The sequence below is a fragment of the Streptopelia decaocto genome (genome assembly GCF_964273445.1).
Source record: "Streptopelia decaocto genome assembly, chromosome: 4".
Classification (NCBI taxonomy): domain Eukaryota; kingdom Metazoa; phylum Chordata; class Aves; order Columbiformes; family Columbidae; genus Streptopelia; species Streptopelia decaocto.
Genome location: NC_138658.1, coordinates 66,887,762 through 67,031,940, shown reverse-complemented (window position 1 = coordinate 67,031,940; position 144,179 = coordinate 66,887,762). Strand labels below are relative to the sequence as shown.

Here is a 144,179-nt window from a genome sequence, read left to right as displayed (position 1 = left end):
AAAAAAAATGTCAGCAACAGAAGTCAATTAGCAACTAACTCATATATAAAACAACAGTTTGTTTTTGAAGATCAAAAAGAATACGGATGACAAAAATGCTTAGAATGTATACATTTATGAGAGAAGCAAATATGGAGATATGGAAAAGATCGCAAATAGTAAACTATATTTATAGCCAAGGCCACACTTTCACCCATTGGAACTGAAAAGAAAGAGACTCTAGAGATAAGGAATTGCCAGAACTGGCTACTGCAAAAAATCATTCTCTGAAAAGCCTCAGTCAGGATGTAGAAAAATGAAAACCAGTAAAGTAGCTGGAGTGCAGGTCTGATCCAGCATGTTAGTATTTACTCATCATAAGAAAAACATGATACCTTTTTTTAATGACTATTTATTTTGCTCTGCTTTCTCCCTATAGACTTGAATCCATTAGGAACTATTTGAACTGCAGAAGGCAGCAGCCTGATGTCTTATACTGAGCGAGATCTTCGTGAAATCCACAGTTTATCTAGAAGATGGAGAATAACTTTTACAAAGGGACAATGAAGTTATAGGGAGAGAAATCCTTAGGTGAGTTTCTTCGAAGCTTAACTGCTCTCCTGATTAAAAATGCATACATTATTTCTAGTCTGAAAGTATTCAGCTTCAGTTAGATCTGGCTGTCAGATACTGTTATACATTTTATTCTAAAATAGAAAGCCGTATTGTATCAGAAGTCTACTTTCCCTCTCTGGATCATTCTAGGCTGTGATCATATTAACCTTCCCTTTGCTAAACTGTTGCCTGAGCTCTTGTAGCCTCTCAACGCAAGGTAAGTGAGACTCTCTTCTCAAGCACCAGTACAGAGCTACCCTGGAATACTTATAAACAGTTTTACAAATGGCAAAGTATTTATAAAGAGTGTTTGGGACTTTTTTTTTTTTCTTATTAGAGGTTTTATTTTTCCTCTTGCCACTATCCACACATCCAATTCCTGTATCTTGGTTGCCCAGGCAACCTCTGCTGACTGAGCCCTGGGTGCAGCGCTGGGTTTTCAGTTCTCTATCACAGGAGGCTGATATGAAAGATGGAGGAACAACTAATGAGCTTAAGCAGGTTAGGAAAGCCAAATTAGGTGACTGATGGCAGTAATGGCAGTTTTATTTAAAGGTTAACAGTGCTAATAAATGCATTTATTCAGATAATTAAAAAAAAATCCTATGACTTGCAGGAAATAGTAAGGGAAGATTTTACATCACTGCATTTATAATAGCAGCTGAAGTGCAATAGCTAAAAGTAATACAAAGACATGAGTGACATTTGCTAAGCATGTTACTTAAACTGAAACTGATACATCTTGTGCTTCTTTATGTATTCATGTCCTTGCATTTGGAAAGTACAAGCTGAAATTACCACCCAGGCAAAATAAGAGCATTTAGGATGTTCTGAAAGTGCACTATATTGAGGCTTGACTTTTAAACGAAAAGTCATTAACCATCTTTACCAAAACCTCTTCAGGCAAATAATAGAAATTCATTTGCTATACAGAACTTATGTTTTTCATTAATGATCAGTAGCTGTGTTGCTTTACAGCTATAGACACATTTGCTTGCTCTTGGAAAGGTCAGAACAGGGAACTCACTCCAACAGAGGGAAAGTTTTAACATTTCAGATGTCCTAAAAGGATGTTCTAAACTTTCTTCTAATGAGGATTTTGGTGTTTCTTAAGCAGTCAGCTTCCCTTTGCTCCAATAAAGATTTGAATTACATGCAAACAGCTAATTTCCAAGTAGTTAAACTTGACCCTGGATCCAAATGGGGATTTAGTCAGTGTGTACCAATGTGTCACTGTCCCGAGGGTGGTGGCAATCCCTGTGAGCTTCTAGGTGTTGCATGCTCTTGGTATGTAGGTTGAGTGTAGTGTTTGAATTATAAGTTTCAAAAACTTTTAAGCTGTTGAAAACTTTCAGCATTTTGCACCTCCAACTGGTTGATGTGGGGGTGGTACTTCAAAGATCTCTTGGTTTATTGATAGTCTTCATTTGTTATGACATGGCAACCCAGAAAAAAAAAAGAATCAAAGTAGTTAAAATAATTTAAAATTCATTAAAATACAATAGAAAGCAATCACATTCTTTAAAGAAAGCTATGCTGAAGGTCATTATTTATATAATGTGAAAAAATACTGTCATCACCCAAAGTAGAGAAAAAGGGAATCTGCACATGGGACCTTACTACCACTTGAATCAACACATTCCTCCTACAAAATAGTTCAGTTTTCTCAACACAAAATAATCAAGGCTACTTCGTTGTCTTGAAGGAGCTCATAGACCCAGGAGGGATAAAGTATTATGAAGATTACAGCTAAGGTTCAGGAAAACAAGAGTCTTCAGACAGCTGGGCTTTTATTTAGAGCCGAGTCTCTAAAATGCCTAACCACCAAAATGATGCTCTGCAATTATTCCCTGTACTGTTACAGCTACCACTGGCAAACCATACAATGGTAAGGATTTCTGATATAATGAATGACACAGGTTATACCTGGAGTTTAAGCAGGAATTATCAGAGGAATTGTTCAAGAGGAAAGGAAGGAAATGGAGAGTGACACAGGGCAAGCTGTTAAAACAAACCATGGACAATAGTTATAGACATTATTGCAGCATTGTCAGCCTTAAGGGTATGTGAACTGGGAAGGATTGAGGTCAAAAATAGCTCCCTCCTTACACAAATAATGAGTAGGTCCTGGAGGGGGTAATAACAACAAAGAAGCACTGGGAACAAAAATGCAGCAAAAGAGAGTTTTCAATGAATACTCTTATTTCGGCTATCCCAGGCTTAAAGCACGGCTTCAGGCTTTCTTCAAAGAGAGGAAGCAGAAGGTGCTGTTGTTGTGCTGCTGTTGTGTCCAAGGCTGATTTAGGGACCACTACTGGGAGAACTCACCCACTTCCAGCTCCCGCAGGTGCTCTCCCAGTTGTCCTCCCCAGCCTCAGCACAACTCCTAGCATGACTGCATCTCCAAATGACAGACCTGAGGGTCACTAAAGACTCTCAATGACTAACCTTCACCTGCAAAGGCTATTCAGGCTCAAGCTGCAGTTGCTGAAAAGCCTGAGCTCAGACTCAAAGTCTCTGAATTGCTCCCACTGTGCTGTGAGTTGTTCGCTCCTTCTAGGACCTCAGAGACACTTTCTGTCCAAAGGTATCAAGTCCTGGCTCTGTTCCTACATGTCCACCCTATTGCAGTGCACCCTGCACTCACAATGATGCATCTGATCCAGGCCATCTCCCCTGTTTCCACTGCATTTTTACTTGGTACCACATCTGGTAGAAATATGGTGGTGCATCCTTTGTGAACCTTTTCCCAGGGACAATTCTCTCATAGGAAGGCTGCATAGGGGAACAAGGAGGACTTCTTCAAGATTCACGTTTCACTGTTAGTTTTTTGGGGTTGAAATTTCTTTGTGATAAAACTGTTTTTATTGGAGTTCCCAGAAGAAAGCACAGTTTCATACTATCCTGACTTCCATGAGCAAATAAATGACTGAGCTTCAGGAAGTTTCAATTAAAACTAATTAATGTTTTTTTAAAGGCTAAAATTAAATTAGAAATGCTCATTAAGAAGTCCTTGTGAAGTTAAACTATTACATGGATCCCTGTTCTGCTCAAACATGATGAACAAAATAAAAGTTAAATGAATTGTTTACACCTTCTTACTCTAACTGCTTAGATTAACAAATACCTTTAGAAAAGACAGGAGCTCAAATGAAGTTAGTGAAATAATTAATTTAAAAACAAAACAAAAACGAACACAACAACAACAAAAAGGCAAAAGCAAAAACAAAAAAAAACCCACATTTTTCATAGTTTTCATCAATAAACTTTCCGTTCCAAATTTGGAGGCTGAAGGGAGGAAAGGTGGGCTGGTTTTTTTTCCCACTCTTTGGTTTCTCTGTCAGTGTCTTCATTGTAGTAGGGAAATTGAAAAGGTTAATTAGAGAAGAAACAGGTTAAAAATTGTAAAATGAAACCTGGATACTTAATTCTTCAGTAATTTGGTTTTAATTCTACTTTTCAGTGAAAATTCATTATAAGTGGAAAGAGTTGCATAAATTTCTAAAACATATTAAAAGTTTCTAATAAAATTTTAATCCATTCATTTTCCTCTGATTAGTAAGTGTTAACAGCATGGTTTGGATTTTATATTTACTTAATCCTTAATTGCTAATTGTCCCTTTCTAAATTTTCAACACTTATTTGCTGATGACTGTTTTCTAAGACTTCAGAATGTTGATTACTTTACTGACTGATTGGTTGACTGAAAGTGGACTCTACAATATTTCCTTTGAATTTCCTTTAATTAGACTTTGAAATTACTCAGACCATAAGCAAACGTGCTTTTCACAAAATCTGTGTTTTATTCAAGTGGTTTCAAAACTTTGCTGATCTGCAGTTCCTCTAAACTTTCCAGTATAAATTAAAGGCGTCCCTCTATGTTTGATTTATTTGTTAGTTAGCATTTTCCAACAAGTTTTGAACATTTTTTTTCTTTCAATGAAAATATTCATTTCAGAATTTCAGGAGGCACAGGAGACTTTTTAATTTTTCTGTAAGAACTAAGAACTATCATTTTTTCAAAACAGATTTTAGGTATATTTTCCAACTTACATAAATTCTGAAGAACGCTATATAGTACATTGTCTAATGTGCTACTTTTAGAAGAAAAATAATCAATACTGTTCAGCCTGGTGTTTAGAAATATGACTGTTGTTTCTCTGTTAACTTGGACTAGTGTGCAAACAGGCTCCTAGAAAGTTTGGGATAAAGAGAATTGATCACGTGAAAAGAGACCTACAGAAATGGGTTTATTCACTCTCAAAACATAAAAGGTGAAAATGGGATGTGATCATCCTCAGAAACATGGAAGGAGAAGATCTTTTTCTATTCAAGGATAATGCTGGCAGAGGAATAAACAGATAAATAGATATTATAAGTAGATTTGAATGCACTTAGGCTGGAAAGAAGATGAAATTTCCTAAGTTCTAGAGCATGGAGAGTCCAGTCTGACCAATGCAAAAGGAAGAAGATCCAAACTAAATTTAGGACAGAAGAAATGCAGAATAATCTCTGATATGTCAGGGAGCTGCATTCATTTCACAATATACACACAAATGCCTAAAAGGGATTGTATGGTATGACTGTAGGAATGGAATTGATGATGGAATTGCCTTTTCCTGGTTCTGTTGCAATTTCAGTCCAAAAAAAATCAACTTCAGAAGTACCTTAATCCATGTAGCTTACTTAGGGTCTGCCTGTAAGAATTATCCAAACCCAGAAGAACTGTTACTTTTAAAAACTGTGAGAATTCATAATGCCTTCCTCATTGTAAGCAAGTATTTCTCCTGTTACCCCCTAGTTGTTGAACTGCATTTTTGGTAGTTACAGAAGTGCTCTCTACAAAGCAACTGATCTCTGGGTTTCCAGTGTAGGTCCTTCTCTCTGCTCCCAAGCTTTGTCTAGTAAAAAAAGCAAAAGCTCCCCTGGCTTCCCAAGCAGCTGGAAGTCCAGCGAGAGAAGTGCCTCTGCTGCTGCAGGGTAGCGCACATCTGGAGATCCCTGAGGAACAGCCTTGGTTATGCAATTTATGTATTCAATGCATGTTGTGTGCCCAGAAAGAAAAAATTGTGCAAAGGTAGTCAGAAACATGAGCCTTAAACCTCTGGAATTGCTCAGATAGGAGAAGAAAGAACTAGTGTGGTGAGGAAGGTACTGGAATAAAAAGGGGAATACAAACATGATTTCTATTTATGTTTCTGGTTTGGGGCTGCTTGAAAGTTTTTAAGGAGTTTTAAAATACTAGAAGCAGCTGCATTTTGTGGGCAGAGTGGGGGTGGTGGCGTCAGGCTTCAAGACAGAGTTATCCCACGGCTATCAGGAGCACATGGTAATTATTTATGTACATGCCAGTCTAGAAAGAGTGTAATTTTCTGGTGAAAAAAATGCAATGAACATACTCTTATCAAACAGCTCCAGTAATAACCTTTCCTAGCCACTGTTGTGTTCATTATTTTAATTTTTTCTTTCATGAATTTTTATGACTTTAAATGTGTTATCCTGTGATTTGAAAAGGAAAAATGACAGCTATACAATTATAAACTGAGGAAAGCAGCTCTGAATTTCTACCTTACAAGAGAAAAACGATATCTAGAAACACGTCAAGACATGTTCCTGTGGGGATGTTATTTAAAGACCCAATATTTTTATCCTCTCATCTCAAGATAGAACGTCTCCTACACAGCGTTAAAACATACTAGATACTTACATGATAACTCTTGATCAAGTTTAACAAAAATAGTGAAGCACTGTGTTAATCTAGATTCCTTCCTCTCCCCTTCATAATAATATATTTTGCCGTTTTATTTTCATAAAATATTCTTTTTTTTCCCTTCCGGCAGACAAAACAGTAACAAATTCCCCAGACAAAGTGTGTAGGTGTGTTGCCAAGGACAACAGTTTCAGACATAAATTACTTTTGAACCATGAACACTTTTATTGCTCTTTATTGAAGGCCATCTGTATGTTGTTATGCTAATTTAAGGCTTTCAACTAACCCTTCTGAATGTAGCAATTTGGTGTGTTAGCAAACATCCATATTAGAGCCATTTTTCATGAGGAGGGGACATTAAGTTACAGACTGCAATCAGGTATACGCTACTGCAAGTTAAGGTTTGAAACAAATTTTACGAAGTAGAGGGAAACACCCTTGAAAGAATAACTCCTGAAATGCAACTAAAAGGGAATTAAAGCGACCCGAACAAAAATTCACAACTAATGATTTCACCTTATCGAATTAATGTATACAAGAGAAATAAAGCACAGTGTATTACCCAAGATCACCTGCTTTCCATATTAGAATTTCACAGCAGTTGCTCCATCCTTCGTCGCTATCAGCCTTGTTTTTCCTGCTGAAGCTGATGAACCTTTAATGAGCTTCATATTTGCTGAAATGTGGACTAATATCTTACCAAAATAATTTGCCCAACACTGTGAAAATTCAGTCAATCAGAAAGAAAAGCCAGAAACTTCTTTTTGCTTTTGTATCAGCTTCACACCTTGACAATGATTGGGGGTAAAAATGAGTCACATTCTCATGGAAAGGGCATAATTGCTGGTTTTATGAAGTTGCACTGACTTATGCCAAAGACCTGGCTGTTGCTCTTTGTTTGTGTTTTTACTCTGTGTCTGTCTTGATCCAATTACAAACTTTCAGGTACATAAACCACTCGGCTTTTGCTCCCTGTATGTTGTCAAAGACCCTGTTGATGCTGAATCAATTATCAACGTTATAATATTAGTGGATTAGTTGCAGAATGCTGCAGAGTTTTGAATGCTACCTTCTTAAAGAGCTCAATAAATCTTTTCAGTCCATAAGGACCTTCTAAGTTGCTATTTTTTGAGGGGAAAAAAAAAAAGGCTAAATAGCTAATAGCAACCCTATACATACAGAAATATTGAATATCCATAGGAGAATAGCTATTCAAAAGAAAAACCTTAAAAGATACTAGTAAAGAGGAGTTGGCAAAGAGCACAATTTTTGCATCTGACATGAAGTTTAATGTTTTCTAAGAACTCCATGTAGTTGATCTGGAGTTTGAATGTTCCTGTTCTCTTAAACACTTGTGAAAATCCAGACCAGAGCTCCAAGCTGGTCTATCATCAAGAGATAATCCATACTAATCGGCAAGTGCAGTCCTCACTTGCTGTCTCAATCAGAGCACCAGCCTGGATATATACATGCCATATATAGTTGATGGCAGTCCATTTCGCAAATAAGTGAGAATTAGCCCATAGAAGCAGACCAACTCTGAAGGTGACCCTACCTATTTTTTTCCTGTGTTTTCCATAATCCTGAGAAGCTATAGGGCTGGTCTTCAGGTATCTTCCTTTGAGGTGAGACTTTAGCAGAAGCTCTGCCAAAGCGCATTCTGCATTTCTGATGTGGCACTCAGAGAAAGATTGTTCTCAACAAAGACTTCGTAGTTTTCTTCTTTCATTGTTGTCAAAATTGAGCAATGCAGCCAGGTAAAATACATCCTAAAAATATTAAAAATATTTCTAGAACAACCGTGGCATCTCTGAGAGCAGTATATGACAACACAACAACTCCTTGCTCACCTTGAAGGACCTTGAGCCCTAGAGCTCATATATCCCAAGATAGTTATGGGGAGTGCTTGGGAAGTCCTATGCTTTCTATCACTCTTCGTGAAATTACCTGTTACCACAGGGCCAAGTGCTCTGCAACATGAGGTACAGAAACTCCCAAAGAGTAAGGGAACTAAGGCCTTGGTGGGTTAAGTGTCCAGCCAGACACGAAGTCTCTTTAACGAGAATTCCAACCCGTCTGTCTCAAGATCTCATTCAGGGATCTAGTTACTGGCTTCTGTACTGGTTCCTCTGTCTCTTCACTGAAAGCAAAACTCAGGGAATCACAACGTTCAACTACCTGTTCCCCACCCTCCCACCAGGATAAAGAGTACAACAGGTAATAAAAGTTAATAAAAGATAAGCCAAAGAAAAATACCTCATAATTAATAGATAAGAGAAAATGACTGCAACAGAAAGGATGGAAAATAAGGAAAGGAGAAAATCACAATATAAGACTAAGATTGTTACTATCAGCAATAAGAAAAGGTGATGGACAATAGGTTGCCAGCAGTATGTGTGCATCCAAATGTCTGTCAAAGTCAGTCTATGTGTCAAAAGGTGACTGAGAACATAAGGGAGAGGAAAGACAGTGACCAAAGGGGTTAGAAAGATTAAATACATGCATTGATGTACAGTTGAACATTGCAGAACGTACCTCTATTGGATGACATAATTAGTGGGGAAAGATTGTAAAAAGATCATTTGGAAGGTACCCAGAAGGAATAAAAAACATGGCAAAATATATGTAAAGTTACCTTTTGTTTTTGGAATATCTTGTATAAACTCTTAGATGAAATAAAATTACAGGAAAAGAGCCTTGTGTAACTTTCCCTGTGAGTATTGTCTGGACAGATTATACCTTTCATATACACATAGAGAAATCCTCTATTTCAAATTATTTTTCAAATGAGCTGTTTGAAAAGGAATTTCAATATATTAAGAAAGAAAAATGTTAGAATTTACCTTGGCAGAGTTGAAATTTGAGGGATTTGAGGGATTTCTCTAATTCATACAGTTGAAAAGGATCATCCTTACTTCATTTGATAAAGCACACCTCCCTAAAGGAATGACTCTGCAGATTTAGCTGGGTAGACTTACACTATTTAAATGAAGAAGCTGAATCAATGACACAACAGAAGAAAAGAAACATAGAGACAATTTTTTAGAAAAAAAATAATGGAGATGTGGGGATTAGTTGGTCTGTCAGTCTCCCAAAAGAATATTCACTAAAAATGAGACTAAATAGTACAATAAATGTTATTAAAATGAAAGAGAGCATTTCCTCATTGGCAAGGGGTACAACAGAGAACCAATCTCTTTTCCAGCTGTGATGCTGTAGTTCTTATACTTCATTTGTCAGTTTTCTTCATCAAGCCAATCACATTTGACAGGTAACACATCTTGCATGTCCACATCATTTGTACTAGAACCATGGTTTGTTTGTTTGTTTTTTGATCTGTGAAAACCTGTATTATTTTCCATCTTTCCAAGTCTTGTATCTTTGTAGTGCTCAGCACAGTAAAATTTAAGCCCTCCTAGACTGAATTAGATCTATATCACACGAGCTTTTTAATATTCTCTAGGTTAAAAAAAAAAATCCACTATGATATTTACATAAATATCTGATTCTCTTTGTCAGCCATCCCCAGTTTTTGAAGAAAAATGAGAAGCTTAGGAATAATTGATTTTTTTTTGGATCACTGACTGAATCAAAAAAAAGCTAAAATAAAAAGAATCTTTTTTCAGCAAAACAACTATAAATTTTTTGCCAGTCAACTAAAACATCTAATGGAAACTAAAACAAGATGTTTTCATCTCATTTACTTGGGGCTTATTGTTCTTTTAATTTACTGTAGGAAAATGTAAAAAACAAATGAAATTTGGAAATGTATGGACTTAATCACAGCATTCAGTTTAATTTTTTCCTGCAACCTATCTCTGCCTAGTCCAAGCTACGTCAGTTTTAAATGAGCCCATTTTCCTCTTTTATGATTCCACTTTTACAACACAGTGCAAATAACCCAAATTTCCCCCCAGGAAAGTACACAACCCACAGACTCCCACATAAGAATTTCCCAGTTTGTCACTCCGGCCCAATGTCAGATTTCAACCCATGAGTCTGAAGTTCTTCAGAAATTCAATTGTTTGGCAGTTCCCTGAATAAAGACAGTGAAAAAGTCAAGACTTCAGAAACAGACCCAATGACAGTGGGAACAAAATTCCCCTCTTGAGCCCGCTGCCAGGAGAGCTTGTGATTGATATTCCTCGGAGCTGGTGTTTAGCATTTTGGGGACTTTTCACTACAGCTGAATCTGAACCTTTTACATGGCACAGACTTTGTACATCTAAAAGGAAGGTTAGCAGCTGGCTCTCAGTTTGGCCTCTTCAGGGACCTGCTTGGTCCCTAGAGGGAAGATGGCTCCAGGAGATTTGGGTTGTGCTGCTATTCAAAGGGACCTCAGTGGGCTGGAGAAATGAGCCAACAGGAATGCTGTGAAATTTAATAAAGAGAAGTGTAAAATCTTCCACCTGAGGACAAATAACTCCATGTGCCAGTATGGGCTGGAGGCCATCCATCTGGAAAGCAGCTCTGCAGAAAAGGACCTGGGGAGGGGCTGGTGGGCACCAAGTTGACCATGAGCCAGCAATGCATCCTCAACCTTCCAACCTCAGCCATTCTGTAATTTTGTTGTTCTTTACATGTTTCCATGTCCTCATGAAACATTTTTATGCCACATTTTCCTCAGTCTTAGTGAAAATTTATCAAGTGCCACCCTTGTCAGCCAGGTAAGGCAGGAACAGCCTAGTCATCAGATGGGACCTTCAACCACTTCCACCCTGTTTTTAGCTGGGCTGGCCTCATGCGAATCTGTGAAGTTTCCATACAGGTTACTCTGTAATGCAGATCATAAGCACCACGAGCATATAAATCAGGACATTTGTAAGTACAATAAGCCTGGCAGAGAATTATAATGCTGTGGACTGATCAAAAGATGTCTTTCATTGTGCAGCTGAGAATACTGCAATTCAAGAGAAATTAAAGTCTTCAAAGTTGTGGCTGTGCAGCTTAACAGATGGGCTTCTTCAAAGATTCATTATTAGTCTAACAGAAACTATAAATACCAGAGTGTGAATTGAACAATGAAAACACACACCTGCCAGTTTGAATCCATCAGAAATATGATCAGGTCTCTGCAGCAAAGGCAATGGAAAAAAACTTGCCTGCTGGCTAAAGAAAGCAATATTAAGCACCTTGTCTTTATAGGAGAGACACAACCATTGTTTTCACAATATAAATGATTAGAGCAAATGGGATGTAGTTCAGTTTCATGACATTTTTAGAAAAAACACCAATGCAAACACATTTTTACACAGAGGTTGTCATTCTGGGAACAAAGAATCTTTAAGACCTGGGATTACCCTACAGGGGAAAATTTCAGACCCTTTCCAGTACTGTTCCTCATCCTCCCTTCTCCACACAACTCATGTCTCTGCTTCTGGTGCTCAGTTTACTTTTAGGCTGAGACCCACTAGACAACAGCTGATTGTTTTAGGATAAAAAATGCAAAGCAGCAAAGGGAATCCTACAGAGAGAGCACGTAACAATTTGGCATCCCTATATATACCAAGGGCAGCCAGACGCCAGCTGAAAGGAAACCTGAACACCATGGGCTTCTTCAAAATTACCTCCTACTCTGGGCTCAGAAAAGTCCATGCTGACAGCCATCCTGATGTGGTTGCACACCTGTCAATACCCTCACCACCTAAATTAGTACTAGTTGCAGCATTTGCAGATGTTGAAATCTCACCATCAGTTCTGGTAGCAATATAACCCTAAAGAATTGGAAAACATCTACTAAGAGGACAAAGAGTAAAAGTAGGGGAACAGCCATGTAGAATATTTATATTGGACCTTCCTGTGCTTGGGTGTGGAGGCTTTTGACAAAGTACAGGCTTAGTGTTAATGGATGGGACTGTAATTTCTACCAGACCAGACTGCTCCCAAAGCAAGGGACGGTCCATCTGCATAGAAGTGAATTGCCCTCTAATGTTTTGGAGGTCTTATAAGCATTGTCACATTGAAGGTTTTTATACACTTAATTACTATGGTAATAGAAATATGGTTGGTAAAAATAATATTTATTGATATTGGTAAAATTGCATTAAAATACTGTCAGGCCTCACTGAGCTGTAGACACTGAAAATTCAGAACTTTATATTTGATTTTTTAGTTGGCTGTGAAACAGTTGCCACTAAACTATGAGGTGTGAGACTCCAGCCATGGTAGGAGTGCTGTGACTTTGCCCTACTGTTTCTGGCATAATTGTTTACGTTCCTGTTCATATACGGTACATCAGGTTATGCTGCTGCTTGGGCTTTTGCATGAATCCTGGAGGAAAACAGAGGCTGCCAACTGACAGGGAAGAAAAGGATGGTAAATTATTGAGTGAGAGAGATTTCCAGCAAGACACATCTCATTGTGTTAATCTGGACTGATTGTGACTATGGATCACAAGTGCAGGGAGGTTGTTTCGTGCCTGAGGGATCACGTTGGGCCAGATGCACTTCCCCAATGGATCTCCCATCCCACTCCCCATCCCCATGATGCACTTTCTCTGGCCAACACTGTCGTTCTGCTCCTTTACATGGAGGAAGTTTCCAATAAATAAACATTAGTCAGACGTTTTTAGCTGGGGTTTTAATTATTTTTTGTTTGGAATAGGTTTGCCACAGTTCTCTGTGCTCATACAGGGATTCCTTATTAAGGTTATCACAAGTGTGGGGGACAAAAAAAAAGAAAGGAAGCTTTGTTGCAAACAGTGCAAGTGGAGAGAGCAATTGAAATCATCTGTTTGAACTCAGAGCTGCTCATTCCCTTTGAATGAGAAGAAAACAAAAGGCACGTGAAGAAAAAGCCCAGAAATTCCTGAAGAAAACTGTATGCGAATATCCTCCACAGTTTCCTACAGCATGTGGTTGTATTTGGAAGGTGAGTACAGTGTTTTCACTGGAGAGGGAAGGCAACATGACACATGAATAAATTAGCAACCTGCCAAAGTTAAAAATTGTTTTGATAGAAAAAGATATATTCATTTGCTTCATGTAAAGATAGACCTATGAACCTGAAGAGCTCTATTCTTCTATCTACACTGCTTGAGTTTTGGCAAGTTAAAAGCCATCACAGTGACCCATTTTGAGCAGTGTTATTCTAGCAGTGCAGTATTTTAAGACATATTCTTCACATTTTCTTTGGCTATTGGGTTTTCCAGACAGTATATATAGTTTCCAGCAAACAACGTAGACATAGTTCTAAGATAAGCTGAAATAAATGCCTCTTTCTTCCTGTTGTCTCTTGGATATTTTTTTTAATAAAGCAGTTATGATTTTTTAAGGTACTTCATATATTCTGACACTAGCATTCTCAGAATTAGAAGGGGAAAAAACTAGCTTTCTTCAGGAAGATGTATATATCAGTAGGGTTCCCTGTTAATTTTCATTGAGAAGTGGAGATAGAAGGTTTGCTGACTAGAAAAAGAGCCATCAGTGGCTCTTGGAAATGTGAAAGTACATCCTAAGCCTAACCAGTAATCTCTGGAGGTCACATTCAGTCAGTAATACTTGTCTGAATCTAGTGCATGCAGTTTGCTGAACAGGGGAGAGGGGCCACTTTAATTTCAGTATCCCCGGAGAACCTACAAAATCTCATCTGAAGTTCATCATTCCTTGGGCTGCATGTGCTCCACGATATTCAACAATTGGATATTCTCTAAATCAGTAAGTCTTGATGTGATTTGAAAAGACCTGGCTGGAAATTTTAAGAGAGATGGCTGTGTTTTTCTGGCTCTCATCCCTGTTTCCAGATGGTAACAAGCATTTAAAGACGTTACATACATTTCCACCCGAAACATAAACAAATAAACAAAACCTGTGCTAAAAATATTCCAACATTTATGAAGGCAAGCACCAGAAGTTAAGAAATCTGAATATGCAGGGTCACTGTGCAGTCAATTCAAAGAATATCCATTAATTAGGAAACTGAAATTAGAGTGTTAAACACACTTTGACCCTCCTGTCTGAATGTCTTATGTGCGACTGGTTAAATTTATATGCAGGATTCACAAGGACCTACAATACCTCTGATCTCTGTCCCAAATGGACATATTTTTTTGCTGAGCCAACTCTAGCTTTTTCACAGCAACAGCACAACAGCAGCTCTCAGTCAGCCTCATCCAAAAATATATCTGTGTCGTCTTCTTGTTTCCAGTGGATGATTACTGAAGAATTCTCATTGCCAGCCCCTGACACTGCACCCTCCATGAAGGAGTTCAAGTCCCTGCCCACCTTCCCAGCCTGACAAGCCACCCATCCTTTGCTGGATACCCGAGTCCACCTCTGTGCTCGTTTTGCCCACAGTTTTCCTTCAGCTGCACAAAGCCAGCCCAAGTCGGCTCTAAGCACGAGCTACTCAAGGGACTTCTTTCTCACTAAGCTGGTACCACCTAGCTCCATCTCTCCCTGGGGCAGTTCCTCGCCAATCTGATACCACTTATGTATTAAAGACTTATCTCTATTCTCTTCTCTCACAGCCATACACAGAGCAGCCTAAGGGCAGGTCTGGACAGATTGAGCATACATGTTTGTAGAACCACTTTCTTTCATAATACCTTACTTTTGGAAATTTGGGCTAATCTGCAGCAAACACATACACAAACTTTTGCTCTCTGGAATTCTTGAACAGTAATACCCTCCCATGTTATACAGTTTAGCTTTTGTTTATGATGCTGAACACAAATTTCCATAATAGCATTGATATATCACTGTCTGTAAGTCATTACCATGACTGAGTTATTTATGTCCCCAAATATTTACGTATTCCATTTCAACCAGGAACTATTTATCAAACAAAGGCAATCACTGTGAAACAAAGTCAGCCTTTTGCTTGTGAAGAATGATCCAAATATAAGCACTCTCTTCCTTCTGACTACACATTAATCTTCTATGAAATAAAAAGTCTGTCCCTTTTACCAAGCCAAGAGCAGCAAAATGATTTCAGACTGCATTTTTTTTAAGTAGTCCACAGAAAATTGTTCTTTTGAGAAATCCTGGTTAACATATTTAGTGCTGCATGCATATTTCATAGCATGATAGATCAGTATTAATTGTACATTACAGCAGTGGAAGAAATATAGTATCAAAATGGCAGTAGTCATTTGTTTGATAAAAACCTTACCTTCAAAAATCATTCTATTTCATTGCCCAAGTTGACCTTTTTTTTTTTTTTTAACAAAGGGATGAAAAGTCCATTAAGGGCTTTGCAAAGGACCTGAGAATAAGGCTGAATTCACAGGAGTGGACCCAGCTTTAGTTCTGGCTGAATACAGTCAGTAGTCATCCCACAGATCTTAAGCCCAACTGGACCCTCCAGGCTCATTTTGCTACTAATTTCAGTATGGATCGCTTGGACCATCACATCCAGGCTTTCCATTACTTGACCTGTTGCACACAAATCTCCTCTCTGCAGAAAGACTCACAGAAAACAGAGAACTCTCAAGGCCATCCCTCCCTGCTAAGGCAAGATCACCCATACCAAAAATCACTCTCCCCAGGCTTTTATATAGCCAGTTCTTAAAAATCTCAATAATAGAAGTCCCATCAACCATAACACCAGTAATAACACACTTCTCTCATTGTTAACAGCAGTGTTAAACTTTGCATTTATAATAGGTACTGTAGTCATGTTGATATAAGCTAAGCATTTAATATTTTAAAAGTAAGTTAAAACTAAAATGAGGCACATTATTTTAGACTTATTTCAAAAAGCAATCTTGGTATATGAATGTTAAATCTTTTTGGCAACTAAGTTTGATTCTCCAGCTATATCTATCTGCATCAGGCACTCCCCCTAAAACTAACACCTATCCCTTCATGAAAAGAATACAAGGTATCTGTCTCTCTAGTAAAACCCACAATAACTGAGAATATTAAACACGCAGACAGTTCTGCACTACACAGTTCATGGTCAGATCAATATCTGAGTTGTTTTTTATCCACATAAATTACTCTTTTACTGGTTTGCATATAAGTGACATATACATTTATGGATTTTATTGTCATCATCTGTTTACTGGCAACTGAGAAATATAAAAGAGCTAAATTCTAAGAACAAATTATTTTATGTCAACAGTCTACCAAGCACTCATTTTCTATTAAAACTAGAATATCACTGGTTAGCTTCAAAATAATTTTTTTTTTCTATTTTTTTTTCTTTTGAATGGATGGAATTTCTAGAATAAGCCTAAGGGGGAAAAAAAGGTCATGAAAATAATGATTCCACAGTGTCTTAGGTGAAGCAATATGTGTCAGCCTAAAAGTAGCCATGGCTGAGGATGTTCCTTTGCCAGGTTCTGCTGTGGGCCAGCCACTCCGTCTGGCAGCAAACTCCTCACTGCAAACCCCTGTTAAATTGCACAACAGCACCGGCCAGACACAGGTTCTCCCATCCTACCATTTTGTGCAACAGAAAATTGAAAACAAGTTGGCCTTTGCTGTCAACAACATCAGTCACTGGGGAGCTTCAGAAGTACAAAGCAGCAGATAAAATGAAACCAAGAAGTCAATGGGCTTTGAAATCCTGGGAGCTGTGGCTGCTGCCTCATAAGCACAGGCTGGTGTGTGTTTGTGGTGGGAAGTCACAGGCTATGAGACGGAACTGGAAGAAATGCTACCTCTAATAACACATGAGCATCAGTGTATCATTAGAGGTAGCGTTTCTTCCAGCTCTGTATAAGCCTGTCATGCTCTACAGACACAAGTCCTAAGAAACAGATTATACCTTCCACCATCCTGAGAAGATAGCACAACGAGTTGGGATTTTTGTCCAAGATGCCCTTAGAAAGGTGAGTGGTGGATGAGGTATGGGACAGGACTCAACAAGAAATAACAGCTTTTCCTGTGTCCAGCAGCAACACTGATGTCTCTACCAGATTCAGAAAGCCACATCACCACCAAGGCATCTTAGGGCTCAGCTACTTACGCTGAACCGTGCTAGTTAGTTTTTAAGACACAGCCACATACTCATATTCAAGTAAGCTTTTAATTAGAATCCAAATCTATTTATGGATCAATTAATTGCTCTTCATCTCCTGCAGTGCACAGACAGCTGAGATAACCTAAACCATTTCAGGGCTATTTTAGCTGGGCTGTCTTTGCATAGAAGTAGGGGAAAAAATATGTGACCTATCCACATGGCTCAGCCTTGAGATAGTCACCTCCAGAAACTAGCAGCTAAGGACAGGTTTTCCTTAAACTGTTCATACTAGTTCTGTAAGAGGACCTGCTCTCTCCATCCTGAATTAGCAGATGGATTGGGAACATCTGAAATTTGGATTATGTGCATGCTGCTTGTTAACTATTTTTTCCTACATTTGGCTGGTAAAGGAAGATTTGGGAAGCTTCTCAGGCAAGACTGGGACAAGCAATCTGGAGCCATGCCAAGCAATACAGACACATGTTATTCTATCCTGATTACCAACACACCAAATCAAAAAGGTCTTGGTCAAACTCCTTGGCTCTGAGTGGTTAATTAACAGTTACTGCTAATGAACAGCTGAGTTTTATAGTAACATCGTGCAGATCCCATTTCTCTTTTAGCAATCTTTGCTTAAGGCAGTGATTCCTGCTTTGTTCTAAATCTACTTTTCAGGAACTGAAAAAACCCTACATTCTTTCTCAAGCTCACAAAGTAAATTTGTTTGTTCTGGTAAAACAGCCAAGGATGAAGTAGGCTTATCTGTAAACAATTTCTTTTTCTTTTATCAGTTCTGCATTTTTTCACAGCTTGCTTGTCACAATATCAGGAAGGCACCACTAAGAAAAAGAAAAAAGAAGCCTGGAACACATATTGGACTGCTGAGATAACACTGCAGAATTGGGTTCAGGGGGAAAAAAAAAAAAAAAGCAATATAATGTATCAGAAGTTCAGCTTGATGGGGGTGCAGCTGGTATTCTTTTGTGGTCCTAAAATACCTTACACTTCAGATAATTGTCATGGAGGCACCCCAAAAGTCAATTTTAGGCAGACAGTAAGTTCCAAAACAGACTTCATTCTAGCCGGAAAAGTGTAGCAAATAAACTGACTAGAAACAGGGTTTATACAACTATTTAACATTATGACAACATAAAATACAGGTTCAGAAATCAGTTGAAGAGATTATTGGGGCACAACAACATCAGAATAATGAGGATCCACAACACGCACACATTCACTCACAAGAAACAAAACTGGAGGCCTCTCGCTGCAGGGTGCCCAGAAGAAATAATTGCTTGCCTGGATTAGGTGAGAGCTCACTCAAGGATATAACCAGCAGAGAAAACCACTCACCACAGTGAGGCGCTCTCAATCCCAGGAAGTCTCCTTAGACGGCAACCCAGACTAAGGGGAGGGCTCCAGCTCACAGACCTGCTGCCCCGAGAACACCACTCCAGGGGGTCTTCGGCGGGGACCACATTTTAAAGCCTGGACAGATCAGGCTGTGGTCATTACAACATGGTCCCAAAGCTTCTCAGCTTCTCTGGGCACCTCCTTTGTTGAGGACCCTGTCAACTGACCGAGGGTCCCAACCCTCCTGCCCCCACAGCCGGAGGGAGGTGAAGTCACCCTGCCCCCAGGTACTGTCAGCACCACCCTAGATGTTCATGTGGGGACAGTCACAGTGGGGCACAAAAGGTGCTAAAGAGCTATCAGCTGCCCCATTGTAGGCTCCGGATCTCAGGGGGATGTGCAACTGCCACAATACTCTATAATTAAAAAACAGCTACCACAAAGCCAAGCAGAGAGTAGTATTAGATAAAAAGAGCACGGTAGCAGTTCATCCCAGGAACTGTGAATATGGACTCTCTGATTGTCTCTTGCCCCTTAATTCATCAACTATTAAAACCCAAACTGTCAGTATAGTTCTCCAAACCATGCCTGTGAGTATATATGCGTAAATGAAATGCTTTTAACAATCCGTCAGAAATCTCAGAGCAGAAACACTAATTTGGCCCTGGCTCAGCTCTTTTTTTGACACATTCAGTGCTCTTCACATGAGCGAGCGGCCCCGCACTGCGGCTGCCCGGGATGCTCAGCACCAGGCAGGCAGTGCCTGGGATGGCAGAAGTAGGACAGGTATGTCCCAAATGCAATTAATTAGCCTGGCTGGCAGCGCTAACACGTGCTGCTTGCAGTGCCAGACAGAGCTGGTTTTCCTGACTTCTTATATACCCATCAAATGTGCCCTTCCTCAGGATTTGAAAAATATGGTTTCATTAATTTCATTACACTGGCAGTCATAGCCCATTGACTCTGTTGCACAGATGAGACTCCACTATAGCAAAGGTTGCTTGAGAAACAGAGAAAGTTTTCTGGTTTTGTTAATTAGAAGTGGTAAATTACACATGACTGAAATTATGACTCTACTCATATTTAATGGAAAAGAATTTAAATGTGTTTTTTGCATTTTCAATAAAAATTATCAGAGTTGTTCAAGAGTACCATGAAATATTTTACAAATATTAATCACATAGCATCTTCCTTTTAGTGCTATTTTTGCCATGTGGCTTTTCCAGATAACATCCTTGCTGTTTTCAACCAAAACAGGAAATCAAAATGTTGGGGTTTTTTTCACCTTCTCACCTGTCACTGCATGTTGAGGTAACATACATCACCTCTTGTTGGGATAGCTTTCTCTAAAAATGAGGAAAAAATTATTACTTAAAATATTGATCTAGAAGTATTAATTCACAGTAGTTCATGCTGATACCTTAATGGAGTTGCGATGAAAGGGAAAATAAAAATTCACCTCTTCAAGGCTAATAATAACTGGAAGCAGTTACCTCAGTTTACACATTTATAGAATTAATTTTCTTATATAGTATTAAAAAATAATTTAAAGCAATAGATTAAAAAGTGGAATATGTTTAAGCTATATTATATAGTTACATTATAAATAGATATAATACTATGTCACATAGTATATTTATCTTATAAAATGCTTAGGTACTGAGGCTTAAAAACCTTAAAACTGAAGCAAGTATGTTTCCGTCCTTATAAGTTCATGCTAAATTCAGGTTTCAGCATGGTTCAGTAGGTTCAAAAGCAATAAATCAGCCCTAGAAAAACCAGGAGACTGTCTTAAAAAGAAGAGACTGTATGAACACACGTCTCGCTCTTCAGATTGCTTTTTGACTTAAATTTTAATGATGCATATTGCTCTCGGTCCACCTGACTGGGTTACAGAGATTGCCCTTGATGTGCTATGGTCTCTTCATGGTGAAGGAGCGAAATAACCATCAACAGGGAAAAACCACATCCTGCTCCAGAAGCGTCCAGCGCTGGTGGCTGACGAGCAGTATTGAGCAGGGCAGGAGCATCCCTGAGCTAAATGAAGAGGAGAGAGAAAACAGGATTCTGGCTGAAAGCCTGCCCGCTGCTTTTTTCCAGATGCTGAACAAAAAGAGATGATTTTTCCAACCATTCCCAGAGACATACTGGAACAAAAATATTTGTCCTATTAAATTCACACTGATTTTCTGATTTTGCTAGGCTGAAATTTGAGCATTTGCTACTAAATCTGTGGGTTTCTCTCCCTCCCTCATTCCTAGCTTCTAATCTATGATTTTTTTTTATTTTAGCTGAAGGGTCTGTTTACACCCTGCCCTGGCTGGAGCGCAGCTGGGTGAAAAGGTTACATTCCCCGGTTCAGCAGTATCTTCTCATCACCACCTCCCTGGGAAAAACTGGCACCCTTTCAAATCACCTGCCGTAAACTGCTCAGCTGACTGCTCCCTAACCTGATTCAGTCAAACCCATCAGATTCAGGTAGAACATCTTAATATTTACTCAAGAAAAGCACCCACCCTGTGCTGATCCAGGCCAAGGAGTTGTCAGCCCCAGCCCCTTTTACCACTCTCACTCTGCCTTCCTACCAGAGATCAACATCTCCTCAGATCTGTCACTTTAACTGCTGCTGGTTTTGTTTTGTGGGTTTTGTTGGTTGTTTTTTATTTGGTTGGTTTTGAATACGGATCATTTCAGAGTTTTGGGTATAGAGTACAGCTAAAGAAAGTAACCAGCCCAAAACAGAAGTAATAAGAGGAGGATAACTTCTGGCCAAATGCTGGAACAAACATCCTCATAGGAGACAGTGGGTAGAAGCTGGAGTCACTTCACCCAGACCTGCCACTGCTTCAGCAGGGTTGTGGTACATGTTCTAATTCAAATTGCTCTGAGGGACCCTTGCTGTGGGTCAGTGTCAGGGCAACAGGCTTTCCAATATCCTGAATTCCCCAGACACAGCTCCCTCAAGAAGAAATTTGAAAGGTTTTATAATTGCCTCCATAGAAGCAACATCACCCTTCTCTTGCATTCACCCAACACAACTGTAACTGGATTTTAATGATCACAGAACTCAGCCTTCAGAGCAAGCACCTGTTTTAAGATGAATTTCCATAGACATATTTTTAACAGAACAGTCACCTTCATTCTTAAATTATTTAAGGGTTCCTGGATTAACCTGTCAATATGACATTTGGCTGCGAAAAAGAGAAAGTCGTAAGAGCTAATAATACTGACTGACAGAGCTAATGTAGCCCTGTTGCCCAGTAAATACCCTATTGCCATTGCTACTAACAGGCTTATCAGGCACTGCCTGAGCTTGGCTTGGCCTGCTTGTAGCTTTGTTTTAGTTTGTTTAGCTGTAACAGCATTTTTTTCTGATGACCAGGTGGCTAATTCCTAACTTGTTTGAATAATCTCCTTTTATATTCATTGAGTATAACGATAATTTTTATACAGCTAGGAATAATAAGTAGCTATCTAGTGTAGAGTGGAATATTCATGACCCCACCAGCACGATGTTGTGTAGAGGAATGTGGCACGATATGATGGGAGTGGGACCCAGGCTGGGGGGCAGAGCAGTACAGGCAGGAGATGATAATGGAGTGGGCATAGGCAGGCACTGGAAATTGCAGACCATGAGCTGCCCATGGTGGTCTGTTAAAGACAAGAATAATTGGGAACCATGCAAAATGGGCTTCAACTATAACAAAGTGAACAAATGGCAAGTATCCAACAGGAATATTCACACGCAACCTGAAATTGCAGCCAGTAAAGACAGGAAAAAGGGTTAAGCATAATAGAAGGTGTACAAAGACTTTCATAGAATTATAGAATCATAGAATAGGAGGTTGGAAGGGACCACAAGGATTATCTGGTCCAACCTTTCTTGGCAAAAGCATGGTCTAGACAAGATGACCCAGCATGCTGTCCAGCTGCATCTTAAAATTGTCCTTTTTTTTTTTTTTTTTTTTTTTAAGTGGACACTTTTAGGACACTCATAAGATGTACTTAAAGTTAGTCTGGTGTGAGCTCTGGCATGAGGCAGAAAAAATCTGCAACATCATTTTTGTGGTGGCAAAGTAGAGGAAGAAGTCCCCGCCACCAGTGTCACACCGTCCCCAGAAAGGACCTGGAATGTTATAACTCAGCACAGCACCACCATCTTCTTGGGCTGAAGCCATCAACCTCGGACCCAGAGGGAGCAGAGGGGTGAGCAAAACATCAGGGAAGGGGTAGAGGATAGGAAATCTGAGTGTAACAATTTCATCAGTATTATTAATTAGATATTTTCTGCAATCAGAGAATAGTTGGGGTTGGAAGGGACCTTTAAAGCTCACCAGGTCCAACCCCTCTGCAACAAGCAGGGACATCTTCAACTAGATCAGGTTGCTCAAAGCCCTGTCCAGCCTCATTTGACCTATAGCAATTAGATCTGAGCTAGCAATTACTCTTTGCCTAGACTGTTTGGATTTAAAGTACACTAATAATAAATTCTTTCCATGTAAGTTTTTTTTCTCCTCATCCTGAAAAGGGATTTTAAGTCCCACACTGAAGATGCAGTGGCTATTTACAAGATAGCCAGGTCAGAACTGTAGCAGCTATTTCTGTCTATAAGGTAACTAGTACATTGAGGCAGTAAAGAAGGAAAGGACTATAGTTATTATGCAATCCCAGAGAAAGGGGATGTGCAGAAAGGAATGAATTCTCTCCTTGGAGTTCAAGGGCAAAATAAGATATCCCTAAATCTTTAGAAGAAATGAAAGTTACTTAAGAAGAGTTATGACTTTGTACTTTTCTCTGTTTTAGTGCTCCCTGTCAACAGTTATATTTCATTTAGTGAGCCATATTTTTTTAATTTGTGTTTTGTGTGTTTGCAGACTGATCTGATATTGCATCCCCATAAAAAAAGCCCAGCACCACCAAAGGCAATGTCCAACAGCTATCCTCCCACTACCACCCAACAAATCCTGTTCGGTCTGAGTTACTTTCTCTGTATCTTACAGATACATTTTTAGCACCTCCACTTCTGACAGTAACTCCTCAATATTGGCAGGTTAGGCTGTACCTATTTAGCTGCTTGTCCCAGATAAGAGGAATCAGACTTAAATCTTTATTCTAGGTTTCCTTGCAACTTAAAAAAAAAAATACCAAAGGGGTGTGTTTTTCTAATTAAGGCATTAATTTTAACAGTGTCATTCGCTGTGCTACACTGTAAAATAGCTACAAAAAAACAGCAAACGCTTAGCTGTGTGATCCCTGTTCTGTGCCTGACAGCCAAATGGGAATTGCTCTCATACTTGCCATTCCATTTCTGAGCTAGTTGCTATTGCTAACTTTTGTAGTGCTTTTTTCTTCTGGGGAAACCATGATATGGCAGAGCAAAAAACAAGCAAGGCTGCCAGCACTGAGCAGCCAGAACACATTATTGCAAAAAAAAAATCCTGAGAATTATACTCAAAACAAGAAATATTTCCAAAACTCAAGCCACACAGAATAAATACATGGAGGTATTTCACTAGAGGGTCTGATTCTCTGAACAGTTAATCCAGAAACAACCCCTAGTGCAGACATCATGGCATCATCTACACCATGTAGGAGAAGCAGGACTGCAGTCAGATTCACAAGCTGTCACAAGCACACAAACCTCAGCCTGCTCTTAATTCCTAAAATATGTCTTGACGTACTGTGGCAGTTTCCAACGAGCTTAAAACTCCATCCTCCTCCATCCTTAACTGCAGTGTTAAGTGTTTACCGACAAACTAACTCACCCACTCTCCCACGTACCCCTCCCAGCTGTATTAAGGCCCCAACTCTACTCCATGAGGTTTTTCAGACTTTGACTATTTCTTTTCAATTTCTTTGTTATACCTCAGGCAACAATGGTTTTATTCTCACCTAAATATTATTTCAGACAGAAACTAAAATGGAAAATCTTCCCACATCAAAATCAGTCCTTAGAAGTGCTGACCCACCCACTGACGGCTACCAGGAACAGTCTGCGCACCCAGCAAACCTCCCAGCTCTCTCCAATATTCATGTTTCCATTCACCTTAAAGAGCACATGATGAAAACTATGTAAGATACATAGGGAAGGGAAGGGAAAGAAGAGAGTATGCATGTTTAGAAAGTCATCAGGTTTCATTGTTAAAAATTATTGAGAAAGCTAAAAGAGTGGAAGAGCTATGTGGGGTTTTTCTTGCTTCTCAGCAGAGACACTTGTTGGCTGGAGTAGTTCAGCAACAGTAATGAGGTACAGAATCACTATGAGCTCTGGGGAAAAAAGAAATCACTTGTAGTGTGAACAGACATAATGCGTGCAAGATGAAAGGCTGAAGATAAACTTAACATGTGTGGAAGCTGAAAGTGAGCAAAACAGCTGGTGTGTAGACCTAACAATTACTGTTTACCTTGTGGGAGAGTCCACAAGCATCTTCTTTTAGTGCTGTTCCAAGGTTCCTCCTGGCCGGAGAGCAGCACCACCCACTGTGAAAGCAGGAGGCTGCAGAGCAACCAGGTTCTGGCTTACAAGGGCAATGTGGCTACATGGGACTGCTCCACAGACTGTCCCCAGCTTCAGGTCACTCCTAAAGCAGCCGTCTCGGTACAGTAGAGATGGTATGAAACATCCTTTTGATTTTTTTAATTTGTCCAAATGAGAGGGACCACACTACGTGTATGCATATTAAGAAATTGCAAACATATATAAAACATATCTTGCAGAATCTGCAATCACACAATGTAAAAGAACATCACCAGGGAGTCCAAAACCAAAGTGACTCATGGAAATTTAAAAAGACTGAAGAGACTGGTTCTTACATGATTTATTAATACTTTGTACAGAACAGAGTAAAAATACAGGGTAAAGTGAGATGGCCATCAAGGGCTCCAGTACAGGTGTAGCAGCTCAAAGCATGGTTTCTCTTGTTTAATCAGGTCACTTGAAATAGTTCTCACGAATGAGTTGTGATAGTCTTTCTTCAGAGCTAATGAATGCATTAGGAGCTAATAATTTGGGCAGAACTCTGTAGTTTTGCTAAAGATATTATCTGAGGTCTGAAGACATGTGAGCTTGGAAGAGGTAGGCAGGATTCTGAGAGGCCATGTGGGTAGGTATCACCAAGAAGTCCTTTCAGTGTTGGGTTTCTAGAAGCTGTAGCTGTCTGAAATGAAAGCAATTAGGGCTGCAGCACCTGTGTTGCTCCCGAGTGTGCTAGAAAGACCTTCTTTGATCTACCAGAAAATTGAACTTAAGCTGTCTAAAGTATGTGGTTTCTTTTCCTTCATTTAAAAAAAAAAAAAAAAAAATCAAATTATCTGCAGAAAGTGGAAAATAAATAAAAATAAAATTGTTTTACTTGATAAAAACAAAAAAAACCCACAAACAAATTACAATAAACTTTACATGTGACTCTGTTACTAAGACAGATCAGCCCTGAGTCTCACTGTCACATCAGAACCTGCACTTGCATTTAGAGATCCCACAAATACAGCCTTTCTTATCGACTGTTGGGTTTTGATTCCAGGCAGTGCAAGGCATCTCTGAGATTTCCTTCCCCTGAATCATCAAAGACCACCTCAGAAACACTAAAAAGAACAGCTAGAATACTGCTACAAGAGCTGAAAGTGTAATAAATCACACAGCTAAGCCGAGCGAAAAACTTTTGCCTCCTCTTGCAAAAAGTGACAAACAAGAAAATACGACACTCTCAGAAAAGCAGGCTTTGTCTGTCCCAGCTTTGGCACTGGTCTCTCTTCTCTGCTGCTGAAAATATGCATCTCTGGTACATAACAATGGAATTTTTAAGCTTCTAAAGCAAATTGGTTCTACAGCCCTCACTGCTCTTGTAAAAAAAAGAAAAAAAAATCCTGAGAAACATAACAGCTAAATCTTAAATAAGCAGAAGGAAATGTCCCCTTTGTTGTAGTAAAATGTCAGCCTAATGTGCGACTGAAAAAGTCAAGACTAATGATGCTTATTGCCAAGCCACAATAACAACTGAAATAGTGTTTTGTAGCAAGTATCTCTACACACATTTACTTTAGTTTTCTAATAAATGAAAAATTAGTGCAAAATCTATGGCACTCCAATGCTAAATAAAATAATTTATTGGTATGTCTAACACATTAAGGTTCTGTTTTATGTAAATAAATGTATCAAAATTTGGCTGTTGCCAATAGCAGCAACAACATACGAAGGGAAAACTCATACTCTCTGTCACTCTACCAAGTCACTTTGCTGCTGCACTGGAATTACTTCTAATTAACACAGGTGTGACTGAGAAGAAAATTAGGCCTCATCTCTATCATGGATCTAAACATATTGCTGGTGCTTAACATATAAGATAAGTGTAGTTAAGAGAAATTAATTTTCTTCCTTTATAAAACCACTAGTACTGAAAAAACATCTTTCCAAATGTCAGGCTCCCTGATGAAGTAAACACAGTGTGAATCATAAGCTTCTTTAAATGCAAAGCCATTATACTGAAAAAAAATGGAAATGACTTTTAATTTTCTCTTTAATGATAGTGAAGAAAGCATATCTATAATATGACCAAGTCTGACACCTGAGGCAGAAGCACAGATGCAGTTTCTTATTGTCTGTAAATCATCGCCCATCCAGTATTTCTTATTCCAGTACCTTCCCTTTTTTTTTTTCCCTCTCAGAATTCAATAAATCATATCATGAGATTTAATCATAGCCTTCTGTATGAGTTATGAAACAATCATTGTCTGCTACGTTATTTCTCCTTGATAACTTTGTTGCATAGTGAGACTCCATACAATGTCCTTTGCTTCAAATAGCTAATTCTTTATTAACAGAGAAACAACAGTAGCAGCCCATAATAGTCCTTTTCATTATGCTCCAACACCCCACAAAGTCCTTGGTCTTTCTTGCATTGTGAGACTGAAATACGCAAGACAGAGACCTCTCATGAGACTGACAAGAAAAGAAGAAAGGAGGGGGAGACAGCAAATGAAACATTTATTACTGGAGATTAAACCTGAAATTTAGTATCATGAACATTTATTCTCTTCCTGTGACTGATTCCTAGAGCTGATCCAAAGGACAGTGGACTCTGTATCTGAACAGGAAAACCAGATTACCCCTGTGCTGCTTGTTCACCTTAATCGTCTTCCAGCATGAAGTGTACTCTCAGAGCTTGCTCCTGTCCCTGGCTGGAGTCTCACCACCTCCAGAAAAGCCTGGACCCCTCAAAATTACATAAAGGAAATGAAGATGTTTGAATCCAACCAGGCTATAAGCAGCTCTGCTGAGGAGAATAAAGCAGAGGGCAAGTCAGTGCTGGAGATCACTGGGCCATTGCATGTACAGCGCCAGTAATGGGCAGGGGAAGGACCTGAGCAGATGCAAAACTCTGGACTTAATTTTTGCATGGGATGCCTATGTATATATGCTAACTGGCAAGGACAAGGCATTATTCAGTGAATCTGGCGGAAGCGTTACTAAAGAAAGAAAGATAAGAACAGACTGATAAATGTTATACACACTCTCCTAAAATTCATCCCAATTGTTAAGCCATTTACAAATTTCACAGTTTCACAGTTTCGCGGTATGTTTGGGATTGGAAGGGACCTCAAAAGATCATCCAGTCCTATCCCCCTGCTGGAGCAGGAACACCTAGGTGAGGTCGCACAGGAACATGTCCAGGCGGGTTTTGAATGTCTCCAGAGAAGGAGACTCCACAACCTCCCTGGGCAGCCTGTTCCAGTGTCTGTCACCCTTACTGAGAAGAAGTTTTTTCTCAAATTTAAGTGGAAACTCTTGTGTTCCAGCTTGATCCCATTACCCCTTGTCCTATCATTGTTTGCCACCGAGAAGAGCCTGGCTCCATCCTCGTGGCACTCACCCTTTATATATTTATAAACATTAATAAGGTCACCCCTCAGTCTCCTCTTCTCCAAACTAAAGAGACCCAGCTCCCTCAGTCTTTCCTCATAAGGGAGGTGCTCCACTCCCTTAATCATCTTTGTTGCCCTACGCTGGACCCTCTCCAGCAGTTCCCTGTCCTTCTGGAACTGAGGGGCCCAGAACTGGACACAATATTCCAGGTGTGGTCTCACCAGGGTGGAGTAGAGGGGAAGGAGGACCTCTCTCAATCTACTAACCACCCCCCTTCTAATACACCCCAGGATGCCATTGGCCTTCCTGGCCACAAGGGCACAGTGCTGGCTCATGGTCATCCTGTTGTCCACCAATTTGCTAATGTTCTATCTGTTTCTCCAGCTTTGTTTCTGGAGGGTGTTTTGCCTCAGCTGGGTTTGTTCACGTTCCTCTTGTTCCTTTAACTGCTTGGTTTTCTGCTGGCTTATTCTACTCGTACCATTGCTGTTGCTGGTTTTTTCTTTGTCAGCTTCCAAATATTCTGTGTATTTTTGACCATTTGCCAGTGGATAACTATTGCAAGTCAGGTTTTTTATAACAAATATCTTCAGAAAAATACTTGTGTTAGTTTCCCCGGCTATACCTGGGAAGTTCAAACTATATGCAATCCTTCTGTTCTAGAGTAAAAGAAGGGAATCTTGAAACATCAAAAGACTATTTAAGGAAACACAAATATTAGCTGGTTCATGGAAAAAGTCTTCAGTTATAGATGGACAGGATAACTGGATGGATTATCTTCCTTCTCCATTGCATCTCTCAAACGAAGCATGAAATCTACTTTTTGGCCTTAATTTCCCTTCACCACCATCACCTCCAAATGATTTTCTGTCACTGGAACTCCATTACCTTTAGCTAACGTAGCACTGATTTATCCTGCCTGGAAGAGGAGGAACCATGGAAGGGATGAAATGGTCTCTAGTTTTAGCAGAAGACATTGCCACTGATCTCACTTTGAGGTGACATCACAAGCCAGCTGCGGTTACCCCTTGCATGCCATCATGGAGTTAAAATACTTTGATGTTTGGCAATAAAAGACATGACCTACATAGATGCCCTTTCAAAAATCTGTTTACTGAAGAGGCTTGAAAGGTTTTTCTGCATCAACTGAAAAACCCTGAAAGAACCAGATGCCTCCTCATTTCACAGCTACCATGAGATGTGGGGAATCAAATAAAAAGTGACCATGACATAGAGCAGCATAAGCTCCAGCACTAAAACAAGGACTTGCAGAGTGCTTATATTTCGAAATACAATTTTTGTAAGTTTTGCTAAAGAAATGCATATTTGAAAACTGAATTTTCATGGCTACACCACCCTTACATCAAATTTGCTAAAGCTGCATTTTATCTGTGTACACTTTAATTTTGGAAGCAGATGGGGTTTCTGCTATGCTAAAAAAGGAGCTGGTAGTTTAAGTGTTGTCAGTAGAGCTGGGTGCCAGCTCCCCTGCTCTGTTTTGGGACTGCTTCTCTCCAAATTCATCTTCCAAGCAATCCCAGGCTCCCTCAGTGACAGCACAGACTGAAAACAGGAATTTCAGGAGAGCTGTTTTCTTGGAACAGCCTGTCCCTTTCAACTAGCGTTTGATTGACAGTTATTTGTTAAGGGAAATAACCAACATGAGGTATCTGAAATAACACTTTCCTACGAAGAAAACAAACAAGTTCACAGACAATGAGAGTGCTGAGACTGAAAGCTCATCTATTTGGGAACAGTAAAGAAAGTCAGTTTAAATTAGTGAGTGCTATCAACACACAGATGAGATAGAAGCGGAGAGAGGTTGTGGATTTAGAGCTTAACTTGAACAACTTTGCAGATCATCCATCCTCCTGCCACCCTGAAAATGGAAGATAATTTACCCCTCTGACTCAGTGTTTAATTCTTAGGGTATGCACACAAGCAGTTACCTCTGGTTAGTCCTGCTTTGCAAATTCAGTCTCATTCACTGAGCAGTAATTAGTGCATCTGTCCATATGTTGGATGCTGCGTTCATCTGCAGCAGGAAAGCCATTGCACATTAAACTCCTGGGGCAGAAACTCTGTATTTTAATTGGGATTAAAATGTTCTTTCACTTTAGCATAATTGACATTCATGGTAAGCTGACCAAAGGCCACTTTAATTCTGAATTTAAGTGTTCTTAGAAGGACTAAATGCTTTTTAACAAAATCAGCATTAAGTGCCAGTTGAGGCTGGGAGTCTGCTGCAGACAACCCCTCAGAAATCAGGCATTCAGAAGTCATCACATGCAAGTATTCAGAAGAACAAGCAATTTGCATGTGGTAACTTAGCTTCCTCATATTACCTGCTGAATTATGGTGTTCTGTTAAAACATTTCACCTTGTTTGACAGTTAAAGTTACATAAGAACTAGATTGGCGAGACACTGTCATACTGACTTCTGCTTAAGTATTTAATTAATTGTAAACTAGCTATGAAGCTCTGGACTTCGAGATAAATAAAGGTTAAAGAAAGAAAAGTAAATATCAAATGAAAATTAAATGCAAGAAAGGTTATTTTTATTCATTGTGGTATTTTCGCAGGTTAAGCTTTTATGAGTTTTGTAAATAGCATCATCTGTTAACTACTTAACCCAGATAGTAACCTCTACAAAATATCCCAATTTTACCAGAAAAACTACGAGAAATGAAGCAATAACAAAATGAAATGAGATTGTCTCCTACATTTAGGTAAAAGCATCCCTCCCTTATCTGCACGCAGCCAGAGAAATGGACTTAGGTGTGGGTCTCCAATGCAGCTGGCAGTTTTTGAAGCACATAGGTACTTTAGAAGCAATAGTATAAATGAAAACACTTTCCCTGGTGGCTTCACAAACCATATAGATACTACTGCAGAGTCCACCCTCCAGAAAGACAGACTCAGTTTTTCAATGCAAGGACGTCTGGAAAACCATCTGCTCAGCACAGACTTGCGCTATGCATATCAGACACCGAGATGCAGAAGCCTTTATGAAATCGCAATTTCCCCACAGGGTGACTTGTTAAGCCTGTGCCAGGGCACACACGCCTTGGCGAAACCACCAGCTGCTCCTCAGAAGATTGATATGGCACGGTACAGAAGGTACCCATAGTAAGTAATCCGGTGCGTGCTGACTTTACTACCACTGCCTGGGGACTTTCTAACAAAACAGTTTTTGCTTGGAAGAAGACTGCTTGTCAAAAGCCAAGCTACCTACTGAAACATAAACACCAATTAAAACAAGAACAGCATTACATCCTTTCATTCCAGCATGGCTCATGAACACTTCTGTGATACAAACACCCATCTCAGATCTGAAAAGATGAACTTTTTCCTGCTCTCCTGATGTTCTGCCTTGATTCACAGCACAGTCCTCACAGACAGGTGGTAGAAATGAGTTTTCTCCTAGCTTCAGCATTGCTGGATGGAGGTTTCCTGCCCCAGTGTGCTCGGTGCTGCCCTGCCACTCAAGGAACTTGCCTGCTCCCCTCTGCCAGCTGAGCCAGCTGTGTGACCTGGCCACTCAAAACTCACTGCTGTTCAAACAATGTTCTTCTTTCTCATTAACATTAAAAAGGCAGCAACTGCATAAATACCTTGTGCAAGAAACCTCAGGGACCAGCAGCACGCAGCTGAAGGCTACTGGCAACAATCAAGACCCCCAACCCAGCCTGAAGCTGAGTTGCCTCCTCCTGTGTTCAAGGATGCAACCCCAGCCACCCAGCTGCTATGCATGAGCTGCTTCCCAAGCTTCCTTACAGGAACTGTTTTACCTTATGGGCACAGTCAGCCAGCCCCTGGTCCCTCTCCTCCATTCCAATTGAAAGTTTTTTTCTATAAAACAATATACTTCTCCTGGTTAAAGTAATATTTAGTTATATAATATTAAGTGAAGCAGCTCAAAAGCAGAAAAAAAGGGCCAGCAAACCTAGAATCCAGTAGAATATTATAATAATTTCATGTTTTTCTAGGCCTTAGAAAGTTATTTTTTATCCTTCTCAAGTTAAAACCGGGTCTGCAGCCTAAGTAAATTACCTTGAGTTTCTGTAACACAAGCAGGTACTAATTATATAGGCAAACACACCATTTTATGGTTACCACCCATTGATCCACTTGGTTGCTCCATTGCTATTCCTCCTTGATGCTCATCTCCCCTTTTCCTTCCCCAACGTCGTATTCAACAGAGCTCATCTATAAAAGCCTTTCAGTTCTTATCTGCAGCAGACAAAATCCTTTAAAAAGCTAATCTCAGGTTTTGTTTCATTTGACACTAACACATTAAGCCTCCGAGAACTCTCTGTATTGTGCTGTCAGCTTACATTTCTCAGTGCTACAGGACTGAAAAGATGAAAATTAAATGGCAAGCCAGGGCTCCCTCCATCAGCACCAGTAGGTAACTATGGTTCAGTCTCATCTCTTTACTGCATTTTTGAAGGCAGTCGAACAGTTTTTCTTCATATATGTGGAAAACTTTCATTTTCTCTGTAGCTGTAATACATCCCTGCTCTGGGGTCCTGTCAGCACTGCGTGTAACTTGCAGGAACTCCTCAGGCTCTTCAATTCAGGCTACAGCTACCAGTTCACATCAATACCAGCCACATCCCTCCCATGCTGCAGGAAACAGCAATGGGAAGCAGTGTCAGGCAGCAGTGCTGTTCGCTACCAGCAGACAAGGCAGCTAAGCATATTTGCTTTTGTCACTCACGACAACAGCCTGCAGCAGATAAAAGATTGTATTTTCCATTGTTTTTCTTCTATTCAGCCTGCTTTAACAGCATGGACATGGTGTTCCCAGCTTCTGTCCGTGTACAGTGTTCCCTCCTAGGTGAGGCAGTAGGTGGTTCACACTGCCTAAGTACCTTTTTGCCCTGATGGTTCATGGCCCAACATCACACCCCAGTGAAACAGAGCAAACACATGCCAAACCTTCCGCTGCAGAAGAAAGAATTTTATGGCAACTTTATCCTTGTGTAAACTGACTGTAAAATGTGCAGAGGAGAATACGTTCATACTCTTTGTGTTTCTTTTGGTTTTCTTGCCAGGGTGGGTAGAAGTGAAGAGGGGACTACACTTTTAATTGCAACATCCATACTGTTTGCTCTGTGCCTTAGCAAAATCCTGAGAGGGACAGGGGCTGCCTGCTCTGTACGAGCTGCCCGCTCACAAACCTCACTGCACCTGCAGCAGAAGGGCCCTGCTGCTGAAATGCAATAGCTGTCTGAACAGCTTTCCTTCTGGTGCTGCAGATAATGGGCTTCTGTTAATAACTTGATTTTGTTCCTAGACAGCTATTATAGTCTAACACTGGTTAGTCTTCAGTCTGCTTAAAAAAACATCTGACCAGGCAACACAGCAAATACTTTGGCCTCCGTTTAGCTCAAATGAAGTGCTGAGATCAGGTTCATTTCATCCATTTTGTTTGGCTGCTCAGAATTTCCCCTTGAAAAGCTGCTTATAGAAACCTGGACCAGTTTGTAAAAATATCACAAGCAGACAAGACAGAGAAATGTATTTAAATGGAGCACATTTGTTTAATGCATATCTCTGTATACATAATATGCACGCATCTGTATACATAATGAACACAGCAAATGTATTTAAATGGCATAGATGTTCCTACAATCAGAATATGAATCAAGAATTTTGATGATGGATTGTCCTGTGATTGCTTGAACGTCAGGCAGGAAGCTACAGGGAAGTTAAGAATACTCATTTACAATGCATTTCTAAGTAAACTGCCTATATATATGTATGTATATATATATATATATGTACACACACACACATATATATATAAAATGCCAAGAAAAGTCTGTACTAGACACAGTCTGTGTAACTAACCTTTTTTCAGATTTCAACAGGAAAAAGAAATAACACATAGATACTCAGTAAGTGCATAAAGCCTGTATTATATTCATTTGAGACCTTTGTAGGATTTTCAGGCTTACAAACACTGATTTCTTGATCAGTGTTTATAATAATCAGGGAAAAAAACTTTCTGCAAATATTTACACTAGTGAAAAGAAAAAATGAAGCAGTTCTCACAAGCTTGATAGTTCCTTGATATATCATGTGTTCCTTTAAGGAAAACAGACATTCAAAAAGCCATGTTTGCTGCTGCAATGAAAAATACCGATATTTCCTGAAAACAGATCCCAGTATTCTCTCTCCATCCAGAATTAATCCTAGTCTAGTCACAGATGACATTACTAGGTAACTGGCTTTAACCTGCAAAAACTAGCAATTCTTTTTTCTCTAGTGTCTCATGATTCAATGTTTACTCTGTATAGGAATAAATGATGCACCAGTGGGTTTGAAACTGTATTTTAATGAAAACAGTGTCTGAATTCTAAAGCTGCTGTAACTTCTATAGCACCAACATCAAGAAACAAAACAGCGCTATGACTAATTTCTTTTCTTAGACTCAGTCTTTTTTGTTAACACAGCTTAACCTGGATATTAGTGAGCTGTAGAGGACACTCTACAGCACGGCTTTGCAAGCATTTTCATCGCATTAGAACTTCACTCACTTTAGTCCTAAGTGATTTTTAGCTTCCTTTTCTGTTCCTGAAGAGCATCTACAAGGAAGAAATATATATTAGGTTTTCTCCAAAGAAGCTATAGAGACAGGGGCTGGTATCCCCTGTGATGTGGACAGCTACACCTGAGCCAGGCAGCACACACTTCCAGTTAATGGAAACGAACAAGCACTTCTAGCTTACATCCACTTTCATCCCATAGCAGACAGCTAAACAAGGTTGCGGAAAGCCCACTTTAAAGTGTTTACTGCTCCCCATTCATTCCAAAAGGAATTAGGGGAGCTAGCTCATATGTTAATCCTTATAAACAAAAATCAAGCACAGTGAATCCCCAGCACCGCAGTCCAGCTTAATGAATCTGGTTACCCCTTTTCATTAGGTTCTTGTAAAGCAATAGAAGATTACTCTTTGCAACATACTCTAAGCTGCTTCTCAGTATCTGGGTAGTGAGTAGGAAGGGGAAGGAGCCAGCACCATCTGGGCAGCCAGCTCGCCTCCAAGCTCCACCACCAGCTCCGCAGGACGCGCCTTGAGAGCCACTGTTACACAGCACGGCATTGACAATATTTTCATTGCATCAGTGTCTGGGGATGAATCCAGCAGAAAAGATGCACAAAAGGCCTTTTATAAGCACACAGATGAGGGCTACTCTGGCAGACCTCGTGCAAACAGTTTGGGTTAGCATGGGAGGGGAGAGAAAGAGGCAAAGCAACAAGGAAAGCCACTAATATCCAACAGGAAACAGACCTAAGGTTAGCCCTGGCTCACACTTGACCAACAAATTATTTGCATAAAGGCATGTTTACTTCTAGCATATATTCAGCCATTAAAATCTCTTGATGTTGCGATAAATATTTGTCTCTGGTACATCCAGGTCTCAAGCTGCACAGAAGCCATTTATTGGTGTTCTTTAATGCTCCTTAATAAACACCACGTGTTTAATAGTGCAAGCAATTTCAAATATTATGACTATCTGTGACATTTTCAAAGTGCTCCCCTGCTAGGAAAGTCTGCCTGGGAGTAATTAGAGAGCAGTCACCAGGTCCCATTCAGTCAAGCCAGCACAAGTCCAGGAGAAGGGGAATCAACTTGAACCTTTGTATTAGGTTTGTAACAATATTTGGAAAGCAAGTTTGTCCTGACATGAACTTCCTTCAAAACACAGAGCTCCTGATCCCACGTAAATTGGCTTTGACATTTAAGCAAATTCAATTTTCAGAAGAGTTTATATGCAACTTGAATTGACAGATCATAATATTTTTCTCTACATACATCCTTATTCAGGCTCGCCAAAAAAATATTTTATGTGGCTGTGGAGCTGTATTTAAAATCACTGAAGTGTATCAGGCAAGGAACCAGGACAGGAAGAGCACCTTCCCTCATTTTAGATATATAGCTTCAGCTTGGACCGCAGGACTGCAGTTTTGTCTACAAGGGTAGAGATTTATGTGGCTGCACGCACTTGAGCATGTTCACTTTGTAGACTCCGAAGTAGACGACAGGTTTCAGAGTTAATAGACACAAGTTGTACCCTAGAGTTTAAGACTCAAAATGCCGTACCATAGATAATTTTATTTTTTGTGGCCTCAGAATCACCACATTACACAACCTGCAATATAAATTCCCTCTCGAGTTTCCTTTCCCTCACACCTCAGCACTTAGGGCACATGGATGCTCTGCACCTGGATAATGCAGTCCCAAAAGAATCACAGTCATAGTCTCACCATCCCATCACCACGGCAGGCAGGAGTACATATTGTGATAATGCTTCATGCATCTGTCTGTTATGGGTGATATTCAAATTCAACCTGATCTGGGATGTGATTCAGTGAACAGTGAACTTCTTCCTGGCAGAAGGAAGCAGGAACACTGAAGCCAAAACCCTTCCCATCAGTTCACCTGAATATCTAATGAGGAAGGTGGCAGGTGATGAGATAGTGAAGCAAGAAAAGAAAATATAGTCTCTTTCCTTGAAGAAAGAGAAATGGAAATGAAGAATGTGATATTTTTTGCTTTAAATCCACATAACGAAGTCTGTAATCTCCATAGGCTCCATATCCACTATAGTTAGTGGATAAATCTGCTAACTGTTAGAAATGGCTTTGGGACAGATGAGGGTGTATGCAAGCTGCAAGATAGATCAGGGACACACCTGCCTTGTTTATTGCTCTCCTTCCCCAAGCATCCTTTAGGACCACAGTCTGAGCTATACCGTTCTTTAGTCTGATATTCAGTTTGTCTTTCTTAAATTCTGATCAAAAGCTCTAATTAACACTGTTATAGTCTCACATTTACATCTTGGAAAGACACACTTAGATCCTAGAAATGGCCAATGAGCAAAGCTGAGTATTTTTTCCCAAGTGAATTCCATCCTAACTGTAGCTGTGAGTGAAATGTTTAAAATATTTACTTTAGAGACTAGACTTTTGGTCCAATTTTCCAGGTATAGGCCCATTTAAGTTGCATTTTAATTAAAGAGAGGTGCTTGAATACACTGGTAAAAATAATTACTGTTCCTTCTTTATTCCACTGAAGCAAACAGATTTCCTGTGGGCTCAAAATCTAGGCCCATGAATCTTTTATAGCTGAACAGAAGAATACACAACAGACAGAGGTCATGCTGACTACAGCCCTGAGAACACCACTATTTCTTATTGATTACTTTTGTCCTCTAAAAAAAAAAATCAAGTCCTAGACTACTAGCCAAATGTTTGATCTGGCCAGAATAACACTACAGTAGTTGAATAAATGAACCATAAATTTTTAGTAATATACAGTCGGTTTATGTTTAAAAGCCCTCGTATAAAATTTCATTACCCCATAATTTTTCTGCAGTGTGTTGGTTAATGTAAGGAGAGTTCTAGCCAAGTAAAATACAGTTATGCAGTTTTTATTATTCGTCTTCAAATAACCAGGCACAACTTTCAGCCCTGATGTAAGAGGCCATATCTTAATCGCAGTCATTAGGGTCTGTCTTTAGCTCTTGATGTTGAAAGCTAGAAAGACAAAACCTGTTAGATGAAAGAGAATGTCAGTGTTTGATGTATAACCCTCCTTCTTACTCCCATTCCTTGACCGTAAAATTTATATCCATGGAAAATCAGAACATTTTTCTAGCGCTATTAACAAGCTTTTATTCCCCAAGCTTTCCCCTAAGAAATTATGAGGTTAATTTATATTTACTCTAAATCAATGTTAATTACTCCACAGTCTTTAGGCATCTAACAGAATTTATGAGAGAAAAAGAAAATACATCTCTCAAGTTCTTTATTTTCTGTATGCTAAACATCTACAAAAGTTGTTTAAATGATATCAAAGACAGAATCTTCTTACAATTGTTGGTTAATGTGCAGAGGGCCTGAAGTGAAGCCAGAAAATCTATTCTGTTTATTTTTATATAATAACATACATATATATTTATCTGGATAAGAATTCAGACAAACATGCACAGTGACCCAGCAAAACAAACTCCAAATCACAATTTATCTGTATCAACAAGGATGCAGCTTCAGTAACGGTTCTATTTCTCACATCCATTTCTATTGAAGAAGAGACAAATATTCACCTCGACAAGCAATTACACAATCACCTAACTGTAAGCTATCAAATTCACTTCTTTCAGCAAGGTAGTTCAGCAGAAGGAGGAGCATAAATTTGCTTTATTATTGATTTTCTACATATCACAAATGACCATAAACATGCACAGGATCAGTCATCGTGTCTCAGCTGCAGATAAAACTAAGTAGGCTCACTGTTCTGTTTCTGAGTACATGAACACATCTGACTGTTCTCTTATTCTCTCACCTTCTCTGGCTCAGTGGATAATTGTTTAACAACAAAGAAGAATAGCTCCAAAACATGACCTTCAGACAAAGAACTCTTCATCTCCTTCCTCCAAAGTGGAAGCAGATGTGGGTTCAAATCTTTCTTCCAAATCAGTCAGTCCAGGAAGAAGCTGGACCCCAGGTTTACAATACTTCTGGGAAGTTCTCCAAGTGGAGGGTTAATAATTATTCTAAGAGGCCTTTCCTTTTCTCCTTATGGAAGGAAAACCAAGACTTAATCAGAAGGACTTAAGCAGGACTTCGGCCAAGCTAAAATGTGAATTAATCTATTGGTTTCTGTCCAGACATCTTAAATGCTTTTAAACAGCACTCCATCTGGTCTAAGTTAATTCAGCTGGTTTTGAGGCTACACCTATACAATAATAAAACAATTTAAAGACAGACCAAGGTGGTCATGATTGCCCATATTGCAAAATTGTTGGCTTCTCTAGAACAGCTTTGTCTTATGCTAACTACTAATCTCCCAGACAATGTCCAGGTTGGGAAACAGATGAGGCCACTCCAAGAAGGGGAAAAAGCCAGACACAAAGAGTGACATGTCATTTTCCATCAAAGCCACAACCCAGGCCTTGGTACACTTGTTTACTAGAAAAGGCATAGCCAGCCTGTCTTCCCTTGAGTATTTTACACTGTGCCAGACTCCCTTTACTAGGCAAAGGGAGATCTAGAAGTTCAGTCCTGCAAAGGACTGTCTTTACTTTCTCTGTGTGTTCATTCTATGTACACTGGGATAAACTTTAATTCTTGTTCCCTTTATTCATATAAATAAGCAGTCCATACACTGTGATGCATGCCCATCATCTGGCAATAGCCCAAAGATGCCTAAAAACAGGTGAAAAATTCATCTCAGGAATATAGGAATACATCCATTATCTTGAAGCCTTACAAAGACAAGAGATGTGAACTACATTTGCCCCAGATGCAAGGAAAGATCCTCGATGAGTGACCACATGCAAGAACAAAGCGATCAAATAACATGATACTTTTATGTTGGCCTTTTGAGGGACTGCACATAAAAGTATTATTGATCACAGCAGAAAAAGAAACAAGCCCTTTACATCCAGGTAACAACGGTGTAACCTTGGCTCATAAAAACGAATATTCACATATGGGGAAAACAGGTTCACTGGGAACGTGCCAACAAGATTAAATTAAAGCAGCAAAAGAGTAAGAAGCTTTCAACAAATCACAAAGTGAGAAAAGGCAGCACCTTCTCATCTTGAGGTTGCCATCTGGGGAAAATTTTTATCCTGTTCCTTTGCATTTCTTTAAAGCAACAAAAGATTTTGAAATGCTGACTGAAAAAGCAAACCGACAATAATCACCCTCCTTGCAAAATGCAAGCAGTGCCCGCAGGAGCATTGACCAGGACTCTCCCCGTTGAGGGACCAGCTGCTGGGAAAGGGAGATAAACTATGGAGCAGCTCTGGGCTTTTTCTAGGGTAGTACGATTTCTGTTCCTGAGCTGTGCCTGAGAGCACAAAACAGCCCTTGTTTCACAAGTTGTTCTGTGTATCACTAGAAGGCATTCCTTCTGATAATTTAGTCCTAAACCACAGCTGAAGTTTAGCTCAGTGCCCTCGTTCCTCTCTATGGAAACGCTGCAGGGAAAGGGCAGAGAGCAAGGAAGGGCATTGCATGTCTACGGTCTAGTGTTATAGTAGATCCTGTCCTTCTGCAGTGACAAAAGGGTCCCAGAAAGAAGATGAAAGTGCGAATGAAAAGTAATCTGCAGTGAGTTACCTTTGTGCCTGTCTGTGTTAAACACTCTTCTGTGAGCCTTCTTACAAGTAGGTCTAAAATAGAGCAAATCAAATTTAGGTTTTGTGGGGGAAAAAAGAACAGCAGATGATTTCCTTTCTAATTCCTCAGAGGTAAAACACATTGAAAAGTAACTGTGCATTTTTAATACAAAATGGAAAAACACCAAGGAGACAGACTGAAAGAATACCTGTAGAAAGGTAGCTCAGTCATTCCACTCCCAGAATAAAGCAGATTTTGGTTCAAGTTTCTGTTCCAAACTGGTCACACCAGGTCAGGTCACACATGTACCTGAGAAGTGCTCTAGTCAGAAAGCTGGTGCCTCTTCCTTGGATAAATGCCCTTGCCTGCTAACTATGCAGCTGAAATCTTGGCTTGAAGTCTGTGGCAGTCCTTTTACTGAAACTGAAAAATAATAATGATATAGTGTTAATAGACATATATAAACCACTATTACATTAGCCTTATGAATAGGAGGTTTTGGATGTTTAACAACTTCGAAAAATGTACCTTTTATTTAGGTGTTAAGTAGCACAAAATCTTCTTAGTATAATTATTTTTAATCCCTTCCTCTAATCCCTGATTTTTCCCCTTTAAGAGCAAAATACTCTTCCTATTTTTGGTACTGTGATCTCTAGAACTGAAAAAAAAAATAATTATTTTGGTCCCAAAAAGTCACAGAAAATTGAGGTGTATCTTTTAAATCCAAGATTAAATATCCTCATGTCTTAGTACTAGAAACAAGTAAAAAGATCTTTCTTCCTATAATTCACTGTCCATTCCTTTTTTTTTTTTTTTTAAGATAGCCTGAACATATTTATGGTTAAAATTCATATCAGGACTAAAGTAACACAACTTCTTTTCCTGATGTGCTGGAGAAGACCTTTATATGCTTCAGTCTGGAGGTACATGGCTTCACTTGAGGAATGCCTCTTGGAACAGTTTGTCTGGTTTAAGCCACAAAATTGCTTCTCTGGAGAATGCTCTGCTCCCTGAAGAACACATCTACACAGGTGCCAGCTTCTCAGCTATAAAATCTATAAAGTAGTGCCATAGTATCATACCACAATGTATTACGAGGATAGGTTCTCTACTGTTTTGGAGTTGCATGAGTACTTATATGAAAATCATTACAGAAACCTTATCACTCAATAACTAAACTTGTTACTCTGCCATTCAGTTTTGAGTGTAAAATTTCTCCTTAACACTGAATTTTGCATTGTTTGGACTATTGAGTTTTTCTCTTGCATTTGACCATGTGGAATCAAGTCTTGGCTATCTTCTGCAGGTATTCTGAATTGCTCTCATTTTCTTGTTAGATTTGTTTCTCCATCTCATTTAAAACACTTTTAATTTCATTTTATCCACAAATACCATTAATGTGGCAGATTTCCTTTTCATTTGTAAAGAAAATGCAGAATAGAAGTACATGTCTCTGAAAAGGAACGCATAAAATAATACCTTTCAGTGAAAAAAGAAATGAATCTATTTGTAATATATCACTGACCATAATTATTTGTGGTACTGCACAGGAATACTGGCTGCACATGACTTGTTGATAGTAACACCACAATCGGGTAGATTACACAGGCTGATTTCTTACCTGTCAAGATCTGATTTGGGGGGTTTAAGCCAAGGCTAAATCTAATACAGCACATCTTCCCTGATATCCACTGAAATTCTGGGGTCATAAATTAACCAACTTTTGAAATTATTTCATGACATAATAATATCCAGAGCTTCTAAGGACTAATACATTAAATTTATCAGCACATATGTTCAAAGAATTTAAGGCCAGAAAGTTCGTAAATACTGAAAGTACATTTACTTAGAGAGTCCAATTTCTTTTATTGTATCTGGGTCTTCCTTCAAAGCGTATGATTCTCAGATGCCAAACTAAGTAGTGCAAATCATATTTATTTTGAAGCGGGCCTTGAAAGGCCTCTGTCTTGTGTCAAAACTAAGAGCACAAAACAGGTTTCAAAAATGAAACTTTACATATGACCCCAAAATATTATTTTAGATTTCTGATTCATGAAGTGTAGAGAAGGCAGAGTTACTGAATGCATTCTTTGTCTCTGTCTACACTGCTAGAGGCTGTCCTGAGGAGCCCCATACTACTGAGGCCCCAGAGGAAGGCAGGACAATGGAGGAGTTTGTCTTGATTGATGACGACTGGGTTAGGGAGCAACTAAGCAATCTGGACATCCATAAACCCATAGGTCCAGATGGGATGTACCCACAGGTGCTGAGGGAGCTGGCTGAGGTCATTGCTAGACCACTCTCCATCATCTTTGCTGAGTCTTGGGAAACAGAAGAGGCACCTGAGGACTGGAGGAAAGCAAATGTCACTATAGTCTTCAAAAAAGGCAAGAAGCAGGACCAAGGTAACTATAGACCAGTCAGCCTCACCTCCATCCCTGGGAAACTGATGGAACGACTTATCCTTGGTGCCATCTCAAGGCATATCAAGGATAAGAGGGTCATTAGGGGCAGTCAACATGGCTTCACCAAGGGGAAGTCACGTTTAACCAACCTCATAGCCATTTATGAGGACATAACGAGGTGGACAGATGACAGCAAAGCAGTGGATGTGGTCTATCTTGATTTTAGTAAAGCATTTGACACGGTCTTCCACAGCATGCACGCAGCTAAACTGAGGAAGTGCGGTCTGGATGATAGGGTAGTGAGGTGGACTATGAACTGGCTGAAGGGAAGAAGCCAGAGAGTTGTGGTCAATGGGGCGGAGTCTAGTTGGAGGCCAGTATCTAGTGGAGTGCCTCAAGGGTCAGTACTGGGGCCAGTATTATTCAATATATTCATCAATGATTTGGACAAGGAAATAGAGTGCACTATCAGCAAGTTTGCTGATGAAACCAAGCTGGCAAGAGTGGCTGACATGCCAGAAGGCTGTGCTGCCATCCAGCGAGACCTGGACAGGCTGGAGAGTTGGGTGGGGAAAAATCTAATGAAATATAACAAGGGCAAGTGTAGAGTATTGCATCTGGGTAGGAACAACCCCAGGTTCCAGTATAAGTTGGGGAACAACCTGTTGGAGAGCGGTGTAGGGGAAAGGGACCTGGGGGTCCTGGTAGACAACAGGATGACCACGAGCCAGCACTGTGCCCTTGTGGCCAAGAAGGCCAATGGCATCCTGGGGTGTATTAGAAGGAGGGTGGTTAGTAGGTCAAGAAAGGTTCTACTGCCCCTCTACTCTGCCCTGGTGAGACCACATCTGGAATACTGTGTACATTTCTGGGCCCCTCAGTTCAAGAAGGACAGGGAACTGCTGGAGAGAGTCCAGCGTAGAGCCACAAAGATGATTAAGGGAGTGGAGCATCTCCCTTATGAGGAAAGCGTGAGGGAGCTGGGTTTCTTTAGCTTGGAGAAGGGAAGACTGAGGGGTGACCTCATTCATGTTTATAAATATATATAAAGGGTGAGTGTCACGAGGATGAAGCCAGGCTCTTCTCTGTGACAACCAGTGATAGGACAAGGGGTAATGGGTTCAAACTGGAACACAAGAGGTTCCACTTAAGTATGAGAAGAAACTTCTTCACAGTGAGGGTGACAGGCACTGGAACAGGCTGCCCAGAGATGTTGTGGAGTCTCCTTCTCTGCAGACATTCAAAACATGCCTGGACACCTTCCTGTGTAACCTCATCTGGGTGTTCCTGCTCTGGCAGGGGGGTTGGACTGGATGATCTTCCAAAGTCCCTTCCAATCCATGACATTCTGTGATTCATAATGCAAGTTGAAGACATAAAGAAACAAAATCAATTTTGTCTCCAATTTTGTCTCAAAGTAAATAAGAGACAAAACTATTTTACTTCTTTTTCCACAGGACTACCCTATTTGCAGGAGTTTATTTGCACAGTGCTATTTGTTTTCTCCTGTTGTCAAATGGGTAAATGTAATATAGTAAATGGGCTCATTTTGCAATGAAACAGTCCAAAAATGTAAACTAGAATCTGTTCACAAAGCTGTACTGATCTTCATGGATCGTGGGTGTATTTGACCTTTCTAGATATTTGTGACATCCTATCATCTCCCTCTACACAATTAGCGCTGAAGCACTTCTAGATACGGTACCATGCGACGGCAATTAAATCAAACATTCGAAAAGTAATAGTGCATATGGATACCACCATAGCCCTTACAACATATTCAGCACTACGTAACAAGCTGTGTAGAGAAAACAGAGCAAGATTCTGGGAAAAAAAATAGTTTGTTCTGACTCTGCTGAAGTCTTCTGCTTGATGCCCTTTCTTTTTTAAGTACCAGATTATCAGTGCTTCAGGTTAAAAAAAAAAAAAAAAAGTTACTTTAAGTTATTTTCACAGCTATTTCAATTATGATCAAACAGCACAGAAGTGAGTTTAATTGCCTTAATGCTTCAAGTTTTAGAAGATTAGCTCTAGAAGCATCTAAGTGCACAGGCTTCCCTGCTTTCTGCCTGCTCCCTGGGAAGAAGGTGTTATCTGCCAGCCCAGCCCAGCAATAAATTAAGGTACCCCCCTACTGTCACAACAGTTCTGAAAATTGCTTCCTTGCCATGCTGCTCCAGAAAGGGAGTAAGCAGGTGCACATATAACCTTCAATTAAGTGTATTATAGAGCACCACATGTGCGCACCTTAGGGATGATGTTCAGCAATCAGAGACTATAATTCCTTAGCTCAGACTGGACTACCTACAGACGTAGAGTGGCAAGGCTGCCCAAGAACTGGGTTTACGCAGTTACCTTAGGATTTTTTCTTCTTTACACATTGGGTAGAACATTGTGAATCTACGCATTTCCTCCAGCTCATCACTTGAAACCTCTTTTGAGACATTTGGAATATTTCGTATAGAACATAATCACAAAGATGCCCTGTTGAAATAAATAATTTTTCAGGGAAAAAAAAAGTAAAATAAAGGAGCTGATTTCAGAAATCAGGTAAATTAAGCAGGATATTTTGATAAATCATTAAAAGGTATGTGTATTTCTCGAGCTGGAAAATGGATTTTTTTGAGGAATTTCCCTCAGTTTTAATTAACTGGCACTTTACAATGAGAGAATAAGAAGTTCAAAGAACATTTTCTAGTATCCCTGTTAGTTGGATCTTATCCTATATTTCACTCCACAAGCACACAATTTAGGTAACTCCTCTGATTCTTGTGCTCTTTTTGAAAACTTTGTGTTGCCAGAACTTCTATCACTTCTAAAATAAAAGCTACATTAATTCCTAAATTGGTCACTGATGGTAAAATCTCTTTATCTAAAGTATAATTGATAGCACAGTGTGATGAGGGTCTCCATTTCATTTTGATTATGTGCCCCCAACTTCACGCTGTTTCTAAATAAAATGGCAATTCTTCAGAGAAGTGTCATAACCTAATTGTCACTTTCCTCCCAAACTGTGATAAATATAGAGTAATTTAATTAATGCAGCAGCAAGAAAAGTGCTGCTTCTCCAGGAGAAGAATTCATAAGTTTCCTCATGTTGTCCTAGCAACCTTGCAGAACTGACATAGATTCTTCTCTTTGAAGCAGGAGTAGGTACATGTCAGTTCTGAAACACTGGTGTTATCTGTCATCAAATTACCTTGAGTATTGAATAGAATAGTGTTTTTGTGATATGACTTCAAAAAAAAAAAAGAAGTCCTGCATGCTAGAATTGCTAAAACAGATAATCAAGCAGATGAACAAGTCCTGCATGCTAGAATTGCTAAAACAGATAATCAAGCAGATGAACAAGTCCTGCATGCTAGAATTGCTAAAACAGATAATCAAGCAGATGAACTTAGTCCCACTTCAAAGTTCATTGAAGTAAATAGAAACAGGCTTGTCCACTTCAATTAATTTTAACTAAAAGAACAGACTTTAAAGGTATCTAGACAGTCAAGTACCTTCATACGCCCCTCAATTTACAAGAGAATTAAGTATCAATGTGCTTCAAAAACTTTGGTCCTGCATTACTAATGAGAAAACAAACATAATAATTATTGGCGTACAGAAATGTGTCTGCTGGTTTCTGGAGATCATATAGCAACACAAAATATAAAGTAAAACATACAGCAGTATTGCACAGAACTGACTTTGACCATTCCTTCTTCTCTGCTGTGGGTTCTTAGGGTTGGGCTGCTGTGGGTCATCTGTCTTGAACACTATTTCTTGATGCCAGTGTGACATGTCCGTATCCTGGTATTCAAAGTACATGGCCCCCCACCACCAGAGCTTTCTTCTTGTTCTGGTGGACACAGGTGACCTGCTCATGGTTGGTTCTCTTCCTGCTGTCCAGCCTCCATCAAGAGTTTTAGCCAGACTGGTTTTGTGTTAAAATAAAATTAATCCTGGAGTTTTATAGTCTATAGTTTCATTTTTCCTTCCCAGATCTGCAAGAGCTCCCTGCTCACCTTGCCAGCACACGCTTCTGCAATGCTGTTCCTTTGCCTTTTCCAGTATTTTGTTTATTTTAAGGATTTCCCTTTGGCGTTCTTTTTCCCTTGATAAGGCACCGAATCTCTTGGCTTAGACAATTCCACCTGTGTGACAGCTGCAGCTCGAATCCGGCTGTCTCTGGGGGCTGCCCATTCCTCCTCAGTTCCAAGTGTTCTCTCACCCACCTCTGACAATGCCTCATAGGGGCTCAGATTTGAATTTCTCCCTGCTGCCTCTTTGCTTCTCAGTCATAAGCTGTTGATTTTCAATGCCCCTTTCTGGTTAAAGTAAATTCAGTTTTATTTTCTGTCAATACAAAGACTGAGGTTGCTGCTCTTACCAGATGCTCAATCTATTCTCAAATCAAGGACACATGCTCTGAATTCGAATTATACACAGGTTGATTTGATTTCAAAGGAGCATGAAAATATGGACTAAAATAATAATTATATCATTCTCCTGCTCCATGCGTTGTCATCTTGCTTTTATCACTGGTTTGTTGTAAACTATATTTAATGGTCTTTAGTTACACAAAACGTAGGATTTAATTTGGTTAAGCTGGTATTAAGCAACACATTACCTACTAACTAAAAGTACTTTGGTTCATTTTTTTTCTTCCTTCCACTGAAAGGCTATTAAAATAAAAAGGGTCTCATATGACAAAAATAATTTCCCCAGATTAGCCTTTTTCACGGATAAAATATTTTGATGACATGTTCAAAGCTTTTCATACATGTCAATGACATGCTACAGATACCTGAGGAAATATCTGCTTGTGCTGTATATTTTTAACAAATTCAGTAGACTGGTAATTCTTGAACATACCTTCAAGTAAGGCAAGTAGGACAGTCAGCATAACTACAAGCCAATTAATCTAACATGGGCAAATTCTCAATTAAATCCTGTAACAGTTTATTAATTAAAAAAATAAGTCCTGGAGTATAATTACAGCCAGTAATGATAATCTTACAGAAAGCAGATCTAATTGACTAAATCTTATTTAATTATCTGATAAGCTCACAATTTTATTTTTAAAAAGATAACTGTGAGAATATATAGAGACTTTTATAAGGCGTTTGACTTATTCATAAGCATATGATAATCTGATCTAAAAATTAACAATATACATTATTAATAAAGCACACATTAAGTGAATTACCAAATGGCCCACAGATCTCTAGAAATAGTCACAAAAAGGAAAACACCGTGGAACCCAAGTAATATTAATACGACTCCGCAAGGCTGGCACTGGACTTCAGAATGTATAACACATTCAAAAATGATTTTGATATAAGGTTAACGCAATCTTAAAATAATTACAGATTACAAAAACAGGTGTAACAATTAAGCCCACAAAATACTTTAATAAAATCACATTGACATGATGTATCTAGAAAAAAAGTGCAAATCGTATATATAGAATGGAGGGTGTATTGGCAAAGTAGTGACTTAAAATTAATCTACAGTTAAAATGGAAAATAAACGATAAACAGAATTACTTTACCACTAGTCTCTGGGCGCTATGAAGGCACAAGAAAGGCAAGTATGGTCCTTCAGTATATCAACCTAGGAAGAGTAAGATTTGACTTCAGTGTGTTTATCGATAGCACGGAAAAAAAAAAGCTGCTTCCAGTTCTGGTGTCCACATTTGGAAAATCACAGCACAACAACACAAACACAAAAGAATTAAAAGCTTATATAGCCTACCTGCTCAAGAAGAGGCCCATGAGGATGCTGAGTCAGAGTAGGATTTGTAATCAAGCAGAGGCAAACCAAGAAGCAGTAGCAGACAGGTCAAGTCGAACAAATCCAAATTGGAAACAAGACTTAGTTTCAACTGCAGGAGTGATTAAGCACCGAGACCTTCAAATCAAGACAGAGTGCATCTTTAGAAGGAAGTCACAGGCCTTTTACAGCCCTTAGTTCTATCAATGTATTACAGCTTAATGAAGAAGCAATCAAATACAGAACCAGCTTGAAGCTCACTGCCATCTGAAGACTTTTACCACTGAGCTAAGGACCACAAAAAAAGAAAAACTGTGACATTTAGGAAATTTTCAAACTTTTACAGTAACACTTGAACTTGAAACAGAAGGTTCACTTTCTCCAGCTCAGCCCATCTTTTTCTCTGGTTTGGGGCATTTCTTTGCAAAAAGTGTCAAGCAGAGACGACAGTCAGATCACAGCATAAAGGATACACAGCCTCTAGTCTGTGTACACCAGAAATACACATATTAGGCCAGATTCCCTATTAACATAAATCATTGTAGGCACATTGTTTTGGCTCAGTCTCACAGGAAAGGATGCAATTCCCAAAAATCAGGGTTTTGTCAAACATGATTTTCACACAGCTTAGAAGAAGCATTAACATATTCCTCAAACAGTTGCAAGATGCTGCAAAAGATTTTGTGATGCTGTTCAAGTGGCTTGGAAAAGGCTTTCCAGGGAAGTAAGTGTGAAAGAAGCTAAAAAAAGTTTTAGAATGTGCATAGGATCTATTAGTTCAGCTAAATAATTCAACTCAGTTAACCGCTTCCATAAGGCCCAGATCACATCACATAAGAAACACCCCACATCTGATGTTTAACATCACGCTTAAAACTGCAGGAGTAAAATCTCTTCTCAGCATCCCGGTTTGGGCTACTCAGTTATTACAGTAATCTGTCAATTCTAAGGAAGACCACCATGAGGAGCCAGTAGGGGTGAAAATCCAGTCTCTCCCTTCAAAAGATAACATTTCCCACACCTACCTAATGTCAGGAGAAATCAACCAAAGCTCACGTATCTTTTCACTAGAATATAGCTCTAACAGCATTAGACCATTAGAAATGAGTCACCGACAAATCCAAAGAGCAATATGTAGGCTTGGGGGAAGAAAAGAACCATGAAAAATTAATCATGGTATTAAAGCAGCTCAGCTGAGAATCCACGCAAGCAGACTAGTGCAAACCCTTGCCAAGAAAGCCATCCATTCTGAATGCAGGATGGAGGTCCCCAATCTTGCTTCCCTGACTGTCATGAGTTTTGATAAATGACAGACAGCAGCCTCATAGTCACTGCACCAGCACCCTCAGGTGAATCCCAACCACGCCCGATTTTAGGAAAACCAGCCCTTCTGAGTAGTCTCTAAGCTGGGGGTGTCAAACTCACTTTCAGGAGCAGTTATATTTATATAGTCCTAAAATTACACTTGGCCCTTTGAAGGCAACCGCAAGGCTGATGTGGCTCCTGGTGAAAATTAGCTTGACACTCCTGCAAGCTGTTGCTGTCCCCTGTTGGTTGCCATCTCTTTCCCAAACTTCAGCAGCACATGCAGAAGTCAGGGAGCAAGCTTGCTTCTGAACAGTGAGGAAAAAAGACCTTGAGAATTTCAGCTTTCTCCCCATTGTCTACCACTAGGCTCTCATTCACCAGCACATGCGCTTTTTCCTAAACTTTCTTGGGTAACCAGCACATTTTTGGAATCCATTCTTACCATCTTTAATGTTTCCTGCTAGTTTTAGCTGCAGCTACACTTTCTCACTTCTAATTTTGTCCCTAAGTACCCAAGCATTGCTTTTACATTCTTCCTTTGTTACTTTTCTTTATTGCTGTCCACTTTTTCCTAGATCAACCCTTGGAGAAACCTTTCTTCATTCCAATGATCCAGTCTCCCCTAACATCAGGGTAAAAATTACTTAAATACATACATAAAGGATGATGAAACAACGTGGTCATAAGCATGAATACAATACGAATATGCAGACAGACATTAATACACAGACAAAAAGAAGCTTGCCTTTGCTGTTTTTTTAAATAGCCCTTTCAAGTCACTTTTAGCCATCACTAAGAGGTTAGCTGCAGGAGCACAGAACTTCGCACAGAATCCAAGTGAGGACAAAATATGATTGCCAGATTCATTGAGACCTGTGCCCATCTGCTTCAGCATCCTCCATCTGACAAGGGTAACAGGAGACGTTTCAAAGTAAGACAAGCCCATTAAGGGCAACTACAGGACAACATGCTCTTTGAGAAACCATTTTCCTCCATTCAGATATATCAAGACTCTCTTATGTCCTGAAGCATGCAGCTTTATGTCCTTTTTATCCCCTAAAGGATTTTTTATTTTAATCTCCTCTAAAATGTCAGAAGATTTTTCTCATTATCTATTACCCTTTTTTGATCCTATTAAGCTTCTGGCTGCAATGATATCAAGAGACAGTAGGCAGGGTTCAGAGGTTAATTATGCCTTGTATTTAAAAAGTACTTCCTTTTTCCCTTTTTCACTGTGTCCATTTTTAAATAATGCTAAAATAGAAACCAAAAAAAAAAATCTATAGCTCAGTTTAAAATAAAAATTAAAAAAAAAAAAAAAGCGAGAGTTAAATTATGACACTCAAATAATTCTTTCCTGTAAGCCTTGGGGAAAACTTGATGGCACTGAGAAGTTAATGTAAATTGCCGCTGTTAAGGTTAGATTAGAAAGAAAATTTAAAAAATAGCTCCTTTAATCAGCTCCTCAGCTGGTGTGAATCAGCTTAGTTCTTTGGAAGTTACTGAGACTGAAGTGATTTATATCACCTGAAGATCATGCCCTTTGATCTTTAAACATCTAATAATTTTTATGGATCCCTTCCTCTTTTAATGTATGTACAACTTTCTTAAGTCACGGTGTTCAGAACCGGACCTTCTACTTCACCTGTGGTCTCACCTCCTGCTTTTTATGCATCATCTTCCTCTTCACAAATCCCAGAATTAGATTTATCCCCCTTTTGCAGCAAACACCGCTGATCCCTATTCAGTTTGTAACCCATTAGAATAACAGCAACCAGTCAGTAACTCCCCATGTTGTATTAACAATGCTCCCTCCCTGACTACGAACACACATCACTTCCTATGTATTTAGCACTTGAACTTACTGGATTTCATCTCACTGAGTTCAAATCACTTATGCAATTAATCAAGATAATTTTGACCTATAATTGTGTCTCACCCTTTCATTCTTCCTCCAGTCCCTTCCCGCCAGGGACTGTCCTTTCTAGTTACAAACTCAGCTCTGCATCAGAATAATGTCATTCATGGAATGTAACACCTAGCACAACACTGGCACACTATACAGCCACCCTGGGATTCACTGTACCAAAACTCAAAATCAAAGGTTTTAAGATTTAGTTTCCTCTTTCATGATACATATATCATTGCACTGTGCATTTAAAACGTACCTACATAATATGTTTTAGTACTGAACGTGTACTAATCCTGCTTCTGACATTCACACACACAGTGACTCTCATGAAAAACTGCACATTTAACTGAAGCCATTCACCCATTTTTGCTCATCCCTACCTTTAATTATTCATTGATGTTCTTAATAGAGTTGTCAAAATTAATATTAAAAACCTCTACCTTCTCCATTTTAACCACCCATTTACCAACATCCACCCCAAAATTCTCGTAGTATCTTCCATGTGGCATTGTCTGAAAATGTAATAAGCATAATCTTTATTCCATCATCCACATTTTAGAAAAAAATACAGATTAGGATTCTAAAACAAGCACCTTGTGCATAAGGACCCTTAACACATCCTGCAGGCTTAATCTGTCTCTTGAGTTGTATTTCAACCAGCTAGGAACAAACTTCATACTATTCTCATCTACATAGTCTTTGTTCATTAACCTGAGCATAAGTATCTTGTGTCATTTCAGATACTCTAGGACAGGTGACATATTCACACAAGATATGATAAAGAACCTAATGGATTCCCTATATTCCCCTGGGCCAGCAGCTGGAGACCTGGTGAGATACCAGGAGATGAGATGGGACAATGGAATCTCAAACAGCACTTCACGTTTAGGCAACTGAATTGGTCTTTACATATTTCCCTGTCTTATTATAAATATGCCATGTAATGTCATGTAATGTGTCAGTGCTTGCTTATATATAAGCCTGGATTCATGTGAAGGATGCTTCCACATGGAGGAGGACTATATTGCAGCTGTACTTGTCCTTTCTGAAAGAAACAGTTTTATGCTTCCCATCTACATTTGCTTTTGACAGTTAATGAGTCAAAGGAGAATTGTACAAGGCTGCTTGACTTATGCTAAAAAAAAGTCTTGAAAAAGAACTGAGCACACACAGATCTCATCTTTGCCTGCACATCTTCCACTTGCTGGGGGAATATAATGAAATGGTTGACATATTCAGCAACAAAAAGTGCAACCAATTTTCAGTGTGAGCCAGCCAGCAACCAGAACTAATCCTGCGGACATACACTGTGCGATGTAGGCAGTAATTATTCATTTCTGAAAGATCCAAGGACTACAAGTGCAATCCTGCTTTTCATCCTCTTTCAAAACTTTTGGTTGTGCTCTCCTACTGGGATCTGTCTTATCTCCCTTCCTCTTCAACAGCCACTTGGAGGAGGAAACTCAACCTATAGGTTTCTCTGCCAAGAACATAGAGCTGATTCCCCATTTTGGTCTCTACAGACGCAAACGTTGCAATCAAATGTCACAACACCTGGCAGAAACTCCTGTGCAAAGAGCAGAAAACTTATCTGGAGCCTACAGAAGGTCTAACAATGATCCACAGAGGAAAGTACTTCAAAGAACTAGCTGGGGATAACCTGTTTCTTCTATGAGAAACATCAGTCCCCTATTCATCAAAATGGTGTGAAGCTGCCAGGTTCTTTTCCATCAGTGATTAAACATTGAGAATCATCATTTGTAAGGAAACACACATAAAAAGCCATTTCCCATTAAATGCACGGATTTAAGAATAGTATTTCCAGCTAAAGCTGATTGCCCGTTGACAAAATTACAAAATATGTCTGGGTTTTACAAAATTAAGCCCATAATCTACTGAAGTGCAGAGGTGGAGTGCTGTGATAAATGAGTAATGGCAGCAAAGGTGTTCAAAGGAACATGAACCCATATCAAAGCTTGATCCTGTATCTCAGAGAAATTAAAAGGAAACAGCTCATTACCTTTGCAGGGCCTTAATAAAGGGTCCTCCTCTGGACCCAGAGGAGAAAAGTGGCAATTTGCACATTTTCCATAATACCAGAAACTGGTTGTAAGTGAGTGAGGCACAGGAGTGGTGGGGCTTCCCGTCCAGCTGTGGAGATACCTCTACCCCATGGTCAAAGCGATGACCAAGGAAAAGATTCCAACCATGATGCACTGAAGTATGGTTCCAGGGACCTGTCTCCAGGTTGGCCGTGATGTGACAGATCAGTAGTGGAACTTTCTTTAATGACCATCAATTGTCATTTATACTGGCTCAAAGAATTTTTTATTACTATTTATATTAGAATGTCCTTGCCCAGAAGTTGCTCTTTCTCTAGGGTTTTGCTAAATTGCTGTCTGTGGAATTCTCTTCTCTGTTTGTCCAGGAGAGGGACCGCTACTACTTGGTTGATTGTTCTTATGGTAGCCAACAGCAGAGTCACTCATTCTCTTTCACTCTTGTCATCACATTACTGCTTCCAAATCTCTTTATGACCCTTTCCAAGGCCTTAGCAGCAATACTGCATGGCACAGTATCATCAAAGAAACAAACTGTGGTAGTACAAACTGAAGAAACTCCAAATAAATCCAAAGAATAAATATTTTCTGAGGAAAGCATCAATATTTAAATGGAGGGAGTGTTGGAATGACTGAGACATCAAGCAAATCAGCTTTGCAAGCTCTATGTCAGATGGAAATAGATGTTAAATATCTGGTGGCAAAAAACAAGAAAGATGATAAGCTTTCTTCTGCAGTAAGTTGAGCTACTAGTAATTACATGTCTGAGACATATTTTATTAATAACAAGGTAACTTTGTCTGCACTCAGCCAGCACCTTGCTGATCACCCTTGCTTGCTGAACATCTGTAAGCAAACCAACTCATCTATTATTTTTTCTGAGACACTTGGAATTTAGTAGTTAGCTACTCGTTTAGTTTTACACTAGTCTTTTGAGGGTGCAAAGTTCATCAATACCTTCAAACACCTTTTCCTATTGCAGTGGTTATTTTACCCTCAGAAGTTAACTGACCAATTAAAAAAAAACCAACAAAAAATTCAAAAGGCACTTTACCATAAAGACACTTCTTCACATAAGGGCTCCTAGGAGAACACTAATATATACCACTGTACAGCATTTTATTGGTTTGTTGTTTTGGCCACTACCAGGACAGAGATTCCAAGAAGCCTTTGAAAAGGAGAAACATCTCAGGATGTATCAGGAGGTAACAGGATAATTCAGGATCTTCTAACCTACCAGAACAGATGGCAAAATCCACTGCAAGACCTGTAACTCCACAGGCATTTTTAGAACAGAAAGCAACATTTCAGAAGAAAAAACAAAAACAACACAACACACACAGAGAACAAACAAAAATAAACAAAAACCAAAACAAAACAAACAAAAAATAAAAAAAGAGGAAAAAAAAATCCAGTGCAACGTTACTTAAATACCCAGATTCTTCATAATAATTTGCATTTCAGATTGCAAATATATGACTTGAAATAATCTAATCTCTTTCATGTAGTCAGGGCAATTATTAATTTAACACCACTTACTTGTAATATACTTCAGTTACTTTACTTAGGCAATTATATTCATACAGAAGAAAGATCCTGCAGAGAAGTAAAAGCAGGTTACCTTTTCAAGGGAAAGATACAGGAATACCTTGGAAGAATGAGGCAACAACCAATTGCCTACAAAGTCTAACAAGATGCAATGCAGCCACCAGCCCACCTTCCCCAGCACTGGAGAGTCCAGCACAGGGCAACAAAGATGATGGATTGGAGCATCTCCCTTATGAGGAAAGGCTGAGGGAGCTGGGGCTCTTTAGCTTGAAGAAGAGGAGACTGAAGAGTGACCTCATTAATGTTTATAAATATATAAAGGGTGAGTGTAAGGAGGATGGAGCCAGGCTCTTCTTGGTGACAACCAACGATAGGACAAGGGGTAATGGGTACAAACTGGAACACAGGTTCCACTTAGACTTGAGAAGAAACCTCTTCTCAGTGAGGGTGACAGACACTGGAACAGGCTGCCCAGGGGGGTTGTGGAGTCTCCTACTCTGGAGACATTCAAAATCCGCCTGGACACGTTCCTGTGTAACCTCATCTGGGTGTTCCTGCTCCGGCAGGGGGACTGGACTGGATGATCTTTTGAGGTCCCTTCCAATCCCTGACATTCTGTGATTCTGTGATTCTGTGAAGCAGCCCCAGTACTTGCAGAACCCAGGACATGCAGCTGCTGCTGGAATTCTCTGCAGCTTTTCCACTTTCCCCACCTGCTGGCCACGGTGGAAAGCAGCACAGCACCCATATATTTTGTAATATAACAGACGCGAATGATTCTGTCCTCACACTGAGGTACTTCTGCAGGCCATTACTGCAGTTTTTTTCTGCATTTTTTTTACTGTTAGCCTCTATGATGAGGCATCCCAACAACACAATGAAAGAATGGACAAAAATATCTGATAATTAAAGCTTTTCATGAAACAGAAGACTTCTCTCACTCAGAAGCATTCCATATCTGCTTAGATTCCAAATACAAGAAAGAATATGACTGCTAGGCTAAACTCAATGCAAAGGTTCAATATTTATGTTCACAGCATTATCAGATCAATACTAACAGGTGATGTGTTTACTATGGGATTTAAAGTCCCTAAAACAATCTGACAAAACAAACATTAAATAAAATGGAAGATTAAAAAAAAAAGACCAAAATTAGTATGTCTATGTTATTCCATAGTATAACAGAAATAAGGATAGCAATGCCTGTACTAGATGGATTTCCTCATGATGCACCAAAGGCCAGTGAAGACACCTGCAAAGTAAATGCATTGCCCCTGGGAAGGCTACGCATTCAAAGCAAACAAAAAGCGTGATGCACTGGCAGAAGACAGGCAACTTGAAAACTCTCTGCTCTCTCAGTATTTTGTACATGAGAAAAGGGCAAACAATTTTCCCCTTCATCTCTCAGTTCCATGTTCACTCACTACATTAAAACCTACTAACATGAAGCCTATAATCCACAGCAAAGACTCTAATTTCACAGCTGTTGTATCTCTGTGTATATCACACTCATAATACCAACTAGCAGCAAGGACAGATTCCTTATTGCTACTATAGCGAAGCCATCACCAAAGTATTCAAAATTCTGGGCAGGCTGTCTGGGAGAAGACTGTTTTGGTTTTGTAGACAGCGTCTGGGCAGCTGTCAGACGAGAATACTGACTGGCAGCTTGGATGAGGGTGTTTTCACAGTGTGGCAGGTGCTCTCAGCCTCAGCAGCCACCCCTTGCCCCTGGAACGTGCAGAGCACCACGTACCTGGGAAGGGCAGGACACATGGCTTTGGGTGAAGCTCAAGGTGTCTCACCAAGAAGCTACTGCAGATGGATCCACTGATCTCTGAACAAAAATTTGCCATAATGCTCCTGCCACAAAGGAATGTGAAGCTGCACTCACCCAGTTAGAGCCATTGAAACCTGTAATAATAAAATTGTAGAGGGAAGACAGGAGCTGGGCTGCAACTGCTGAGCTGATTTCAGCTGGCAGTATTGTAGAAGCACCCCATTAGAAGTAGCTTAAAGCAGCACTTACAGGATGGTAAATGAGCACTAAATTATTTACGTATTTCTACCTGATAAATATGAACATTAAGTTATAATACAAATGAACTGCATAAACACAGCAGGTCCAAATAACAGTGTTCACTAAAAATTACTCACAACAGGCAAAGCCCAGACATGAAACCATTAAAATGCTGCAGCAACCCGCTTCTGCAAGAGGAAATGTGCCAACAGCCCGGAGGAAAATCTCAAGATGCTACTCACAGGTCCAGCATGATATAACAGCAGAAAAAGGTGCCTGTGAAAGGGATTCCTCATGGTAACGTGACAGCATCACACTGAGTGAACTCCCAAGTAATCACAATTTTTGTATGAAAACACTCTTTCAATTACATAAACAGAAGTTACCAGCAATAACAAAATACAATGTCTGAGTTTCATGGATGCCAAATGTTTAGACACTTCAGTGGACACCTGTCTCAATATTTGTTGTAGCTGTCACTTGGTAGGACTGTTACAGATTTTATTTCTCATCTCTGCTGATTCTGAAATATTTGCCATTACGATGCCCTAAGCAAAGCTATTGATTGCTCACTCGTCTACTTTATATAGCTACAGCCAGATTCCAGCTCACAAAAACGTGCCAAGATCACGACAGATAAAGAGTTAATTATCATTTAAAACTTTTAATCTGGACAAACAAGCCCCAAAACCCCAAAGAAGCTGCTTAATTTTATTATAAGCAAATCTATAGGCCTGTATCTGCTGCCAGACAAGCTGGAAGGCTTCCTCTACGAATTGCTCTAAATCTAGTTAATAATTTACAACATATAATAGTAACAGCAGTATTATAAACAGACAATTCAAATGATACACACACAGAAAATCTTCCTGGATTGAAATGTAGCAGAAAATAGACTGTTGTGAAGCTATATGTAGATATTCCATGAGTGAAAATACTGTCTTGTGACTTTTTTCAGTTTTAAGGATCTGGTGAAAAACTAAAATTTAGTCTTTTACTGAAGTTTATAAGGGAGAATGTAAACACAGATTTTTCTGTTCTTATTTAATTTAGAATATTTTTATAAAATTAATGAAACAGTAGCTCATCTACAGATGGAAATACAAAATCTCTAGATGTCAGCATTTCTGATCACAATCTGATATCTAACTTCTCTTTATATTCTCACTCTTGTAAGGTATCTATGACAACAAGTGTTTTCCTTCTATAAAACTGGCTTCAAATAAAGCCAAATTAACTAATGGGTAGTGATGTTAATAAACTAAGGAGTAAAATGACAGTGTTACCTGAACAACTGAGACTCTCCTGCTCCCCTGTGGAGCAACAGCTTTTCCATCAAGAGCAAAACTGATTCTTACTCTGTATAGTATTTCATCCATTGCCAAAGCTGAATATTGTATTAATGCTACATTAAGACTGTGTATCACAGAGAAATCAACAACATACAGAAATTGGATAATGTAGAGCTATTTAGATAAACTAGAGCCCAGGGCTCAGTATTGGGGCCAGTTCTGTCTAATATCTTTATCCACAAACTGGACAAGGGGACAGGGTGCACCCTAAGTTTGCAGATGATACCAAATTGGGTGGGAGTGTTCATCTGCTGGAGAGTTGGATGGCCATACAGAGGCAGCTGGACCAGCTGGATCATTGGGCTGTGACCAGTTGTATGAGGTTCAACACGGCCAAGTGCCGGGTCCTGCACGTGGGTCACAACAACCCCAGGCAGCACTGCAGGCTCAGGGAAGAGTGGCTGGGAAGGGCCTGGCAGAGAGGGATCTGGGGGTGTTGATTGACAGCCAGCTGAACATGAGCCAGCAGTGTGCCCAGGTGGCCAAAAACGCCAACAGCATCCTGGCTTGTATCAGGAATAGTGTGGCCAGCAGGACTAGGGAAGTCATTGTGCCTCTGTACTTGATGGTGGTGACACCGCACCTTGAATCCTGTGTTCAGTTTTGGGCCCCTCATCATAAGAAAGACATTGAAGTGCTGGAGAGAGTGCAGAGAATGGCGACGAAGCTGGTGAGGGGCCTGGAGCACAGCTCTGATGAGGAGCAGCTGAGGGAGCTGGGGCTGTTCAGTCTGGAGAAAAGGAGGCTGAGAGGAGACCTTATCACTGTCTACAACTACCTGAAAGGAGGTTGTAGCACGGAGGGGGTTGGTCTCTTCCACCAAGTAGCATGTGATAGGACGATAGGAAACAGCCCTAAGTTGCACCAGGGGAGTTTTAGGTTGGATATTAGGAAAAATTTATTCAGTTAAAGGGTTGTCAGGCATTGGAACAGGCTGCCCAGGGAAGGGGTGGAGTCACTATCCCTGGAGGTCTTTAAAAGACACATAGATGTGGTGCTTAGGGACATGGTTTTCTGGTCGATTTGGCAGTACCAGGTTAACGGTTGGACTCTATGACCTTGAAGATCTTTTCCAACCAAAACAATGCAATGATTCTATTTTACGCCTTCAGCAGTTGCCAGCCTTCTATAATTCTGCGTTTAAATGGGAAGGTATTTGGATGCAAAAATGTTCCCTTACCACTTCTCCAAACAACAGGGAAGTTTCTGTAATTACAGGAGATTGCTGGCTGGCTTGCTACCTACAGTGATGCCAAAGAGGAAGGGGAAGAGCCATCATCCATCTGTGACAGATCTGCACGCTGGTGAGTTCAGAAATGAAGTCTATGCAAAGGAGGCAGTGTACCACAGTAACACAGTATGTTATGCTAGTTATCATAACATTGCACAAATAATAAAAAAGGTAGTTTTAAAGCTAATTCACTGGTGTTACCATATGTATTTGTGACTTCAATGAGTCAAGCAGGTATTTCATTCCCCGTTTACTGGAAGGAAAAAAAAAAAAAGCAAATCCAAAATACATCCAACCTTCTTCCAGCTTTTTAACGCTGACTGCCTGCAATTCCGAGGGTCTCCAAAGGTGAACTCTAACTCAGGAAATAATCTGTTTCAAGCCAAACACACATCCTACCCCAAGGTGAATCATTAAGAGAAGATACCAATGACTGGAAAAGAATGGAAAGTCTGATTTTGCTCTTTGCACCACCTGGAAACAGTTTCAATCTTGGAGACAGCATGAAATTAGTTTTACAGGGGGCTCTTCCTCCCCAAACATATCAATATGTTTACCACAGTTACTGAACATCTTGGGGAATTCTTTTTACCCTGCTCATAGCCAAATAAAGGCTAACTGAAGCAATGTCATCACTTGATTACATTCCATGACTTTTCTCAACTCCCAAGAGCCACTGTGAGTTATAAGAAATCATATATCCTCCTGGAAAATTAGGAACAAAACAGCTAATTTTCAGGGTTTGAAAATGCTGCATTATGTACCTTAGATTTCATCAAGGATCATTAAGAGTGTCCCAGGAAATAAAGTTCTTAAACTTTTCTACTTACACAAATGCATGTTAGACAAGCCATAGCAAAATCCACAAGTATATACATACTTTACTATACCTTTTTCCATGTTAATAAAAATATTAAAGAATTACAGGAGAACTTGTAAACCAACTGGAAAATAAGATGCATAGGAATGAGGAAAAACCCTTCATACTGTACAGGCAGTCCTGAAGTCAATCACAGATCCAATTATGTTTACCAGCTTAAAGTTAAGTGGAAGCATTTTATTACTGTAAATGTTTTTTCTTTTTAATAATCTGAGACTGTCTTAGCTCCTCAGTCCCATGAGCATATGGGCAAGATTCGGAAGGCAGAGAACAACCATCAGGATGATGAATGAAAAACCAACAGAGACGTGTTTTAAATGCTTCAGCTGAAAGGCGTCGTTTCACTTCAGGCTTAGTTTTCCTTGATGGTTTCTCTTTTCTCCAGTCACGAATATGAACTCTCCCATTTAGAACTAAGATTTAAAGACAAACAAAAATGCAGCTGTTAATAGACAACCATGGGAAGTGTACTGGAAAAAATGCATGGTGACATTCAGTGAATAAAATATGTATTCTACAAATGGATCGCTCAGGCAAAACCAATTGTGCCGCTTGTACAGAAATAGAAAGAAGTGCACAACAAAGCGAGGTAATATAGACACAGTCTAAAGACAAATTGATTGATTTCCCTGTGAGATGTTTTACTGCGATGCTGAATAGCTTGAGGCACCTTTGTATTACCTTTGTAGAGGTTTGTTTTAAATATAGCAGTTAGGATCATTTAGATTAAAATAGTCTGAATTTAGATTACAAGTCCTGACACGGAAGTTCCAACTTCAAGCACTGTAATCCTTCCCATGTTCAAAACTTTATTACTCCACCTTTAACACATGGTTATCAGCAAAAATATCTATGAAGAGTTTTCTATTACTTTCGATATACAGAAATATTCTTCCAAAGACAACAGTTCACTGACCCAAAAATATACTGCACCAGAGAGGTGACAAGTCTAATCCTTCATATGAATCAACAGTGAACTATCATTGGTTAATAAAGATTTGGCACTTTTAATTCATTTGCTATGTTGTGACCACAAACTGCACACACACATTTGTGAACCTGTCAGCTCTTTACATGTGTAAACAAAACAAGGGAAGTAAGAGAGATTAAAAACAATAGTGAAAATGAGAAGGGAGGAATCTGTCATTTCTAAGTTGCCATGCTCTATGTTCATATTCTGCTTCAATCATACCTTCTGTATCACACGCTTGTAGCTTGGCATAGTTAACTGATACCATTCTGCATTGTTATAATCACTATACAAAAGGTAACAAGTCCAGTGAAAGCTTAATATCACACATTCAGGCCTGGATGAATTTATCCCTCCATGTTTCCTTGTGATACACAGATTGATCTGAACTCACTCAAAGCCAGTCCAGAGTGGGTTCAGCAGAGCTTTAAAATCTTTCTCAATCTTTTCCTAGAAAATACGTCCTATGTTGGACAAGGTTCTTGATCAAAAGAAACTGCCACAGATCAGTTACACCAAGCCCCTTCCTCTGTGTATGTGTGTGCACATCCATCCATTTTTCATGTCTTTAAAAGAAAAACACTTGAGAAAAAGAGCTGTAGTCATGTTCTTCTCTTCTCTTTGGTGTAAGCAATGTCCTTCCAGACCACCTGCTGGTGCAAGTCCCTTGTTAAGGTGACATGCTACTAAAGGAAATAACCAAGTGGTCTCGACTGTAGCCCCAGGGACTTTCCATCAAATGTAAATTACTGAGAACAAGTTGGCTTAAATCGTAATCTTTCTGCACAGGTAATATGCAGACAGCATCCATGCCAAATTAAAATGCACACTCCATCTAACAGGTTGTAAATCTATCCCACCCACCCCTAATGACAGGGAATCAAATTCAGACACAATGAATACAGTGTGACCAGCTCTTTTCAATGGATGTCAATTCAAAAGGATTTTAGTATTGCTTCACATTTTATAATTGCCAAGTGTACAGAAATCCTCAGTGGGTGCTAAACTTGTCTAAGTTAACCTCTGGCAGCAACTAGGCCACATAGTCAGGGTGATTTGCCATGGATCAGTTCATCAGTATTTTACAGCTGATGTAAATTCTTGGGACACAAGAAGTTATCACTTACAAATTTGAAGCAGCCTTAAATACTGATAAAACATGGAAGATCTTGTGTTACTGCAAAGCTAGACCTTACTTTTGCAGAACTCCACACTGTCCAAAAGAAAAAAATCCCACAAAACCAAAACCCAAGAAAATAAAACACACCACCACTATATTACAACAGGAAAAAAAAAAAGGCAAAACAAAACAAAAACCAGCTATCAACAAACTCAGCCAGCCACTTGCTACAGAGTATTTCTGCCATGCTACTACAGGCTATATGAACACAATGAGCCTCACAGTTACCAGATCTTATGGAGACTAGTTTTGTGTTGGCATTTACACTGTGGGGCTTGATAAAGCCAGAGTGTCTCAGTTAAATGCTTTAGTGAGTTTTCTCTGCATTTGACAGCCTCAAATTCATCAATACTTTATACAAAACCCAAAAATGCTATAACTCAAACAATAGCATTAATTTAGCCACTTTAACTAAAAGGCTGTCTTCTCAGATCCAGTCGGTCTGGAACAACATTTGGATGACAGATGCCCTACCGATCTCATTCAAAAGAGTTTTACTAATAGTATCTTGGACCAATGGGCACATAAAGAATATCCAGCTTTCCACAAAGGTAGAGAAAGCAATTTAAAAAAACGCCACCATAGTAATTTTGTCAGTTGATTTTAACTGCATAGAGAGGACATAAAACAGGTCATTCAAGAAAAACAAAACAAAAAAAACCCAAAACCCCTTTTTTACCTTCAAATACTTGGTGATTGTTCTTAAGTAGTGTCTGCAGGCCTCCATATTCACTCTTCAGCCTTTTTAAAGTCTCTTTATTTAAGTGTTCTGCTACTTCTTTCAGGGAAAGGCTTTCTGCAACAAATAATGGCATAGCTATTAAAAATGCATATATAAAATCCTAAGAAAATTTAGCTTTTCTATAAATTAATGATCGTGAGCAGAATCTACCAGTACCGCAGCAACTTTGTACTCCCAATATCATGCATGATATATATTTTATATGTATATTATCTGTAAAATAGCAGCTTTCATTCTACAGGACTCAAGTCAGAATTTCCACATTAAGACACATTTTCTGGTTTCCCTGCTTTTTTTACAGTAGCGTATAGTAGCATCTGGGCAAGAACAACTCCAGGTTCCAGTATAAGTTGGGGAATGACCTATTAGAGAGCAGTGCAGGGGAAAGGGACCTGGGGGTCCTGGTAGACAGCAGGATGACCATGAGCCAGCACTGTGCCCTTGTGGCCAGGAAGGCCAATGGCATCCTGGGGTGGATTAGAAGGGGGCTGGTTAGTAGGTCAGAGAGGGGTTCTCCTTCCCCTCTATTCTGCCCTGGTGAGACCACACCTGGAATATTGTGTCCAGTTCTGGGCCCCTCAGTTCGAGAAGGACAGGGAACTGCTGGAGAGAGTCCAGCGCAGGGCAACAAAGATGATTAAGGGAGTGGAGCATCTCCTGTGTGAGGAAAGGCTGAGGGAGCTGGGACTCTCTAGCTTGGAGGAGACTACGGAGTGACCTCATTCATGTTTATAAATATGTAAAGGGTGGGTATTGCAAGGATGGAGCCAGGCTTTTCTCAGTGACAACAAATGGTAGGACAAGGGGTAGTGGGTACAAACTGGAACACAGGAGGTTCCACTTAAATTTGAGAAGAAACAACTTCTCAGTAAGGGTGACAGACATTGGAACAGGCTGCCCAGGGAGGTTGTGGAGTCTCCTACTCTGGAGACATTCAAACCCACCTGGACACCTTCCTGTGTAACCTCATCTGGGTGTTCCTGCTCTGGCAGGGGGATTGGACTGGATGATCTTTTGATGTCCCTTCCAATCCCTGACATTCTGTGATAACCCTCACTGCAATAAGCACTGTTTACATGATGTAGTTAGAGAGAACAGGGAATGGCTCAAAGGTTCTGCAGTAACATACGACAAATTATAGTGAGTAAATAACAGAAATGGACAGAGGAGTATTGAATGATGTTAGTAGGGAGAGCTGAATTAACAGTGACTTGTATTCTTTCCCTTCCCAAAGCTAAACTAAATATTCCTAATCATGTCATAAACAAATGGCACTTCAAAGCAATTCTTACTGAATTGTCACATAATTATAGCTAATTATTATGTGACCATTGTAGAAGAAACTTAATATTCTCCCCAAACAGATGTAATGTTCTGTTCTGGGTTTGTTTTGGTTTACTTTTTTAATAAAAATTGATTCTGTCCTAGTATTGAAGTGTAGAGGGAAAAAACCCCACACCAATTTAAAAATATTCTTATATGCCTTATTTGCATCCCAGAGTGCAAGAAAACAACAGGAAAAAAAGCACATTTGATTGCTACTGTACTTGTTTGGTATTTCCTAAGACGCATTTCACTTACTAAATTTACAAACATGTAAATTCATTGGAAAAGACATCCTCTACCAGCAAAAGCAAAATAATATAAAGGAAAGACAACTTCACCTCCTTGATTCCAGGTATCTTCATTTTCACCATGCACATTAGAACATGATTTTTGAGGGGCTGCATTTAACAGCAAGTTTGCCACGTTGAGAACAACATCATCTACAAAATCCCGAGGGAGAGAAGCACAATTTCTGATTTGTTCTACTTTTTCTCTGGGTTGAAATCCAGGCATCCAAGTTGTACCAGCAGTCTCAGTCACATTTTCAGGCAGTTCTTTGCAGACACCATCCGTGCGATCCTTGTGATTAAATCCAACTCTTCCGTCACATGTGACCACAGCACAGGTCTGACGATTATCAATAAACTGTGTTATCTGCTTGTCAATCAGAGCACAATCTGTAGGTGGATAGGTCCTATTTTTTCCAACAAGGCAAACCTGTTTTAGTAGAAACAGGTAAATCACCACTTATACAGAGTCCCATACTTACACACATCCCCCGCACCTGCATGCAGACTTCTAAATCTACCTACAGGAGATATCCAGACAAATTCAATGCTCGTTAACATCTGAGGGTTTTTTAATTTTAGTTTTCAAATATTGGCACCACAGAAGAAATCTAGGAATCAAACCATAATCCATCATGCCATATAAGCAGAGAACAAAAAGATTATTCCTGACCCTCAGATTATTTACGAAATTAAAATAGGACACCTCTTCCTACTCTGAGAACATTTCATTTTGATTTTTATGGGACATGAAAACGAGCAAAATTAGGTACAAATAAGCAACACAGGCAGCTGGAAAAATTAAGGCAAAAAATGAGTTTCATAAGTTTTCCATTCTATAGGATGGCATAAGAAACAACCATAAAACCTTCCATTCTTTGTTTAGGATCGTACCTATGACATTAAGAGCAGATTACCCAAGAAAACAATGAGTATTTTTATTATCTCTACAGAGCATATTGTCTCAAGTAATGCAACAGACTATAGTTTCATCTTACAACAACAATAATGAACAAACATCATATGCTTCAGACAGCCAGCAACAACAACAACAAAAAAGATAAAAGCCCTACACAGTCCAAAATTACCCTTTTTGTTGATGGAATTCTAAGGCAATCTTCTTCCACATGAAAGCCACACACAAATCCCACTTGGGCAACAAAATCGAGATATTCTCTGTACTGAGTTTTCTTGCTTTGTCTTCGGCTGTATTTTCCATGGAAATCAAAGAAGCAGCATGGCAGCACAAAGTAGCAACATGAATAGGAAGACCTACAAAAAGGATAACAAATTGCTGAATGGAAAGTTATTTCAGAGAACACACAAATCTAACAAATATCCCATCAGATACAAGCAATAATGGAAATTTTTGTTACGTGACAGAGCTTCATGAAATAATATTTATGTTCCTATTTCAGTAGATCTATTAGCATAATCAAATATACTGTTTCACAAAATATTTGCTGTAGCAAATTACTGTGCCAACTTGGTTTGCAGGACTAAATCTCTAGATACTAAACTATTGTAAGTGGTTGTGAAGAGCACGACGGTTCAACAAAAGGCAGAACCAACAGAAATTTTACTTAAAAAAACACAACCAAACAACAGATAAGCATCTAAAGAATAAAAACCAGTTCTGTTTTTTTAACTTCAAAACCAAAATGCTGTACTGAATTCTATGAGAAAGTAAATATTCCATCTGTGCTTCTCCACAGGAAGAGAAACATTTTGTAAAAATAATCATTTGGCATCAAAAGCAGCAAGTCCTGCAAGGACAGCAGGTGTGGCTGCAAAAGTGATCGTTTTCACCAACCACACATAGGTAATTATGCTTTGTTTTGTTTTCCAATTCCTTCCCTCCTGCTGCCCTCCCTCCACAAATACCTAGCTGCAATTACGGGTATCCATGGTGTTAATTCATCTGAATGGTTTCCTATGAGCCAGTCAGTATCTGGAAAGAGATGACTGTCACCTGGTATGATTGTAGATTCCTAAAAAAACAAATAATATATCAAGTGAATTTTATTACAGGTTTCTTTATTAACAAATAAAATGCATTTAAAGTACTAAGTGACAATATAAAATCATACAAGCTGACAAATACAAGGTGAATGAGAACCACAGACACCAATGTTCTCCTCAGTCCGCACTTTTGCCAAGTAGTAATTTTTTATAGCTAAAAAAAGTAATTTTTCAACAGCTACCCACAAAATATTTGTCAGACAAAGAGTGACATAACAATTCTGATTAAGATACCTGGCACGCTAAGTATTTGTAAACAAATACCATACATTGGATTATGTCTCTTGCCATTCTCATTCTGTCACACATATGTCTGGATTCAATTTTTCAGAAAGTCACTTAGTTTGCTATGTTTTATAGTCCTAGGACTCACACAGCAGTTAATCAGAATGCAGCTTCACTACCGTCTTCTCTTCTTTCACAGACTCTTCCCAAATCAAATCCTAGTACACAGAACGCCACTCTTCACATACTATCATTCACATATAATAAATCTAATCCAGATAACACTTTCCCTCCTGTTGCCATTCCATCCCTTTCCAAGCTGTACCAAGAATACCTCATAATACGTGCAAAATCAGAAGGAAAAATAGGAAACGAAAGGTTACAAAAAGAAGGCTTTTTTGTTGGCCTTTAGAATATCAATTTCCTCATGGAAATTCAATAGATATGAACCCAGGAGAGTTCAGCACAGAAGTCTTCCCACCACAATATTGACTCACAGAATAGTTATTAGTCTCAAGAATAACCTATTCTGATAGTCTTAAAAAAAGTCAAAACAAAAAAAAATAAAACCAAATTGGATTAATTCTTCACACAGGTTAAATTTCAAAAGTTCTAGAGTGCCTTCCATGTTTGTCTTTCTCATACACATTTTCTTATGTAGATCTAAGTTCAGCAAAGAAGGTACTTAAAGATGCTGATAATATAGAAGTACATAAACATACTCTTCTCTAAAAATGTGTATGAACCTCAAAATAATTATTAAATAATTATTGGGCAGATTTGAAAAAAAGTTTCAAATTTGAACCTCCACAGACCTTTAGGAAAACCCCTGAAGATTACGTCCATACTTTATATACAAAATGCCTGTTTTAGGAAGTCAAAAGTCACATGTATGTGTATCATAGTATCTCTATAAAGGAATTAAAGAAACAACACTTCATAAGGAATTTCAGCAATCTTAGACTACCTCTGTTACATCCCAGTTCCCCTCTCCTGAAAGCACTTTTTAAGTGCAACTCTTTACGTGCAACCATCCAGCCAATTCCTTATCCACCAAGCAGTCCATCCATCGAATCCATGCCTCTCCAATTTAGAGAGGAGGATATTGTGTGGGACAGAGTCAAGAAATCTGAGAAACTGTGAACAGCCAGTCCTTAATATGAAATCAACGTACAAAATTCAAAGATTTCCACAACACTGAAACTTGGGCAGGAAAAGGAATATATAATATGAAGGAAAAGAGAAGGTTCTATTTTGTATGATCAGAAGTGCCTCAGTATATAGGAATACATAACAGGAATGAAGAAGCACCACAGCTTGATGTTTTGGATTGTTTCTTGAAACATTTCAGTAAGATCTGGTTGCAGACTGCAGCAAAGGAATCTGGCAGTTTTGGCAATCTGCACCCAAAATGGCAGAGTGGCAAAGAGAAGGCTGCACAAGACTGTGAAAGCTCAGTCTCCCATCTGTGAAAACTGCTTGCTCTTTTGTTGATTTAATGCTGTCAGCACTCAAAGATATGTCAAATTAACATTTAAACAAAACTACTAGAGAATAACTACAGACAGAAAATTATTTTAATATATTGGAAGCTGACAACTTTTGAGAGAACAGTGAGAAATTTTAGGAGTCTAGAGAACAAGAGATCAGGAACATCTCATCTCCAAAGGGCAACTGCTCATCAGTTCCACACTTTAATGAGTATCAGACCAAGAACAGCTGGAGTTAGAGTGAATGTTCCTGTGCTGAAATTGTTCCTGTTCTCATAAAAATACTAATGTGGAACTTGAAATATAATCCCTCTTTCAGGCTCATTTTCCTACTAGTTTTTTTAAAGGCTATTATTGCAGTTACTTACCACAAGGTCAATACAGCTGAGGATTGGCTACTTTGAAGTTCAACAATTTTGTCCCCATAACAGCACATAGCACTACAAGGTGAGAATCACTTTCAAGAATAAACTACTCTGAATCTGGATACTAATAACATCTTTTCTGAGGTATGGTGGTACAAACAATGATAATTAATATTGATGTTCCAGGTAAAATCAAAGATTGTTTTATAGTGTGCATGTCTGTACAGGCAGCAGGAAATCATGCTAGTCTTCTCAGCTAAAAAGTAAGCAACTTCCAAATATTCAAATACAGCATTTTGCTCTAATGATCCACTTTACAACTTACTTTATGGTTTCACGGGACATATGGGTGGCATCACAGTAAACCCACAGATCACTTTAGACAACTGCCTACAAACCCGTATGTTTTATTACATTTGCATCAACACAACTAGAAGCAATGAACGAATGAATAAAGTTACAAATCTGTAAGACTGACATACATTTGCATAATACCTCTAAATGAGTTTCTGGTCCATACATGTCCCAAATTTTTCTTCTCCTCACATCAATTCCTCTACCTGAATGCTGAAATATTTGAACAACAAAAAGTATCACTTTTAAGTATTACTTTTAGTAGAAGTTGTCAAACAGGCTCAATAAACATACATATTAACACTAATTATTTCATTCATATTAAAATTTAGACACAGAATAAAACACAGCTTCATTATTTCAGGCAGAAGCTGAGTACTTCTAATCCCCTCTGTCTCTTCTAAATAAGAAAGGAGTGGGAAACATTAGCATATAACTGGTTTGAAACTTTATCTGGGCACACCTATCAAGACTGCTCTAGAAAATCTGGATCTCTACAAAAGTAAAAGCAGAGTATTGTTTTCTGTTTGTCTGTTTTTAAAATGTCAAAACCTTTTGTAAGGTATTACTGTAGCACCCACATGGCTCAGAGAAGAGTGCTACTGTAAGCAGCCCTTGTTGGGAAAACCACCTTTCAACAACTGAAGTCAGTGAGGCTGCTGAAGTCCAAACACACTTTTCCCTGTGTGAACCCAACTTCACTGTTGTTTTGGTTTGGCGTTTTTTTTTTATTGTTGTTTGTTTGTTTCGTTGTGCTTTGTTTGTTTTTTCCTCCAATCTCACTGATCATTTTTGTTGTTGTTTCAGAAACTACGCCCCCCAAAAAATGAATTTTGCTGTTGCCACATTTTCATGCCCAAAAGCACAGTATGTTGTTCGCCATTGCACAGGTAAGAAATTCCAAGATCATTTTTAAATATATAGAAAAACAGGACAGGACAAGTAGAATTCAACTTTGATAAAATTAACTTCATTAAAAATATCTGATGACAGAATCTCTATGTTAAGATTCCCCATTCCTTTTTGCTTTGTCTACAGCATAACTAAATTACACCATTACCTTTTCTTTTCTCTCTTAGTTTTTTTATCTCAGAAAAATATCCTTGAATGGAAATGAATTGCACTAATAAAAACAGTGAAATAAGTAAAAGGTTTCTAAAGCTCTGCTAGGATTTTTTTTTTCCTGGAACTAGAGTGACAAAAATCATATTTTAGAAACATGAATTAACTGAATTTTGGCTATTTCTGTGCCAGATAAAAGGAAAGCATAACAAGAATATTGACTATCTCTATTTTTTAATTGTTATTTAAAAAAGCACTCTACTCACCCCCTCATTGTTTAGAATATGAACCAGTAGACCGTTTCCACAGCCAAGATCTACAAATGACTGTTTCTTGGTCAATCCTTTTTCCTTTCTCTCTTCTTCCCAAAGAATCTAAGACAAGAAAACAAAACATTTTAGATTTCTGCTCTCAAGTTTCCCTTTAAGAAAGCAGCAAAGGTTATTGGAAATAAAAGGAGAAAGCTGGGAGAATGCAGATGTGACAGAAGACATCCACTGTACTCCCAGAGAAAATAACTTGAAAAAAACACAAAAACCTCAAACCACTAAAACTGGCAGTAATTAGGTTGCAAAATAGCAATCATTTTCTAAGTGCTAAGCACATGCTACACTCCATTCTGAGTCACTGGAAGCTGAAATTAGTCAAGGCTATACAGCTCCGGGCCAGAGTCAGCATAAATGTAAAATAACCTGCCAAAACAAATGGTGCAACAGATGAAGCGAGGGAAGTAGCAAGCAAATTTCAATAGTGTCTCTGCAAGTAACACCACAGAAGCATTTATATCTACTGTATTAAAGAAAGGATTAGGGCAGAGCTGAAAAAAAAATTAAAAAAAAATGCACCAAAACATTATTTGTAATCATTTGGCTATATATTGGTACATTTAACATCACTTTCTACTGAACAAAGCGTAACTTACCTAGCAAGTCAGCTGCCCCAAATTCTACATCGGCTAAAGAGACCCCAAAGCTTTTAGTCGAATTCTAGTCCCTACTCTGTACATAATTACTTTTACATAGTTATGTAATTCATAATTAGGGCACAGATTAGTCTCTTTCTACTGTTGTCAAACTCTTTTCCTTTCCTTAAACGAGAAGTTACAGAGCACGCATTCATCAATTCTGCACACCGGTTTTCACTATGACTAACCAAAATCATCAAGAGTACTTAATCACAAAAATTACTATTTGTAACATTGCTGCTTGATAATTTGCCAGTTCTGCCAGAGGGGAAAAAGCTGCAGATAATCCATGAGATTATCTGCCTGTGCTTACGTTTTTAAATGTAGAGATCATTGCAATTTTGCACTCCAGGCTGTACCCCAGAAATCCCTAACCACCTCCTACACAGATCACACACATCCTCCATCCTCTGCCAAGTTTCTCATGATGCAAACTGAATAGCTGCTCCTTTGGGCATGTGCCTGGACTGCACGTGACCTTAATATGCCTGCAGAGTAAAACCAGGTCAGATGTAAATGCCATAAATCCATAAAAATTTAACACTGGACTTACCTTCTCTTAACCACCCATTTAACGTGCTTGTAAATAATGAGTTATTATATACCATCATACAGATACCTAATTTTTTTTTGCAAGAAGGCTAGGGTATTAATACCATACTTTAAGCTTTCAGTTATAAAAGCCAATTATTAGATTACTTTAACAACTTTCTGAAAATTACTGCTACGTCTGCTAAAACACATTATCACTGTAAACTAACACTAAAGAAAATGCTTTGCAAGTTTTTATGCACAAGAGCATCATTACAGAATTTTCCTGTAGCTACAACTATTATAAATTCTAACATATAGGAACTAATTATTATGGTGGTAAAAATGGTAAGTCAATGACATAGCTCTTTACACAAGCCAGTATTACAGAATAGTTCAGTTGAAAGTGACCTACAACAATCCAGCTACCTGACCACTTCATCTTAACCATTTCTCTGGTGCATAAAGTTCTGTCACACCAATGTGACAAGATTTGGAGAGTGGTCTAGGTCAGTCAAGCTTCCTCAGACAGTTTTAAAAAATCTTCATAGGAAAATAAACTGAGGTTCTAAGTTTAAACAGTCAATTACCAAAATAAATTAGTCCTCAACAAGTTCTGTAAATGAGCTAACTTATCTACAAATACTGATTTAGAGAAGATGTAAGAGGTATCTACATTCTATTTCAAGGTAGCAATGCTCTTTCCACACTCTGGATAGCAATTAAAAATATTTATGTGCCTATATAGTGACAAATTTTGATACTGTTTAAAAACTTAGTTTGTAGTGACTGCAGGTGGCAGAATTTTCCTAGATTCTTCCATAGGTAGGTGCCTTAGAAAACCATACCACGCATTTAACTGCATTCCTAGCTTATAAAATCAGCCTTATTGCATTTGAAGATGGGATCTGAGCTGAACTTTCATCAGTGAAAAGCAAAGCAGTGAAAAGTTTTTTAGCATAAAATTAACATAATGGTAGAAATATGTATAAAACAATTGCTTCTGATCTCCAAATCATTCTGTCTAACCACCATTTTTCTGCTAAATCAGTGCTTTTTATCACTTAAAAAATTAAATACATGTCTGTGTTTATCATGAACTTTCTGTGACACAGGACTGCAAATCTTTATCATATCTTCACAAAGAAGTTTTAGTATTTCTCCGAACTTAATTTTTTTTTTCCAATTCTGTTATTAAATTCCTACCTTCTGCTATAATTTATTACTTGCAAATCCCTGAAATGCTGTTGAGAGTAACAACAGTGAAGATCAGAATACAACACAACTTTAATACAGACAAGAATTCCACTTTCAGTTTAAGTTATGCTTGAAAATGTTGCAATAAGAACTTTGTCTCTCTGCTTAAATGAGAACAAAAAAAAAAAATTAATACCCCAAGCCCCCAAATACCTACATCTTTTCTCCTACTTCCTTTCTTTTCACCTTGTATGCCTGTAATAACTTCAGGTCATTCTATTTTAAAGAATGCAACAACTATGAAATGAAAATACCGTTTCCTATTATTATGAAATAGAACCTTATAGAACATTACTAGGCAAAGCAGTTCCTTACCAGCAAGTAAGTGGCAATGGCAACATCTTCATAAACAAATTTCTCAGGATCTGTCACTTCAGGCCATACCTTCAGGAGAAAACATATAATTACTGTATGCACCATCTGAAATCACTTAAAGAAGTGTCAGTGGGATCTGGATACTCATTGACTTCAATGGGTTTCTGCACTTGATGAATTTACATTTTAACCTCATTAAAGTTATACACAAAGAATGTACATAAAGACTGCTTGACTTTGTGAGTCACACAGAAGAATGGTGGTGTAAAGAATGTTTGCTGTCATCCAGTCAATAAAGCTTTCAAGGACATTATGGCTCCATATGTGAAGCTCACAACAAATAAACTGCTGCATCTGTTCTGTAATAGAGACACATACTTAACTCCTTCAGAGAAAAATACTTATACTATTCCTGTTATGTGCAACATTGATAACAAGAGCATTTGTCAATCTTTTTCACAATCTAACAGGCATAGAATTATCCTGGCACAAGAGAACACAAAGAGTCAAAATCTGAAGTAATAGACAGCAAGTGGAAGTATTATCCCTATTTTGTAAATGAGGAATTGAAACAAAGATTAAAATGCTCCACGCTATACTAAGTCTACGGCAGAGCTAAAGACTAAACCACTACCTCACCCGCAAGTCTAATTTTCCTCTCACATATATCTTTCTATTAGTACAAAAATATCAACAGTAAAACCTTTCACCATTTTCACAATATGTTTTCCAGAAGCATTTACCAATATTTTTGCTTGAAGACAAGGTGTATAAAGATATAGGTATTACTTTCATACAGCACTTAAGATGATCACTGTCATTTTTCAGGATCCTCAGGACAACAAAAATATTACAGCATTGCTCCTCTAACTCAAACAACATTTGCATCCAAACTTAAGAAGAGTAATAGGAAATTGAATCTATGTGCAAACTGGTGCTATTTCCAGACTCTTTCAGATTTTGGAAAATGAGGTGCTTTATTTATGTCTTCTAGTGTGAATGACTGACCTACTGCTTGCTTCTTATTTGATGAGAAACATTCTGGAAAATACCTAACTCCTCTAGATATTTAGTGTGAATTTCACTCCAAATCTGGCTTTTTCAGTTCAGTTCTTACAAACACTAAATTGGTTCCCCCCCCCGCCAAAAAAACACCAAAAAAACCCCAAAACTAAAAACAAACACAAAACAAACAAACAAAAAACACACAAAAAGCAACAAACAAACAAACAAAACACCACCAAAAAAACATACATTTAAATTAAATTGCTTCTTTTAGTAGAAAAATAATTTAGTGGAAGAAGTTTCACTAAAAAAACAACAACAGAAATATAGGAAAGCATATTACTACGGCATTTGCATTTACTGCCAAACTTACCTTTACCATCTCCTTGTATTTTTCTTTAAGGTCTTGATAAACTTTGCTGTATTTTGCTATTGAAATGAGCGAGAGTGTACTTTTAAATTCACTGGGCTTTTGCTCCACAGACCATTTTGCCAGTTTGGACAAAAGTTCATTTCCAAGCCATTCTAGTTTGGGGTATGCAATTCCATCTGAAAACCAGTCTTCTGGAAATGCAGCTACAACAGACACAGACCTTTAAAAAGAAAATAAAAACTTACTATGAATACAGCATATTTCATTATCTCAGCCACCTCATAAAAAGAGCAAAGAATGATTAAGTGGAAAAACAAAACAAACAAGCAGAGGTGTAAAAGTAAAGCAGGGAATAAGGAAATAAATAATACACAAAACCAAAACGAAAATAAAACGGTGAAGTTACTGAATAATTGAATAGTCTCCTCTGAATTTGTTAGACAGCTCATTAACTGCCAATTGAAACATGGTACGTGAGAGTCCATGCTACATTTAACACGACTGAGGACTCACATGTGATGAACAACGTGATTTAGCAATATATCCAAAGACTAACTAGTAAAAGTGAATTTGTGAAGTTCATAAAACAAGAAGAAAGTTTAGGAGAAAAATACATCAGGTGGCACATTTAATTATTGCATCATCTCTGCCTTTATTTAGATTTCATTATAGCTATGCCCTCAGATGCTCAGGACCAAGCTGCAATGGTCTACAGTTCAATGACTAGAAGCCCAGCAGTTCCAAACAGCAGCTCCAATTCACCCTCAACCACAGAACCTGACCCTTCTCACAGGCATAGATCATTCCTCCTGATCAGAATATACATATTCTTCTAGACTACACACATGTACGGTCAATGCATACATTAAAAGCTGAAGCAGATTTGTTTTGTGTTTATTTGGGTATTGTTGATGTTTCATCTTTAACTGAATACTGTGCACTAAGATCACACATCTGCTGCCATTTACCAATCAAGCAACAAATTATGCAAACCAATTCACACAGATGCCAACACTAAAACACAGTGCGATCCCTACAGTAATTCAGGGTTTGCTTCCTCTCTCCCAGCACTTACCATTCTTCATCTTTTATGTGTGTAAGTTGAATCTGATAAATATTGCACTTTTTAATCTGGTATTTTCCTTCACTGTTTTCCTCCAAAGGCAGAAAGGTCACAGTTCCATTGTAAACATCTGAAAGATAGGTAAATAGTAATATATTCGTCCATGGTGCTAACCATCCTGGTTAGCACTACAAGAAACTTTTGGTTCCTTAGTACTTTTAAGCACGAATTAGTGAGACAAGATCTAGGACAATGCAGGAAGAACTGTGATGCTCAGAAAAGATCGATTTCTCAATGTGCCTGACATCTGAAACTACTGAATTGTTTGAATTCTCAAAATTTCACATTCTGTTGCATGACGTTAAACAAAATACCTAATGCTCATCAGTAAAACTATTCACATTCTTTACACTTAAACATTTGAATAAAGTAAAAGCCAGACAGTGAGATTTTTCTGGCACAAAACTGCTGCTTTGCCCTCCTCCCCAGTAAAACTGGAATCCTGGGAAGCACATTTCAAATTAATGGAGACTTACATATCACCCTGGTATTAGATAAAAGAGCAATGAAATATTAAAAAATAATCAATAGTATTATCAGTATCTAACAGTTCTGCTGTGTTATTACAATTAAGTATAGCTACACTTCCATGCAGCTTTCACGGTTAGAGCTCCCGGCCTAAACACGGGGGAAAAACACAACATTATCTGTCTCTAATCTCTCATAACTCTGAAAGGAGGTTACCTGAGAAAACCTGGTTTTAGGTGAAGTTGCTTCTATCATGTTAAGATATTAAGCTATGTTCAGCAACCATGCTACTGATTTCAATGGTATTTATCACCTGTGGAATAAAATGTTTATGTCCAGTGACAGATTCCAAAAACCAGAGATTATGGAAGAGCTGAGCTGGGCTGACAAACAGCTGGTCACCCCTTTGAGTGCCTCTACCATATTTCAAGAAGATATCCTGCAACTTTTGTCACATTTCATTCTCTAATATCCACCATACATGTACTACAATTAACTCCTACACAAGTAAAAACAGAGAGAGAGGGAGAGCGTGTTCTTTTGAAATGAGTTACAAATAAAAAGGAGACTGCAGCAAAATATGAATGGCATGATACAAACTAGTACTCACATGCCACTGGTTTTTTTGATCGTAATATTTAGTCCCTATATCCTTTTGAAAAAGTGACTGTAAAAGCATTTACTATACTCCATATGGCATCACAGAATGTTAGAGTTCAGAAGGGACCTCAAAAGATCATCTAGTCCAATCCCCCTGCCAGAGCAGGAACGCCCAGATGAGGTTACATGGGAAGGTGTCCAGGCAGGTTTTGAATGTCTCCAGAGAAGGAGACTCCACAACCTCTCTGGGCAGCCTGTTCCAGTGCTCCGGTACCCCCAAAGTAAAGAAGTTTCTCCTCATACTCAGATGGAACCTTCTACACTTCAGTCTCTGCCCGTTGCCCCTCTGAAAGGAGTCTGGTCCCATCTTGACACCCACTCTTGAGATATTTATAAGCATAAATAAGAACCCCTCTCAGCCTTCTCTTCTAAAGGCTGAACAGACCCAGCTCCCTCAGGCCCTCCTCATAACAACCACTGGTCACAAGAGCATCCTAAGTCAGCTGTCCCTGTAAAGGACTACAGGTCTTTTTGAATTGTAAATTTAATTGGGTCTGGAATTGTGATTCTTGTCAAAAATTATCCAAAATTTATCTTTAAAATGTGTCAACGCCAAACCTATATAAGTTTCCTTGCATTAATAGGATTTACTGCAGCATATTACCATCATATAATGTAAGCACCTACAAAACATTAAAACCAAAAAACACCAAACTTAATTTTTAAGCAATACTGACCAATATGAAAGCTGATGCAAATAGTTCAGCTTGGCCGGGCAGGTGCCACAGCTGCCTACTGTTTACACAAACTCTACACTTTTAAATGTTACCACAACTTCTCCCATCATTGAGGGTAACAGAGCACTGGAACAGGCTGCCCAGGAAGGTTGTGAAGTCTCCTCTGGAGACATTCAAAACCCGCCTGGACACATTCCTGTGTAACCTCATCTGGGTGTTCCTGCTCCAGCAGGGGGATTGGACTGGATGATCCTTTGAGGTCCCTTCCAATCCCTAACATTCTGTGATTAGGTTTGCACTACAGCAGCACTTTTGTGTGGGCAGCTTAGTCAGGACAGGAGCCTGCACGATGACCGTGCTTCTTGCCTTTACTTTTTAAGGAAAAGAAAAAGACAAGGCATTTTCTACACCTCTTCCATAGGAGTGTGCTGCTCGGCTTCCCCAAGTGTTTTTCCCATCCTGGCAGTACCTTATAAGTAACATTTAGCTCTTCCCCTACTATGCCTTCCTAAGGTTGAAGCCGGGGTTGTTTAAGCCGAAGTCCTACATGTGTTTGACCTCTATATTTTCTATTTCAACTGCTGACACTTCCTAGCACAACAAAAAAAAAATAAAAACAAAAGATAATAAAATCTAAGCACACTGTAAGGAAAAAAAAAATCCACCTGCCTTCCCACAAGACGGGGAAAAACAAGCGGCATTTATCTCGTTTGTGGGACAACCTCGGATGGCACAGGTCACAACAGACCCGCAGGCTGCGCTCCGGCGCCGGCGGCGGCTCCCGCCACCCCGTCCAGGAGGGGGCCCGGCATCCCGCCCCCTCTCCCCGTCCCGGGGATTCCGCTCACCTTGCACCGCCAGCTCCTTGGTCGGCGGGGCGGGCGGGCCGAGCGGCCGCCCCCGGGGCAGCAGCGTCCTCAGCACAGCGCGGAGCTCGCAGTGGCGACCCGGGCCGCCCCACGGCGTGAGGGGCGGCGGCAGCTGCCCCTGCCCCACCGACAGCTGCCCGCGCACCTCCCTCCACAGCCGGCCCAGCTCCGCAAGCCCGCCGGGCGACGCTCGCCCGTCCTGCCCCGCACCGTTCCCGCCTCCCCACGCGGCGACGAGAGGGGGAAACGCTTCTCCGCCCTCCCCGAGCGGCACCGTCCCCTCCGCCTCGATGGCGGCGCCGCACAGCCGCCTGTTGGCCACCTGCGGCTTCTCCAGCCAGACGCGCACGGCCGCCCAGAAGCCGTGAGGCAGCGCGGCGGCACCGCCATCCCACACGGCTACCGTGCCCACCAGCCCCATTGCCACCTCCCCCCTGCCGGAGGAGGCGGGGCGCGTCGCAGACTGCTTTCGTCAGTTCCTGAGGCGGGGACGGCGGCGGTTGCAGGTACGTACCGCGTCCCTTCGGCCCAGAGCGGAGGTTTGAAGCCGCAAGGGACGCGGCCGCGGGCTGTCCGGCTCACGGCGCAGCGGCCGCGGGCGGGACGCGCCGCCGGTCTGTGCTCCCCGGGAGCCGGAGCTGCCGCCGTGCGGGGCGCGGTCAGACGCTGCTGCGGGGCCGCGCTGCAGCTCAGAAACCGCGGCAACCGGCTGCTGCGGCAGGCGGAGGCTGGAGGGTTTTTAGCTTTTATTTGCGGAAAGTCGGTGTCGTCGCGGCAGCGGCTGCGGTGCCTCAGCGTAAAGACGCCTTCTGAAAGCCGGCTCAAAACTGGGAACGCTGCCTGGCTGCCTGACTCCGAAATAAATCAGGGTATATTTTTGTAGTAAAACCCAATATATTACGTAGTTGTTTGTTTTTGTTTTTCCTCCTCCCAGCACTAACGAGGCCCTGCCCGGAATCGGTGCAGTTCAAAAAGCGGTTGTGCAATGAAACCTTAAAGGACTTTGACATAAGAAGTTGCCTTCCCTGGCGGTAGCCTCTCCGGTGCCTCTCTGGGCAACTGCCGTGGCAAGCTTTTTATTTTATTTTCCTAGTTGCTCCGCATTTGCGAGTAATGGTGTTTCTGACAGAATAAGGTTGTAATATCGTTATTCTTGACAGCGACCATGTGCCTGAGCCTTATCATCATCGTGCAAGATAATTCATTATAATACACTGCAAACAAATATGCCTGTGTGCTTTGGATACCGTAGTTGCCCAGTCGTGGATTTGAGTTACTAGCAGGAGTGTCTTCCACGTAAAAAAGTTTTCAACTCAGCATTTCTCAGTGAAACTGCAGCGGTTCTCAGCAAGTTGAAAAATAATGTGTTGTTTTTTACTGCCACATCCACAGGCAAATTTCAAAGTGCCAGCGCCAGGCTGAAATTAATACTGAAATTAACACTGTGGTTATTCTTTAGGGCCATCCTTTGTTACTTTCCCTCTGTAATTGGCTGTTTTGGTTTCATAATTAGTTTTGAAAGTGTTTGCTTGGAACACAATTATATTAAAACATTGTATGAAGGCGGAGAGAGAAACTGTGATTTTTTTTTTTTTTTTTTTTTTATGAATGCTTACATTTTCCCATTTGAGCAATTTGTTGATTGGCAGTGTAAATAGTTAGATGCAATAACTGCAGTATTTTGATGCAAATTTTTCTCTGTTCTGAGACAGAAGCCTTGAACTTCTGCCTGATGTACCTGTTTCCCAGTTAGAAGAGTAACATTTGTTTATCTGGCCACAGGTTGAAATGGTCCTTCCCAATGCCCCTTTTTTCCCCCTCTGTACTGTTGCACAGTACTGGGACTGCACCCCCCTGGAACCCATGTGGATGTCACATGCAGAAATAACTATCCTGAGGTTCTCTTCTACTGTGTCCACACCATCCAGAGCTAGAAAGTGACCTCCATAAGAGGATTAGGTCGAAAGAAACGTATCAAGAAGATATGTCAAGATGATGGGGGGTAAAAAAAAACAATAGCGACAGCAAAAACAGAGTGCCAAACCAGCAGTTTCTGTGCTTTATGATGTTCATAGTCCATCCTGAGCCGTTGGCCAGCCCTAGGCCTGGATGTCCTCCCAGTATCTCTAAGAATTGCGTCTTCCAGCCAGTCTCCTCATTATACTGTGGCCAACTTCTGTTCCCCTGCCCCATTATTTTTGCATCTTACAAGCATAACACAGATCTCTGCCACCTGCAAGAAGCGGCAGGAATTGCTGGGTATGATACGAGGCGGCAGCAGCAGAAGGCACCCCGACATCTGCTGCTGGAAGCAGCAGAGATATTAACCCTTACCCTTGGGGCCAGGCTGTACCACAAAGCAAGACTCCCCTTCCCTCCAAAACCAGTGCGGTTGTACCTACTGATAATGAAATCCTGCTGGTTCTGTGACGTTCTGCGATGTGCTCACATCACCCCTATAGACAAACAACAAAATGCCAGCAGACTGCGAGGCCTCACTGCTTTTGATCACAAGAGTCTGAGGCCAACTCAGCACAGAAAACGTAAGTGTATTCAGAAAAAAATATTTAGTGGGAAGACAGGGTAAAAATGTTATAAGCCACCAAATAACAGAAATTAAAATGTAAACTTAGGGAGGAAAGAGGGAAAAATGAAGTTTGGTTGCAAAGTTCATACTTTGCATACTTTGTTCTTGAGTATGGCAATATGACACTTAAAAGAAGTGCATATCTATGCGCTTACTATTTTCCAAAACTGTATCTTCCATGTAGGAGAAATGCCCTATAGTTTTTATGTGTTTTGTAGAAGTCACTACTATGATAGTTTTGTTTAACTTCATTTATGCAGGTTTAGTCTTTACCTTTTGCAGGCCCATTGCAGACAGGGCCTCCTGCTTGTCCCATTCACCTGTTCTATTCAAATCAATGAAGTTAATGATGGACAGTGTGTTGATAATTGTTCTAGTTTCACAATTCTGAATGTTCACCATGTCAAAGCGCCGGAATAGCATGCAGGGCTGGAGGTGTTTATGTTTCCCCTCTGTAAAACCACCTGTTTATTTCTGCACCATATTTCTTATGGCCTGGGCAGTTATACCCAGGTAGCACAGAGCTCTCATAGCCAAGGGGATCCGTGGGAGCTAGCCCAGTTCTGGACAAAGTTAAATCAGGCAAAGGACATGCAAATATGTAGAATTTTACAGAAATTTGTTTCTTGCAATGGGGGTACATGCAATAAAGGTTCTATTACCCACTTAACCTTTCATACGTTCAATCAGTGGAAGGGCAGAACTGCCTGATGTCTTCTGTCTCAGGTTTATGCACAAGCAACAGCTCATCACTTCAGTTATATAATAACAAACCTTAACATGTAACCAACATGCCATTTAGTTAAAAGTTGTTTAAAAGTTAACTAGTAATGTGGAAATAATTCAGGTGTGTGCTGCATTTGAACAGGGCTTTGTGTGCATGTTTGGGTTCTTTTATATTTTATTCTTTTGCATTTAAGTTAGAAGTGAGGTTACAATTATTCACATTATGTTATTTAAGATGTTATTTTTTTCTCCTGGATCTTTTATCTCGTCCCCCCTTTCTTATTATGCAATATTAACCAATGTTGTCCCTGATTCACATTTTGCTTATTTTAAAAGGTTTAACTCATGTTTTGATAACAAAGACTATGTAATTCATTTACATTTGATCAAAGGAATTTTTTTCTCTTAGCTTGTACCAAGCCAGTTGAATTAGAAAACTGGAAGGGCAAGCTTTAGTTGATTCTGCAGTGCTCTACTTATACATTTGAACAAGTCTATGGATGCAATTAACGACCCTTTTGATTTCTTTTTACTATTAAAAATTAGACATCTGTGGTGCTTCAGTTTGTGATGTATTTTTTCTTGTTTGATGCAGTTCAGCTAACAATGTCATCCACACTGAAACCGAAAGAAGTCACTGGCAACCGAAATTCATGGGATACTTTGCTACCAGATTTCCCTAGAGGACCACTTTGCAAATATCGTAAGAAAGCTTCCTTTAACTGGAAGGAGATGGCAGTGTTACTAGATGGTGAAGATATCATCCAGCTTAAGGTAAACTTTGCAAGAATTGTAAATGTTTTAATTTTGGGGATATCAGTAGAAGCAACTATGTGATTTTCAAAGGGAGGGTATTTAATTTAATAATACTCTGTAGATATGGAGCATGAAAAAATGCTTTTGCACATCCAATTTTGAGAACAGAACTGAACTTTTAAGTAACCAGCTTTTTCATCACATAAGGCTCATTTCATTACAACATCAGTACAGGGAAGACCAGCAGGTGCTACTTTACAGAACTTCAGTGTTCGCTTCAAACTGAGAAAGAACTATATTTTACTATATTGTTTTACTGTACCGTTTGCATTAAATCATGTATCCCACGGTTTTACAATGCACTTAAGCGGACCTAAGTTCATGCCACTGTCAAATGCAGTATTTCTGTCTTCCTTTGACCGACATGATTTTCTACGATCTTCTGTGCTTGTATTAATGCTTATGTGGCACTGAAGTTGAACACATTAGCATGCCTATGTCACTGAAAGCTAACCCTACCAGAAAAAAGAGATTAATTGCAGCACAAGAGATGGTGTGGGAATGCATGACTTGGAGGTATAGGAGGAGACAGAACTGACTTTTCCGAAGGTGGTATAGATTTGCATGGATTTAAGCGAATCTTGAACATTCACCATAATTATTAAAATCTTAGAAGATGGATCAAAGAAATAAAAACTGCGTTGTTCTGGATCTGACTGGCTTTAGCATTATGGGATATTTCTGACTGAATGTAACCCCTGGGGTTCTACCTTTATTCTCAGATTGAGGGCCGTTGCCCTTCAGATCCTGCCAGCAGCTTCATATAGTGAAATAATAAACCTGCTTTAAAAAGCAAGTAAGTTTTACCATACTGTTCTCTTAGCATTGAGAATGAATCAGTCCCACTTATATTACTTTATGACAAAAGAGCTTTCATAAAATTTAGCCATGTGAACTGTATATACAATGACAGATCGTTTAAATATATTTTTTCACAGGAGTTTTGGCTTTATAAATTTACATCTTCCTATCAAACAAATGTAGTTTGAAGCATAATGTTATCCTAGAAAACATTAACTGGTTTTGTTAATGCTTTTAGATTAACATTCTCATGTCAGCTTTTTCCCCCTGAAGAACAGAATCTTCTCTGCTCTGGAAAGTGATCCCGTCTTTGCACGTCATCCTGGAGAAGATTTGTGCCGTGAGAAATATCAGGAGCTGACGTTTCTGCGCTGTAAAAGGCTCTTTGAGTATGATTTTCTTACTCAGCAAGAGATCATCGAGAACCCATTAAAGATACTTCATATGATCATTTGTGTAGGAATGTATGATTGGTCTCCATGTCTCCAGTATTTCTTACACTGTGGTGTAAGTACAGTTCAAGATGTATAGTGGTGTGTATTTGAATTTAAGTCTCTTGTAATACTGTATTTGTTTTTCTGCCTACTTTATTAAAGCTTTCCCCAGTCCTTTGTTTTCAAAAATGAAGTTCATTTTAACTGCTTAGAAGAATCAGAGAGCTGTGGGATGAGGTTAGTAGATTTTTGTCCTTAAGCCCTGTCTCCACTGGAATCTCACCTGGAAAGTAAAGGTGGAGCGGTATAGACAGAGCTACAGAAAGTTATTTTGATGCCTACAGCTCCACCTTTTGTCCACTCCTCTGCCTCCTCTCTATGGCATTAGCACCCAAAGAACTTATTTGTTGGGCCCAGTTTGGTGGCTGTGTCTTTGTTACAGATAACAGGTATCAGAAACTTCCTTGCCTCACCCTCAGTATGTTGATTCAGGGCAGAATCCAGAAGGAACAGAAAGGAGTGAAGGTTTCTCACTGACATCAGTGGCCAGGATTCTGTTCATAAGTTGTTCCCTAGATGAGTCTCTCAGAAAGAATACTTGACATAGCTGGTCAAATAATATTAGTAGAATTAATTAATTATTACTATTCACATGGCTGGAGAGAGTCTGGAAATTGTAGTTTTGTTATGTGAATATCCATCTGGAAAAACTGAAGGTAGCTTCAAAAAGTGTTCTTGCCTGATCTTGAAGCAGCTATATTCAGTTTTCAATCCCTCTGAAATAAAACAAACTAGAGCAGTTTTAAAGTTTTACTTTGTTCAAGGGGACATCAGTAAGAACAAGTAGAAACTGAGCTCATTAAGGTGTTTTAAGAGTTTGCAATAAAGGATTCAACAGGTTAGAGCTGTGAAAATTTCAGTCCTCTGTAAAGAGCCCTTGATGAGATAAAATCCCGATTTACCTCCTCCAGCTATAGACTAAGTCGTAGTTTAGTGTGCAGCCTACTTTCCTTGGCCTTTTTAACGGACATCACTATTACAAACTGTGTGCAATTTGTGCTTTCCATCATGGGGTCACTGATTTCATTCATAATTCTCTGGTTTTACAGGTATTTGCAGGTGCAATTTTGAGTGCTTCTGAGAGATTTGCAGACTTTGTGAAACAGGTTTACAGCATGGAGGTAACTTTTTTTGATAACTTGTGAGAATTTGTCAGAACCATGGCACTACCTGCACCCGTGTGTTATTTCTGTTCTCTTTGCGTAACCGGGTACTTCTAAATAGCAAAAGACCACGGAGCAGGTTGAAGCACGGAGCCCTAACAATCACTGCTAGCCACTGTGCTGCTTCCTGGCTCTCTTTTAGACTGCCCTGCGGAATAAGTGCAGCCTCTCTGATATAGAAAGAGCCAATCCTAAACAGTTTCTCCTGCCAGTGCCGTTTGGCCATGTGGGCAGCATTTGCTGTCTGGCCTGACCCTCTTCGATTTTGTGAGATATGTATGCTGAGTGCACTCAGACTTAGCTTCATGCTACTTTGGTTGTTCTTTACCACTTCTTATCTATTTGTTTGCTTGTTTTCCTAACCATTCACCTTCCTTGCTTATTTAGTTTTCTGAAGTTGTGTGTTTATCAGTCTGCTTGTAGATAGCGGTATACTGCTACATAGTTCTGATTGAATACCCCATGTTGAAGATCAGGATGAATTCTTTAAATGACTCTCAGTCTAAGCAAAAACCTGAGGATATATATTTGTCAGAAAAATTTTGCCCAAGGTTTCGGGTTTTTTGATTTGGTTTGGTTTTCGCACTTGCTATTCAAAGGCTTGTTACTAAAGATCATGTACTACAGGCCAAACCAGTCTAAGGGAAGGGGTTGCAGTATGTAAATACTAGTGTGATCTGATGTTCCCAAATGCCAAGAACCAAATGTATCCATATATTGATCTGATATAAATGTATCCTGTTCAGTAATGTAGGCTATTTGCAATTATAAAAATAAGCAGCCTCGTTCTGGTTTTCCCCTGACTTTGGGAGTTCATGGAACTGCTTGTAACACAAGCAGACTTGCCAGTTTTCACCACACAACAGTTCTTTCAATGCAGACAGCAGAATACTCATCAGTAGATGTAATAATCCATACCTGCCTGAATGAGTTGGCCATAAGCAAAGGAAAAAAATAGCTGTTACCCTACAGCAGGCATGATGTCCTAGCCTTAGAGTTACATCTCACTGGTTTCTTGCAATTGTGAGTTGCTTTCCAACAGCTGAACTTGCAGTCATTTGAAAATCTTACAGTTTTAATTGCTGTTACAAAGTAGTCTTGAACTGTGCCTTATGCCTCCCTATTTAGATTTTTGGATGTTTTGCTCTGACTGAACTCAGCCATGGAACTAATACCAAAGGCATACGAACTACTGCCACGTTTGATCGAAGCACGCAGGTTAGTCTTTGCACAGGAATAATCTTTGACATTGTTGAGCTGTGTTATTTACTAACAGAACAGAATGATTTGTGGATTTCTTTGATTAGCAAGAATCAAGTTCAACCCCAAATATAAAAAAACAAGTAAAATATTTACATTATTGTAAATAATTACAACAAACCCAGCAATTTCTGTTTTCTTGTACAAGTAGGTATTTTAGCTTCTGGTTGTGGTAGAAAATAAGGATAGCATTCTTCTCCTTTGTTGTGTCTCTTAAGGAATAGCTGAATGTGCAGATTAAATTGTCTTTTGTCTTTAAAATGAAGGTTCTATATACAAAGATTAGGATTATTTTCTGAGGATGAGAAAAAGAAGTACAAAAAGCAAGATACCAAGACTATCAGAGAGATCCAAAGAAGAAAACAATGAACTGCTTTTTCCATTAGGAAAGTGCTTACTATTCATACTTTGTTTTCTGAAATCAACACTACTGCACAAATAAATTCAATGTTCTAACAAATTTTCAGTAAATTAGTAGAACTCATCATAGTTTTATGTTAAGCAGGAAGAAATTAGAAGTTCAGAGGGGAGGCTGATGTAACTTTCTTTCTTTCTTTGTCATCTACATGCTTGGTTTATGCCAAGTTGAATTTAAAATGTGTTATTTAATGTCCCAGGAAGGTAGGCTCATCATGTCCCCCAAAGACTGTGGCATTGTATTGTGCTGTAATATACAGAACTGTGTTCTCTTACTGTCAACAAACAATGTCACATCACCATGTGGCTTCAAAAGAATGAGAAATGAGAATCATAGATTCGAAACGTAAGATTTTATATTCTTCAGCAGGACAGCATTCCAGTCTGCATTTTTTCATATAAGAGATTATTTATGCAACATTGGACATTCATAATGCTGTCCAGAAAGAGAAAAAAAACATAAACAAACAAAAACCCAAACAAACAAAAAACCCCAAACAAACAACAAAAACAAACAGAGCAAAACAAACCAACAAAACACACACACACCAAAAAAAAAGCCAAAACCCAAACAATAACCCAAACACAGAAACCCAGACTTGTGAGAATGGCATAATGGAAAGTTCTGTTCAAATAAATTGAGTTCTAGGTTGATGATGCACTGAGTAGAAATGACTGAAATTACTAAATCTTTGTTGAGGTTGTGATGCTCTGAGTTCAGATTTCTTTTACATCCAGAAAGCGCACTATTTGTAATGCAAAAATCTAAATGCTGAATCTATGTCTAAATTTCAAGATACATGTATTCCTCAGAATTCCCACTACTCATGGCCCCCCAGTTCTCCAGACTGTGAAGCGTGCCACCTTTCACCCTGCCAGCCAGGCTGCCTTCCCATCCAAAACTGAGGAGGAAGGAGCTGATCCCTGCGCAGATTTCAGTCCTCGCTGCTGAAATTGCCCTCACAGTCCCTCACATGGACTGGACTCACAGCTCAGCTTAACCTAAGATCTAGGAACTGCTTTTGGGTCCATCACTTAGCTTTACTTTTTTTTTTTTTTTTTTTTTTAATGCTTAATAAGCAATAAAAAGGCTGAATTTCAGGTTTTATAATGAACTAATGAACTTTCTCAGCTCTAATTTTTTCCTAGCTGCATGTATTCTCTCCAAAGTTGAACACAGTAAGAGCGATCTCCGCTGTTGGAGTACAGTACAGCATGAAACCCTGGTAGTTAATGAATGTTGTCAAAACATTACCATGGTCATGAAAAAAAAAATAGCCATATTTTGATTTTTATGACTTATATAATTTGCTCATTTCTTTGCTGGCTACAGGAATTTATCATCAATACTCCTGACTTTGAAGCTGCGAAGTTCTGGGTGGGTAATATGGGGAAACATGCCACCCATGCGGTTGTGTACGCCCAGCTCTATACTCCTGATGGACAGTGCCAAGGACTACATAGTTTTATTGTACAGGTAGGGTGGAAATATTGCTATTGTTGTTTGGGGTTTTTTTTATTTTGGAGGGAGTGGGTTCAAATTAAAGACTTTCTGTTATACTGTTATTTATATCTCACCAGTATATTCTTTAATTAATGCCTTCAACATTTGTTGCAATTGTAGCAAGAGTACCGTTTTCAAATGTCCACTGATTTTGTGATGATTGTGCAGCCAGTTTTATACTGTAAGGTTTCTGCAGAAAATTCTGAAAAATACAAAAGAGCTGAAAAGCCTCCAGATTGTCATGCTAACTGTATAGTTAGAACTAACCTATGCTATATGAATTCCTGAAAGTCTCGGATGAGGCTTAAGATAATTTATGTCTGCCAATGCTGCAGGCTGATCTGCTTGAAAACTGCAGGTTTCTACCGCAGAGATTAGTTTAAAAGATTAAAGGCATCAGAAAATGTGGCAAGTATTTAAGGTGTACATAGTAAAATGAACTAGTTGCGGACTGAATAGAATTTATTATAAAATTGGGGAATATCTCAAAGCTGATTGCTATATAAAAGATCTATTGGTTCTTACTATGCATGTGTGCATCTGCTAGTCTGCTGAGAGCAGTCATCAGTGTTAAGGCATATTTAATACAGTGATGTAATTAGTGTCATACTGCTGAAGGATCTATGTCCTGAATGAGAGGATATGTAAGTACAAGTTACATCCAGGATTATGTGCTTGGAAAAAACAGAGACCTTTTTTTGACGTTAATAACAGAATAGAAGTTGGGAATATTTTCACTGTTTGAAAAGTTCAACTGATAACTTTCATTGTTCCGTAACTGAAATAATGGTTTGTTCCACTTCTATGCAGATTCGAGATACAAAAACTCTCCTACCCATGCCGGGTGTGATGGTAGGTGACATAGGGAAGAAACTTGGGCAGAATGGGTTGGATAATGGGTAAGTCAATCCATTTGAAGGAGGAAACATTCTAGGTTATATCACAGCGTAGTGGTGCAGGTATCCTCCTGTGTCAGTTCTGTCTTTAGTTCTGAGGTATTCGTGAGTGGTTTTAAGTTGCTGGTATTTCTAAAAATAAGCCAGGTTGAAAAATATTGAATTTCAGTATTTTCTATCTGAATAACCATAGTCCTTCTCCTTCTCTCACTTTTTAGAATATGAAGTGCCACTGGCACTCTGGGAATATCCCCAAGCATTCTTGCAGTCATAGACTCTGCAACAATAATAATGAAAAAAAACCCTAAATCCGTTAAGTTCTGAGTAAAGAACTTAATCAGCCTCTCTACCCATCTGGTTGTAAGCCCTTAATTATTTTGTCTGTCAATTTCCAGCCCACAGGAAGGCTATTGAAGGTCCACAGTTAAGGTTTATTGTTAGAAAAGATGTAAGATTAATGTGACCCAGTAGAGAAACTAGGTATCAGGTTTAAACCTTGGGATTTCTGGACTAATCCTGTTCACTGCAGAAGAGAAGGAGAAACTTAGCTATTTTTTTCCTGTATTCTCTGTGTACAGTTGAAATAAAAAAAGTACCTGGACTCCATTTCTGAGTCATGGACTTCATTGGCCTTATTTCCAACCTGGTATTCTGTGATTCTATGAAACGGTGTCTCTGCTTTACTGACCAAAAGCATCTGATGGGGAGGAAAGACAGTGAGAAAATTGAGATAGATTTCTGCATTAAAACAGTCATTATATAAAGATTAATATTGAGTCCCCTATTCTGGAGACATTCAAAACCCGCCTGGACACATTCCTGTGTAACCTCATCTGGGTGTTCCTGCTCCGGCAGGGGGATTGGACTGGATGATCTTTCAAGGTCTCTTCCAATCCTTAACATTCTGTGTGATTCTGTGATTAGTTATATATAGTAAGTGGGGGTAAATGTCTCTATGCCTCAAATTTACCTCTTTCTGTTGATTGAGTTCATTACAGATGTATTCATCGTCCTTCATAACATGCCATTGCAGTAAACAAAGTATAGACATCCTAATGCATCGTGTTTTCAAATGTAAGGGCCTTGTCTGGCTTTCCTGAAGGTCATAGGTCTTCTGCAGTTTGTTTTTACCACCCTCCTTCTGATGCCCCAATTAGCCTGTAGTGGCAAAAATAGCACTGACTTTTGTGTTTATGTGGCTCATTCTCATTTACAGTCTGTTATATCAAGACACAGACAAAATAAAAAAAAGTAGAAAATTAAATTTTATAGAGGAAAAAATGTGATAAAAGGCCTGGAAAAGTAGAGGGTTTGAGTTTTGGTAGGAATTTTTGTCTGCATCTGCATTACAAGCTAGTAGCCACCAGATGGCACAGCAACATGGACTTCCATAATCCAAATGTAATTCAGCTGCATATTTCTGTAGAAATGTTCAAATTCTGTTGTTCGTTCTTAATTTGAAGCATAGTTTTATGTGCAACAGGAGGAAGGAAAAGAGTGTGCTTGACATAACATAAAAATTCACATAATTTATCCTTTGATCTACTGGGAAAAAAATAGAGCATTTGTTAAAATATTGGTATAACTGAATAATCTGAAATGATAATCTATCTAATACACTGTAAATAAGAGATGCCAGTTACTTCCTATCTTAATGTCAGATGGAGTCCTTTATCTTAGTTATGACATCACATGTCATTTAAAGCATTTAAAGGGCATTCTAATTGTTCTATTTACTTTGTGTACGCTGCTGTAAAAAAACAGTATACTTTCTGCTAACAGCGGTGCCTGAAGAGCCCCAGTCATGGATCTAGATCTCTTTAAGTATGGATTAACACAGTGTCTGGACTAGAAAGCTTAAGTTTAAATCAGCACCTGCAGATTAGGGTAGGGGGATGAGGGACCCCAAGGTTACCAGTACTCTTCATTCAGCTGAAAACTCTAGGAGCCTGTGTTCCTGATCTGCCTTGGCTGTGTTCTTTGGAGAGGTCTGAGGTTAGATGCCAACGTTGTTCACAAGAACTGGAGAACGAGTTTTCACTTCGCAACCTTCCTGATCTCACTCAGCCAACAAAAATGTCAGGACTTGTACACATTGCTTCTCAGAGGTACATGAAGCCCTGGATGGGGACTGGGGAGGTGGTGGTTCCATACCTCTGCAATTCTTTGCAGAGACAACAAGCTGTGCCACTCTTGAAAATGAACTGTTGGTTGCGTGATCTGCAAAATGCTGAGATTCACAGGAAGATATTTCATCAGACACTGCCTTGTCAAGGCGTTGTTCTAAGCAGTTTACTAATCTTATTTCGCAGTTTATCCCAGAGAAACCACAGCCTGCAGTATAGAAGCCTGTTGTATATGGTGATAAGAAAACCATTCCATTATGCTGTGACTACAAGTGTTAGTCTCTATTGCATGCTTTGCCAGTTTTTTGAATGTATGTGTGAAGTCTGGTTCAACTACCATAGACACTTAGTAAATGAGATATATTTCCATTTAGTTACACTCAGGATAAACGGTCAGAGTGCAGATCAGAGTCCGACATCTTTGGCAGAGGTGTCAGATTTTGTTCGTGCCCTTCAAGAAGGTTATGCTACTGATTTTCAATACGGGTACAGAGAGTTAAGCACTTATGCAGGACATGGGGAAGAAATTCCAGAGCTTCCTTGGAAAATGCCATTGATTTTTGCTATGTAAGAGAAGAGAGTAGGTGATTGTAGTTGTCCCTTCTGGCTTTGGAAAACAATTGGTCTCTTGGGTCATTTGGCTGAAGTCTGGTTTCCTGCTAATGCAGTATGTAATGTTTTTAGAAAGAGAAAGAATTTCAGAAGTAATGTGGGAATTATTGCAGTGTAAATCCAGTTGACTTATCTGTCCCTTTCAAGTTTGTCTTTCCAAATAATTCTCATAACTTCATAATTGCAATGTCCAAAAATCACATGGATTTTGCAAGTCTCTGTAACTTCAGCTACCCCAACAAAAAAAAGACAAAATCACTTCAAAATGTGTTAAAATCTTTTTCTTTCTCTCTATAATTTAAAATGATTTGTGTAATCAATGCCTAAATGATTAAAAATAGAATTCCAGTTTTCCTCATGGAGAGTTTAGACTGGCTTTGTGTTCTGTTACGAAAAACCAAAAAGGACTGCCACCAGGGGATGCAAGTGCTTCAGTGTATATTTTTATAATATAAAAATGTCCACTTGTTGCTAGCGCTCTGGCAGTCTTTGAAATGTGCTGGTCACTGAAATTTCAAAATGCAAGTAGCTGAAGAAAAAAACAACTACTGAAAGAACTCTGGATATTTGTGACCAGGGGCTTTTCAATAAAATGTGTCACAGGTGTAAGAGGAGGGACATAAAGCAAGAGCTTGGGTAAGTGCTGATGTGCATTTCTGTTTCTTCCCTTTAGTGTTTTGTTTCGTTGTTGTTTTTTTCTTTTTTGTCTGCCCTGGCTAATGTAACATTACCAAGTTACCCATTACTTCAGAACACATCAGTAAATGATTGCTACTGAATGGGTGGTGAACCGACGTCATGCCCAGTTTTAACTGGCAGCAAATTGCTGCTTTCCCCACTCCAGAAATAGAAATGATGCCTAATGAAATCTGCATGGAGAAGAGTTTGAAAATCAGTCATAATTGTGTTTCTGAAGTAGTGCTTAACACGCCTTGTCTTTGTAAAACATGCTCTGAGCTCATTCATCTGTATCCGCTGATAATACAGTGTGTTGAGCAGACAAAACCTGTGATATGAAGCTATCAAAGATATAGCAAACTGCTGCCAGACAGAAAGCTGTTTATTTTAACAGAGTTCTTTGTAGGGAGAAAAGGATCTTTCTGGGGGAAGAGAATTGTTAGCTGTAACTAATTATAAAGGTGGACTTTGGAGAACTGAAGTTTTTGATTAGCTGTTTAACAACATTTCATGTACAATTAAAATGTGATCAGTCTCTCCACAAATACAATTTGCTAAGACATTCAGCATGTTCTCTACCAATCACTGAGGCCAGGTTCAACTCTCTGCATCCCAAAACCAAAATTAAGGAACCAAGACAAAATGGGTAAATGGTATTTATTGGGCAGATAATCAATAAATGGTGTAAAAGAATCCCTCCTGGAAAGAGACTGGAGGTTCTGAAAGCCCCCTCTGCAATTCCTTGTATTTTGGTGAAGATGGCATACATCACACAAACTCCAGGCCTTTACAGATGACTTTTAACTGGTTAATTCGTTTTTTTCTTTGTTACTATTACAGTACCAGTGACAATAATGCATTGAGATTCTGCTGCTGCTAGTTTGAGGGTAGAACAACTGAAAGTCCAGTCTTTCAAAGGGTTTTTGTCTCCTAGTAGTTATCCTCTTAACTCTTATTTAGATTTTGCGATGGTTGTAGTTATTTTTACAGGGAAGATAGGAGCTGTCATACATGGTTTTATTACATGGTTGAAGCCTAAATAGTCTCTTGGACCTTCATCTTACAGTCTGAAGCAGTATTTTGGTGAAGATAATTTCCATACTCAGCTTCTTTTGTTGTTTGTTTCTACTCCCACGCTGCCTTTTTCTTTGTGCCGGGAAAAACATTTGTGTAGCTGTGTAGGGGACTCAACTGGGCAACTGGAACTGCCTGAAAACTAATCTGACAGAAAAAAAGCCCAACATTTGGCTGTCTTCAACCAGATCATTTGTCAGGTCTGGTTCACTGCAGGGCCACAGAACAGGCTGGTGCAGTGCAGGGAAAGGGACAGTACAGGGATGTGAATAGGAAAGCAAGTGCAGAAATCAGTCCTGCTTCTCAAATAAACAAGTTTATGCTTGTTTAATATTTTCATTGTCTTGCAGCTTCTGACCAGAATCACAAACAATTGCAATAGTAATGAAGCAGCTATAAAATAAAACTAAATATTAAAAATGCCTGTACCTCTACTTACATTATCTGAATATAGCAGTATAGATCCTTCAGTCCTTCTGAACAGTGTGACTTTCGCAGTCAATCCAGATACTTTGCAAGACACATCTTGCATGTTTACATTTTAAGTCAAAACAGTGATTTTTACAGAGGAATTGTTGACATTTCCCTGTTTTGCCCTCTCTGTGTAGTTTCCACAGTCAAGGTTAGACACTATATGGGTAAGATGCTGTATGTGTCTGCACATCCAGAACTCCTTGCAAGAATGGCTCTCAGACTATAAGAACTTTAGAGTGAGTGGGTCTTTGTGTGTCGTGAACTCAATTAAGAGAGGATTAGGAAGCCTAGAAAATGCTATGTTGTTTTATCATTGCTATTGAGCATTACTGTTACAGAGCTGGATTCCTATGAGAGCCTTGGCTGTAGAAATAAAGCTAAACCATTGCCTCACAGTTTTCCCCAGCTTCTCTGCAAGTCTCCTCAACTCTAACCTTTTTGCGAGTTTCAGTCTGGAATATGTGGCTGTTTTCTTTCCTTCTGCAAGTTTTTCACCAAACCTTTGAAGTGTTATTCTTCCCAAGGTTCACTGTATCCCATAAACAGCCGTGAGATCACTTGACTCACAGCCCTCCCATACCATTCACTTGCTTTCTGTTTCTGGCTGGAAGGACTGAAGGAGCTGTCACTGCACCGTCTCTAAGGTAGTCAATAACAAAAGCTGGCAGGAAAGGCGTTTTAGTGAGTCTGGAATTCACCAAAGCATGTTTGAGCTATTTGCATGATAGGTAACAGCTTATTAATTTAGTAAAGGGAGCTCATAGCTTTTCCAGCTGCTCCTTTCTTATCAGCATTACTGCACACCAGATGAATTACTATTGCATGATTTAAAGTCAGTAAGATTAACTTTGCTTGAAGTGTTCCCTAAACTACTGGCCAAATAACACAAAAAGAATGCTACTGTTGGTGTAGTGCTTCACTCTGCTCAGATAATCTAGGTAGAAATCTATGTGATTCAGTTTTTTTAACGTTGGGCTACATGATGCAAATTTGCACATTGCTATAGAGACCTATGATATGTATTTAAAGTGACAGCTATCTGTCTTTCTTGCTGAGAAGTCTCAATCTCAATCATGCTATTTGCTACGCAGAAGAGGCCCTAAGTAGGGTAGTTTTCAAACCCATGGATTTGTTGTCACCATGTGAAATTTAGCCATTTTCCAAACTTGCTGGTACATGATATCCCCATGACTGTGTATACAGTTCCATTATTGCAAGATATTTCTTCAGTTCTTTAAGGAGATTTTTCCCCTAAGTGCGTTGACAGATGTGGTCCATGTCTATTCACTATGCTTTCTAGGCTAATAACCATTAGAAATGTGATCGTTGACTTCATTAAATCTTACTATTTATTTTTAATATGTTCCAATATCAAGTTCAAATTGGCCAGTATGTCTTAACAATTTCAAATAGCAAAGTTCTTGGAGAAGGAGCATAACAGCAGTTGGCAATGATCTCACAAGGTCACCTATCTCCCAGGTCCTGTAAGGTTCTCCTTTTATTTTCAACACTGGTGCTTGTAGGCAAAATATCTTATTTCTTTATGCATGGGAATTTTCTGTGTGTTTTTTAATTGCTGGTTCTGTCTCTCTCTTTTGCTTCTTAAAGTTTTTCCATCTTACATGCAGTTACTTTGATAGCAACTTACAGAAAAAGAAGGAAATACTGTATCTGTAACAGAAATTATAAAGGAAAAAAAATCTAATCTTTTGAAAATTGTTATTTAGGATAATTTTGATGTTAAGAAAATAGGTTGTTATATGGTGATTTGAAATTTAGTATTCTGGTTCACTAGCTGTGACAAAAGTTATTAAAAAGGGTGTACATGTGATTTTAAATCAAAATAATTCTATGTAATCTTTTATGTGATACAGAATTAGCTACATTATATTTATGTTGGACAGGTTATAATAAAACTTTTTGCAAGATTTTTCACCCTTTCCAACAAAAGCCTTGTCTAGATTTACTGTTTGGGATTGTATCACAACAGGTGAAAGCAGGTAAAACTGTTTAGGTCATTTTCAGAGCAGTTTTGCTTGGCACACATCTGCCATGTGTTCAGCATTAGTAGGTTTGAATTTCTCAGAAGCAGATTATTAGTATATCAATTTATATGTTAGTAGATTTGAATTTGCTTTTTAAGAACTCTAGAGTTTCAAGCACATATCAATAGAAATAATTATCTGCAACTGTGTAGCTTTGCTGAATGAATTGTACTAATGACTACAGTGTAAAACACAAAAGGACAGTTTACCATCTTGTTCATTGCTGTTACTACCATGAATCTTATCGTTCATCACACGCAGAACTACACATGCTCCAAATATATGTTTGCGAAGAGAAGGCCCAAGAGCTGGTGCCTGTTGAAATTTCTTCCTAGTCTGTGCTCCAAAGATTGTATCAGCTCTCAGTTAGGTCAACTCTTCCTTTAGTCTGATACCATTTTATCACCCATTCAGTCGCTTTTTAAAATAATATTTCATTGCTTTCTTCCATGCATCTTTTCTTACCATGAGGGGTACTTTATAAGCATCCATGAAGCTCCCTCACTTTCGTCACTTGGATTCCTCCTTAAAATTCTCCTTCACTCTAATGGGTTATAAAAAATGCTAAGGTTCAGCTGGCAACATGCTGTGACTGGCAGGTGTTGTATCAAGAAAGCGTTCTGCAGTAGTTAGTGTCTGCTGCACCGTTTGTTTGAACATGTTTGTAGCTTCTTGCCTTATGCTTGGGTTTCAGGCTCTAAGGAGGAAGCACCTTCTTGTAGTTCTATGGGTGTACAGTGATGAGGAAAAGAGAGTGTTAAACTTAGGGACCTAAACCTTGCCACACACACTCTCCTGTAATTAAAGTAGTGAGTAATAATAATTAAAAACTCTATTTCTGTCTAAAATGCATGCTATTGCTTAAAAATATTGGAGTTGCTATCCAGTTTCAGTTGTGATGGATTTTGTGTGGGATATAAGGAGCAGAGAATGTGAATTTAACCAAAAGATATTTTTTTAATTAGATTTTTTTTTTTTAAATTTTGTTATTTTCAGTGATATGAAAAAAAAAATATCAACAAAGATGGAAATGAGATTTTTGGAAATTCTCAATTTGCTTCTGTTACAGAGTAGTGTTATCTCACTGAAACTGGCACTTAATAAACCACTTTTTAGCATGGTTAAGGCCAGTAAGCAGCTGGTTCTTGGTTAGGATAGCATGCTTTTCTCTTGTGGCTAAGTCCAAAAATATTGTGTATCTCTAAGGCTGAATAAATTCAGTATGCAGATATGTTTCCTTGGAAACAACTTGTAATTTTAAAGCACATGCAACAATGCAGCCCTTATGTAATTTATTAATGTGAAAGACCTGGCTCTCGTGAGCCTTATTAAATAGATCAGCCTGTATTGGCAGGAAAAGGGAATTTGCTTTGATTACAAATACAGCTTTTCAAGTGCTATTAGATACTGAGATATTCATGAGTGGATGTGATGCTGCTGCTGTTGTGCCAAGTTGTATTGCCCACTTGGGTGACACAGTTCATACTCTTTCTTCCTGAAGAATATGAATACTCAGGACATTCTGCCTATTCTGACAAGTTCCTTCTTTGTTTTTGCCAGGGTGCAGAACTTAGAAAAGGTTATCTTGCTGTTCCTTTTTAAAATGCCACATTCCAGGGGACAGAAATCCTAGTTTGAGTTTACACAAAGGAAAACTCTCCATTCAGTTCCTTCTCAGGGCATTGTTTCAGTGATGTCCTCATTTGTGTTTCAATAATGTGAATGATCCTCACAGATCTATATTTTAGACTCAAAAAAATATTTTGTGTCTCTATTCCAAAGCAATCTCCAGATGGGACTGAGCAACACTTCAGTAAAGCACATTGTTCAGCAGAATTGTTTGTGGCAGGGAATTACTAATAGTCAGAATGGCCCGGTCGGGTTGTAAGCAGGAGAAGGAAGTTGTTCATCTGCCCAAGGTTTTCGATAGCTGAGGTATCAAGCTCAGTAACTTACTTAAACTCATGCAGACTGAGAGTTCAGTTCAGGTTTCGGGGCTGTCAGTGAAAGTGTCTGTCAAACTGCCTCTGTGTAAGGTCTCTAATAAGTAACTTTACCTGTCACTCCCCATCAAACAGAATATGTTGTTCATCTTTCCATTAGTGGTTTACTTCTTTACTTCTGAAGCTGCTGAAATGGTCTGCTAGAGCCAATGAAGTGCTTGTTTTCATTTTTTTAAGCGTTGTCTTTAATTTTTAGAAACAAACTGAAGAGTAAAAACAATTTCCCATCGTGAAGTTCCTCTGCTGTCCTGAGTCTGAAAGCCTCTGTTCTTCCAGGCATACTCTCCTAAAATTACCTACCTGGCTTGATGGCTACTGTTTTCAGTTCACTGATATCCCTGATATCATTGTACAATCGTGTCTTTGTTGTGACCTTTTCACTGTAATGTAGACTCCTCAGACTATGTTAAAGTAGATATTGCATTGCTTGTGTATTTGTTTAAACAGATTTGCCATGTTCCACAATGTCAGGATACCTAAAGAAAACATACTGAATATAGCTGGAGATGTCACAGCTGATGGAAAGTACTCAAGTTCGGTCAAGGTAAGAATCAAGGTTTTGTTTCATGAATACAGTTCATTAAATATGCAAAGGTATAAGTAGGTTAAAAGAGAGAGCATGGGCCTCTCATATTGGGAAGCACTAGATAATAATAATAATAATAATAATAATAATAATAATAATAATAATAATAATAATAATAATAATAATAATAATAATAATAATATAATAATAATAATACCTTCACTTACATAAGTCTGTTGACCATTTCATATGAGATAGTCAGAATGCTGGCTTTTTAATTGCCTTTTGGAAATGTCTCAACTCACCTTGCTGATCTTACTAACTTCTTGCTTTTTGTGCTACACCAGTGATTGTAAAGCAATTTAGAGAAACTACTTCGAGTCTTTCCAGAATGCCTTATCTGAATGTGTCAAGAAACAAATCTGGCCAGTCCTTTGGGCTTCTCATCATGCTACCAGAGTTGTCCCTTTATAGGGGAGGTAAATGAAATGTTAGCCTCACCATTCCATCTGTGCCTTTTATTCATTCAGGATGTTAAAGAGCGTTTTAGTGCATCTCTGGGATCCTTGTCGACTGGCAGAGTTCTGATCACAGCAATTTCCATGACCAATTTAAAGCTTGCCATATCAATAGCCATTCGCTTCTCAGCAGCTCGCCGTCAGTTTGGACCAACTGATGAAGAAGAAATACCTGTTCTTGAATACCAAACACAGGTAAATAGTTTGGAATTCACATGTACAGACTTTTATATAATCAAACTCATATTCAGAGCTACTGCAGATCAAAATAGTGACACTGAAGTTAGTGACACTAAAGTTGTCTGTGTCACCTGAAGTGCCATTCTAGTGCAGCTGGTGGGGTTCATTCCAACTTAGGACCTCCTTAGACTTCTCCTGGCATGACCAGGCTTTTGACAAAAGTTCTTGGAATAGCAAAACCCCAAATATTCATGTTTCTTGGAAGTACGTAGAAACGTGTGTCTTCTAAAATGTAACATTTTCAGAGAAAGACTGTCTTCTGTGCACATGTGAAAGTACTGCAGATGTAGAAGCTAGTATTTGTTTAAAAATGCCAGTGCCTCTTACTGCTGTGCTAATTTTTTTAGCCTTTATTTAAAAATATAGAAGTCAATGACATTCATTGTGGTGATGTCTCAAGCTAGCTCTAATTCTGAGTGGAGTATAACCACTGTTTTTTCTGGAGAAACAGCTTTTGCTTTGAAAAAATAGAGCAAGAGTACGTAAGGTAACTCAGAAATACAGAAAATTCAGATCTGCTGAATGAGAAAGATTAGTATATAAGAAGTCCTAAAAACAAACCTGCCCAGTTTGGCCTTTCAAAATGGGTGTTTTTTTCCAGGTCTTGCAATTTTGAAAGATTTCATGGGTTTCTACAAACTGGCAAAAGCTGCCTTCTTTCCACTTGCTCTAAATAAGCCAGGGTCTGCTTCCCTTCATTCTTCAAGTCTCTCAATTTTGCTCAGTTCCTTTCTCATTCCATTCTTGCTCCACCACAAAATCTTCCTCAAGCAGTTTCTCTTTTCTTTCATGGGCTCCAAGTTTCATGGAGCAGCAAAGATGCTTCTTCCGCTGATTCCCAGTGCATTGTGGTTTGGGTTTTTCAGGTTGGTTTGGTTGGTTGATTGGTTGGGTTTTTTGTTTGTTTGGTTTGATTTTTTTCATTTTGTTTGGTGGGTTTGTTTAGCAGAATGTTTATCACAAATTAATAAAATGCATGAAACAGAATAAAGTAACTGTAGCTCATGTATAGAGGGGTTGCACTTAATTATGTTTATAGGTGGTTGTTGTTAAATTCTCCATAAAATAGTTTTCCAATTTGAACAAAGTAAAAACTAATTAATCAGTTCAATATTATAGGACAGTTACATGCACATAACTATAAAAAATACATGTTGATTGCAATCAAATCTATTTAATTTTTATTCTAGCAATGGCGTCTTCTTCCTTATCTGGCTGCTGCATATGCTTTAGATTATTTCGCCAAATCCCTGTTTGAGAACTTCGTAGAATTTTATGCAGGTTTATTAACAAAGCAAAGGAGTCAGAGACAGGTGAGATATTAACACATTTTTTCTTATCTGAGTTCTCACTATAATAAAATGGAAATTGTTAAATGAAAGACTGACTTAGAAGTCTTAGGCCATGTTACAATCAAGAATGCCAGATTAATGTCTCAGAATTATGGAAGATACAAAGTAATGATTGAAGTTGCATTCAGAAAATTTGTTTTGATGAATGGATAAAGTTTGTGGGATTTAAGGTCATGTTCCCTTGCTGAATTGTTTATCATAAATATATGATGATAATGCAAATTCAGCTTATAATGTTGTAAATGATACTGCAGGGTGCATATATCAAAGACTTTCTGAAATGTTACTATTCTTAATTCCTGCACAGACTTTGTGAGTCTGACTTGAGTTTGCAATTAATATTTGTGCATTAGGATAAACATTTTTTGAGAGGAAAGTTAAGATTTTTGAGTCTTAATGCTGAATTTCTCATCCACAGTCAGGCCATTGAAAGTTACCTCTTCATAAAGGTTTGATTCTCAACCAAAATACCTGCAGTATGTTTTTATAGCATATACTTTTTTTTTTTTTTTTTTTTTTTTTAAGTTTTGACAATATTAATTACTAGGGGCCTATATCCTGGCTATGTATTGCTCAGATCTCACTTAAACACTTCAGCTTTTTTCAACTAAAATAAAGCTTATGAAAGATCTGTGTATTAATGGCTGGGTATTCTAATTTCTTCTCTTTGCACACATCACAGAAGAATCTGTTTTTTTTAATCTGATATTTTATATTTGGGCGTTTCCAGTGCAGTCATTAATCTTAGGCAAAACAGTGGCTAAGAGAAGAAAAATATTGTGATAGATAAAAATCTGCTTGCCAACAATGTTAAGAATGTAATCCTTATGATTATTATTCCCTTCTCTTTGTAAAATTGATGCTTGGAAGATCTCATAGAATCATAGAATGTCCTGAGTTGGAAGGGACCCACAAGGATCATTGAGTCCATCTCCTGTCCTTGCATAGAACAACCCCACAGTTCACACCATGTATCTGAGGGCATTGTCCAGTCTCTTCTTGAACACTGTCAGACTTGGGGCCGTGACACCTCCCTGGGGAGCCTGTTCCAGTGTCCAGCACCCTCTGGGTGAAGAACCTTTTCCTGATGTCCAACCTAAACCTCCCCTGGCACATCTCCCTGCCATTCCCTCGAGTTCTGGCATTGGTTGCCAAACCATGCGAAAACCATGTGGGGCATGGTTTAAATATTAAAAATAACCCCTTGGTGACTAAGGAGAGAGGGTTGGCTTATGTCCCATAGGGGACAGAAGGTTTCTCTGGACATGCCACCTTCAATCACCTGCTTCTCCATCTCTGGGAGGAAGAGACTGGCAAGCAGTGAGCTGTGCAATGCAACACCATGTCAGCTGGCATGTCTGAGCTAAAATGTACCCATGTGTCCATGCTCTGCATTTACACAGTTCTCAGAAAACATTATATATGTATTGCAAGTTACTCTCTTGTTCATTATAAAGCACTACACAAAGCTATGGCTTTAACCAGTCATAAACTTGCTCTGTGTGAAAGTCATTACTCACTTGTAGCTTGTTTTGCACAAAGGCTGATTTGGGACGTGAGATTCATGCTTTGTCTGCTGCCAGCAAACCACTGTCTTCTTGGACGGCCCAGCAGGCGGCCCAGGAGTGCCGAGAAGCTTGTGGAGGACACGGTTACCTTGCCAGTAAGTTACGGACTGCGGCACACACTGATCAGAAAGACAATGGTTATGTTGATGCATTCTTTGACTGTTGTTGCATCATGATGTCTGAATTTTAGCAAGGTGTTTGAAAAGGGTTTTTTCCTCATATCTGTGTTTTTAAAGTTGGTTTTATACCTGATACCACAAAAAGATCTAAGCCTGTGCAGTGTCTCCACCAGCATTTGAACAGAATGAGACTGTACATGTGATTCAGTCTCAGTTCCAAAAATAAAGATACAGACTTTATAGATGAAAATTCCCCTTGTAAGATGAATGCCACACCTTTCTAAGGTCTTTCTGGTATATTCATTTTCACAAGCTAATGAGTGAACTTTCAAGCTCGTCTATTGGTAACAATAGCTATACATACAGGAACAGACATCTCTCTTGCATTTTATCACAGAATAATTATTTAATCTCTCTTAGCATCCATTAATACATTGCAGTATATTAAATTGTGCACTTGTTCTTATTAAGTTAATCGCCTGGGTGAAATCCGAAATGACAATGATCCAAACTGCACATATGAGGGAGATAACAATGTCCTGCTTCAGCAAACCAGTAACTACTTAATGAGCTGGATGAATTGCATAAGAGGTATGTTTTTATTGTGGAATCTTATGCTGGACCCAACAGTGTGTAGCTAATGGAATTAGGAGGTAATTTCATACTGAAAGCACTTGACAGTCATTTAATCATTTTGTAGAGCATAAATAATGTGCTACAGACTCCATCATATGATACTTTAACAATACACAAATATTTGCTGCGACAAATATTCTTTCTCGTAAGTCTTGCAAAAGCTAGCTAGATGTTTTGCTATCCCTAATCAGGTTAAATAGTATCTTACTCTCTGAGAATGCAATTGCATTCAATGGAACTACTCCCAAAGTCATTTTAAGTCTGAGTACCCTCTGCTCATTGTACTTAAAAGAGCTCGTATTGCCTAACTTGGTAAAATATCCATCAGCAGATTTTGTATTTCTCTAGATAAATGATTTTGTTTCCATTTTCTAGCAGTGAGTCTCGTCAGCATCTTACAGAACTGGAAAACTCAGCAACAGAAGTTTAATCTTACGTGGCATACAGGCAGCAATGTCAGGTTTTTCAGCACTTGTCCACCAGTCCTCATTTGGCTGGACTAGGCCTTAATAAAATAAACATTATGGCCTAATTGCATCTGGCCTGTCAAGTGTATGCATGGCTTTGTAATAGCCTTTTAGTTCCAAAGAGTCTGATTTCTTTTCTCATAAATCATTTTTATTTTCTTTGGTATTTCAGATAAAGCTCCTTTTGAATCCCCTTTTGGAACCATAAACTTTTTGCGAGACTACGATCATATCCTTGGCTGGAAGTTCACAGCCGTTAGTGTTGAAGATTGCATGGACTCCTCAGGTAGTATTCTGCTGCTGTTAAACTGATTCTAGAATCTTAAATTCCTTTCCAGAGGAAAGAATACAGAGATTTGATAGTGAACCTCCGCTACTTATTAGATATTTGTCATTGTCAAGGTTTGATTGCGGGGTGACAATAAAACCGTGGCAGATGTATTGTTAACCCCCTCTCCCCCCATCTTCCCCTTTAGCTCCTCCCTCTTCCCACTAAGGACGGGCGATCGGGAGGAAAAGAAGGACAGAGAGAAGAGAGTTGGAAAAATTAAAAATGTTTTACTAATGCTACTAATAAAAATAGAGAAAATAATACAAAATATACAAAACCAATCTTGAAAAATCCCGGCAACTGCTCTGGCAGATGTAGGGCTGGCACCCTGGACTGGCCTTGGTGGCTAACCAGAACTGGATTCTGTCAGTCTGTCACTAGGCCTCAGTTCACAGGGATGACTCACGAGGTCCTCTCCTAATGTCGGCCATAAGGAAAAGGGACGAGATCCTCATGATCTCCCACTTTTATATGAAGTATCACATGAATGGGATGGAATACTTAGTTGGTCAGTTTCAGTTCACTACTTCTCGTTGTCCCTCTCACAGGATGTACGTCCATCCTTATCAGTCCAGCGACTTTGCATATCATTGCTATGTCTACCAAAACATGTATCTAGCTTTCAGGAAAGCACAGTTAGTAAGAAGGCTTTAGCTGACAAGAAAATTAACTAAAAGAGAAACTTGTTTTTAACAAAAACAGGACAATCATATTACTGTTTGCTGACTTTCTTTGTATTATATGCATTTCAGTTTGCTGAGAGCGTAGTTTACATTTTAAAATATGTCCTTTTGTCCCCAGCCTCAATTCTAGAATGGAGGATAGTATCAGATGTTTTTGTTCTTCTAAAACAGCATTTGTGATCTAGGGCTTTTTTGCCACTTAATTGTTGTTTTCAAGTGACACTGTCGTGAGGGGCATTGATTGCCATGACCTTATATTGCTAACCTATTTTACTGTAGAAAACCATACAAGTAATTTAGGAATATGTTGAAAAGGTTTTAAGTGTCTCTACTTTTGACAGTTGCTTTTGGTTACAAGGAGAAAAATGAGTAATGGTGAAAGAAAATTCCCTGCAGTTTTCCTGGCCTACTCTGCTCTAATCAAGTATGACATTAGTTGCTGTTCCCCTTTTTGTATCACTGAAAGCCCAGATTGGCCCTTGGAGGCAAAAATTAACAAAGAAATGAGCAGATAATGAGATAGTCACAGAGCATTGAGCAAAAGTAAATCTGTGAAACCAAGAACATACTGAGGGAAGAAACTCCAGTCTTAATATATAAGGAGCAGTTCAGTTGATTCCTAGAATTCAGTAACCAGTTCAGTGCTCAGATAATTGAAAAAAGCTGAACTTCAGATAGTGATGCACAGAACCAAGTGACATAGTATCATAACAACTATGGCATAAAATCTGAATAACTTCAAAATACAAAGGCTTATAAGAAAAAGACTAGTTCAAAACAAGTGCCTGCTTTCTTTTTTGTTGTATGTCTTCAACTTCTGAAATCCAGCAGAACATAAACTGATACCTAAGCACATGTTCTCTCCTCTCTTTTAATACCTACTGAACCAGACTATAGTTTTAAAAATATCTGAATCTGTTTATTGATGCATTCTGTTAGAAACTGGACTGTTAGTTTAGGTGCTTAATTTTAGGCAACATGTGAACACTCAGAATTGCCTAAACAATATCCTATATTAAATCTTAAGCTAAGACACAAGCAAGCAGGATTCATACAAGGACTTGATGCTGGAGTACTGTTTTTCCTTAATAATTCCAGGCTGCTCTAAAATTATAACACACGTATGTACAAAGCAGTTAATTAAAATATTATTACATTTAGCCACCTTTGCAATGTTAGAAGTCCTGTGCTTGACAGTATGTAGCATCATTTCTCAATTGCAAATGGGTAGGTCCACGAAATGTGAACTGTCTTCTTGTATTCTCAGAAGAGACTGAGTACCTTGTAGACCTAAGTCTTAATATAGAAAGAAAACAACAATCTAAAAAAATTTGATTGAGTCAAAAAATATTTGTGACAAAAAATATTTGTGATCCATGAATATAACTTGTCTTTTAGCTTGGGATCAGTTTATACTAGTGTGTGGTCAGGCATGGCACGTCTTCACTGTACAGTTAAAATCTGACTATTTTACCAAACTCTTATTTTCTGTATCTACAGTGATGGGCAAAGTGTCATGTTAATGGATTGATTAATTAACATTTTTCATCTCAGGTAACAAAAACTGAGACTACAGTAGAATCTGCATGTGACTTCTGCATTATAAATGTGGATGTTAAGAATTTGGTTTTTCTCTGTCTCACAGTTCCTTTAGCAGCGTACAAATGGCTGGTTTGCTACCTGCTCCAAGAAAGTGACCTAAAGCTGAGCAAGGAGAAGCAGTCTGGACAAAGCGATTTTGAGGCAAAAAACAACTGTCAGGTAACACTTATTCAGCTTTCTTATTTTATTTACTAATTTTCATTGAAGTTTGTCAGATCCTATTAGTTTTATCTTCTTGTGTCATGAAGTACAATTTCCTCAGGCATAAAGCAGCAAGTCATACAACTAATAAAATGTAGTACCTGTCCATGTGCATTATATCAAACATGATAGCAGGAGGACAATTATCATCATCTTCCAAGATATATTTCCCTTGAGAAACGTTGCAGGCATGTGCTAGGTGATATCTGTAATTTTGATATCCCAGCTTCTGAAGACTGAATTTACTACCATTAAACCTACTGCAGCATCTGATTATTACATCTCCATCTGCTCTTGTGGCCAAATACATACGGTAGGAAAGAATCTTGCTCTGGCAGGTAGGTAGACTAAATGACCTAATAGGTCTTTTCCATCTCTAATTTCTGTAGCGCAAAGTAGTCATGAAAGTTACCAGACTGACAGCATTGGAACCTGAAAAGGAAACAGTGACAATCTACATACAGCAGATCCACTCTCACACCAGTGAGTTTTAACAGCTAGGAATGGCTTAACTCCAAATTTCAGTCTATATTCCCAAGCTCCCTAAATTCTTCCGTTACCTCCATGAGAAAAACTGGCTTGCATCCAAGAAAAGAACGCTTGTCATTTGTCACTGAGGCGAGAGATCAGTTCCCTGAGGGTGGTGACTGTCGGTGACTGTCACTTTATCTGCAAAGCTCATTAACAAACAGCAGGAAGGAATATTCAACTCTGCACCTAGAAGAAGCCAGCCTAGCTTCAGCAGAGGATTATCTGTGTGAAACCACTGGTGAAGTGTAGGAAACCTTTCCTGCTTTTACCCTTGACACAGCTTATTAGAGAAACCTTTCAGGGTCCAATTCAAAATGGGAAATGCCAGAAATTCAGGTCTGATTGCCTGTCAATTGGCCAGCTCTTGAGAGGCTGGTGCCAGGGCCAGTGTGTTGAAGGTGATGGTTTGCTCAGCAGTGCAAAGGTTACTCACCTTGCTTTTATGTTCAAATGTCCTAAAATTTAAAGATACTTAGGCACACACCTATTTTTGAGATAGGCATTGATATACCTTAGGTCATTAGGTTTTCTCCCTACCATTCATCACCAGGACAGTGGGATTTTTTATTTTAAGCAGCATGCCTCAAAAACATCTGAAAATAATTTACAAGCTTTCTTTAAAGACATGTACATATTTAAAGTAAAACTTTCTGGGCATGAAAAATCACTTTTCTGTCAGCCCAGTGCCTGACTAATATATAATATTTGTTCTTGCTATGGGAGATCTGGAAGAGATTCGTAGTCTATCTGTAATTTATTGTGGTTTTGAAATAGCATGATAGAAACAATACAGAAGTGCGAGCAAAGGTAAAGAGGAAAATAGAATTATACATGAAAAGAACAGGGAATTAATTATCTATGGTTACTTTGCTATGGTAAGACTTATTTGATTCTGACTAGGGAACTGACATTCATATATAAAATAATCCATCTATTAAGGGGGAAGTCCTCCCTAAATCTGCAGAGAATACATGTGTATTTTGCAGTTCATACTTGTGTCTGAGCTTGGATGTAAGTGTGCCACTGAACAGCTGTCAAGACTGAGACATTAATCTTTGGAAAAAGCCTGAACAAATGAGCTAAAAACAAACACCAGTTTACAGCATTGCAACAAATCAACCACAACAGTAATGGTTTTATTTTCCCTTTCTGTTCACCAACTGGAATGTTTTCAGTCAACAGTCTCTTTCATGGTAGGACATATGCCACAATACAGCAAAGATGAAGTATATAAAAGTAGGCAAGTGTTCCTGTGTGAGTACAATCACTTAAGGTTTTATACTCCATATTAGCAGTAACTGGTGACTTGCCTTTCTGATTAGATAGTTGGCAAGGATTAGTTGTATAGTTATTTCAAAACATATTGCAATCTACTGCAATCCATAAAGAGAATCCACTCCTGCTAACATGATCAGATTTTTTATTTATTATTTGAATGGACTGTAATAAGTTTTCACTAAGTTACTGAACCACTTTGAAGATTTTATCCTCTTTATAAAATTTTGCATAATATTAAATACATAAAAACCTAACTTTATCTTTGTAAAGTTACATGAGTTGATTAATGATCCTAAAGTCAGCAAATCTGATTTGGTGTGGTCTTCTCTCTGATGTAGCTGCTGAATCTCATAAAGTCTGGCTACAAGTGCCAAATTACACTGGTAACAAGCCCTCCCTTTGGAATGTTATAGGAGACAACCCAAAGTGGAACACATTGGGAAATTAGGATCTTACGTCTGAGAGGCATTTCATTACTAACCTTTGCAAAGACATTGCAGAAAGAGTGTTCTCTTACAATTTCTTCTTAGACTTTCTTCAGTCTCAGCCTAGATCAGCAGATCTAGATCAATGAATCTCCATTGACTTCACCAAAGCAATGCACTTCTGCACCAGCTTGGGGTTGGTTCCTGGTATATTGTTACTCAGTGTCCTTCTTTTCTGTTTCCTAAGGTGTACTACTGTCGATCCTTAGCCATTGCTTTTATTGAACAAACAGCCTTACAAAGATATCATGACTACACTCATGATCCCAACATACCACCTACTCTGCAGCCAGTGCTTAAGAACCTCAGTGCTCTGTATGGACTCTGGTCTTTAAGTAAACATCTGGCTGTGCTCTACCAAGGTGAGATCAACTCCCTGAATATACTGTGCGTGTCCTGACTTAAAGATTAGGATTTTATTTTCCCATGTTGCGTCTTGGCAGGGAAAGGGAATCCTAATTAGGATTTAGATCAGAGCAATTTCTTACTGCCTGTGTAATGTAAAACAACCACTCTGGACAAAATTTTCAGGAGCAGGAATCTGGAGCTACAAATGAATCGAGCTCAGACATGGTGGAGGGCTCACAAGTTTCGATGTGGTCCAGGTGCTTGGGGGAGAGTATGGAGGACAAGCAGCCAGATGCTGTGGTGTAGCTTGTTAATGTAAAAGGATCCAAATGTCTTAGACTGACAGTTTTGCAGTCAGGTCATTATTGAAGGACAGTCAGTGCGATCACACAGGAGCCTCTCTTTAGTCTGTTGAATACTCTACTGATAAACTCCTTTGTAAAAGGATTATATCAGTGTAATCTTAACTGGTATAAGCTTATTTGTGAATGTATTTGCAGGTGGCTATGCTTCAGGTGAACAAGCTGGTAGATTTATTCAGAATGCTATTCTGGAGCTTTGCTACAGGGTAAGCCTTCAATATTGTTGGTTGTCATTAAATAATAACATAGTATACAAAGACTAAAAAGGAGATCTATCATTTATTCTATACTTCAAGAGGTAAATTTAGCAGGATTTTACTTTAATAGTTTCTGAAAAATTTTCTGTAAAGCTTAGTAACTCATTGACTCTGGATCTAGGCCTAGTTTATTTGCCAAAAAATGAAAAGCAATATATTTTACAAAAGAGCACTACATCATTTGTGGCCTTGCAATCTTCATTGGAAAGCCAGTGAAATGCTGCAGTCGAGTTCTGTTTATTTCATTATTCTGTTAGCTCATGGAATTTTTTTCTCAACACAAAAGGTTTTCAAACTGGTAAGTACAATTTCAAAGAAGAATCTGAAAGTTATGTTTTTAAAGTTCTAAAATACATGTTTATGTGTGTGTAAACAGTACCACCTTGTTTAAAATGTGTTTAAAAAACCCTGACCAAAAGAGGAAAACATTTAAAATACAGTCTCTCTTGGCAGTTACCCTGCAAGTAAAAAAAGCAAAATTAATCTTGACTCCTCATTGTGGATTTCTCTTAAGTTACCAGTAGCTGGTACTTCATGAAAATAATTCTTATGCTGCTCTGCAGTTCACAGGTAGCCATAGACAACTACAGAAGTTGCCAAATGTATGTCTTTCGTTTCTAAACAGCTGAAAGATGATGCCGTTGCACTGGTTGATGTCATTGCTCCTCCTGACTTCATTCTCAACTCTCCCATTGGTAAAGCTAGTGGAGAGGTAAGAAAACCCATTTTTAAATTTGCAGGTGTAGTCATTAAGAAAGATGTTGCCTGTAAATAGGCATAACACATAGGAGATGCTTCACAGCTGCAAAAGAAAGGGAAGACCCTTTTTCAGTAAAACTTACCAGAGGTAAATTGATGTCGGCAGAAAATGGCATTTTGTGTTTGCTGAAGATAGGCTTCAAAGGGAAATTAATACAGTATTGCTCTAGATTGCTCTTGTGGGCATCTGTGCTGGTGAACTGAAAAAAAATAATAAAAATTATACCTCCTAAGATTTCCTAGGGAGAAATACGTCTTTAGTGTATAGCTTAATACCTTGGAGAGGTACTAAGGTGTGTTTCTTCTCTGCCTGTTTGTACCAGTGCAAGGTACAGCATTACCCAGGGGATCTCAGTAATCTTAATACAGACTTGAAGGATGCTGTTTTGTTAGCACCTCTCCTTGCTTTAATTAATATATAATCCATCTTTGTTAGGACTCAGAGATATTTTTTGTATAGTCTAAATTACACAAAGCAAGAATTGAATCAAGAGCATAAGAATGGCTGGAATACGGGATCCAGTTCAGAGAATACTCTGTCACTCACAGTAGCCAAGGAGAACACTGAAATACAAAATGAAATATGAATATAAAATATGAAACAGGTGGAATAGTGAGGTGTTCTTTCCATGATGTCTTAACTATTGGCAGTTCTACTTAGAATCATAGAATAGTTTGGGTTGGAAGGCACCTTCAAAGGTCATCTAGTCCAACCCTCTGCCATGAGCAGGGACATCTTTAACCAGATCAGATTGCTCAGAGCCTGGCCTTGTATTATTCTGTTTAATAGCCACAGATTTATCTATCTTTCATTCATTTTTCCCATGCAGTTGTCTTTTGCCTTCTCTGACACCTTGTAGAAACATGTTCCATAATTTAATTATGATTATTGTGAAAAAATGCTTCCTAATCCCAGGCTGTGTACATTTACTATCTGAGGGGGCCATTCCTCTGAGAGTCCTTGATTTCCTTCTGTGCATCCTTCCTAGTTCTGCCATATCCTTTCTGAAGTGTCATAACCAGACCTACAAGGAGGGTTCAGGATGTGGTTGCACAACAGATTTGGTTATACTAGGTCGTGGTCCCTCTCTTATTTTTGTATTTTTCCTTGACACATTCACAGAGCTGTATTTCATTCCAAAGTCTCAGCCAACCAAAATACCTGCTTCCTGGCCAACCCTGCTCAGCAGGGCCAAGCTGTAGGATAACTGTTAGTAGAGACTGGTGTCACAGTATGGGAGTTTGTTGTTGGTGTGGATGGACCCTGTAGAGAATCACTCGAGCCTGGGGAGGCTGCCAGGAAGTTTGACAGGTTTGCTGAGTCAAGTGTACTCAATGCTTTTCAATATTCTCAGTCAGTGTCTTCATGTCTAAAGTTTTCCATCGTTCCTATGGTGATCAAGCAATACAGAAGACAGCCCAGATGTTTCTAACGAGACACTGGCCTAACAGAATGATTACTTTGGTAACACGGTTTCTACAAATAAAGGAGGAAAGGCTGACTCTACATATTCAGCCACCTCAACAAGAGGACTATGATCATCCCTGGAAACTTTGTTTCCCTTTCTGTAGATTTTTGAGGATTAAATTAATGAAAGAGATCATGGAAGGGAAGCTTCAAAGGTAACTCTAAGAGAAGAAACATCATCTGTAACAATGTTAAGAACATCTCCCTTGTCCAAAACTGCATTTTCCCATTGTTCTATCTCTAACAGAAGCTGTGAGCAGAAGCTACAGCCAAGAATGTAAAATATGGTGCAAATACACAGTGATCTGTTCCTAGGGTACTACCCCCTTTCTAGCAGTCAGATGGAGATTGCTTATCAGCAGCTCATAAATGTGTCATGTAATGGATTTGGCCCGCTCTTCTTTGGCCAGCTCTTAGCTCACGCGAATACAAAACCCACAGAGGCTTTTAATATTAGGAATTAATATTGGAAATTAATAGTAGGAATATAATATGTGACACATGCAGATATGACTCTAAACACTACTGACTTCCTCGTATACTAAATATTTGGTAAGGTTTTTGTAAATTCATGGAGTCACATTAAGAAAATAATTTCAAGCAGTGATATCCAGCCTGTGTTCTGCAGAATTCAGGAGGGTTTTCTGAATTCCCTCTAAATCTGTGGTTTTTAACTTGTGTAAATATTTTCCACTGAAATTTGAAAAAGGTTGCCAATCCTTCACTCAAAGAAAATACTTAATAAAGCTGCTTGTCTCCGGGCTGTCTGTATATTTAATTCTCTACTCATTGCTATCTTCACAACTTCTGAAAACCAATGCAAACATTTTAGTAAGAATTACAGCATGGTAAAGAATAGATTATCCAAGCATAACAGGAAAATGAATTTCATTCAGAATAATCTATGTTGTACTGCAGTAGAATGCCTTGCACCACAGGCCACAGATGATAATCAAAGAAGAAAAGTTTCCAAATGTTTATGGGAAGCTTTAAGCACTAAATAAGAATTTAGATTACTTTTAAAATAAACTTTGATGGTGTGGACATAATTTCCCCATAGAAGCTTTGACAATCTCAGCTTAAGTATGTGAAGTTATCGCCACATTCATTTCAAGATTAATTAAAAAGTTTTAGACAATATTAAATCAAACTTTGAATAGAACAAATAGTTAACACTAGCCCACGTAATCAAGGTAAAATATATTTAAGATTAAATATCTTATATTTCAACATTTATTTAAATCATAACAAATATATATGTCTAAGCTATCTTTTGATGTAGAAGAAAGGTTTTTCATTTTACATCACTGACTGCCTTTATACTATGTTAATGTTGTATTATACTGTACTCCAACTTACTGCTGAAAATATGGCCTTCCTTTCCTCATCTTTCTGTAATATTATTTAAAGTTTTAAGCTTCAGTTAATTATGAACTGCCAAATATTGCTAAAATTATACTTTTGCACACTTTGCTTCTCATGTACTTTTTTTTAACCATTCCATATAAAATTGCAAATTGATGAAGATGATGAATTAACAGTCTGCTTACGAGAGAGGAGTTTCTTGTGCTCAGATTGAACAGTTCACATCTGGGAGAGAAGTTATGTTACTTTCCAGAAATGTGTTAAAATAAAGGTAAAAACAGACACGCATTAGTGCTTTCAGACACACTCTTCAGGTTTGGACAGAATACAAATTAGATTAATAGAACCTTGTTTCCAAATTCCTACCTTTGATAATACAGTTCAAGTTGAAAACAAGAAATTAGAAACATTACTGGTTTCCTGCTTTTATCCCAAGGATGGTCTAAATGATTTACACAGATATCTGATGTTTACAGTACTTTGAAATTCTGTGATTTATCTTTGTGCTTGTTCTTGCATGTACATAATTATTCACATTTGTTATCTAGAAATTCAATCACAATCTCATTTCAACCAGTAAGATAATTTATCTTGCAGAAGTTTTATTGGTTTTATTTTCTGTATGAATTAATATTTTTTGTTATTATTTGCAGTTATATAAAAATATGTGGGCAGAGATCCTTCAAGGCAACAAAGCTCTGAACAGACCTTCATGGTGGGCAGAATTTTGTGTTAATAAACCTGTTATGGGCAGGCTGAGGTCAAGATTGTAAACTAAGCAACTTGCAAGAGGCTGGATGGACCTGAGATGGATACCGTATTTCAAACATCAGGAGGAAATGAGACTATATGTCAAACACTGAAAATGAAAGAGATTTTCTTAGAGAAGTGCCAAGTTTTAAAATAACTTTGGAATCCAACTTGGTCTCAGGGACTGTTAACATAACAATGACAAGAGCAAGAGCAACACGTCTGCAAATTATTCATATTTACTCAGTTAAATACAAAAAATGAAGATTCATCATGATCACTGCTTTGTAAACTTTCTATTACATAAAAGAATCAGTCTCTTGGCTTTACTGTCATATTGCAAAAGTTAAATAATTAAAAAACATTTCCCACCAGGGATTATGAATAAACTGAACAAAGGCAAAAGAAAAGAGAATTTGAATAAAAAAGAATAAAGCCATCAAGAACACCAACAGTGATAAACCTGTATTAAAGGATGGGAATAATTTCTGAAAGCCCCTTTGAAGTCTCTGAAGCTTTTCTGATCTACTTCATGTGCCTCTGTGTTAAACTACTTGGTTGCTCTTTCAGTGCAGGAGAGGATTGGGATTTTAGATAATCTGTCTTTGAATTGTGCATAACTCTGTAGATAAAATTAATTGAAAATCACTAATCTATAAATATTTGAAAAAAAATTTATAGTAATGCAAACTTGTAAGTCTTATATGTGTTTTTCATTGGTTATAACGTTTCCAGTAGTGCAAAAGCAGTAACAAGCCTGTGATACTGAGACACCCATAGAAACTGTACCTATGTTTTAGGTCAGAATATACTCAAATGAAGTATTATAAATATGGTCTGATAAGACCATATGACAGTGATAGGTATTATTGGACATACTAGGATATTTCTCTTTCAGAGATATTAACTGTCAATTTTTTTTTTCAGAAATGGAAAAGAGACTAATGAGACTTTGAAAATTCAGAATGTTTTAGATATGCTGTCAAAACAAAATTCATTTTTTCCTTTATTATATCTATGAACTATATGTTTAAAACTAAATTCCTGTTGCCATTGCTGTTGTGAGCAATCGTGTCAAGCCAAAGAGATTATTTTATAAATTAAGAAGTTGAGTATTATAATGGTAATCAGGGATTAATTATGGTCTGGACTATTAAATAAATGCAATTTCAATACTTGAATGTTGAATTCTGCCTGAGCAGACTCCCTTCTTGTCCTTGTGGGGTTTTACAATTTCATCGGTTGTTGCAGTGTCAATATATGAAAGTTTCTAAGTCTTTACAGACTACCACAATATGACCAAGTAGTTCTATAGCAGCTTCTTTGATTCTGTCTAAATCTGACAGAGCTCAGGTAAAATTTCGTGGCTGGAAAATGTATTGAAGGCTAGTGTAAAAAGATTCTCAGATTAAAAATCTTTCTATTTACTAAACAGATTTCTTTTTATGTTTGTTAGTTGTATTTTTAAAAGCACTTTATCAGAGAATCTGGTGGCTCCAAGTGTGTAATAACACAAGTACAATTAAGGACAGGTCAGACAGAAGCTTTTTTAACTAGGACCATAGCAAGAGAACATTTGGAGAACATCTGCCCCTCTGCTCCCCTGTTCGCAGCCAACTAAATGAAGAGACCCAACGTATATTCTGTTCCCAAAAAAAGAAAAGGTGAGGAAAAGTAATAATTTCCATGTTAACAAAGCCGGGTATCCATCCCTGGAGACACAGACTCCTTAGGTAGTTTGCTGACTGCCAAGCAGTAAGTAATATAACTATGTGAAGAGATGGCTCATGGTGGTGCCTGCAGTAGCGGTACAACCTGGGTTATCTTAGCTCAGAAGTGTGAAGTTAGAAACAACCACAGACTGTTAGCTTTTAATTGAAAGGAATATTCTTTTAGAAAAGAGAACATGTTAGGCAGACCTGTCTGTCTTCAATATGAATAATTTCACCACCACAAGTTGAAGGTCAGTTAAAGATGATCACTCTCAAAATCTTCAGGGAAAAAAAAAGGGGGGGGAAGGGGGAAACAAAAACCCCAAAATGCCAAAACTGAAACATCAGGAAAATGGGTAAAAACTATCTTGTTAAACCTTACCTGTATTTTTTTTCTGAACTTCATTTTCTTTGCCAGAGATAGCCTGTTCCCTGTGTTTTTCTGCCTCTATTCTTTCTTATTTTCCAGCAAGATACCATAATTCAGAATGTTCCAATAGAAGCTCTTTGTCTAGCTATAGAACTGTAGGAAACAGTCAAAAGTTTAGCCTTCTTTGCTGAAAAAAAATCCCAGTAAAAAGTATTTATTTTCTTGGTGCTGTTTTGCCTCTTTCAATAATGTCCAATAGGTGGCAATCATCCTATGAAAAAAAAAGAATCAATACAGTTAAATACCTGTCATTAGATATTAGGGGACCATGTATGACCATAATGATTATCTTCATCTATTTTCTCTATCTGGGGAGTCCAGCCAGTCTGTACTGCTTGTATTTGTGCAGACCTGAAGGAAGCAGACAGAGCATATTGTGCCCAATATCCAGTGTGAACACCAGGATCTCTGACAGTGAAAAGGGGCACGTGGGGAAGAAAGAGATGCCCAGCTACATAAAATGCAGAGACCAGTAGCACTGATCTGTCACTCCACATCCTGTAGTATTAACTGATCAGCAGCATTATTTCACTATCTTCCACACATGCGATGTCACCATCACCTCTGAGCTCTTCTGAAGTGATGCATTCTTTCCCTGCCTCCATGCTCACAGCTGGCAAGCACAACTGTATATATGTCTTGCATCTAGCCTACATGTCAATTTATGAAGGCTTTGTAGCCCAGAAAAACAAAAACAAACCAAAACAAAGGTGTTTGTTTGGCATGTAGCTTAAACCACCTTCCTCTGAAAAAAGACATAGAAATCAGCTGTGTCACAGTAGAACAGAACTGAAGACCTGGTAGCCCCCAAAGATACCAACCAAACACATGACAAGAAAAGCAGACACCTCTGTAGAAATATATCTCTAAGCCATTCCAGCTAATTTATTATGACTATTTAGTCAACATCCAAACTGTCTGATAAAAGCTGAGTCCCTCTGTGCTGATAAGGACTGTACAAATCGGCAGGAAAGTGTGCAGTCTGTTCTGAAAAGCTGCTAACTTTGACTAGAGCAGGAACTGCAGAGAATGCACCATCAGGAACAGGATTATGGGCAGGTAAAATGGGATACTCAGTAAAATGTCAGGATTATGGACACTAATATGATCTGTCACACACCTTGCATGAAGCTTAGAGCTTCATGGAGTCCTTGGATACTCACACAGTTCATGGCAGGAGTTAGACACCCGAGCACCAAAGCTGAAATAGGTAAAATCACAGCAGAGGTACCGTGAGGCTTTGACGATTTACTCTTTCTAACACCCCACATCTCTCTGTCCCAGCCATAGGGTGATGGTGGCTGCTCACCAAGACTGTTTGCAAGCTCAGTGCAGATGTTTAACAGCTGTTGGAATTGATATGCTGCCAGAAGAGGCTCTCTCCATTTATTCTCAGTACAAGTACAAAGCCATGACCCAACAAAGGCAGGCCCACTCTGTGGGCCAGAGCCACTCTGCACTCAATAATTATCAAAACTCTAATATTTTCTGTGTGAATATCTGGATAACCATACTTTAATGAGTTATCACTAAATTTCTGACCTGTGTGTTAAGCCAGACCTGCACGATCAAATGAGCGAAATATTCTTTTCCTCTGAAGTCAACAATAAGCCAAAGGTTCTTGAAGTCTTCTACATCCAGTTTCTCAGAGCAGTAGAAATTCTAAGTGTGAACTTGCAGAGTTGCAGCATAGAGGGAGAAAGATGTCATGAAATTTGGCATCCAATTCTCTACTAAATCATTGGGCAATAATTGAACAACTACCATAAGATGTCATGATTATATGTAGTTTGTTCCTCTTTACAGGGCATTAAATAAAAGAGGCCTCTGACAGAACAGAAAAGTCATTTCCCTCCCAGTTCAAATGCCAAATAAAGTTGAATGTGTCATTTTAACTTGGTTGGAAAGCTGGGTCAAAGCCTGTCGAATCACTTCAGTCCAAAACAATTTGGCCATGGGAATGTGTCCTTTCAAGCTGCCACATAAAGGCAGCTAAATCTGTCACCAGAAAGTTGAATCCAAGTAGGCCTGAAAGAGCCATAGCCCACTGCTTCCCCTGTGGCCATAATGGCTTGTCTCCCGGATAGTGGCATTTTTCTTCTTTGTGACTATGTCAAACCACCAGCCTACCAAGGGTATTTCAAACTGCTTTCCTCTGTGATGTGATATTTCTGCTGATGTGACTCAGTTAAAGCAAAAAAACTCTTTTCTATCAGAAAAAAAAAAGAAAATCAACAAATTGTTCATGTGAATTAGGACACTCAATGCACAAATCTCCCTTGCTGATGTAGCAAGATAAATACATGAATATTTAACATAATCTTTTGTAGGAGCGATGATCTCATGAAAAAGGCTTAGAGAGCCAAATAGAAACCCTACCATCTTCACAGCTGAAATTCTGTGGATACAGGTTTCCCAGAGGGACATGTTTTCTGTAAAGATAAGTAGACTCATAAACTGTCATTTCTGTCTGAGAGCCTGTTTACCACTCTAATAAACGATTTATTGTGCATTCTACAGGGTAGCAAGTTTCTCTTCTGTTTGCCTTTATTCACATATTTTCTTTACTGACTCAATGTGTTTTCAAACCTGAGTGGTGATTTAATACGAGCACATGCTGACAGCATGACCAGTCTCTCAGATGTAACCATATGGACACCACAGAGGCCTGTGCGTCCTTTTGTAGCACTGTACCTCTACAGGCCTTAGCAAAGTTGTGTTATTCCCAGTTCTCATTATCCTGAGATCAGAGTAAGGTTCCAAATCATTTTAGCTGGGTTTGCTGGCCCAAGGAGCACCGTCAGCCAAGGGGAGCTCGCTGCAGGAGTCATCCATGTGATAGTATAATCTGAGACAGACAGATCCAGCCACGGGAAGGTCAGCTGTGATCGCAGCAGGCTGCCTGCAACATGTCAGTGGGAGCAGAAGCATAAAGCTTCACTCTTCTCCAAGCAAGTCAAGTCACAGGTTTATCAAACACAAGCAGAGCATTTCACATCGTTTGCTTCCGGAGACAGAAAGAGACACGGATGCAGGTTTTGCTGAGAACAACAGTTCTGCTGGCTAGCTTGCCTCTTTCTTTCTCAAATTTTTGTAATCTGGTTACATTTGTTCAGCATTCCCACAGCATACGTCTCTCAAATAAATGCCGTTTCCTTTAGGATTTTCTTCACTGTATTTGTTAAAGGATAGACCAGCGAGTGTGTGGCTAGAACAATTCCCAGTGGATTTCCTGAAGTAAATTTACACATTATTTATAAATGTTTGTTTGGGAACTATGATCAACTTCAGTGTATATCGTCTGCTGAGATTTTCAGAAGACTCCAGTGTTGGTGGGCAGTAGCCCCTGTCTCCCGCCCGTGTTCTTCCAGCCTCTTGCAGAGTGCTCTTCCCAGCTCAGTTCACCTACCTGTCATCTCTGTACTCATAGCTTTGCTAAAAAAGCATTTTTTGTCAAATCATAAATTATCCACTGTTATTCCTGCTTTTATACAAAGAATATTTTAAAATTGTAAGTTCTTTGTTAGAGAAAATACCTCAATCCATAATGACAATTTTGTTTAGAAGGGCAGATTCTTGCCACGGAGAGATAGCCAGGAGGTGGATAATAGCCCATGGAAGGACCAACATGGAGTCCTAGTTTGGTCAGACCTGTGACTGTGATAGAGACATATCTCATGCTTTCAACTGGTGATCCATGGGCCAGGACACCTTCTAAAGCACCCAGAGAAAAGAAACTCTCCTGCAAATATGCTGCACAGCACATTCTGCACATTATGCCTGTACATTAGGAACAGAAATCCATTGCCTGAGAACAAAACCTCCTTTAACAGCGTAAGAAATAATTTTTGTAAAATGTAAGAGTCAAAGCAGGAATCTATAGACAGACATCATTCCCTGTAGCAAAAATATGAGCTGTGATGATAAAATTGTTTACAATGAGGCAAAAAAAAAAGTATTCAACAAGTCATTCTGCACTGTATTTACATGCTTTTATCACTGAGATGTGATGAAATATTTTCAAGTCTCTTAGTAACCCAGGAGGATGTTAAGCAACACATACTATGGTAAACATTTTAAAACCAGCGGAACCATACAACTGGCAACAAAAGCTTGTCAAGGCTTGGCTAAGATTATTTGACTGGCCTACTCATACGAATCTCCGCTATACCTAAGAGTACCAAAGCAATGCCACCAGGTTAGAGTTTGCTGAATATTTCATTTTTGGATGAGTTCCCAGTTATTCTCAGACTTTTTTTTTAATATATGTGACATGCAATGTACACATACACTTCTAGGGCACCATGGTTAGTGTTACATGAGACTATGAGTAAAAAAAATCAGCATTCCATCAGTAAAACACACTTTAATTGGATTAGGAACTTCCTGACTGACAAGATCTCAGAAAGCCATCAGTGGAGAATTTACGTGTGCTTTAGGGTTATTATTGAGGATAATCCTAGACCTGACACTGCTTATTATTTTCCTCGGCGAGCTGGAAGTAATTGTAAAATTTCTTTTACTAAAATGTGGAGAATAGGTGGACTGGTAAATAAAGATGAAAACAGACTTGACATACAGCATAGTCTGAAATGCTTAAAAAGTTTAAGCCAGCCTGGTTTTGCTGACCGAAGTGTGCAACAGCTCCTTCAAAATTATGAGGTTAAAGAGCAATTTTGTCATTCTAGGTCAGACAGAGCTGATACAAGTTGAATGCTTTCCTCTCCACGCTGGGTGATGGCTTTCATCAACCACTGACCTGCAGTGATGTATTGGAGAGAGAAGGGTGTGTTTTATAATTTTCTAAAAGTTACAGGAGTGTCACAGGAAGAGTAAGAAAACGTGATCCTTACAACCTTGACATGACCGCAGAATTGTTTCTTGTCCAGCCCTAGTTTCAAAAAAGCCACATACAAAGTTAGACCCGTAAAAATGCCGGCCTGCCTGGAGAATGGAAAATGTGTTGTGGAAAGTGAAAATTTCTACGAGTAACTGTGTCTCTGGCTGCAGAAACCAGGTGCCAGACTACTGCTTCCTCAGGGCACAAACTAGTAAAGGATGCGAAAAAGAGCAACAGTATTGACTTCGAATCTGAAGAAAAGTGTGGTACAGTGGGAAACCAGAAGAATTCAATGTTTAGCATGTCAAAGATGAGCTTAAAATATTATATGATTACAGTATTATCAGATTGTACAAAAGTGGAACAAAATGCTAAATGTCAAAACAAGTCTAATCTGTATCCAGTCACCAGGGAGAGATTTAAAGAAATGGTTTACTTTGAAGGAAAGTGTGTGCATATACACACATTATTTGGGATGACCAAACAACAGTCTATAGTTTTATTGTATGCTGTACCAAGATCCTTTAAATCTCCTTTCCAGAGCAGCTGGTGCCATTTGAACTCCTCTCAAAAAATGTACTTTTCTGAGTGTCATTAATTAGTGATTTTTTTCAAGCCCACACAAACACTTGGGTTTTTCCATCTGGTTTATCAATGATGAGTGTTTGCAAAGTCCAAAACTGAGCACTGGCTGTATTTCACTAGTGTGATGGAGGGGCCAGGAAAAACGTATCTCCTGGGGAGTATTCCCAGTCGTATATTTATTTTTGATACATATAGGGTGGAATTGGATTTCTGTGCTTATTTTGATCTCTTTACAATTTCTTATTAAAATAATGTCTCCCAGCTCCACAGAAACTGTTCCAGTCCAAAGCTGTGAATAAATCCCACAGCCAGAAGATTGGTGCAGTGGGAGCACAATTTTCACAAAGTATTTCTGTAGAAAAACCACCTTTCCCACCTGAGGAAGGGTACCACCATCCAATATTTGACAAAATCATAAAAAGGAAGAAACACACAAGTGCCTAAGAAACTGAGCAAGCAGCAGCCCAGTTCTTCCCTCAGCACACAAATATTCTTGCAGTTGAGCTACGCGATGCAGCAGATGAAAACCTTGTATATTTTTTCAGTTGCACCAAGCAATGTTCATCCAGGGCACAACCCACAGGCATGGATGCAGTCAGAGCATCTCTTTGGTCTCACTGGTGGGCTCGGCTCCAGGGTGGCCCCACAACTGTCACCAGATGATATTCTGGAGGTGGTGCAGTGCTGTCCCGCTCTATTCTACTTGAGCGAGAGAAGTCCTCTCTTAGACTGCACAGTCCATCGTGTTTACAGTGAAAGTACTTGCTTAGGAAATTTCACTGTATGTTTTTGCCCCACTTTGTGTTTTATGTTTCAATTGGGTTTTTTAAGCAAGAAGGGTAGATGAAAGAAAATTTTATCTTTCTATATAACAGGTTGTCTGTTTTGACAAACAAGGAAATAGGCAAAGCAGTACTCAGCCATGTTATGTTTTCTGCTCCTTGGTGTCGGTTTTTCTGGTGTCTCCTCGTTATGCTTCAGCTGTGAGGCCAGTTCCAGAGCAAAAGTTGGAGCATTTGCAGTTTTATTTCTGTTGCCAGGCTTCCTGTTCATTGTGGGAGGATTCCATATGCAACCAGAGGATGATTTTCCTCTGTGTTAAGAAACAGTCCTGGCACTAAACTCTTTGAGTCATCTTTCTGTTTGTTTGACTTCTCCCATAATAATATTACCCAAAACTTGATTCACCAGCTAATGTCACAAGCCAGGATTCTACATGTTTAAGGAAAAAAAAAATACTTTTTTTTTTCATTTTGACCTAAGAAAGCTCAGAGTTGAAAGACTCATGTTGCATTGTCCTTCAATTGAGGTTAGAGAGCAAAAACTTCTACAGCAATGTACATTCCTTAGGTGTTCAATTCACAGCATGATTGATTGTGTTTTGTTTCATTTGAGAGGAACGTGATCGCATCATTAGTAGTGAGGCGTGTCTTACCGCTTCTGAGAACTCTCATGTTACCTCTGAATTACCAGAATGATTCTCCCATATGTATTCAAATTCTCATTCAGGGATGCAATAGAAGCTCAAGAGAAACAATTAGAAGGTCCCATACAGACTCATCCATAGATGTTCCTACATCATAAGAGTAGAGGTGACTCAAGTTATCATCTGGTCAAATGCTGTTCTTCAAGACAAGTTTAACTGTATCTGTGTTAGTCCTTAAATCTGACATTTTCTTGAATACAGATTCAATGTTAAATTGTAATTAACATACTGGAATAGGCACGACTGTTATTCTAGCAATATAGAATTTTTTCATCATGTTTTTGTAGATTCTTGGTGGAGAAAGGAGAAAGGTTTACTGTAATGCATGAGAGATGATATCACAAATATATCTCCAAGACCTTACAATTTAAATAGAAAACAAGAATAATGCGCTATGAACAAATTAATGTCAGTACTGGATAAGTGCTATGTGCAGCGTTCTCAATGTTCCAATTGCCAATTTTAGCCAAATTTTTATTCATGTGGTATCAAAGGAGATTAAGGCTGAGATGTAAAAGAAGCTGGCAGAAAAATATTTGGAAATTTTCTGAGAGTTTCCTAATTTCAAAAGGAAGCCTATGAGAAAATAGATAGCCAACACCTGGCATCAAGGATGGCATCATGCAGGCTGGAGTAAATATCTTATCAGTGAAAAAATAATATTAGGCTAGGATGAGTCTTGAGAGTAAAGACCAAGCACTTGCACTTAATCTAATATAGAAGATGGTGGAGAGACATGGAAAGCAAGGGACAGAGCCAAGGTCCTGTGCTAAGAGAAAGTGAAAATAGTCACTTGTGTTTAGCACGAAAATCATAAGGACAGAGATGCATTTGCCAAGGACAGAGAAAAGGAAATAACAGGTACATACTTTTATGAGTAAGTTTTGCTGTATGAGAGAGCAGGAAGTCAACAGGTTTTGTAGAAACTCGAAGGAGTTTTCAGATTTTAAGACAGCTTGGACAGAAGGACCAGACTGACTGACAGGAAGTCTTCATCCACAGTGGAAGTCTGTCCTTCGACTGCTACTTTAAGTAATTACATCTGTGGTGATTTTTGTTGTTTTTTTTTTTTCTTCCATATGTATCCAGGCAACACCTGGAATAATATTATTCTCTAGAAACTTCTGAAATCCAGTGGTTTATTGCAATATGTTGCAACATTTTATTTTACAGATACAGATTTCACACACACACACATAGATAGACACAGACACACACTTATTTACAAAACTCAATCCATGCAAGTGTATTCAGATGCAAAAATAAACAGATTTTTAGCAGACTTAGTAGAATAGTTTTCCTTCTGGTTATTACTTTTTTTTTGGTCAGAATTCAGCCAGAAATTAATGTGAAAAGCTGAGGGGGGGGGGTGTACATTATTTTTAATATGGAGTCGTAACATTAATACAGTTATCAGCTCTTTCTGAAAGCATTATGAATGGCAAAGAGATAACTAGAAACTGTTTGTGATATGGCATATTTATTGGAATTATAATGTAGGTTAATAAGATAATTATCTCAAGAGTTACAATGTAAAATGTGGGGGAGGGAATTCTCTTATTACCCAAGAATTGCAGCAGAACTGCAAGCATATTTTGCATTTTAAGTTTATGAAAAAAAATGGATTATATCATTTGTCTAATGAAGTTGCAGTTATATTTTTGAGGAATAAACTCACATAGGGGAATTACTGTTGCTTTAACAAATGCATCCTACAGAAGATATTATCATTTTGATTACCTCAAGATGTTTAGAGCTATTTCCTTTTAATTAAAAATCAGAGGTTCTAAGAGCAGTGGTATGCCTAAATAGCCCAGGGAAATCATTTGTTGATCTGTGGTTGCTATGATCATATTCAGAACTATAGATTGTGTGTGGATTAACTTATAGCTATGTAGACTATGAATGCTTTGAAAAGCTTGAAGGTTTAATGCAAACTACATTTTGAGGCATACACCCTCCCTAACTACTTAAGCACATTTTGATGTGTTTTAAATTATTACATTGTACTATTTCCACACTTCAAAGGCAAAACCTGTCTAAAGTCCTTCCTTACTAGGAAGTATATGAATTTCCGTACACAGTGTACCTATGGAATCATAGAATGGTTTGGGTTGGAAGGCACCATCTAGTCCAGCCCCCCTGAAAAGAGCAGGGACAACTTCAACCAGATCAGGTTGCTCAGAGCCCCGTCCACAGAATCACAGAATCAATAGAATGTTAGGGATTGGAACGAACCTCAAAAGATCGATTAGTCCAATCCCCCTGACAGAGCAGGAACACCCAGATGAAGTTACACAGGAAAATGTCCAGGCAGGTTTGAAAGTCTCCAGAGAAGGAGACTCCACAACCCCACTGGGCAGCCTGTTCCAGTGTTCTGTTACCCTCACTGAGAAGAAGTTTCTTCTCATTATAAATGGAACCTCTTGTGTTCCAGGTTGAATTCGTTACCCCTTGTCCTACCATTGGTTGTCATCAAGAAGAGCCTGGCTCCATCCTTGTGACACTCACCCTTTACATATTTGTAAACATTAATAAGGTCACCCCTCAGTCTCCTCCAAGCTAAAGAGCCCCAGCTCCCTCAACCTTTCCTCATAAGGGAGATGCCCCACTCCCTTCATCATCTTTGTTGCCCTGCGCTGGACTCTCTCCAGCAGTTCCCTGTCCTTCTGGAACTGAAGGGCCCAGAACTGGACACAATATTCCAGATGTGGTCTCACCAGGGCAGAATAGAGGGGAAGGAGAACCTCTCTCAACCTACTAACCACCCCCCTTCTAATACACCCCAGGATGCCATTGGCCTTCCTGGCCACAAGGGCACAGTGCTGGCTCATGGTCATCCTGCTGTCCACCAGGACCCCCAGGTCCCTTTTCCCTTCACTGCTCTCTAACAGGTCATTCCCCAACTTATACTGGAACCTGGGGTTGTTCCTACCCAGATGCAAGACTTTACACTTACCCTTGTTATATCTCATTCGATTTTTCCCCGCCCAACTCTCCAGCCTGTCCAGGTCTCACTGGATGGCAGCACAGCCTTCTGGTGTGTCAGCCACTCCTCCCAGCTTGGAGTCATCAGCAGCCTTGCTGATAGTGCACTCTATTCCCTCATGCAAATCACTGATGAATATATTGAACAATACTGGCCCCAGTACTGACCCTTGAGGCACTCCACTAGATACAAGCCTCCAGCTAGACTCTTCCCCATTGACCACAACTCTCTGGCTTCTTTCCTTCAGCCGGTCACAATCCACCTCACTACCCGATTGTCCAGACCACACTTCCTCAGTTTAGCTGTAAGGATGCTGTGTGAGACTGTGTCAAATGCTTTACTGAAGTCAAGGTAGACCACCTCCACCACTCTGCCATCATCTCTCCACCTTGTTATGTCCTTGTAAAAGGCTATGTCCTTGGCTATGTCCAGCCTGGCCTGGAATGTCTCCAGGGATGGTGCATCTACCACCTCTTTGGGCAACCTGGACCAGTGTTTCACCACCCTCATTATAAAAAATTTCTTCCTCATGTCTAGCCTGAATCTTCCCTCTTTTAGTTTAAAGCTGTGACTCCTTGTCCCATCACAAAAGGCCCTGCTGAAAAGTCTGTCCCCATCTTTCTTATAGGATCCTTTTAAGTACTGAAAGGCCGCAACAAGGTCTCCCTGGAGCTTTGTCTTCTCCAGGTTGTGCCATGTCTCATGCAGGTTACAGTGTGTGTGCAGCAAAGCAAGCAAATCAATGTTTAAACCATCAAAAAAAAAAACAAAAAACCTCCAATGCTGAATAGTCTATAGTAAGCAGTGGCTCCTGAGCCAAAGGTTTGCAGCTCACAGAGTTCACATACTTTAGGAAGAAGAGAGCAGCATCTGGGGCCTCGAAGCCACCTCCACAGCACCAGGGCTGTGCACTGGCCTACTGCACATGCAGGAACCCGGGGAGGCAGAAGACCCAGGACAACAGCTCCATAAAAGCAGTACATTGCTGTCCTCTAGTCGAGCCATAACACACAAACAGGCCATGTTCGTGTATGATCCTTTCTCTAATACAGCTGGTCTAACAGCTTGGGAAATATCTGAACTCTTCGTCCTCTAAATTCATGAAGTATGGGAGTGACGGGGTGCAAATCAGTTAAATATGGCAAAGATCACAAGTATGGGTTAAATCTGAGCAGCAATGGCATTTTGGAAGAGTCGCAAGGGGAGTACAAGGAAGAGAAGCTGTGGGTTTCCCCATCTCAGCAAGCATGAAGCATAAGGCACAGCTTGAACTCAGCGCCTCTGGCCATGTGGTTTGACGGCACCTGCCCATCCCCAGCATCCCAGACAAGAAGAGCATCTGCGGGGGCTCGGATTGGAACATCTGCACATCACTCCATAAACACAGCTTACCATATGTTGCCACATTACTGAAGCAGGCTGTGATTCAAGGGGAGGACTTCCGATGAAAGCAGAGGAAGAGTGTATGTGAAAAACCTTTTTGTCTATGCTAGTGTGACCAGGAGAGAATTTATGATTGCATTAAACTGTTCACACAGCACAGTAACAGCTGACACAGCTGTTTTCTCCTCCCACCTGTCAAATTCCATTTTATTTTTGGCTATTTCAACATTGTTATTTCAGTGAAATACATTTTACCATATTGCTTTACTGCCTCTTCTGATTTACCTCATAATTTAAAGATACTGTGAAATGACTAAAGTCCCAAATGTGGACAAATTAGCATGTGTAACATTAGATATTCCTCAGCAGAGAAAGAAACAGGAAATTATAGACAGAATTCATCCCTTTTTGTGGTCTTTTCTAAACACAGGAAGACAGCTCTGTTTAGAGCTGCGACTTTGCAAAATTAAGTAACACCTTCCAACAACATTACACCAGCAGCTCAGTACGGTGAAGAAAAGTTCTCCCTTGCCTATCACCTCTCCTGAAAAATATTCCTATCTCCAGGAAACAATATCTCAGAAACCACTGTCCATCTGCTGCCAGCTGGCATATTCGTCTCAGTAGAAGAGCCAAAAGACAGCCACGAAGACTCAGTAACAAGATTTCTTATTTGTGTGCAATTTTGGTCAATTTGAACAATAACCATGGGTTTGTTTCTTTTTTAATTTCCCACAAACAACTCCTTAGAAAAATAAGTTGCAGAAATGTTGCTATGTGGTCTTCCAGAAACTACATTCCAGAATCCTCCTACTCCTTGCAACTGGCCTACTGTTGTGTCTCAAGATCTCAAAAGCTTTATCTCTGGGTAGAATGGGGACATGAGACAATGTTGTTTAAACCCTCTCTTGCTTCTTCCCTTCATCATTTGTATACCCCAGCCTTGCTGTAAGCTTATTTTTCTGTCCCACAGCACTGTAGAGGGCAGAGTCTCACTCATCATTGTTGTCAGTGGACCATGCTGGTGGGCCACTGGCTCACATAGCTTGGCTCTAGTCTTTCTTTCAGCAAGGTTTCTTCTGCTATAACCTTAGTCCACCCTGTCACACCCACCTCTATCTCTTTAAAATGTCAGTACAAGTCATCTGTATACAAAGTCACATAATGAGGTGGCCCTGTAGAAATCTTATGCCTCAGATTGTGTGACAGACACACATCTGTGAGCCTGCCTGGTCACAGGAGGCCAAGACATACTGGCTCATATGATGGTGGAAGGAGCATGTAGGGCTGGTAGAAGATCTTCAGTGCTGCACTGAGGGTGTCTGAGATGCACTTACCAGGATGCGTGGATCTCTGAGCTAGTGGGTCACCCAGGTTTCCTGTACTTGAACATGGATTCTGCCTCAGGAGACCTCACATGTGGCCTATACAAAAAGGAAAAGCAATAAATTCAGTCACCATAGGGTTAACCAAGTTACACAGATGTAACAAAGCCATTGGGAGCAGGGACCCGTAGCTCTTCAGCTACCAGCCCAGAGATGTGGCAGCGTATGACAGCAAGTACAACCCACTCAACATTTTGCCTTGCTCTATTTTCTGTCAAAACAAGTCCCCTCTTCAACCATTTGTGTCCTTCTCAACCTCTCCCTATCAGCCTCCAAGCCAAATCCAGGATGCCCACAGCTCCCTACTTGTCCCACAGCATTCTACCCATTTCCCTCCTTCTCCTCTACTCCACTACATCCTGGTTCTTATCCCCATTAACATTCATGACATTCAATCTATTCTTGTCCTACTCTATCTGAGTGCCACTATAGTTTTTGATCCAATCAAATGAACATACTGGAAATCCTTCTTTACTCAAGTGCATTTATAGCCAGAGGCTCCCCTTCTTTCTTTCCTGGCTCTAGGGTTTTGCCAGTGGGACAATTTACATTGACCAAGGCCTGGCAGTGGTGGGACTCCTGCTCATGTCCCTAGAGTCGTCACCCATGGGTACAAGTGGCCCATGCTCTTCTTAACTAGTTGACATGGCAGCATTAAGCCATCTGTAGCTTAACTCTTTGCTGGAAACTGTGTTTGATAGAGTTGCCTCAAAGAACTGGAGAAAACAGTAGCATCAGCCTGTACACATAAGTAAATAATAAAAGGCAACACATGAAGAAGCTATTGTCATTTTTCTTTTTACTTCCACTCACTGTGAGCAGCAAACCAAGGAAGGACCTCCTAAATGTCCCTCTGCAAGCACTGAGCAACTCTTATCATATTACAGATCTTCCCTATATTAAAAGCTCTACAGGCACATTGAGCTGAAACTATGTACTCATGTTGGAAAATCTAAGCACTCACAAGATATCTATACTGAATGGTAATGGAAGCATAACTACCACAAGAGTGTTTTTTCAGCATCTTAAAGGAGCTGATGACTTGGGTTAAGAGTATATAACTTGATAGTTTCTATGGCAAGATGCTTTTTTATCCAAGATAAAGGTGAAGCACATCTGGAAGACATAATAGCTGCATCCTATAGAGACTATATCAACTATCTCACTGCCAAAATCTATTATAAACAGGCACAAAGGGCCAATCTTCTGATTTTCCCAGCGGTCACTGTTTTTTTTAAGAGGCTAAGTCAGTTTTCAATTATTGTTCTGTTGAGAAAAAACGAAATCTATTGTGTAAGCTCTGTGCTGAATTACCCTTGCTACATGCTACATATCTTTGAATTTTGAAAAGCTTATTTGCTCTTGCCCTATTTACCTCTTTGGACTGTATATAATCATTAAGATATTTCCTTGAAAAATTTATATCAAGATATCTGTCTTAAATAAGGCAACTATTTGCTGTCCCAATCTAAACTGTCCAATACACATTTTAAACATACCAATATTGATTCTGACTTTATTTTTGAAGTGTTAAACTAACTCAGTGTAATCATATTGCTCAAAACTTCATGACACAACTGTAAGTGAGAAAGGTATCTTATGTAGGAACACAAAAATAAGAAGTTGTACAAGTTATGATCAGGAGAGGCACAGGACTTGCTAATAGGAGGCACCTTGCAGACAGATACATCCAAACCACTGCTCCTCTCTGCTGCTAAAGAACCTAATTCAGGATGACAATTGATACCCAGGAGACTTCAGAGCCCACAGCCCTCCTCTGTGGCTAAGTCTGAGTTTTTAAAACCATGCTGCCAGCAAGGAGGTGACACCTCTGAAGTACTGACTCATGAAAGGAGAGGACATCATCCATCTCCTCCCTTAGCTTGAGATGCCTGCAATGCACTTCCCAGGGAAGTGTCTTTACTACTTGTTTCTGAATGGTTTTAGAGTCCCTCCTGTTGAAACTAGGCATCACAAGATGTCAGAGATAGAGCTACAGCTCGACAGTAGATGGTTAGACTTGGGCCGTGGGTCCCATCTGCATCTGTGCTCAGTAAAGCTCCTGGCACAAAACCTTCCTTGATTTGCTCGGCTGAAGCCAAGCAGGACTGTTGTCAGCTGCATAATTGTATCATCATATCTACAGCAGGGTCTTCACCAGTTACTGCAATTCAAAGTGCTATCTAGTTCATAGTCACCAGACAGGATATTTTTCATGTTTAAAACAAAATTTAGAACACTCTCAGTTTGATATTGGTTTGTGCATTTCATTAATCAGCTGTAAAGTAATGCATTGCTTGAGTGCTTAGAAATTAGCAAACATATATTAAATGCAGAGAAGCATTAAAATAGATGGACTTGCAGCAGGTGGTTTGAATGGACAGGGAGGAGGTGAAGGACAGCATGATGAAGATGAGGATAGAAACTGGCCATGTACAGTATATTTTTAAAAATATTTTCCTGCTCTTAGTCTTTTTAACAGACTAGGTAGAGTTAAACAATTCTGAAAATGATGAATCAGCTCCTTTATTTACACAGAACCTCTGTAGATCACCAGAGGTGGAGGACTATCAAATGCCTGCCTTATGAGGTGATTCACGAAGAGTGATTTGTTTTCTTGGGAACTCTGTGCTATTAGAGATGATAGGGTCTGGACTCAGTTCCAGAAGAAAGGAGAAGATAACACCATCATGCAAGGGGAGAGGCGCTGATGAATCAGCACATCTGAGACAACAGCAAACCCCAACCACAACCAGTATGTTTACTGGGACCCATTTGAGGAGCAGGTGCACATTAGTCAGCATCTACCAGGAATACTCACAAATGCAAGCCCCAGGGGGCTTCAGTGGACACAACTGCCAATTCTGTGAAATGAAAAAGCGGGTCTTCCTCAAGTACAAGTCAGACAGGGTGGGGAAAAACTTGGGCTTCATCTGCAAGCTGGACATTGGCCAAAGGGTCTTGAATATACTGGGGTGTGGAGGGACATGCAGGAGAAACAGAAGATTTACTCTCATTGTTTTAGCCTGTGGATAGTGTCTGAGTGAGGAAATCACTTATAGTATGTGATACTTCATCAAGCTGCAAGCTGAGCAGCCCTCCACCTAGACCTACAGTTAGTACAGGGGTTGATGTCTGAACCAGCCTCTCCTGACCTTAGATATGGACCGAATGGTGCAGCGGACATGGTCGTCTCAAACCCCTTTATAATCACTGAATAGAAACAGGGACTTACAGTGTACAGTTCCTAATAGTTTTTTCAGAGGTCTCTGTGGAGTGAGATGGGCAGCATTCTATGCTGTGCATGAGGAGAACTAAGACACTAACAAAGGTACTATTTCCAGACTGAAGGGGGAGATAATTGGACTTTTAGGGGAGTTACCTGTAAGTTTATGTATGCATGTCCCCAAATCTGTTGTGTTTGCACCCAACCAGCTCTGGTGAGATCTAGAAACAAGCCTGTCAATATCCACCCACAGCCTCTGCCCTTTTCAGTTGTCATGGGGGGAAGGAGGAGCATGTCCCAGTGGTGGAGTGGTGGTCTCTTTACTCCTGAAGAGCTGCAACTGAGCAAATACATCATAGAATTATAGAATCATTTTGGTTGGAAGAGACCCTTATGATCATCTAGTCCAACCATAACCTAACTCTGACACTAAACTATGTCCCTAAGAACCTCATCTACATGTCTTTTAAACACCTGCAGGGATGGTGACTCAACCTCTTCCCTGGGCAGCTTGTTCCAGTGCTTCACAACCCTTGCCATGAAGAAATTTTTCCTAATACACAACCTCAGTCTTCCCTGACACAACTTGAGGCCATTTTCTCTTGTCCTATATCTTGCTACTTTGGAGAAGAGACCAACACCCTCCGTGTTACAACCTCCTTTCAGGTAGTTGTAGACAGCGATAAGGTCTCCCCTCAGCCTCCTTTTCTCCAGGCTAAACAACCCCTTCAGCCACTCCTCATCAGACTTGTTCCCCATATGAACACGATCCAGAGAGGGAAAGAAGATGAGGGCTATAACAACATTTCAGATTAGTTCATTTTTTTGCATCTCAAGAAATTAAATTTTAGGCAACAGCTAAGGTTGCTTGGGTGGGGGCATTTATTACTTAAGTCCTGCATTTTATATTAGATGCATCAGTCAGAGTGCAAGTTCTGTAGGAAACAACCTGTTCATATGGCATCTAACACAAAAGGGATGAGTCAATACCATTCCTCTTTAATAGACAAAGCTAAAAAAGCACGAGGACCCAACCTGTATCTGCCAGTGAAAGGCACCCCTCAGACGCCCAGGTTAAATCTCTGCTGATAAATTAAACAAGTACAGAAAGGCTGTCAGACACTCAATCCAGCTGGCATAGAGCAAGCCCTTCTGCTAGTGAGCTCGTCTCTGCTCCGAGACAAGACAGCTACATGTGGCCACAACTACTCACACTCAAGTCACTGCTTCGGCAGCCCAGCATCACAAACAGCCACCTCAGCTCCAAGGGCCGGGAACAGTGCCTGGCATGCCTAATTATTTGTAGGAATGTAACTGGGAGGTGAAAATAGGGATTTAGGAATAAAGAAATAAAAATAAAACTCATACTTTCACCTTTGCCTTAGACTAGGAAAAAAAAAGATTTAAGCACAAATTTTTTAAAATGAATCAACCCATGGCATATTGGCTTATTCTTTGAATGCAGCAAAAAGTAAGGAAAATGTCTAATCTATAGAAATGCTCTTAAATCCACTGGGATCATCAGAGATAGCAGAAGATAAAGAGGACTGTCTTTAATAGTGTATAAACATGCCTTGGTTTCAGAGCTGGAAAAATATCCAGTACTCCAGATGGAGAGCAAATTGAAAAACATTCTTTGTTTATATTTATTTATTCAATCTCATGGTGTCTTTCATTGCCCAGAGGAGCTACTGAGAGTAGTTTTGACTGTGCTGGTGGTTAGACTTAGGTTACACACACTTTTAGAAATTCAGCTGTCGGCCACTAATGGATTGTTCAGCATAGCTTGAACATAATGACACAATTAGTAAAAGTAGGCCAAATCCGTCCCAGGTGAAACTCTACTGATGTCAATGGTTTTATTCTCAATGATGTGCTTGTTCCAGTGTGTGTAGAGACAATATGTAGAAAGACGAGTCTTGCAAAAGGACTTACATGGATTTCGTTTCTCTTTTCTGGTACTAATCCTGCAGTACACACAATGAAATGTAAAATTGCAACATTTGCATTGACAGCAACAGTTTGTTTCCGTGGACTGACTCACACGTTCAGCCCACTAATAATTATTTTATATTTTTAAAACAGTGCCCTTACAATTCTACCCACAGGCATATAAAATAGTAGTTGTTCCATTCCTTGACTACATGTTACTTGTTTGAATTTGCAAAAGTAAAAACAAATTCTGAAAGTCTTTGTTGTCTCTGGCTGAATGGATTTGTTTCAGAGGAGCCCACAGCTAGGACATGGAACACCAAATAAGGGTGAATCTTGCCTTCATTTCCTTCCTGAATACAACACTGTGTAGAACAAAGCAATAGGCTTTCCCTGCCTAAAAGGCCTTTAAATTCAGTTTTGTCAATCATTGCATTGCTGTTAAGTTACCAGGGCTTCATGACTGGTACTCTAATGGATGTGAAAGGAAGTACAGATCAAAATGTAAAGCACAAACCAGGCATTTTACCCATGTCTCACGATAAGTCTGTGTCAGAGCTCCCAAACCATTCTGATTCAGGGTTTACTCAATTATTTTTTTTCCGGACTTCACTGGAAAATTGTATCACTGTTCCCCTGGTAGAAAGCAAAGCCATGATACAGGTCTTCCTGGCCAGAAAGGCTCTCCAAGCTGCACAGAGCATTAGACTGCACTAGAGCTGGAGACAACAACATCTGAGACTGTGACAAAATCCAATCAGATTGTGTTACTGGTCAAGATTTTGTCCAGAAACCACCAGCCCTGTTTTGGTGTCTTAAATAAAGAGCCATCTTTCCTCTTATAGTTTTCTAAATAATGGCAGTAATGGGGGCAAGTTTATGACTAGTGGTGTAGTCCACTTGATACTAATGCAAGAGTCTTTGGTTTTATTATCCCTGAAAAAAGTGCTTTTTTAATGGATCTGCTAATGTGTGACCTCTTAAATTATCTCTGCTCATGGATTGTAGCAACAGTTCCCCAGCTGTGCTGTTATTCATCAGTAACCATAGAAATTAAAGTGCTGCCAAGTATGTGCTCTTTGTTTTTTTTCGAAGGGCTGAAAGATGATGCGGTGATGTCTTTGCCCCTCCTGCCTTAATTCTGAACTCACCCACAGACAGCATTGATGGAGAGGTGAAGACAAAACTTGCTGACATTGGAAAACTCCATCACGGGCAAGTTCAGTCAACAACGGCACTTCTGCGATGGGGCTAATGGTGTGTTTTCAAAAAGCCTGCAGCTAGAAATAGGATGTGGTGGAAAGTCATATCCTGTTATTCAGTAATTGCAGTCTTTAATGAAAAACTTGTTTGTTTGTGTATTTCTGCTGCGACTGAACTGAAGCAGCACTTGTATTTTTAGCCAAATAATTTGTTTTGGAAAGAAAAAATTTGTATAAAATCTCTCCTAAAGGGATGCCTTCGACTTAGTTATTGGCCCACATTAATCTCTGAGGTTTTGTGGGTAGTTCTAATATTAGAATAGGATTATTTACCTTTGAACTGGCATCCAGGTTTTTTCAGTAGTCAGTAGAGACAGGTACGCCTTCAATGAGCAGCAGTAAACATCTGTGTTAGAATGGGACGAATCCCCTCTAGCCCCAGTTACAGGGGAGACAATTAGCTGAAGCCAGACTCCTAATTTTTAGGCAGTTGCAGCTAGATAAGAGAACTACTCCTGGTGGCTTAGTGCATATTTGCTGGGAAATTTAAGGACTAAGAGACCTTGGCATTATGATTTACATTCCACTGGTTGCTTTTCTGCCACACTTTGTATTGCCCGCTAATTGTCCGCTATCCATGGGCAATGCTTTTGCTTTTTGTCGGGTATGCAGCGTTCTGCAGAAAAGCAGACTGCTTCCTATTTGCTCGGAAGAACTTGCAGAACATCTGCAATGTGCGGGGAAGTGTGGTGCAGAGATTTCTGCAACAGCTTTTCAAGAGGGAAATAACACAGGAGTACTTTCTAGCTTGACTCGGCAGCAATAAATTGTGCACACCAGACTCAGGTGTCCCTGAGAACTTCTGGCTTGGAATGAGCATGGGAGGAAGCAACTCGTGTATCTCTACAACCAGAGCAAAAGTAACACCACCCTGGCCTTGCTCGTGAAAGTAAAACAAAAAGAAGAGATTTGACAGAAATGTATGGTTTCCCCCTGCCACGGTTTGAGAGTTGACTAAGAACCAGTTCGGCCTCTTCCTCACAGGAACTTTGTCTAGGGGCAAAACCAGATTTTAAATTTTGACTTGTAATTATCAGATATTCCATGCTGATGTGTACCAAAAATGTTGGATCGCTGAAAAGCTTGGAGTCTGGGGGAAAAAAGCAAAAAAAGGCAAGCACTTCATATTGGTTCAAATAAGGAAATTGGTACAAATACCATAAATACAAACCTGCCAACTCCAGATTCCAAATGAATTTAAAAGTCTATATTTAGCTCCTGCTATTTCTGTTTCAATTATAAAACATTTCTTGTTAAATACACACTGTCATCTCAAATGCTCCACTCAACATAATTTCTTGGAGCCCCATCATTCATTCTATTTTTAGTTTGCTTGCAGATAAAGGAATAGCAAAGGACAGCACGTAAATGATTCAGGCTGCTGTTTTTACAGGACTTTCACAGTTGCTGCTCTAGGAATTGCTCTGGAAGCAATCCAAACCTGGCCTAACTCCCATCAAACAACTGCTCTTACAAAGGTAAGTGTCAGATTTTAAGCAACCCATTCCCTCAGTAGGCACCTGACATTAAATGACACTCTGTGGCTGTGAAGGGGAGAGTGAAGACGGTCACACCTTGAAAGAGAGAGATGTTTAATCTAAATGCCAGGCATGAGTGTTACAAGGGGTATTAGGCTTTTGGAATTTTTTATCCCAACTATTTGGATTTTCACTAAAGATTTGCAATTCCCTAATTGCACATTAGACACAAAAGTGTTTCCATCTTCTAATTAGCGCTAAATTTCTTTCAAGAATCCATTCAAAACACCCACCATATGTCACATGTGGCCTGCAGTCTGCCACAAAGGATTTGAAATTTACCTGTAGCCTGGAGTCAGGAAGTGAAACAGGGAGCAATAAGATTCAGTCCCAGTTGTGGTAAATACCAATGGACTGAAAAAGAGGAGATTTTTGCTAAAAGTTCAAGACTTCAGCTCTGTAAGCAGATTATATTATTACTATTATTTTAGCAGCTGGTATAAAGAGAGATCAACTTGATGGAACATCTGGATGATGGAGATGTGGGCCCAGGCTGTCAGCTTTCACTCAGGCTCATGCCAAGGCGTGAATGTCTTCAGGTCTCAGGAACTACATCCAACACAATCAGGGGAATGTCTTTGCTTTACTACTCTGTCACATGCACAGTGCTTTGCCAAGCTCAAGGGAAGTTAGACTCATCAAATTTGAATTTAGCCAGTGTCAATTTGGCTGAACTAGATTTGGCTTATTTGCCTGATATAATTAGATGGACTGTCATAGGATGAACCGAAAAAGGAAAATTTAAACTGGAATGCAATTTCTACCACTAAAACAAGGTGGGATGCAAAGACCTTCCAAAGGAAAGAGGCTGATTCTTACATCCAAAGTCTTTCAAAGCTGGACCACACAAAGTCCTAAGTACTTCTCCCAGGAACAATCATCCATGGGTGGGAAGATGGAAGGGATGAAGTAATATAAGACAGATATCAAACCCCTCTTTGAGGTACAAGGAGGGAGATATATATCCCCAGTACAGAGAAAAAGGCAGGCAGAGATGTTAAAGGCTAGCTCCAAAAAAGTCAGCTGTAATTGACTATTAATCTGAATTTATAAGTGTAATGTGGAAAACTCTCATTCAGCTGCTGTCAGTCCAGGAAACATCTAAGTTTTACTGGTAGCTCACTTTTCTCTGTAAAGTCTTCCACATGCATATCCATGCTTGCCTCACCACAGCAGCCCAGAGGCAGAGCCTGGCCAGGAGCCCTCTTAGGCTGCAGGAATAGTTGGAAACCCTCAAATAAATTTTAAAAAAATGAAGCAATTAGCCCACTTTTCTTATTTCCTGGTCCAATTTATAGTCATTAGGATTTGACCCAAAAGGTTAGTGTTGGCTCAATCTTCTCTACCTCTGCTTTAGCAGGTGGGTTGGACTTGATGATCTCCAGAGGTCCTTTCCAACCCCAACCATTCTGTGATTCTGTGATACCTCCAACTATTCTTTAAAAGCCATGTCTGAGTTGAGTCTCTGAAAGAGTGTCTGTGCCCAGAAGTCCAGATGATGCATGCTAATGGGATGACCGCACACCCCAGTGGCCCTGATGCGGCTCCCAAGGCCACATGTGAGGGTTCCAGTGCTCAGCAGTTCCCAGTGCATGGCTGCAGCACTGGGAGCACATTTCATGCACTGTGAACCCCCTCTGCTGTGCCATCCCAACCCACACCATCTCCAGCCCTGTCCTGGACACAAAGGCATTTAGCTAACACTGGGCACCAGGTCCTGAGGGACTGGCCGTTGCCACATTTCACTTTTAGCTACGGCCAAAGTTTGACAGATTCATTAGGAAGTCTGCAATTTCAGCCTTAAGTTAGCTACTCTATTAAATATGGGCTTAAATCTCCTATTAGAGCTACAGACAGGAGCTGTTGTCATATATCCAAACTCAGTCCTAAACATTAGACTACTTAACTGTACTTGAGCAGGTATACACAAGCTGTCTAGGAGGTAGAATGGTTTACATGAGAGCAACAGCAGTTCCTTCGTGCATGTAAGAATAGTTCAAAACTTACAATACAGAATAAAAATTATCACAAGTTTGATCATATTTTAAAAAAATAATTATATCAGAAAGTTATCCAATTTGATTGGAAGGACTTAAGAAAGTAGAATGGGCTTGAAACAGGTTCACATCAAACAGCTACTCTCTTGAAAAAAGTTAAGGATTAAAATATAAAGCCCTCTATACTGCTATGGCACATACAGGCCATGATAACTAAAATGGTTTAGTGCTTCTATACTAAACAATATTTAAATACAAAACTGCTTTTAAAACAATTTGATTGGAAGGACTTAAGAAAGTAGAATGGGCTTGAAACAGGTTCACATCAAACAGCTACTCTCTTGAAAAAAGTTAAGGATTAAAATATAAAGCCCTCTATACTGCTATGGCACATACAGGCCATGATAACTAAAATGGTTTAGTGCTTCTATACTAAACAATATTTAAATACAAAACTGCTTTTAAAACAAACTGAACATGAAGAGAAGTTTGACACTGTAGGAGATAATTTTGCACAGCATTATTTTTGTAGTAACATACCTATCAAAAATAACAAGAGAACAAGAAGAGTCTTCTAGGAAATATGAAAGAACTTTCTAATAAAAGGAACTAACAAGGAAAAAAAAGGAATGAGGGAAAACAAAACCAACTGCTTCCTTGACTGAATGCTGAATTCGCACTTGGAAAGATGTTTGTTTTGCAAAGTATAAAATTTACCCTAGCCTGGTCTGAACTACTTGTGTCTAGCACATTGGTTTTATCAGTGCTCAAATAGCATCTGATGTTGCTGATCCCTTGAAAGATATTTGTTTTGTAGAGCTAATCCAAGTCCCCACGCCCAGTGATGTCTAATAGGCTCCTTCTCCTTGTAGGACAGACTGATTTTTCATTTGTTACAGCAAATTCCTGAAAACATACAGTGAACTGGACATGATCCTAACTCAACTGTTTCTTCTCGGAATGACACGTACTGACTGGCTACATAAAGGACTGAAAATATATAACCTCATTTTATGATAGGTTTTCCCAGATGGCTTTGGAACAATTCTGTAATGATTTTTTATTCTCCTCAAACTGATATAACACATTCCATCTCAGTGTGAACTCTGAATAATGTAACGAACCATGGAAGCCCAGGCATTGCACATACAGACTTACTAAGAGACTGGAGAAAAGATCATGAAAAACAACAGAGCAGCATCCATAGACATCAATGAACTTTGGTCAGACCTTTAAAAGTGCTGCCTTTTTTTCATCTCCAATGACCCACAAATTAAGAAGAAATGAGTTGGGCTTACATCTAACTTCACTTCTGAGAACAGAATTAAGATCATTTGCTCTATTAAGCATAAAATTCCCACTGCTTTAGGAGACGTATTTCCTCACCAATGAATGCATTCAGAGTCAACTTCACTTAACCATTAGTGGGTCACCTGAGTTGCAAATGATGCCATGGATGGAGAGGCAAGTAGCTCAATCAACACATCAACTGAGATGTCTTTGTGCTGCACCTCTCCACTGTGTCACTTCACTAGTATGGACATGAAACTGTTGCTTCTAGTCCTAAACTAACTCCATATACTAGTACAGAAGTACTACCAGGTTTATAATGCTGTCTTATAGGATGGTACCAACCAACTGTCCAAGTGTGAGCTAGCCCGTTCACAAACAGTTTGTTTGTTTTGTTTTGCTTTAAACTGAATGCTCTACATTTCCATTACCCTGCAGCTGGATATCTGGCTGCAACTGAAATAGAATGGAGGTTTCCTGACTGAAGTTTGATGTTGTTGTCATCTTTCCTCTGAAGAACTAAAACATCAAAGATTCATCAAAGCACAGCAATGCTTGTGTTATCCAAAATCAGATCACAAACAACACATTTCTAAGTGCTTGTGTGGGACTACCAACATCAAACACTTGGCACACTTGACAAAACTAGCTTTTGAAAGACACTACAAAAACCTGAATATTTCTGGTGTCTCTGTTGGAAGTGAGACATCTCTTTAAACATGTCCACTTAAGGACTGTTCCCCAAATGCAGAGGAGAGTAAAGTGATTTATTATTTATTCACAAAAAATGGTCACATTTCTAAACATTAAGGTTGGTGTCATTTTGGTGCATTCTGAAGAGATGGAGGACTTGGACTTGCCTAGACAAAAGATTATCCTGCTTCAACTGCACCTGGTAATGATATAAACACTTATATACATATGCTTACACTTGTATAGCTGATTTTGACCAGGGAAGGTATTATACTGGTAAAAAACTTTTTATTAATATACATTCATAACTGTGTCCAAAACAGAATTATGCCAACATATATACACTGGAAAAATAATAACACTCTTAAGCAATTCCAGCTACATTATTATAAGCACTGCCTGTCTCCTCAAATAGCTTTTTATCCCTCTTCTGAACATTCACTCTAAGTGTGAAACATATAAAAGTGGATTGCACTCCATCTTTCCTGCAGAAAACAACACAGGGTATGGTCCATTTAATGTCTTGAAAAAACATTAAGTGAACAAAACACCCTAAAGTTGGATTTGGCATGTGACATATTCGTAAATCAGCTTTCCATTGCATCAAATCCTCCGTTATTTTTAATAATGAAATTGATGTTGCAGCCTTTACCTAAGTAAAACATTTGCTTAATATCACTGAATATTTCAAAGCAGTATTCAGGGCAGGAGCTGGTCTGTTACACCACATATGTTGTGCTTAGAAGCCGATGAAAGTCTCAATCAACTGTGGGTAAAAGACTTCCTAGAGGACTCTGGATGTGTCGGCAGCTGTTCTGCAGGGCAGGTGCCGTCAGGTCCATGTGCTCAGGAGACTTCCTGGGAGCAGAGCAGTCAGAAAGGTCTGTCTCACTCTTCCTTGTTGCTTCATCCTCAGGACATTCGTATATGAAGATGATTTCGTAATTATTTTTTGCTGGTTGTAAGAACTATTTTAAATGGTAAAAAATTAAATTGCACACATATAGGTTAAATCTTCAGTTACCATTGTTTGGAGGGTTATTTTCTAAGGGGTTTTGGCAAATTAGGAAATTCCTACCCCAGCTGTGAGTACTTTTATTTGAACATCTGAAATTCCACAGCTATCAGCACATTAACTCGAGCCTTGGTGACTCATAAATCTTTCTCAACATCTTATTTCATTAGGTCTAGTTCAAGCATTAGATGGAAATTACATTTTGCAGAAATGATATTTGAGTGGATTTTTACTTTAACAGTAGTCCAGGTAGATATTAGCCAGTGTTCAGAAAAGTGAAGATCTGGTTTGAGCTAGACAGCAGGTCTTTAATAGAAAAAAAAGACAGAGACATTTTTATCATTAGTAATGACATGAAACATCAGGGATATCTGAAGATGTGAGACGAGAACACATTGTCTAAAAATGCAAACTTGAAGGCAGGCACAGCCCTGACACAGAACCTACCTTGCCAATAGCTGGTGACAAGCAGATCCACCCACCCAAAGAATGCTGTTTCAATTCCCACTTCTTCAGCATCACTTTCAACACACCCTGCAGACAGTGGAAGGGCTGCTTGCAGTATTCTGAACCTATTAAGTGCTATCTAACCCTGTGTAAGTGCTTTCTAAACATCCATCCTGGGCTGACCTATGATAGAGTTAATGGTATACCTAGTTAAGAAACAAGAAAACTGTTTCTGTGATGTTCCTGATGGTTTTCCTGAGATTGACACCCAGGCATCCATTTTCCCTGAATATTTAAAGTCATGGCTTGCTTGTGCCTGCTCAGACTCTTTTTTTTTTTTCTGCATTACATCCTATCACATGAGTGCTTTACCTCAGTCTAGCATAGCTCCTAGACTAGTGGTTAGGGACTCCTACTGAAGCTTCCCAAACTTCAGTGAACCTTGGTTACATCTTCTGCTTTCTATTGCATCATCAGCCTATGGATTGCTTGCCATGTGCCTGAAAACACAGGGTTTTGATCTCCTTTCTTAGGACCTAGGATAACTTCTGCCTAGAATTAGGCCCCAGTTTAACTCAGCACTTTTCTCACAGATCACCTTAAATGTAGATGCAGATCTCTCCCACTGTCAAATATCCACACAATCAGGGCACCCATCTAGGTAGGAGAACTCTGTTTGTGTTGCCTGTGCACCAGGCACAGTGCCTTACCAATGATAACAGAGAGACTCCTCACCACTTTCCTCCAGAATCCAGTGATTATTCAACAGCTTATGCACAGTGACATGATCCATCATGAAGCCTCAAGAACACCTGAGTCAGTCTGTCCACTAACGGCCTGATGGCTTGAATTGTCTCCTGACAGACTGGTGGACACTTAGACATGCACTTGCTCCTCTATAAAAGGTGTTCACCGAAGACTGAGGGGAGCTACAGACAGGAGAGGCTTCATTGACCTATGTGAGAATATACAGATCTCAGCAAAAACATTGGGGCCAGACTAGACACCGCAAGAATTTTCATCCATTGAGTGTCTTAACCACTGCTCTGTCAAAGATTAAAATGAGATTTCACCTCCTCCTCCTCCAAGCTTTGCCCTGGGCAGAACTAGGACATGTCCTGAGACCATGCCCCAGAG

At 39.2% G+C, this 144,179-nt stretch overlaps 2 protein-coding genes across 7 annotated transcripts; one reads left to right on the top strand and one right to left on the bottom strand.

Annotated features, from left to right (window-relative positions):
- Positions 1 to 61,024: 61,024 nt before the first annotated feature.
- Positions 61,025 to 79,758, bottom strand: TRMT44 (tRNA methyltransferase 44 homolog). The gene is made up of 11 exons (XM_082051694.1): positions 79,290 to 79,758; positions 76,589 to 76,706; positions 75,514 to 75,733; positions 74,136 to 74,204; positions 71,335 to 71,442; positions 70,148 to 70,219; positions 67,435 to 67,541; positions 66,639 to 66,822; positions 65,602 to 65,980; positions 63,875 to 63,991; positions 61,025 to 61,458 (listed from the first exon to the last, which is right to left on the bottom strand). The coding sequence occupies exons 1-11, from the start codon at positions 79,729 to 79,731 to the stop codon at positions 61,226 to 61,228; spliced, it is 2,049 nt and encodes a 682-aa protein (XP_081907820.1). The 5' UTR covers positions 79,732 to 79,758; the 3' UTR covers positions 61,025 to 61,225.
- Positions 79,759 to 79,801: 43 nt separating this feature from the next.
- ACOX3 (acyl-CoA oxidase 3, pristanoyl) lies at positions 79,802 to 119,488 on the top strand. Of its 6 annotated transcripts, none has more exons than XM_082051673.1 (18): positions 79,802 to 79,816; positions 83,219 to 83,397; positions 84,514 to 84,747; positions 85,784 to 85,855; positions 87,026 to 87,115; positions 88,908 to 89,051; positions 89,889 to 89,977; positions 99,434 to 99,530; positions 100,043 to 100,225; positions 101,461 to 101,583; positions 103,165 to 103,285; positions 103,781 to 103,900; positions 104,585 to 104,698; positions 107,072 to 107,187; positions 109,711 to 109,885; positions 110,372 to 110,439; positions 111,116 to 111,202; positions 114,736 to 119,488. In XM_082051673.1, the coding sequence occupies exons 2-18, from the start codon at positions 83,230 to 83,232 to the stop codon at positions 114,853 to 114,855; spliced, it is 2,121 nt and encodes a 706-aa protein (XP_081907799.1). In that variant the 5' UTR covers positions 79,802 to 79,816; positions 83,219 to 83,229; the 3' UTR covers positions 114,856 to 119,488. The 6 variants fall into 6 exon arrangements, with proteins under 6 accessions (XP_081907799.1, XP_081907797.1, XP_081907798.1 ...); XM_082051671.1 differs by lacking the exon at positions 79,802 to 79,816 and adding an exon at positions 79,860 to 81,853; XM_082051672.1 differs by lacking the exons at positions 79,802 to 79,816; positions 114,736 to 119,488 and adding an exon at positions 79,860 to 81,853 and having other exon boundaries at positions 111,054 to 111,181.
- The last annotated feature ends 24,691 nt before the right edge of the window (positions 119,489 to 144,179 follow it).

Excerpts from the sequence above, each read along its gene's own strand:
- TRMT44 (XM_082051694.1), bottom strand. The coding sequence starts at position 79,731 with ATGGGGCTGGTGGGCACGGTAGCCGTGTGGGATGGCGGTGCCGCCGCG. Across the intron at positions 67,542-70,147 it reads GACCAGAAACTCATTTAGAG|GAATCTACAATCATACCAGG; the intron begins GTATTATGCAAA and ends TTGTTTTTTTAG. Across the intron at positions 65,981-66,638 it reads GAATTCCATCAACAAAAAGG|GTTTGCCTTGTTGGAAAAAA; the intron begins GTAATTTTGGAC and ends CTACTAAAACAG.
- ACOX3 (XM_082051671.1), top strand. The coding sequence starts at position 81,373 with ATGATGTTCATAGTCCATCCTGAGCCGTTGGCCAGCCCTAGGCCTGGA. Across the intron at positions 89,978-99,433 it reads CAGAATGGGTTGGATAATGG|ATTTGCCATGTTCCACAATG; the intron begins GTAAGTCAATCC and ends TTGTTTAAACAG. Across the intron at positions 107,188-109,710 it reads AGGCAAAAAACAACTGTCAG|GTGTACTACTGTCGATCCTT; the intron begins GTAACACTTATT and ends CTGTTTCCTAAG.